General features: G+C 39.9%; 3 protein-coding genes and 1 pseudogene across 8 annotated transcripts; 1 reads left to right on the top strand and 3 right to left on the bottom strand.

The window, feature by feature from the left end:
* Window positions 1-31,492: 31,492 nt before the first annotated feature.
* Window positions 31,493-33,238, bottom strand: LOC109450690 (transcription factor IIIA; annotated as a pseudogene).
* A 488-nt stretch (window positions 33,239-33,726) lies between these two features.
* On the bottom strand, window positions 33,727-39,588 carry MEIG1 (meiosis/spermiogenesis associated 1). The gene is made up of 2 exons (XM_019738279.1): window positions 39,451-39,588; window positions 33,727-33,855 (listed from the first exon to the last, which is right to left on the bottom strand). The coding sequence occupies exons 1-2, from the start codon at window positions 39,586-39,588 to the stop codon at window positions 33,727-33,729; spliced, it is 267 nt and encodes an 88-aa protein (XP_019593838.1).
* Window positions 39,589-60,385: 20,797 nt separating this feature from the next.
* Window positions 60,386-90,902, top strand: DCLRE1C (DNA cross-link repair 1C). Of its 2 annotated transcripts, none has more exons than XM_074324786.1 (13): window positions 60,386-60,608; window positions 61,979-62,063; window positions 66,139-66,198; window positions 67,999-68,054; window positions 68,579-68,680; window positions 69,068-69,140; window positions 69,320-69,460; window positions 71,905-72,006; window positions 75,310-75,446; window positions 76,054-76,108; window positions 79,614-79,702; window positions 80,340-80,434; window positions 88,727-90,902. In XM_074324786.1, coding segments are annotated over exons 4-13 (1,713 nt in total). In that variant the 5' UTR covers window positions 60,386-60,608; window positions 61,979-62,063; window positions 66,139-66,198; window positions 67,999-68,052; the 3' UTR covers window positions 89,644-90,902. The 2 variants fall into 2 exon arrangements, with proteins under 2 accessions (XP_074180887.1, XP_074180888.1); XM_074324787.1 differs by having other exon boundaries at window positions 60,390-60,572; window positions 61,904-62,063.
* Window positions 90,903-93,034: 2,132 nt separating this feature from the next.
* SUV39H2 (SUV39H2 histone lysine methyltransferase) lies at window positions 93,035-122,870 on the bottom strand. Of its 5 annotated transcripts, none has more exons than XM_019738305.2 (6): window positions 122,599-122,870; window positions 119,923-120,068; window positions 100,004-100,675; window positions 97,996-98,142; window positions 96,412-96,474; window positions 93,035-95,626 (listed from the first exon to the last, which is right to left on the bottom strand). In XM_019738305.2, the coding sequence occupies exons 1-5, from the start codon at window positions 122,627-122,629 to the stop codon at window positions 96,451-96,453; spliced, it is 1,020 nt and encodes a 339-aa protein (XP_019593864.1). In that variant the 5' UTR covers window positions 122,630-122,870; the 3' UTR covers window positions 93,035-95,626; window positions 96,412-96,450. The 5 variants fall into 5 exon arrangements, with proteins under 5 accessions (XP_019593864.1, XP_019593862.1, XP_074180889.1 ...); XM_019738303.2 differs by having other exon boundaries at window positions 96,412-96,541; window positions 122,599-122,868; XM_074324788.1 differs by lacking the exon at window positions 97,996-98,142 and having other exon boundaries at window positions 96,412-96,541.
* Window positions 122,871-123,205: the final 335 nt, after the last annotated feature.

Genomic DNA, 123,205 nt, shown 5'->3' with positions numbered 1-123,205 from the left:
GTACTTGTCTCCACAATGTCTTGAAATCCATTTAAATTTCTTTTTCTCCTTTCAGATATATAATCACTATGTCTTTTATAGCGTATATCAGCAGTCCTCAAAACAGGCATAGTCTGCGTTCTCCCAGAAATTCCTCAGACCTTTCCAGGCGGGCTCTGAGGTAAAGCTATTTTCCCGATAATCCTACAATATTACTTGCCTTTTTTACTCTCATCCTCTCATGAGTGCATAGCTGAGTTTTCCAGTGGCTACATGACATGAGATATTGGGATAGTTTAGGTGCAGAAGCAGAAATGAAAATCTAGTTGTCTTCTAGGAAGCCAGATATTAAGCAGATTTGCAAAAGTATAAAACAATGCCACTCTTCTCACTACTTTTTGGGGGGTGTGGGGGAGGAGAAATATAATCTTTTACATAAATATATATTATTTATATCAACATTTAATGGGTTGGTTAATGTTATTTTAAGGTAAGTTAAATATCTTTAGAATTTCTTAGTTTTAATTTCTAATAGGGTAAATGGTGACATATCACACATAAACAAAAGCTCTTCAAGGTCCTCAATGCTTTTTAAAAGTATTAATGTAGTGCTGGGACCAAAAAGTTTGTGAACTGCTGTAGACATTAAACAGACATACTTTGTAGACAATTCTGCTAGAGATTTCTTTGTAACTATCTTAGGGGACAAAAGAGGATCTCAGCCCCATGTTCACTGCTGATGGGGTGTAATTTGCAGGCAATTTGGAAATATATATCGAGAGCTGTAACAACGTGCATGTCATTTAACCTAAATTCTGGAAATTCATCGTAAGAAACTTATGAGATGTACACTAAACTTTCTACAAAAATGTTTACTTTGGTTTTGGAAGTGGTTTTATAACAGAAAAAGGTAGAAGTAACTTGTACTCGTATGTCCACAGAAGGAGATTGATAAAACAAGCCGTGAAGCGATGTATTCTTAGAGCAGTAAAAGGCCTCAACAGCAATAGCAAGTGAAGAAAGGTCAGGAAAAGATACGAAACAGGACCTCACCGAGTAAAAATACTACGGAACTACAGTATTATCTAGGATGATGGATACTTTTTATTTTTTGCCTGACCATATCTGTAACTATTATAAACTGTAGTAGCCAAAATTTAGTGAGTTCTTACCATATAGTAAGTAATTTATTATCATTATTCATTTAATTCTCACAAGAAGGAACTATTCGTATTCCAGCTTTACAGAGGAGAAAACTAATTCAAGACACCTAAGGAATTTTGCCCAAGGTCTAGCTGAGTAAGAGGCAGTCAAAACTCCAGGGTTCACAATCTAACCTTAAAATTATACAACCTAGCTTAAGGGACATATACTATTTATGTATTTTTTTTAATTTTAAAAATAAGTGGAATATAAGTTACTGCTAGAGTCTTGATTTTACAAGTCTTGATTTTTTTCTTTTGCCTAAAAGGAAAAAAGGTATAATTACTACACAAAGCAGCCAATGTTAAAAGTTGTGACTGGTCATAATTTCTCAACATCCATAATATTCTATATTCCAAGGAGAAGATGCCAAAAGGAGCCCAGGATTTGCACACTCCTTGAAGAAAGATTTCAATCCATCATACCATCTGGCATTTACGTCTTTATGGTCCCTGTTGAGCAGTGTCTTTCAGTCTCTTTTTCTTGTCCAAGAACAGCTATAACTGTATTTAATCCATCACTCCTTCAAGCAGTGGTGAGTGTAACCCATGCAAAAAGCATGCATCTCACACGACGCGAAGAACAATATTTACCATGGACTTGTGATGGAAGAGACTGCCCCAAATGTCTTTTAAAACAGACTTTAAATACCTGTGGCCAAAAAATGCGAATGGTTTATCCTGGAGGACTGGTAGCAGAGCACAAACAATTTCCTCAAGTAGCTGGTCAGGGTCAGTTGCGAAAGGTTCATTCCAGCGACTTTCTCTTCCAGCAAGCCTTATGGAGTGCACTGGAGATTGAGAGACACGCGTTACTAGGTGCAGACTGAGGGAGACACGTGGGTGTTATAAAGGAGTTTATGTTAACATGACGTGAATCATTTCAAAGAAATGAATAACCATGGTCAACTCCAGGGATATAAAATAGTTAGAATTTGCTGATAAAAAAGCAGTAGCATAAAATACAGCAGACTAAATGTCTGAAAAATACTCTCCAACTGCAAAATACCTAGACATACTAGATGGAACAATAAAAGGGAATACCTAGAATAAAAAAGACGAAACTGAAAATTCAAGTGCTGAGCTTGTGCTAATGGAGTGGCTACGCTGACGCCCATTGCCTCATCTAGCAGGAAAATAAAGCACCAGGTTTCAAGGGTCACCTAGAGGGCCAGGAGACAACGGCATCCTCTGCAGAAAACCAGTAACCTCTCAGCTCGAAACTCTCAGTGAAAAGTAGACTAGGGAAAAAAAAAATCTTCCTAACAGCAAAGGGAGACAATAATTGTCTGTGTTTACCTTGGCCCTGAATGGGCGTAAAGTCTGTGTGTGTGTGTGTGTGTGTGTGTGTGTGTGTGTGTGTAACATATATTTTAACCAAAACCTTGCATTTATGTAATTTTAAAGTTTAAATTTATATCATCTTGGTAATCTGGGGAAAATGAAGCTGAAAAAAAAACAACAACAGTGGTACGGAGTTTGTTTTGTACATTCTACATATAAGTGAGATCATACAGTATTTGTCTTTCTCTGTCTGACTTATTTCACTTCGCATAATGCCCTCATGGTGCATCCATGTTGTCTCAAATGACAGGATTTCATTCTTTTCTATGGCTGAATAACATTCCATTATATATATATCACATTTTCTTAATTCGTTTATCTGTTGATGGACACTTAGGTTGTTTCCAAACCTTTGCTATTTGTAAGTAATGCTGTAATGAATATGGGGGTGCAAGTATCTCTTTAAGATAGCGATTTCATTTCCTTTGGCTACATATGTACACCCAGAAGTAGGCTTTGCTGGATCATGTATGATAGTTCTATTTTTAATTTTTTGAGGAAACTCCATACTGTTTTCCATAGTTGCTGTACCAATTTACATTCCCACCAACAGTGCACAAAGGTTCTTTTTTTTTCACATCTTTGCCAATACTTTTTATCTCTTATTTTTTTGATAGTAGCCATTCTAACTGGTGTGAGGTGATATCTCATTGTGGTTTGATTTGCATTTCTCTGATGTTTAGGGATGTTTACCATCTGTTCATATTCATGTTGGCCATCTTTATGTCTTCTTTGGAAAATGTCTGTTCAGGTCCTTTGTCTATTTTTTAATTGGATTATTTTTTCTATTTAGTTATATAACTTCCTTATATATTATGGATATCAACCCCTTATTAGATATGTGGTTTGCAAATATTTTCTCCATTCAATAGGTTGCCTTTTCATTTTGCTGATTGTTTCATTTGATGTGCAGAAGCTTTTTTTGTTTGATATAGTCCTCTTGTTTATTTTGCTTTTGTTGTTTATGCTTTTTAGGTGTCATATTAAAAAAAGAAATCATTAATACCAATGTCAAAGAGCTTTTTCTCTATGTTTCCTTCTAGGAGTTTGATGATTTCAGTTCTTACATTTAAGTTTTTAATCCATTTTGAGTTAATTTTTATGAGTGGGTTAGGTAGGTGCCCAGTTTCATTTTTACATATGAACGTTCAATTTTCCCAGCACCATTTATTAAAGAGACTGTCTTTTCTTCATTGAATATTCTTGTCTCCCTTGTCGGATATTAGTTGACTAGATATACATGGGTTTATTTCTGGGCTCTCGATTCTATTCCATTGGCTTATGTGTCTGTTTTTATGCCTGTATCACACTAATTTCTATTATTATAAATAAGTCCTAGGGATGTAATATACAGCATGGTGACTATTTGAAAGTTGCTAAGAGAGTAGACCTTAAAAGTTATCACAGGAAAAAAATTGTAACTGTGTGAGTGTGAGGTGATAGATGTTAACTTTTTGGGATAATCACTTTGAAATATTATATAAAATCATTATGTTATTCACCCTAAACTTATACAGTATTTAATATCAATTATATCTCAACAAAACTGGGAAAAATTAAATCAGAATAATTTCATGCACATATTTGCAAAAAAATAAAAAACTTTGGCAATAACAGTGTTCTCAAGGATATAGAGCAATAAGAATTCTCATATACTGCTTTGGCAGTGTAAATCATTGCAATGCCTTTGGAGAACAATTTGGTAATGTTTCATATAGTTGAAGACATTTATACCCTACCACCCAGAAATTCCACTTCTAGATGTAGACTTTCTTACGCATGTATGCAAGAAGACATATATCAGACTGCTCTTAGAAGCATTATTAATAAGTGCAAACCAATGAAAATGACCTTAATGACTATAAAGATAAGGGTACATGCAGAAATTGTGTTATAGTCATGCAATGGATACTATACTATACAATAGTGAAAAATCAATGAAGTAGAGATACACATATCTATGTGATGAATCGCAAAAAAATAAATTTAGGAGAAAACAGCAAGTTTTAAAGGAATGTTTACAATATGATACATTTTTATAAAGTTAGAAATATATGAAATAATGCTATAGCTAATTTGGATCAGTATTTGCGGAGGCCAAAAGGAGAGAATGCATACAATTGGAAAGGGAGTACATGGAAAATTAATTATTTAGTTGTAATGTTTTATTCTTTAAGCGGAGCAGTGGGAATAGTTAGGTATGAAGTATTATTCTTTATACATTTTTACATATGACCTACTTAAAAACGAGTTTAAAGGAGCAGCCTTTAATTGTCTGTATTGAATCACCAGCTGTTGATGAAAACTTTGTCTGAAAGTACTTCCAACAATTTCTAAAGATTTATCTCTGCATTAATAATAGGCTCTCTTCTTCCAATGAATGGATTGTTTTTCATTCTTTTTTTGTTTGTTTGAGACCTGGTATGTGAGTAGAAAGAAAGGGGCTTGGAAAGTATGATTGAACATAGAGGTGTAGTGTTGGAAAGACAGCACTTGTAGGAGAGAGAGCGGCACTATGGAAAGAAGAAATGTCTCTTGGCGGTCTGATGGCAAAACATAGGAGAGGCTGAAGATAAGAGACATGGTAATATCAAAGAGTCAGAAGAATACACAGAATCCCCAGCCATAGAAATAAGGGGACATTTATTTTTTTAAAACTGCACTTCACCATAGCAGTGGAAGAAGGCACATCTGAGCCAAGGAATAGAATAAGCAATGAAATACCTTGGTCTCACCTGCTGTTGCTGGTCAGGAAAATCCAACACACTTCATAAACAGAAATAAACATAACGTTCAGAAATACATGAAGTGATAAATCAAACCTTTTCAGGTAATGAAAATGTTTTTTAAAAACTCACACAGCAGAAGAAAACTCAATACAACACTCCAACATGATTAAATTTAATCAAACAAGAAATTAGAGCAATAAAAGAACACTGTAACTCACAAATTTAAAATTCTGAATAGAAATAGACAAAAAAATTGCAAAAAGAGCTGATAGAATACTGGAAAGAAATTGAATCAAAAGACAATTATTTCAAAAATGACTGTAACAAAGTTGTCTGTGAGACAATAGATGCAAAATATTTCAATGGATACAGAGAACAGGGATAATAGAGCCATGAAAAGAAAAACAAAGAAAGAGGGAAGGATCCCAAAAGAAAGTGATAATCATAAAGGCAGAAAAGTTTTCAACAAAGGAATAAATGGAGACTCTCAAGAAAGCTAACCAAAATGAAACACTCAAAAAGAACTATTTGAAATTATAATCCATGCAAATTTGCCTGGAATAAAATATGAAACTATGTATTGAAAGAACCTATCATATACTTGGGAAAATTGACCCATAATAGTCAAGTTAAAATATTAACTCTTAAGAGGAAAATTCATACACCACTATCAGTTCAAGTGCAGTCAAGTAGACAAGAAAAGTAAACATAATGAATAAGGTAGGTGTTAGGGGTACCCTGTTTCCCCGAAAATAAGACCTAGCTGGACAATCAGCTCTAATGCGTCTTTTGGAGCAAAAATTAATATAAGACATGGTCTTATATTACATTAGACCTGGTATTTTATTTTATATTATACTATATTATATTATATTATATTATATTATATTATATTATATTATGAGACCTGGTCTTATATTATAGTAAAATAAGACCGAGTCTTATATTAATTTTTGCTCCAAAAGACTCATTAGAGCTGATTGTGTGGCTAGGTCTTAGGTTAGGTCTTATTTTCGGGGAAACATGGTATATATTGAACTTTGCCCTCTGAAATGGGGAATGTAGTTTTCTTTTCTGTACTCATGAAACATTCATGAAAATTGATAATATCTTATGAGCACAAAGAAAATCACTAGAGTTTTACAGAGTAAAAATAAATGCCAATCTCTGAAAAAAAGCAATACAACTAAAAATCATAAATATAAGCAATACATTTTTTAAAGCCCCTATAGCTACTTTTTTGGTTATCTAATTCTTGGGTCAAAAGAGAAATAGAAAATGAAGTTATTGAAATTTTAAAAATGATTTTAAACATTTACTCTGTCAGATTCCATGAGATACAATTAAAGCAGTGATCACAAGAAAATTCATAGCCTTACATAGTTATGCCAAAAATGAAAAAAAGAAAATAAATGAATTCAATATCTCAACTCACAAATGTTGCACAAGAACAAATTAAATGGAAAAAGTAGAATGGAGGAAATAATAAATATAAAAAGTAAATTAATTTGTTAGAAAGCAGGAAAATAGTAGAACTAATATATAAAAATCACAGGTCTTTAAAACAAAAATCAATACAATAAGCAAACCACTATAAAACTTTAAGAGAAAAAGGAGAAAGTACAAACACACAAAATAAGAGGAAATAACTGAAACTTGAGGACATTTTTGAATATCAAAGGACATTATTTGGCAATACTCTATGCAGTACATTTGGAAATTTACATGAAATTTGTGTCTCTTTTAAAAATACAACTTACCAAAATTGATCCCCATAAAAATAGAAAATTTAAACAGATAATTTTCATAGAAGAAATAGAGGGAGTTACTGAAGGATCCATGCAAAAAAAGCACTAGGCCTAGATGGTTTTCTAGGAAAATTCTTCTAAACTTTCATAGGACGTAATATCAAATGCCACCTAAACTCTCCGGAACATAGAAAAAGAAGGAAAGCATTCAAATTCTTTTTTGAAATAGCTATAACAATCATACCTAAATATAAAGTATTGAAAGAAAAAAAACCCAAGGAATTATGGCCCGACCTTTGTTGTAAATGAAGATGGATGTAGGGGCTGGCATAAAAAATAATGCCAAGAAAAGGAAACCCCAGAAAATGCTGGTGTATAACTGTGCACACTCATGGATAAGTTCTTACTAAGGCCAATCTTTGCTCTGCAAAGAACAATAATGGTTCCCATTTACAAAGTGGGTTACATTTTCCAAAATATTTCCATGCAGGTCTGCTTAGTGCTGGGACCTGGAGAAAATCCTTCTTTCCTTACGTCTACAGAGTGGAAGTATAGAAAATAATGTTTCCATTTCCAAGTAAAGCAAGCAAGTGACCAGAAAAAAAATCCCACAAATATAAAAATGCATTAAATACAAGGAAAAATGTCCCTATTTCCTCAATCGTATTTCATCACCTCAAAGGAAACCGTTGCTTTGTGTATTCTGCCATGTTTTTGTGTGCCTTCCGTATCTTTTCTGTGTATATTCTTCTATACTTTATCTGTGTATACATACATACAAAAACATATATATATATATATATATATATATATATATATATATATATATCTTTTTAAGGTTTTACACAAATGGGGGCATACTATAACAGTGTTCTACAACTCGCATTTTCCCTCACATTATTATCTGACATAAACTGTTTTCCATATCTACACACATAGACTTTACTCATTCTTTTTCACAGTGGTATCATATCGAATTGTAGCTATGTTCCATAATTTAGCTAATTTTCTATTAATGGATGTTGATGTTTTTCCAGGGCTTTAAGGGGGGTGGTGGTTATTGTTTCTTTGTTTTGTCACTAAAAACAACGCTATAGTGAAGAGCCCTGTTCATCCGGGGTCACACACTTTAGGGAATATTGCTGTAGGTGAAATGCCTAGAACTGACTCTCAAATAAACCAAACAGGAAGGCTCTTGGCTCCTGAAAATGGAGAATATTAGAGCTAGAGAGAACTGAGGAAATTAGCTCGGTCAAACATCTCACTTCCCAATTGAGAAAACTGTAATTAGTAGGACTGAAAAATCCATACGTAATTTTACAAAACGTCCTAGCTTGCCAGAGCTAGTCAGTGTGACTCTGGACAAGTCACAGTGTTATAATGGCAAAGAATCCAGCTCCCATTTGTTTTATTATCTTAGTTAACCTACAAAGCAAAGAAAGACAGGTCACCTTGTTTTCTAACTGGAAAGAAAGAAATGGGATTAGAAAAGATACACAAGAAATTCAAATGATTTTTTTTCTTAAAAATATCCGTAACAACTCCAAATAATTTATGTGGACACTCTCTCCTCAGGATGCGGGAGCTTAACTCCGTATCCCTTGCTTCCAGTGACTTGCTTCCAGAAAGTAGAGGGTGGAAAGGAGGGAAAAAGTAACCTTCCAGTGGAAAAACCTGGCAAACACCACTTCAGCCAGATGACAGCACATAGCCCTGACATAACGTCACCTCCGTGGTCTTTCCCCTGAAAACCCATCTCAGTTTTACTGTGAGAAAAAGATCAGGAAAATCCAAATGAAGAGACAGTCTGCACAATATCTGAACTGTACTCAAAACGATCATGGTCATCAAAAACAAGGAAAGTGTGAGAAACTGTCCCAGGCCAGAGAAGGTGAAGGAGGTGGGACAGCTAAGTAATAGTCTATCCCAAATGAGGCAGAAAAAGGACATGAGGGAAAAACTAATGAAATCTGAATCAACTGTGGCGGCGTTTAGTTAACAGTAATGCACCAACATTGGTTCCTTAGTTGTGACAAATGTACCATAGTTATGTAAGACATCTGTAAGGGAAACAGAGTGAGGGGTATGCGAGAACTCTTTGTATTATCTTTGCAACTTTTCTGTAAATCTAAAACAGATTTTCTAATTGTGCTTAAAAAATTAGAGACCTTATTTAATCAAGAGCAAAAAAAAAAAAAAAGGAAACAAATACATTAAAATGGTAATATTGAAAGACACGTACCATATTTCCCCGAAATTAAGACCTAGCCAGATAATCAGCTCTAATGCATCTTAGCATATGACCTGGTCTTATTTTACTATAATATATAAGACCCTGTCTTATATAATGTAAGACCGGGTCACTAATATAATATAATATAATACCGGGTCTTATATTAATTTTTGCTCCAAAAGACACATTAGAGCTGATTGTCTGGCTAGATCTTCTTTTCAGGGAAACACGGTAGTTGGTTTGTTATATTATGCTATATAACCATCTTTCCACGTCTCCTTATTCAAAAGTAGCCCACAGCAGACCAACACTCTCATTAAACCAATAGAAAAACTGAATAAGACACACACACACACACACACACACACACACTCCCACACATACACAATCTGTTTGAAAGCCTCAGTGAGCCACTGAGGCAATTAGGACTTGCCTGGAGAGAAGGGAATTCTAGAGAAGTGAGCTGAGATGCTTTCAGCCTGTTTCCCACAATGGAGATGTGTCAATAATTTGGCACAGGTCAAGAGGTCTAGACTCCAGGCTAAGGGCTACTTCTAAGAGAAAGAAACCCGCAGAGTTTTCTGCATTCCCTCACGGCGAGGTAGACAAAACTTGGAATATAGTGCTGCAAAGGCAGCTAGAAATTAAGAGGCCCTGATTTCAGTGAGACAAAAAGTACAGTGCTTTCTCCCTCAAGGCATTTGGGTTCTTCTTAAGTTAGGCATATCAAGAGATTAGGAAAATATAAGCAGCAAATTACTGAAAAGAAGAATGGTATTTGAGTTTCACCATGCTGCAAGAAAAAATTTAAGTCTACAACCCACCACCAAGATCCTAGGAAGGAAAGGGTAATGGATTCAAACTGAAGCACAGAGGGAAAGGGGGGTTAAAATATTGATCAGGGTTCCAGTGCACTGTTGGACAAAATCAACTGGTATAACCTGTTTAATTAGAATGTAAGAAATGGAGGAAGGAGAGATGCAAAAAAGACATCTTTGAAGATGTAATGGCTGAAATTTTCCCAAATCAATATTGTAAACCCACAGATCCAAAAATACCTCACTGAATCCCAAGTATGATAACCACACCAACGCACATCATAACTGACAAGAAAAGAGAATTAACAGACAGTCTTAAAATCAGCTAGAGAAAAGAAGACAATTGCATATGTACTTAATAAATATTGCTGACGTCTCTCATAGAAAACAGCACAGGTCAGAGGACAATTGTTATGTCATCTTTACAATGATGAAGGAAAAAAATGTCAACCTATCATTGTATACCCAGATTATATAGCTTTCAAAAATGAAGGAAAAATACAGACAATTTCAATCTTTGGAGTTTATTGCCAACAGACATGTTTTATAAAAATGTTTTCTTCAGGCTGCAGGAAAATGATTCCAGATAGAAATGCAAACCATACCAAGGAAGAAAGTGTTAAAAATGATAGCAATGTGGATAAATATAAAATATATTTTTTCATTTAAAATTTTTGAACTATAACTATTCAAAGTAAAAATAATAAAAATTCATACCTTCCACTGAATCATGAATAGTTTCACCCCATTTGGCAAAGTAAGTGGAGCCACCTCCTCCCCAGGGAAAGCAAATCAGCTTAAAAATTGCATCACGCTTTGGGTATAAGCAGTTCACAACATTTTCATTCCTAGGAGAAAAAAATCAAATATGTTTAACATTACATATATCAACTAATTGTTCAAACTGAATTAGGTGTGTTTTAATGGAAATCTTTATTGATTATAAGGAGAATACAAGGTATGATCAAATGATACGGTGAATGTTTAAATAAAAAAAATGTATTACAGTACAAGACACATTGCCATTAATCCCCCTCAAAATGCTCCCCCTTGCTTCAAACACACTTATCACATCATTCTTGCCACTTTCTGAAGCAGTTCTTGAAGTCCTCTTTCATGAGTATCCTTACCTCACCCTCCATCATGATAACGCTCTGTGTCATACATCGCTTCTGATACAGCAATTTTTGTCAAATAAAAACATTACAATGTGTCCTCATCCTGCTTATTCACTGGATCTGGCACCGTGCAACTTCTGGCTCTTCCCCAAAGTCAAAATGACCATGAAAGGTAAACATTTTGAATCAATTCTGGACATCGAGGCAGCCATGACAGCACAAATAAAGACACTTATGAAACAGGACTTCCAGAACTGCTTCAGAAACTGGCAAGAACAATGTGATCAGTGAGTTCAAAGCGAGGGGGAGTATTTTGAGGGAGATTAATGGCTTGTGTCTTTTACTGTAATATTTTTAAAATTTAAACATTCACTGTAATTTTTTTTATCACACCCCATATGTTCAACTACAAAGTGATCGCCAATATTTCCAATAAGAAAAGCCAAAATAAAAGGGTGAGGGTAATAGTTTTGCTTTTTTTTTTGACAATCTGAATATATAAGCTTTTAGAAATGTAGGTGAAATAGTCAGTATCTTTGTATAACATTTAGTAAGTACATTTCATATGCATTTTTAAAATGATAAAAACGATTTAGAAATTGCCTTTCACACAATTTAGAAATTGCCTTTTATACAATTTGGAGAATAGTTTTATCTAAACAGTTTACCGGCAGCTTTGATCTCAGTGTCTTCATGACCACTAGAGCCACTTTTTAAGTGTTCAGGTCCTCCAGAGCACATAATTTTCATCTCCTTCTGAGTGTTGGAATAATACAACTTTTTGCATCTGTATATAATTTTGTCACTGAAACTATTACCCCAAGATCCAAGCATCCATTCACCTAGTAGTAGGATAATTTGTTTTAAAAATTCATCCTATATGTATATATCTGTGCCCTCCATGATTTAAACACTTCCTATAAAATTTTCAAATTGATCCTTAAAATGTTTACAAAGATATAGAATCTTTCCAAATGTGAGGCCATCAATTCCATAATGATGGAATCTGTTTTGCCTCTTTTTTAAGTACCAATTTTATGAGTTGCTCTCTATAAGCATTCAAAACCTACGCCGACTGAGATCTTTTCAGGTAACATGTTTTCTCTAAAGAAGACTTGGTTTTTCATAATAAAATAATTGAGGGAGCACATAATATGAGGTACTTTACACAAACGTAAGCGCAAATTTAAACTTCTTTGAGGGGGAATGACAATTTTCAAAGAAAAACTCCTTGCCTTATATTTGGGCAAATAAGTTAATAATTGCTGATTTTACAATATAAACAAAAAGGACTAATTTTAGTTTTTTCTTTTGAAGAACATTCATACTTGAAGCTGTACTACTAACCAACCCCATCTTTGACAAATTCATTTGATCAGCCCTAAGTGAGAATCCCATAGATTCTACCATTTTCCTGAAAAGTTGTAGAGTCATTTTTCAAGAAGTACAAAGCCTGGGCGGCCAGATGGCTCAGTTGGTTGGAGCGTGGGCTCTCAGCAACAGGGTTGCTGAATGGCAATTAGACTTGGAGCTGAGCTGCGCCCTCCACAATTAGATTGAAGGACAATGACTTGGAGCTGATGGGCCCTGGAGAAACACACTGTTCCCCAATATTCCCCAATAAAATTAAAAAAAAAAAAAGAAGTACAAAGCCTTCAATGGAAGCTACCACAGTTTGACAAAAACTACACAGCAAATGGGTGATATTTCTGACCCTCTTTTTTTTTTTTTTTTTGAAGAGTCTAGAATAATCAATTGATCTCAACATTTCTTTAAAACAATTCATGTTTTTTAAGTAAGAAGCCCTACTTCAATCTATTCAAAATATGTGCATTCTAAGTAACAACGATGTGTTAGGACAAGAGTGGGTACAGGTTTTGCAGTACCTGAAGCCCACGATGTAATTTGAGGAAGGAGGGGAGTTCTTTAAGAAAAACAATACAAAGTTATGAATACAAAATGAGGTGTAAAATCTTGGATCATTAGTTTCAAGGTAAAACCATCTTTCTTTGGGTTGGGACTGGGGTAGGAGCTGCCATTCACTTATTTAGCGTGATGTCAGTCTCAGTGGGCCCTCAGAACCCATACTGATGGGACACCTACACTGCACAGCGAAGCCGTGGCCAAGACCTCATGGGACAGTAGAGCCTGGGAGGTTAATGCCCATTGCTGCTGAGCCTGGACAGTTAGTAGGATGGCTCCCTCTCTCCCCATCCATCCAACCTCTTCTCTTAACCGAGAGAAAGAATCAGACCATTAAAACCTGCATTGCCCAGGGCAGCCAATCCTTGGGTAGAAGCCTTGTACCTGAACTTTCCTTCTCTTTGTCTCCTCTTCATTTTTGAGTTAAATAGTAGCATTCTAAAATTTTAGAGTTGAAAGTGATCAATGAAATCATTTAATCCACTATTACTACCTAGTGAAGAAGACTATGGAAACAGAGACCTGGGTTCAAATCCTGACCACACCCCTGTCGATGTGATGTTAGGCAAATGACTTTAGTGCTTTAAACTGTCAATGTCCTCATCTGTAAAATGAGAATAACAATAGTGTTTTACCTACATTTGGGTTAAATGTATCAAAAATGCTGAGCATGTTTTAGGTACACACTAAGCAAAAAGAAATGTTACCTATTATTACTTATTTGACAGTTGAAGAAACTGAGACTCAAGAAACATTTAGTCATTTGCCCAACGTCACCTAGCCAGTCAGTGACAAATCAGGAATTAGAACACAAATCCTGTTAATCCCAAAAGCTACTTCCCTGCTTAACCCTTTCCCCATATTCCCATCATCAATATACCAGTGGGCCACTAGGTGGCAGAAAGTGGAGAACGTATCTGGGAAGCTTTGGTTAGAGAGTCTGGGACAAAAACCTTTTCTCTGCTTTGGTGTGTAAATTGAATCTCGCCTTCACCTCTCCTTATCCACATGAGTGCTTCAGCCCAAGTCATGGATTTGCAAGTTCACCTTAAAAATCACTGCCAATTCAATACCATTTTACAAAGTGAGTGGTTAGTGACATTTACAATACCTTGCACTAGGGTCAATAGCCACCAAGTGAGGCTTCTGTGAGAAGCCCCTTTCAATCTAACAAGGTGACCTTCCAAAGGCAGAGTTTCAGAACACCCGGGCTGAGGGAAGAACCAGGCTACACACAGAATGACGTACCTAGCCATCCCAGCTTGGTTTTCTCTCTCCACGGTGTGAGAATATGGTGCAAAATTGCTGGTTTCAACGACCTATTGGCCAGTACGTCTTCGCCAGCAAAACTTCTAATCAGCCTTGTACACAAAGAAGAGCAACCAGATTTCTTTCTAAATCTGTTGACTGTATTTACTGCTCCAACCCTATTTTTTAAAAAAAGTGGGTTAGAAGCAATGTCACCAATGTAAATCAAACATTAGAGTTCTCCTGCCTCAGTTCATTCTCAATTACCAGTAAAGGCTTCCATTAACTGAACTTCCAGCAGGAAGAAAACGTGCAGAATTTCTAAACCTCGCAACTAAACAGTCCTGCAGGCAAATCAAGCAGAAAACACTTAACACCTACTAGAAAATTTGCATCGGAGGGGATGTTTGCTTTAAAAATATGAAAGTCTTGGTTTCCTAAATACAGAGGGTGCTAAAAAAATCTGAGGGTGCCAAAAAAATGTATGCACATTTTAAGAAAGGAAAAACTGTATTAAAATTGTAATACAATGAATGACACCAGCATTCATTTGATTAACACCATCTTTTGAGCAACTGTCATACTACACACTCCTACTGTAATTCAATTCAACTTCAAAAAATAATACATAGATAACATCTCTTAAGATGCATACATGTTTTTGGCACCCGTGATATTTATGAAGACATTTTCTTTCAAACTCTCAAGGAAGAGTTAGGAAGTCTAGGAAAGACTTCACTACTGTGCCAAATTTCCAATCTTGTAAACTGCAACTATTCCAAAAAGAGAAGAAAAAATAATTAGCAAAAGATCTGTCATTTGTCATGGTTTTTATCCTTTTATATCCTAGGATTTCCTCAAATCCCAACAAGTGGCTCTCAGAACTGTTCCTGGGAGCCCAAGTTGATCCCCGAACCTACCACAGTTCTTAAGGTGCAGTGCAGGACACTGGGAACAGCAGAAAGACTTGCTTAAATAGAGGGAGAAAGTTCAGAGAAGGCGGGGAATCCGCTAGCAATCATGGCCCAGAGCCGTCATAAAGCTGCAGAACAGCACTGGATGACTCAGGAGAATTTTACTTTTTGTGGAAACACTTCCTTCTTAGGTAATGATATAAAATACATAAAAAGAGGGCTGCTTTTATCAAGGAAAATAGGCAGTTGATGGTGTTATATACATTTTCAGTGTTTACCACTGAGAGCTGTTACTCAGTACCACAAAGCTTCAATAAAATTAGGCTAACTAATTTTGCTGAAAATTATTACTCATCCCTCTCCTGGGTATCTACCCGAAAAACCTGAAAACATTTATCTGTAAAGATATATGTGCTCTGACGTTCATTGCAGCATTATTCACGGTGGCCAAGACATGGGAACAACCAAAGTGTCCTTTGATAGATGAATGAATAAAGAAGATGTGCATATATACACAATGGAATACGACTCTGCCATAAGAAAAGATGAAATAGTGCCATTTGCAACAACATGGATGGATCTCGAGATTTTTATGCTGAGCGAAATAAGTCAGGCAGAAAAAGTTGAGAACCATATGATTTCACTGATAGGTGGGATATGAAACTGAAAACAACAAAGAAACAAGACAAACGAATAAAGAAAAACAACTCATAGACACAGACAATAGTTTAGTGGTTACCAGAAGATAAGGGGGGAGGAGAGGATAGTAGAAGAGGGGATCAAATATATGGTGATGGAAGGAGAACTGACTCTGGGTGGTGAACACACATGTGATATATAGATGATGTATTACAGAATTGTACACCTGAAACCTATGTAACTTTACTAACCATTGTCACCCCTATAAATTTAATTTTAAAAAGTATATATATATATACATATATAAAAAATTATTGCTGTTTCCAATTGCAATTGGTAAAGCCCTTCTTGCTGATGTCAGTTTATTTTAGACTTGGCACATCTTGTGATTAACTATACTTGGGAGGGCTAAACTTCTACACAATGTTCAAATTTATGTGAGAGATACTTCCTGAAGGCCCATAATCAAGGTCCTGCATCATTTCTCAACAGTGGAGTTATCTTCAGGTAAAAATGTATTGACCCTGCCCTCAAGAGAAAACCACTAGAAACAGCTATTTGATTGGAATCCCAGAAGAGACAAAAGAGGGAATCGGCAGAGGCAATATTCCAGAGGTAATGGCTTTGACTTTTTCCAGAACTGATGCATGACACCAGTCATAAACTGAAAGATGCCCAACCAATTCCAAGCAGAATAGATTCAGAAGAAAGCGATCTATGATGTGATGTGATCAAACGATACAGTGAATGTTTCAATAAAATTATTACGTAAAAGACACATTGCCATTAATCCTCCTCAAAATATTTACTCCCCCTCGCATTAAACACACTCATCTCATCATTCTTGCCACTTTCTGAAGCAGTTTTGGAAGTCTTTTCCCGTGAGTGTTTTTAGTTGCGCTGTCGTGGCTGCCTCGCTGTCCTGAATTGATTGAAAACGTTTACCTTTCATGGTCTTTTTGAGTTTGTGGAAGAGGCAGAAGTTCCACAGTACCAGATCCAGTGAATAAGGTGGATGAGGACACGCCATAATGTTTTTAACAGAAATTGCCGTAGCAGAAGCGATGTGTGACACGGAGCCTTTCCGTTGTGATCACAAAATATGGCGAAAGCTGCTGCCCAGTGCCATCCAACAGAGAGGCAGGGATCTTCAGTACAGGAAGCGGCATGTAGAACCTAAGTAACAGTGTGTGACACGTTTCATCCTATTCAGTGCAATTAGGTGTGAGCTACAGCTGAGAGAAGGTGTGTTTTAAAGTGTGCCATAGATCTTTCTTCATCGTGACAATGTTCCGTGTCACACATCACTTCTGGTATATGGCAATTTCTGTCAAATAAAAACATTACAGTGTGTCCTCATCCACCTTATTCACTGGATAAGATCTGTGCAACTTCTGGCTCTTCCTGAAAGTCAAAATGATTCAGGACATCGAGGCAGCCACGACTGTGCAACTAAAGACACTCACGAAAGAGGACTTCCAGAACTGCTTCAGAAAGTGGCAAGAACGATGGGATAAGTGTGTTTGATGCGAGGGGGAGTATTTTGAAGAGGATTAATGGCAATGTGTCTTTTACTGTAATACATTTTTTAAATTTAAACATTCACCATATTGTTTGATCACACCTCATACATATAGGTGCATTATAATAAAACTGCAAAACATAAAAAGAAAGAAAGACAAAAGAAAAATATGAAAAGACAGGTGGTGAGGAAGTGGGGATGGAATATTATCTCAGAAGGAACAGCAATTAGACAGACAAAAATATAAAAAGCTAGAAGACAATATAATGATATCTTCGAGTGCTAAAAGGAAAACTGCTAAATTAGAATTCTCAAAACAACTTTAAGGAATGGGAGAAAAAAAGACATTTTCAGATAAGTAAAAATTAAGTTCATCACTGGAAGACATTCTGTAAATGAAATTCTAAAGGAAATACTTTGGGCAGAAATGTAAATGATCCCAGATGGAAGATTTGAGATGCAAGAAGGAATGAAAAACAGACAGTGGTAAATATGGGAAAAAGTGTAAATGGGCATTGATTGCATAAAATAGTAATTGTAATGTGTCATGGGCCTTAAAGTACATATGGAATTAAAATACTGGGCAAAAATAATGGATAAGTGAGGAGTGAGTAAAGGAAGATGCTTTTATTATCTTGGAAGTTTTGTTAAATGTAGGCTTTAATAAATATGTATGTTTTCGAGATGAGGGTAAGGAGGATCAAATATATGGTGATGGAAGGAGAACTGACTCTGGGTGGTGAACACACAATGGGATTTATAGAAGATGTAATACAGAATTGTACACCTGAAATCTATGTAATTTTACTAACAATTGTCACCCCAATAAATTTAAAAAATAAATTAAAAAAAAAGCATTCAGCAGAAAAAAATATAAAAATAATTAATAAATATGTACGTTTTAACTTATAAGGCCAATCCTTAAAAGAACAAACAGTAAGTCATATAAACTGGAAGAGAGAAATTTTTAGTCAATCAAAAAGCAAAGGGAGAAAAGTAAAGAAAAACAAACATAGAACAGGTAAAAACAAATAGAAAACACAAGGCAAGATGGCAGATTTAAACCCCAAATATCAGTGATTGTATTTCATATGATCTATTAACAAACAAAATTCTCTAGTTACAAAGCAAAATTGTCAGAATGGATTAAAAAAGAATGCAACCATATGCTGGGTCTATGAGATGTACCCAAGAAGGTATTCCTCTTATGGTTTTAAAATAATTTCAAATGTAAAACCCTCACTTTTCAGGCTCTGCGGTGAGCACAGAGGAAGCAATCTGAAAGATAAGTAGTTATCCCACAGGCTATGGAAGAAGGATGTGGCTGACCTGCGAACAAAGCAGAAAGAACAACCTGTGTCACTGCCCAGAGGACGCTAACACGGTCCCAGAGGAAAGGATAAGCATTCATCTATGACCAGAAGGCAGAGCAAGAGCAAGCAGATGGGGAGAGGAAGAGTGAGGAAGTAAGCAGGGCAACAGGTCGGGAACAGCCTTGGGAGCCAGAGATTTGAACTTGATCTTCAGAGCGGTGGAATCAATCTTAAGATTGGGGAGTAGATGTAAAGAATGATCTGAACCGGTTGAAAGGTACAATGACCAGAATTGCCCTTCAGAATGATGGCTGGAGCTGCAAGGTTGAGCGAGACAAAAGCTAAGGTAGAGGCGGTCGTAATGATCTAAGGCAGGAAGGGCGGTGACCTGACCACATCACGATATGAGCAAACACGTCTCGAATACTTGATGCTTTTATTTTTGCTGGCAGGTAGGCACTTCACCATAATGATGAAGGTGTTATGATTATTATCTGCATTTTGAAGATGGAAAAACTTAGGCACAGAGAGGATTAAGGGACTGACTAAAAGACACGTGTTGGTAGGGAGCAGACACAAGCTGTCTGGCTCCAGGAGCTTGGGCAGCTGGATTCATGACGGTGAAATATTTTACTGAAAAAGGAAACACAGGAGGAGTGGGTTTGAGGGAAAGGTGACGTGTTTAGTTTGGGATGTGTTAAGTGTGAGGCCTTATAGGGGAGATTTCCAGAAAGTATTTGGGCAGAGGCACCTGGGTCTGAGGACAATATCTGGAGCCTCCAGGGGACATTGGCGCTAAGGTACGGAATGAAAAGGCCTGGAGAGAACAGAGAGCAGCGTTCTGAACTGGGGGTGGGTCAGAGACGCCACCAAAACTCGATGTGTACTGCAGACCTTTCTAGAAGAAGTACCCATTTATAGTGTACTATTTATGCTGGTGCCCAGTGCCATTTAGGGGAGTAGAGGTTTTGGACTCTGTCCCCCAAGTGGACCTGTGGATTCACTGAGAATGAGTGGGTTTTGGGTTAAGCGTGACAGGAAAATGGGTTAGGACAGAGCCTTGAGAATCACTAGTATTGAAACAGCAGGCAGAGAAAGAAGCTACCAGGGAGGCTTGGATGGAAAAGCCAGGCAAGTAGGAGGAAAAGTGGACAGGTGGGCCTCTTTGAGGCAGCGTGCACCCCACGCATTGCACAGCAAGTGCAAACATAGGCATGGTAGGAGGGTGTTGGGTGAGTGTCAAAAGTCACCTACTTACAAATGCAACTTTATAGGGCAATTTTTAAAACTCCCTATGCGCTCCTTAAGACGCGGGTGATTTTGGAAAGAGCCCAGAGTGGTAATGCTACAGACAGCTGGGATGGTCAGCAAATGCTCTCGGCGAGGACACTCCGTCGTTCCCTCCATGTGACTTGTAACCCAGCCTGTGCTCTCTTCTGATATCTCTCCAGCACCATTGAAGTTGTCCAAAATCCCTGTGTGCCTACAGGTGGCCCTGAGAGCTGGGCCTGATGTGCCCTGCCCTTTGTTGATTTGCTTTGGCAGTACAAGTGATAACACTCTGAACTCCTCTTCTTGACAAATGTTGTTGCCAAACATACAGAGTAAAGAACAGTGTTTACAGAGACGAGGCTACTTCATTTAGTATCCCCCAAATGTAGAGAATTCGGGCCACAGAGCTTTCAGACGTGTAGGGTTTCCCATCCCATCCCTTTGCCCCACTCAGACTCTCCACTGCATGTGGACGGCTCGGGACAAGTGGGCTGTGTATTGCTTAAGTGGCGGTCAGGGTATCATTTTGCCTGTGTATACACCTTGCCCAGTTAGATGGACAGCTAGTAACCTATTGCTCTTGTTCTTAGTAAGTCTTCGGGATTTGACATCCCAGGAAATCGCTGTAACCCTAATGAAACATAAAGACAAATGTGACTTAAATGTACAGTTAGCAGCTTCTGCAGCAGGGTCTCTGGAAAGGTTCATCTGCAGTTGTTTCTGAGCAGACTCTTCATTACAGGAAGACACCACAGGACAGGAAGGATCTGGGCCGACTTCTAGGATCTCAGCCACCAGGAGGCCTGGGGCAAACCACACACTCACAGGGTCGGTGTGACAGCCGATGAGAACGTGAAGAAAGAAAGGAGAGGGTGTTGGGCTGCAAGGCCTCTGGGGCTTGAGTTCTAACTCCCTTTGATTTCATGACTTTCCAAGTTGGAAATGCTATGCTCTATGCCTGTACTTGCCTTCCTCCCCACGGGGTCACATCCTCCTGGAGTCCCAATGCAGCACCCCAAAAAGAAAGTATGAGATGCTTTGGACTGGCGAGAAAAACTGGCGCAGAGGAGAAGGCGGTGTTTGCACCATTCCCAGGACGTGGAATTTCACTGCTCTAACAGGCCACACTTGCTCTGGTCTATGGGTTCCTTTTCTCTAATTTTGCTTCTCTGGGTTTCTATTAGGTTGGTGCAACAGTAATTTTGGTGTTAGCAGTTATTTTTAGCCTTTTAAACCTCAATTACTTTTGTACCAACCTAATAGAAGGCTTCTCCCTCCACTGAATTCTCTCCTAGCTCCTAGCTCCTACTTCTAGGAAGTTCAGTGAATGACCCCAGATTATTAACCATCAGTGCTTCCCTTTGGAAAACTGACCCTACAGTCTGGGACTCCCTGTGATTTCAGCCAAGTCCACAGCCAAGGGCCTCTCTCCCTCTCTCTCCCTCCCTCTCCCCTCTCCCTCCCTCTCCCTCGCTCTCCTTCATCTCCATCTCCTCCTCCTCCCTCCTCCTCCCTACCCCTTGTTACTATACATATGCTAATAATGATAAAGAAAGGAGTTGGTCCAGTTCATATGCCTGGATTTGAAGTCATAAAAGCATTTGAGCTCTACAGCTACCCATTATCTTGATTAAATATGCCCAGAAATCCAAACCTATGAAGTTTAAAAATCAGGGAACCACTGATTTCTAGCAATAGTCCTGCTACGTATATGATATCCACAGTCAGTACAATTGATAAATGAGTGGTGGTACTTCCTTGATTGGTGTCAGAATAAAGGAAGATGGTTTTCGCATGAGATCGAAATGTAGAACTGGGTTTAGTTGCCACTTCTCTGATTTGAAGAACATGTTGATTTGTACGTCTTCTGAGAACCACTTCAGAAATCACTTCCTATGCCAGAAATGGCAATAATGAGAAACCTAATGCATCCAGCACTTTGAACAGTAGATCACAGAATTCTCTGTGGAATGGTTTTCATTTTGTATGGTTTATTTGTGCCTGGTCAAGAAGCGTCATGCTGAGATGCTCGCAAACTGCCCATTCCCTTCAGGACAATAAGGCAAAGACAATAGAGGAAAGAAGCTGGGCAAATGCCAGCAGTGGGTCTCCAGATGGCTCTCATGGTGGGTTTTCAGTATTGGAAACAGTTTTCATCCTTGTTATATAGGTTATGTGCAATAATGGAAGGAACTTATGTAAAATGCTAAAAATCATTTGTGAAAGGCCTGATGTTGTCACACAACAGCCTAGCTGATTGTCCCCACCCCCATCCCGTGTCTTTCCTTGAGGAGAGAAAAGTCTGTGAGACTGCCTCTTTGGGACTTTGAGACTGTGAGACTGTGAAAAGTCTGTGAGACTGTGGGACTGTGAGACTATCAATGTTTTACACCTCATATCTCTCTGTCTGGTCTCCAAAAGATGGTTTGCAGCCAATGATGAGTAAGATTCCCCAAGGTGGGGGGACAACTCAAGCCAGGTGGAAACGAGGGGGGACCCCGGATGAGCTGCCTTAGAAAGATCTGGGAAGGGGCCTTGCCCCCCGTTCCCCCTGCCTGGGAAAAGCGGCTGCTGGCTTTGGCTTTCCTCTCTCACTTAATTGTGAGAAGAGTCTTTAGAGCGATAAGGTTAAGCTCTCTCTGCTCAGTTCTGTGAAACAATTTCGACATGTGATGTATGTCCCTTAAAGGAGTTGCATATCTCACATCAAGGACTTTCTGCTTCGGCTGTTTAAAGATCAACATAATTTATTTGGGCTATTTCTAAAACGTGATAAATGAGTCTCACAGACCGTGTCAAAAACAATTACATTCCCTTGTGTACTTACCAATAAAAACCACCAGTAGGCTCAAATCTGGGCTCCAGTCTTGAGTGGAGACCCCTGGCCTTCTGAGATTTAAACTGCATTAAGTCTCTGTTTGTTTCTTTCTTAAAACTTAACCCAAAGCTGCCCCTTCTCGCACCTTCACTGGCGTGTTGCGCTGGACACGACAGCCTGACAAAATAAATTTAACATTTTTAAAATACATTTTCCTTCATGCAAAAAGCCTACATAGCTATGGTTTAGAATGAATAGAAAGGGTATAGTGAGAGCTGTGAACCCAAAATGACTGAGTTCAGCCAGCTCTGTGACCTGGAGCTTGTTACTGAACCTCTCTGTGCCACAGTGGATTAACTGTGAGAATTTGTGAATCTCAAATGTTAGCTATAGTCCTTTTGATTAGAAAGAAATATACCAAAATTGTAATATATTTTCTGTTTGGCCATGGAACCGCGGGTGATTTTTAATTTTTCTACTCAGGAAAATTTCTTAAGTGCTCTTTAATGAGCATTTTTCACTTCCAAATGAAAAAAGAAAAGGAAATGTATCAAGTATTTCCATTTTGGAATCTCCTTGGATTCCATTTTGCAATGTATCCAATTTATTCTGGTAATAAATTATTCCTACCTTTATATTGTAGGGCCCTATCAAAATTGTAATAGAAGTGTATTTTGTTAATTATTAGTGATTAGTGGTATTATTACTAGTTTGTTATTATTCATTGAGTCGTCTATTCACCCATCTGTACTAGAACAAAAGTGCTAAGAGATGCGAAGACAGATAGACACTGTAGGTTTCTGCCTCCATGAACACACAGTCTTGGGGGTTGGGGTGGTAGGAGAAATAAGAAAACAGACGTCTACAACAGAGTGTGATAAAGAGTTGAAACAAAAGTGCTATGAGAACATATCAGGGAAATGAGTCTAACTCATTGGATGGAGTGGAGAAAGTGAGAGGCTTCCTCTGAAGAGAAGCCAAGTTAAGACGAGAAGCGTGGCAGATGGCCAGGAAAAGAGCGGTGCTTCGTGGAGAGAGCAGCAGCCGCCACAGAGAAAGGTGGCTGGTGGGAGAAAGCCAGATGCTGCAAAGAATCTGAGCAAAGGTCTGTCAAGGGGGGGAGGGGGGGTCAGAGGCTCGCAGAAGAGAAACCCAAAGAATAAACACTGACCAAGTCACGAAGAGTCACATGGGACACCCGATGGCATTTAAGCTTCGTCTGAAGAACGAAGGGGAGCTGCTGAGGAGTGTTATAAGCAGCTCGGGCTTCAGATTTGCGCTCAGCAACCCCAGTCTGCCTGGCTGCAGTGAGGAAAATGGATTGGAAGGGGCCGGAGTGGAGGCTGGGAAACCCGTGTGGAAGGCACTGTGATCGTGTAGAAAGGAAGAGATGCAGCGTGGCTTAGGGTGGCAACCGTGGAGATGGAGACTGGGGAGAGCTTAGAGAGAGGTCCTGTTCCAGGACAGTCGGCAGGACTTGGGGAGCAAGGAAGAGTATGGGATCCAAAGTAACCTGTGATGTGGGGTCTGGGCCGCTGACGTTCCTGAGAGGAACGAGGAAATACATTTGGGGTAACATTCAAATGATGTGTTAACAAGTCCTGGAAGAGCTTCTCGTACCAAAGCAAAAGAATGCAGCCGTGTTTGATTCTGATTTCCTTTTCGATGAAGATAATCACGAGGTGATTGCCAGTGCTGTCTACACGGTACGTGCAGAAATGCTCCAGAAGAGTTAGGCTGGAGATGAAGGAGGCAGTAAGGCTTCCAGAAATTCAAGGGCAATTGTCAGCTGTTAGCATCCACAGTTGAGTGCCTGTTGGAGCTGATTTTGACTCAGAAAGGTGTCTCTCTGTCAGTCCTGCACATGCCTCAGGGGTGTGACTGCTGTGCAACCTGATTGCACGTTCTCCTGTAAATAAATGGACCCTGTTGGATTTCTCTACAAAGTCTTTTGTCATTCTAAATCTACCTGTGGCATTTCTCAGTGGGGCAGCTGTATCAGTATCTTCCTTCCTTGATTCAACAAACTTACTGAGGACTTACTACCTATAAGCCCACCCACAAACATGAATAAGCCATTATTGCTGCCCTCCTAGGGGCCACCCACACCAATTTAAGATGTACTCGGTAAGACCTGGGAGATTCTGCACCTATGACTCCTGATCTGCTCAGATTTTGTCCTTCAAGATTCAGCCCATGTCCCCAACTTTCCAAACAGCATTCCCTAATTTCTCCAGTCTATAGAATTTGTTTTTTTTCTATCCATGTTTTGGCATCACATAATGTGCTGGGTCCGGTTACTCACTTCATCATGAGTTTCTTGTGTTGTCTTCTTAACTGGATTGTGGGTCCTGGGTGGAAGGGTTGTATTAGTCAGGGTTCTCCAGAGAAAAGAACAAACATGAGAAGGAATTTCCTACAAGGTATTGGCTCAGGCATTTATGGAGGCTGACAGGTTCCAAGATCTACAGTCGGCAAGCTGGAGGCCCAAGAGAGCTGAAGGTCTAGTTCTATTCTGAAGACAGGAAAAGACTGATGTGTCAGCTCACGCAGTCAGATGGGAGGAGTCCCCCTTACTCATGGGAGGGAATCCTTTTTGTTCTATTCAGGCCTCCACCTGATTGGATGAGGCCCACCACATTAGGGAGAGCAATCTGCTTCACTCAGTCTATTATTTCACATGTTAATCTCATCCAAAAAACACCCTCTCAGACACACCAGAATAATGTTGGACCAAATATCTGAGCACCTCATGGCCCAAGCAAGTGGACATATAAAATTAGCCATCATGAAGTTCTACCAGTGTTTCTCCTCTCTTAAGCAGCAGCACCTTTCATGCCATGGGCTTAGTAGTGTCAAGTCCCCCCTCTCTCTCCCCAGACAAGCGAGGCCCGGGCTCAGTCATGGTGTCAGAGAACCTGATAATGTTCAGGGTTTGGGACAATCTCAGCTCTTAGGCTACAGTGCATGGGGCCATGGGGCAATATGAGAAGCAATGCTTGCGGGAAAGAAAAGGTGCTCTGAATTAAAGAGCCAGACCCACAATCCAAAAAAGTCCTCCATGCAAAGATGAAGGGAGAGGGAGACAATCCAAAGCAAAACGTAGCGGGTGGAGCCAGAAGAAAGTCCCAGATCTAGGGAGTGTATGAGATGCTTCTACTCTTGGGGAGGGGCTCTTAGAGTCAGCAGCCTGAAGCTGACGTCTTCCTCCCCAGCTCTACATTCTTACCTGTGAGAAGGATCCCAAGGCCTGCCGAGAGGAGTCAATAATGGTGTCTGACACACTTGGGTAGGAGGGGGCTTCTTACAACCACTCTCCTTTCTGAGAACATTTTTAGAGGACCAGGACAGAAAGAAGTCACAGCCCCTTTTCTGCCATATAGTCAGGTGCTCTATCACAAGCTGATGGGGACAGACGTTGGGGTGCCAGCTAGAGAACTGGCTGGCACGAAGCAGTGAGGAGGACGTGTGCAGTGTGACACCAGTTCCCTTATTCAAGAAAAATTTGTTGAGAGGCGACCACGTCCCAATGTTCTATGTTCCGAGGATTCCAGCCGTGTACACAGCAAAGCTTTACTCTCATGGGATGGACATTCCAGTGGGGGGCAAAAAAATTAAAAAAAAAGATATACAAGGTAAAAGAGTCAGAAGATGGGGTTTGTATGGTAGTCAGAGAAGTGTCTCTGGAAAGCTGCCATTTAAACAGAATGAGGCGTTTGAGTATCAGGGGGTGAAGTGATAAGCCAGAAGCAGGGCAATGCTTGGCATGTGGGAAGGCCAGGACAGAGGCGAGTGTGTCTGGAGCAGAGTGGGCCGGGATGAAGCCAGGAAGGAGAAGGCAGCCAGGTCTGTAGTTCTGTCTCTGGAGAGCCCATTGCCTTCTATTTGAATGTTGTCTCCTCTTTGTAGCCATCTTTTCAGGGCATCGGTGACTTGCTGAGAGTGGAGGGTGAGAGGTGGAGAAGGTCAGTGAGGAAAAGGGCATGGAGGTTGCTATGTTTAAGGGTCCCAAGCATTTGCTCTAATTGGCCTGGTGTGGGGTGTATGAGAATCTGGGCTCAAAGGGTGGCACCATCTTCCTTCAAGGGCCCTGATTGAAATCACGGTGCAGTGGGATGTCCTCAAGTGGTAGCTTTTAATATTTTTTTACTTGACACACAGGTCAGAAAGAAATACATTTCACACTACAACATGCATCCTTTCCTACCTACTTTCTCCAAGAAAATGATGGCTGTGATGCAGTATATTGAGTGTATGAACCCCCAGTACAGGGTTTCTAAGGCCTGGCTGCTCAGGAACCTGCAGTTCTGTGAAAAATGCAGGTGCCTCCACTGCTTCCCCCAGGATTCTGACTGGGAATGTTTGGAGGAAGCCCTCACACCCGTGTGCTTTAAAGCTGCCTGGGGAGAGAGCCAAAGTGCTAAGGGGTGGTGGCCTATCTTACAAACAACCCTGATGTAATGTGTGAAGACTAATGTGCAGCCACAGGGCAGGTAGGTTTTTCTCATTCTCTGGCTCATCATTGCAACTGGTGTGCAAGTTGTGGGGTGGGAACACTCATCAGGCCGGTGTCCCAGCATCCACTGGGGTCACTGGCCGTAGGGATGAGGCAGTGGCCTCCTAGGGCTGTTGTAGTGAAGCGCCACACACTGGGTGGCTTAAACTACAGAAATGTATTCGCTCACAGCTCTGGAGGCTTGAGGTCTGAAGCCAGGGTGTGGGCAGGGCCACGAAAAATCCAACCATGTCTCTTTCTAGCTTGTGGTGATTTATTGGCAATCTCTGGCATTCCTTGGCTAGCAGCCTCCATCACTCCAGTCCCTGGCTCCTTTGGCATGTGGTCTTCTTCCCTGTGTCTCTTCTGTGTCTTCAAATCTCTTTCTCCTTATAAAGATGGCAGTCAGTCATTGAATTCAGGGCCCACCTAATCCAATATGACCTCATCTTAACTTGATTTCATTCTACAGAAACCCTATTTCCAAATAAAGTCACATTCCCAGGGCAGAGAGGTTGGGGCTTCAACATATCTTTCTGGGGGACACAATTCAACTTAGAACAGGTGATAGGTAACATGATATCCACTGGGTACCATTAGCACAGAGTTTGAGACCTGGTTGTTTTTCAAGGACCTATTAAAATACCAGATACTGTTTTTAAAGCAAAGTAAAACTGTGGGCTCCCAGATACAAATAGAAAACTGCACGTTTGAATTAATGTATGTTGAATAAATGGCTATGAAATAGAACCTATTTCATTGAATGTTAATTTGTATATTTATAAAAGTACTTATAAAACAGTGTGTGGGCTAGATTTTTGCCACTTCTCAAGAATTCCCTCCTATGCATAAAGATTTGCCAACATTTTGGAAGGAAATTTAAAAATTAATTCAAATATAACAAAAAATATTTTTAGACAGTGGGCTCTTGGTACATTTTTATATACTGCATGTAACATGGATGGGGCCTGTGAAAAGGAAGAATGCCAAGGGCTTGCAAAAGTTCTCAACTTGGCCGCGCGCTGTGTACTTAGGACACCTACAGATAGATGTTATCACATTTGGGCAGCTGACGAATGGAGTCATGAATAAGCAAAACTGTTTGGAACTGCCTTACGCCGTCCTTCTGACATCCAGGGTGGAATTCAATTATTTAAACTGGACTGTGTACTCTGGGAACAGTGGGAAAACACCCAGGGGTGCTAGAAAGGAGAACAGAAAAAAATTGCACTTCAGTCTTGATGAAAAGATCAGGTCTGTTAGCAACTAGCACAGCACGCCTAGGTGTTGAGTCTTCCGTTCAAGTTTCCCAGTGAAAACAACGTACATCATCTTCCCCTTTCCACTGAATATCCATTTTATCAAGAGACCCCCAGAGAACAGACAAGAGTACCCTGGAGACCATTAGTTTGAGCGAGACTGCAAAGGAAGAGAGTGCTCTGCCCACTGATTCCTAGCTGACTTGTCCTTTCCCTCTGCTCTACAAATCATCAGGCTTATCATGGTGCTCTAGTGACCAACTCTCCATGTCTGAGGTCCCCAGGATGATTCCCAGAGTTGATAGTTCACTAGGAGCCCTCATAAGACTCAGCACATAGTTGCCCTGTGGCTTTAACTTCTTACAGGGACAAGATATAAAACAAATCAGCGAAGTGAAGCAGCGTGGCATGTAGTCCTGAGAAACCAGGCTCAAGCTTCCGAGAGTCCCCTCCCAGGGGAGTCACACAGGACGCGCTTAATTCCTCAAGCACTGAATTGTGACAATGCATATGAAATGTCTACCAGGGCACCTTAGTGGACTGTTGACAGAGGTACCCTCTGCCTAGCACATTCCAAAATTCCAGACTCTCAGAATGAAAGCAGCAGAAATGTGTGGTTTGTACAAACAGTTTCGGTACAGTGAGCCACTCTTACCAAGAATGGTGGGAACTCTCCTGAAATCTAAGTTGCCAGGTGCCAACTGAGGGCCAACTTTGCAAGCAGACCTTCCTAAGGATCATAGTCTTAGAAAGCCCTCTCTTGTTGTCTTCTCTGCACACTCTTCCCGAATCTTTGTCCTGTGGCTTTTGACTACCCACTTCTGCTTCTGCCACTCAAAGAGAAACACAACTTGAAGCCACATGACATCATAATATATTCAAATTGTCCTAGGACAGGCTTCCCAGACAAGATGGTAGGTGTTCGAGTTCATAAAGCCTTGTGACCTGGGAGGTAGCTGATCTGGTTTAGGCATGGTTGGAAGCAGTAGAGGTCTCAGAGAGTAAATTTGTTGATACTTTTGGTGCTCTTCATAGAAGAAGTGCTCGCTACTTGGTTTAGAGAGATCAGCCAAAGAGCCTGGTGAGCCCGGCTGTAATTTGTCCTTAAAGCACTGGCCAAGGAAGGGCCTTAGCCACAAGCACTAATGACACACGACTGGGGCAATGAAATGATGATCGTGATGAATTGTATAGCCACATATGTGATGTAAGTTTCTCCAGAGCTCTGGAAATGTCTGTGTATGCCATCACTTGTCTGGGATCCAGGCTTAACAGTGGCAGTCAGGAGATGGGTGAATGTTGGGTCTAAATCCTATAGGGCAATGGTTTTCAACCTTGATGGCACACTAAAAATCACCTGGGGAATTTTTGCTTTGGCTTTTTTAAAACAAAAACCAACGTCTGTGTCCCATCCCCAGCCATTACGGTTTAATTGGAATGGGGTAGGGCTCAGGCATCAGTGTTATTTTAAAAGTTCCTTGTAATTTTCAATGTGCAACCAGGCTTGAAAGTCACTGATCTTGAACAATATACAGTTAGTGAGCAGTTGCCAGCTTTTTGGTAAGTGCCACCATGTGCAGTTTAATGGGAGCCATTTCATGGGTTTCAGATCTCTGGGCAAAAAAGGGTCTTCCACAGTGTTTTATACCTGGATGTCAGACCAAAGTTTGACAGCCTGGCCCTATTGCTGCTTCACTTGTAGTCTGAAATTGGCAACTGCGTGATGTAGTTAGAACACGTCTTCCTGAAGCTTTGTGCCAGTGTCTGTCATGGAAGAGGACCAGGCAGTTCTCTCAGCAGCGAGGCTGTCACCATCATGGACCGAGGCCTGTGGGCCAAGTCCTACCACAGAACCCTCTACTAAGAGTAGCTGGTAGTAGTTGCAGACACCTTTCTCAGCAGGCCAAACACCTTATGAAAGTGGCAGAAGGGAGCCAAGAAGAAAGTAGCTGATCCATTGATAAGAAAGATTGGCATGATGTGAAAGTACCAGCTGGGAAAACAGCCACATGGACTCAAGGAAACAAAATTGTGTCTTGTGGACCCAATAGCTGTGTGTCTCCAGAGTCTTGCTGCAGAAAGATAAAGTGGCCTTCAGAACATTTGAGTTAATTACTAAGAATGTTCCAGGCAAAAAACTTCCTGGCCAACTTCCTTGGGATGGATCTTATCTGTAACCAAATGTGTTCCATGGTCAAAAATGGTGGACCATTATTCAAGGTCATGTTGACTCCAAGACTATGGATGGTTGTTTGCTTCATCTGTTCTGTGTAGGTATATATTCCCTGTTGCTGCTGTAACAAATTACCACAAACTGAGTAGTGTAAAACAACACCAGTTTATTCTCTTATAGCTCTGGAGGTTGGAAGTCTGAAATAGGTCTTATTTGGTAAAACCAGAGTGTTGGCAGAAGGAATCTAGCTGATTCCTTCTGGAGACTCTAGGGGGAGAATTCATTTCCTTGCATTTCCAGCTTCTGAGCTTGATGTTCTTTGGCTTTTGACTCCTTCCTTGCAGCCCTTAGACCTCTTCTACCATCATCAATGCAAGTGATTACATTGGCCCCACCCAGAGAGTCCAAGACAGTTTCCCCATCTCAAGTTTTTTATTTTTTATTTTTTTTAGAGTCATATCTCATTTTGTTGTGCCTCACTTTATTGTGCTTTACAGATGTTGTGTTTTTTACAAATTGAAGGCAAGACTCTCCACCAGCAAAAACATGATGACTCGCTTTATTGCAGTGGTTGGGAACCAGCCAGCACTAGCTCTGAGGTCTGCCTGTAACTGAGCTGGCCGGTCTTAGTCCTTTAAACAAAAGCAGTTGGATGTTTGGCTGAGGGTAAGTCCTGAAACTGTTGAGAGCACTCTCCTGTTTTAGGCAAAGATAAGCTTAGTTCTTGTTCCCTTGGAGAAGTGATCTATCCACTGAGACGAGAGGCCAAACTCGGGTTTTCATGAGATCGTTTTACTTGGAGCTTCATTTACTTCTTGTCGCGGCGAAGCACAAAACATGCCTAGTGAGACTTCTCTGCGTTGCAAGCATCTTGCCACAGCCAGCGTGTTCACACACATGGGCGCCTTTCCACACGAAAAGATAGAATGTGGTTCTGGAGAGTAAATACGGTTGTGTCGGTTCTGCCACAGCCTTTCTTGGACATGGACACACATTCCTTCTAGGGCATGAGTTTTCATATGTTGCTTCAGATATTCTTTGCATTTAAGTGATTTCTGTCGTACTTCACATATTATTTCCTCTTTATGGGTTTCTCTCACGTATTTCAGAAGCTCTGTCCATGTTTTTCCACAAAGGAACACCCTTTTTGAACTATATAGCCCTCAGGGACCTCCCCATACCGTTTCAGGCTGTTGGGTGAAGCCGAGTGTTGTTGTCCACCCTCATGGGTGCACTGGACTAGTGGTTCATTGGACAGAGGTTCAGCGGCTGATGTTTCTTAAAGGTCACCTTCCAACCTTCAAAAATGCACATATATTGTTTTTGATGAGTTGCATGTTTGCTTCAAAGTGTTTGATTTTACGTTGAATTTTTGACCACAGCCACAAAGGGCTTTTCTCCAATGTGAATCGGAGCATGGTGACGCGGGTAGTAGTCCGTGACCAAGGCTGTGGCACTCCCTTCATGGTCACAGACCATCTCTGTCCCGTGGGTTTGCACAGGTGCGCGTCCAGCTTCCAGGCCTTGTAACTGGCGCTGCAGTTGGAGGAGTGGATGAACCTCCTAGAGAGCCTTGGGGTGGGGGGCGGGGGTGGGGCGTGGGGTGGGGGTGGGCGGGGGCAATGAGGACGACTCAGCCAGGGGAGAGGCCAGCGTTCCCAGGCCACAACCAGCCTTCGCTCCCCCGCAGACCCTACACGCAACTCCAGAGCAGCTCACTTTCCGGGACTACCCATCTGAGGTTCTTTTAATTACATCTGCAAAATTTCTTTTGCCACGTAAGATAAAGTACCATATCCACAGGTTCCTTTGGGGATGCAGCATTGGGAAAGGCATAAAAGAGGTTGTCAATCTGTTTATCTTTTCCATGATGTGTTTGTTCGAAAAGAAAAAGTGCTGAAGGAGGACCATTTTGAATGGGGAAAACTAATGGAGCGTCATGCTGCCGTGCTTCCGGAAAACCAGGAGCGGAGTTGAGTGAATTCATGGCTATGAGCCCCTCTCCAAAAATCTATTCAGAGGGTAGAACTTGTAAATACTAACAAATAAATCTTAGTGAAAAAAATAGTTTAAAAGGATATCTCTCACCTACGTAATCTCGAAGCACTCAGGATTCCCAAGTTTGGGAGTTCTTAGTCTTTCCCACTCATTAGCACTATGGCTGTTTCTGCAGTGACTCTGGGCAGCACAGGAACACGTGGTCTTGGTGGGGAACCCAGAAGCCAAACCTGGGACAAGGCTGCAAGGATAAGGAGGTGATTCCTTAAGGAAAGAAGCCCTGACAGGTGTGTGGGAAGTGGCAGGGCAAGGAGTCGATCAATAGATAATGTTACCAAGTCAGATCCAGCTGCAGGTGACTGCTGGGGAAATTGGGTGCCAGAGTCACACACACACCTGAGATGCATTCCTCGGGAAGTGCCAAGTTGCTGGGCATTTTATCCACCTCCTCACGGTCAGTTACAGGTTCAGGGCTGCTCCCAGAGTCCGTCATCCTTTGGCATTTCCAGTCTATGCAATAAGAGGCACAGGACTCCTGAGGCAAGAGAAAGCCCTCAGGCCACAAAATGCAGATCTGGTAGTTCAAAGTGATGGTCTTTGAAAGTGGTAAAGGCTGGGTATGTGTGTGGGTGGGAGAAGGGGACAGGGGGAGTAGAGCAGTAACTGGTACATAACTAGCCTGACCAGTGGGATGGTTTCCGATGGGGCTATATTTTCCTGTGCATCATGGTCATTTCCCCACAGTTAAAATAGTAAAAAGAACAGGACCAAGCCAGGTGTAACTTTAATGCTTCTGCAGTTATATTTTGGAACAGAACAGGGTGATGAATAGATACCAAATTTCAAGGCTTCTGGGTTTCAGACCATTTGAACTGAAGTGTGCATTTTGAATTGTTTCATAAAATGACAAACGTTTACCTGATGTGGAATGAAACAATGAGCTCTTAAAAGCTAATGACAAGTAACACAGACAACAGAGGCCTAGTAAGCATAGATTTTCACTTTGTGGACTTCCTTGTCGTCACATTCCCTCTGCTTGTTGTAATAATAGAAAGTATTGTCCCTTCTCTGAAGTTTCTTCACATATCCTGTCTCTGGCCAACGATCTACCTGCACATCAACAGCCAGAATACAAACATGGTCATGCTGGCTTTATGTTATATAACATTCTACTATCAAACAGTTAAAAGTATAACTCACACCCCAAAGGTAAAGTATCAAATTAAAAACACTTGAGCTCTGTGAATGTGACAGGCATCCAAAACACAAGTTGAATCCTTTTACAGCAAAATAACGAAGTCAGTGCTTCTCTCTAGATTTAAATTTGTACTCAGTGGCTAAGATAGAGAAAACGTTCAAAATACTTCATTCTCCTATGTGTACAAATAATTTCAAACATTATTACTTCCTAACTTCTAAAAGTAATACCCCAGGAGGAAATTAGGGCTAAGCCCAGACCCCATTCTGAAAGCACCTAGAGCTGACTGTTGATGGCGTGATAGTGGTGAAAGGAAGCAGCTAAACTCGAGATAGCTAAGGTCCATATGTATTTCCTCATGTCCATATTTCAAGTTCACTGTTTTTTAAAAAATTCTTTTTTATTGGGGAATATTGGGGAACAGTGTGTTTCTCCAGGACCCATCAGCGCCAAGTCAAGTCACTGTCCTTCAATCTGGTTGTGGAGGGCGCAGCTCAGCTCCACGTCCGGTGCCAGTTTTCAATCTAGTTGCAGGGGGCGCAGCCCACCATCCCATGTGGGAATTGAACCGGCAACTTTGTTGTTAAGAGCTCACACGCTAACTAACTGAGCCATCTGGCCACCCCACTGGCAGCTCAGCAGCAGCTCATTGTCTTCAATCTAGTTGTGGAGGGTGCAGCTCACTGGCCCATGTGGGAATCGAACCCGCAATCCTGTTGTTAAGAACTCGTTCTTTAACCAACTGAACCATCCAGCCGCCCCTCAAGTTCACTTTGAAACTCAACTTTTAATAGAAATTTGAGGTCATGAGTATAGTCCTCAGCAATCTTTTCTCACCTCCCCCCATGATTCTTTCTTGTATGTCATATCGATTTGCTTACTTTATCATTTGGCCTGAGTGAGTCTGGACAGTTTTCTCCCCCTCCTTTCCAGGGTCGTGTTATGCCTTCTTAATCAGGTCAGTGCATTTCTGTTGTTGGATAAGTTTCTTCTGGATTTTGTGAGATGTACTCTCTCATGGTCAAAAGTCTAATATTCAAGATTCATGGTCTAGAAAACCAAATATTGTTCTTCAGCATCATTTCTATAGGCAGCTCTTCACTCCTCACATTCCCCACTTGTAAAGCACAACTTTCTTTTTTTATTTAATTTTTATTAAATTTATTGGGGTGACATTGGTTAGTAAAATTATATAGGTTTAAAGTCTACAATTCTGTATTACATCATCTATATGCTGCATTGTGTGTTCACCACCCAGAGTCAGTTCTCCTTCCAGCACCATATATTTGACCCCCTTATTCCTCTTTGACCACCCGCCTCCGCCCTTAGCCTCTGGTAACCACTAAATTGTTGTCTGTATCTATGAGTTTTTATTTGTTTTTCTTTTTTGTTTATTGCTTTCAGTTTCATATCCCACATATGAATGAAGTCTTATGGTTCTCGACTTTTTCTGTCTGACTTATTTTGCTTAACATGATAATCTCAAGATCCATCCACTTCTTTTTTGTGACAACTTTTTTGGACAACTTTTGCCATGTTGTCACAAATAGCAGTGTTTCATTTTTCCTTATGGCCGAGTAATATTCCATTGCGTGCATGTACCACATCTTCTCTATCCAATCATCTACAGAAGGACACTTTGGTTGTTTCCATGTCTTGGCCACTGTGAATAATGCTGCAATGAACATAGGGATATATATATATATCTTTGCAGGTAAATGTTGTCAGATTTTTTGGGTAGATACCCAGGAGAGGGATGGCTGGGTCACATGGTAGCTCTATTCTTAATTTTTTGAGGACCTCCATACTATTTTCCACAGTGGCTGCACCAATTTACATTCCCACCAGCAGTGCATGAGGGTTTCTTTTTCTCCACAGCCTCTCTAACACTTGTTATTATTTGTCTTGTTGATAATGGCCATTCTAACAGGTGTGAGATGGTATCTCATGGTGGTTTTGATTTACATTTCCCTAATAGCTAGTGAAGTTGAACATTTTTCATATATCTCTTGGCCGTATGTCTTCTTGGGAGAAGTGTCTGTTCAGGTCCTCAGACCATTTTTTAATTGGATTGTTTGTTTTTTTGTTGTTGAGTTGTATGTGTTCTTTATACATGTTGGATATAAGACCCTTGCTGGAGGTGTTGTTTGCAAATATCTTCTCCCATTCAGTTGGTTCCATCTTTGTTTTGGTGATGGTTTCTTTGGCTGTGCAGAAGCTTTTAAATTTGATATAATCCTATTCACTTATTTTTGCTTTTACTTCCCTTGCCTTTAAGATCAAATTCATAAAATCCTCTCTGAACCCATGGTCCATAAATTTAGAATCTATGCTTTCTTCTATGAAATTTACTGTTTCAGCTCTTATGTTTAAGTCTTTGATCCATTTTGAGTTTAATTTTAAGCCACAACTTTCAATTGGAATATCCATGCAAAGGAATACATGTCCTTATTTCTAAACAGTGTGTTTTCATTTTCTCCTGGTGTCCCATTTATTTAGGAATTGGCAAAAACAGGTGGCAGCATATCTGATAAACCTTGGCAGGCTCTCTGACATGTACAATATAGAAAATAGTCATGCTTTCTATCACTTAGATCAGGCCCTTCTTTCGTAGTTTCCATTGCCCTCAGCAGAGAAAGGAAGGTGTTCACAAGACACCATTACAGCTCTCTTCCTCTTGGGGCCAGCAGCAGGTGCCCTTTCTTTTACTGGGTTCTTGAACACCATCTCATGCAGTAAAGAAACAGTATGTACAACGGCTGCTGCTTCAGAATAGCCACACCACTTCCTATGGGATAAAGAGGCTTCAAACAGCTATGTTGGTTCTGTGCTCATCAACCTCTACACGTTTTTCTTTTTATACCTCTTTGCTATTTCATAATTTTTTCTTCTTGGCATTTTACTTGATCACTCCCCTTCAATCTAGGAAACCTTCGCTCCTGAGAATATGGTGGACCAGAGTGATATGGTCCTCAAGTCCAAGTCTCCTTAGGCAGGGAGAGCAGCAAACACTAACACTGCCCACATCGGACAGGACAGGACAAAGAACTTCACTCACACCTTCCAGGCCACTGTCTGCTGGTGATGACATTCAAGGCAAGCCCTCAGTGACCACCCTGTCTACCCTTCGAGGCCCACTGCAAATGCTTCTGGGGGCATGAAGTCTTCTCAGAGGATGATTGCCAAAGGAAATGATACTTACCTTCCTCTGAATTCCTGTGCTTCTTTTTGCAAGACACATGTTTTAACCTGCATAAGGTTTTATTGTTCTTGTCATTTTCCTTTTTTTAAAGTTAATACATTTTCATTTAAGGAATTCCCCATATTGTGACTCCTTCCACTGCCTTCGTTCCTGAGTTTGAGTCTTAATCCTTTTTAAAAATCATCTTTGCTCAATCCACAGTTGTCATGTCAGGGACACCACAATTTGTTCTGGTTATTCTTAATCTTCTACTCCAAGATGCAAGAATAATAAAAGCTATTCTTCATTAAATACGTTCTGTTCATTCACTCAACATAGTCTTATTAAGCATGACCATGGCAGGCACCTCAGACCCATTTTCATTTTGTTCCTGTGACAGTTTTCTGACATAGGCACTGCCATGGCCATGTGGCAGTTGAGCTTGGTGATGTTAAGACCCTTGGTCAAGATTACCCAGCTAACGTCGGGGATAGCCCGGATGCAACCTCTAGACAGACTGTGAATCCTGTACTCTTCCCACTGGCCCACTAAATTTCCTGAAGTCAGACACGTGCTTATGTGTTTAATCTCCTGACGTGCTTGGCACAGACATTTGCACATGGTACGTACCCAATAAATATATATATTACTACTGAAGTGAAATGCAACACCTCTCCATAACTGCCAAGTTGTACCGTGACTAGGGTTGTTCTTCCCTTCATCACACACACACACACACACACACACACACACACACACACCTCTCAGGTGCTTTTTGGGACTTCCTCTTTAAGGATGTTCTTATTGTTCTCTTCAATCTGATTTTACCTCAATCACAACAGTATTGGACCTGGGGATGCAGGAGCAGCTGTGTCTATATGAGCACATTGTATGATCCTGGATCTTACACAGTTTTTAGGGGCATCCCAATCCTAAGGAAAGGTATGAGGCTTATTTTTGAAGAGCATTGAAATGCTCATGTTTGTGTTTTATCTGTTTAAAAGCCATGGATGATATGGTAACGAACGTTAACCTCTTGGTAATGCGGACAGAATACAACGTGAGCAGATATCAAGAGGACGGATACAGTCAGCCCTCTGCATCTATGGATTTTGCATCTGCAGAATCAACCAGCTGTAGATCAAAAACATTTTTTAAAAAAAATTCCCAAAAGGGAGTTCCAAAAAGCAAAACTTGAATTTGCCACGTGCCAAGCACTGTGCCAATGAAGCAATATGTCGGCATACCCTGCTGTAGCCAATATGCAAATATAGGTCATATGCTAATACTATACAATTTTATATAGGGAACTTGAGCACCCAAGAAGTTGGGTATCTGCAGGGGGCCTGGAACCAAACCCTTAGGATACTGAAAAATCACAGTCATCAAATCTTCATTTGATCAGTGTTTTTAACTTCATTCCTCACCAGCCCTACTAATATCTGTTAAATTAATGTCCATTAAATTAAAGAGTCCATAACATTTTAGCTCTGTAATGCCTCTATTCCTTTTCTTATCTACTTATTAAGGAAATAGGAAGTAGAGATCAAAGAGTAGAATGAAAAACAGAATATAGAGATTTGAAAAATCTACATATGAATTAGTCTGAAAAATGGTTAGTTAATGCTAAAAAGAAAATAAAAACCTCAGTTAATAAATACGTTGTTGTAACCCCAAATCTGAACATTAAAACACATTTGTGAGTACTGTCATACTCTACAATATTCTTTAAAACTCAGTCACCTAGTATCCAGTAGAATAAACAAATTAAAAAGAAAATCGCATTATAAACTGGTGCCATGTCTAGATTTCGATGTTGTTTATGTAAAGCAAAGTCATGTCTCTAATCTCTCAAGAAAGCCTGGAATGACAACCAAAGTCAGGAGTTGTTCTCTAATGTTTTTTTTTTGGGTCACCTATTATCTCCATAATAAACAGAATTTAACCCCTTTATAATTCATGGTCAAAATAGAAAAAAACTAGAAAGAAATAATAGCTACACAACAAACTGAATATCTGATAATAGAATTACCTGAGCGAGGAAAAAGATTCTGCTTTTATGGTCTACCATAAAAGATTCATTTATCAGAGCACAGTTATTCAATAAAAGCTAGAAAATTCTTAGTATTTCCATGCGGAGGGACCACCGCTTTCCCTGGCCTGCCTGAAAATCACTCTTCTGGGCCTTAGTCCCCTTATCAATAAAACGAGAGAGTCGGAGTAGAATTCCCTTTCAGTTATTCTCTGGTTCTTTGTTTTATTTTAATACTTTTCACCATCTAACACACTCATGTTGAGTTCAGGTTTGTAAAGGCATATATCTTACCATAGAAACTTGTTTCACTTGTTTATATTCAATTTCATCCCGATATCCTGCTTGTTGAAATCTGTATAGATTTTCTATCTCCTCCGACCATTTTTTGGCACAACTTATTGATTTTGGTTTCATGTCAGAACTAGCCATGGCTACAGAGGTCTTATTACAAATTAATTCTGAAAGATGTTAAAACAATTAATAGATGACATATAGTGTGACAATTTGGAAAGTCCCTTTAAGAATGAACAAAATTAGCATTTAAAAATAATTAGAAAGTTGAAAATCCTATTAAATATGTTAAATTTTAAACATTCAGTTCCAAGCCTGAGAAAGATTCATGCTCTATTTTGGAAATAAAATTAAACCCTGAAAGGTACATAGAGAACTGTTTATTTCTTCACCAAATAAAATTGTATGCAGAGTTTTTGAGTGGTGTCCTAAAGGCTGGATACTAATTCTGGTGTTCATGGCAATAGTTTACACATTTCTGAAACCACAATCATTTTTTTAATTTAGGGAGGGCGCAGCTCACAGTGGCCCATGCGGGGATGGAACCGGCAACCTTGGTGTTATTAGCACCACGCTCTAACCAACTGAGCTAATGGGCCACCCCACACAATCATTTTTAACTGCTCAACAGATTGGCAAAATATCCCACCACCATCCCATTTGATTATATTCAAAAGTGCATCTCATTTTTTTTTCCTAAAAAGAAAATGCAAGATTAATCTTCTCACTCTCTACTTTTTCTTCTTGCTGCGAAGCAATGGTTTCCTCTTTTTCCATTTCTTCCCTGTTTGTGGACATCCTGAAGTCCATTTATTCAGGTCCCTGTGGCCCTGATCTGTGGTATGAGGAGATAGACAAACACAAAGCCTGTGAAAGCTGTAGGACTGTCATGATACTGAGATCACTGATTTTAAAACAATGTGGGAGGTTATCATTAATCTTTGAAATTCAAATATTCTACTCTAGTTCATGTAACTGTCTATTCACCAAACTCCTTAGCCAGTTCTTCAAAGACATAACCTTGCACTTGTTTTCTCACCTTCTTCTTATTACCAATATGTATGAGTCATTTAACTGAAATACAGTGCCCAGAATTTTCACTACGATTCCTTGAACCCATTCTATTAAAATATGTTTCGATTGGCTGAAATACATTAAAATCAGACCTCACAAAGTAGATACTGTAAATAAATTCATATTAAAAAGTATTTTTCAATTATAATGACAAATACTCATGTTGAAAAGGTCAAGAAATACATTAAAGTGCAAAAAATAGAAAGGCAAAATACTCATGACATCAATTAGCAATATCCATCCTTCATAACATCAGGTGAATATCATCCCAGACATGATGAGTTAAAAGGACAGACTTTAAAAGTTTTATAAAAATGACTATTACAATAAATGCTTTTACAACTGTAAAAATTTAGCTTTACTTGGATTTAACAGTGGGGGAGGGGAATAGGAAACGGAAATAAAGTTGACAGAATTGCAAAGTTTCAGATAGTTTCTTTGATATAAAAGATGTAGCCCCAAATTCCCTCAATGGTTTAAAAAAAAAGTGCAGATTGTTAGGGGGCTAGGAATCATTTCTTTGAGCCCCATGTATGAATCACACACAAATACTGATTGACTCTTTTCTATAAAAAATCAGGATATTGGTCTTATGCTTCCTCCTATCTCCTCTAGATGCTTATTACATTGCTTATTTAACATTTGAAAGTTGTTTGGACTTAGCTTCAGATTTAAATGAATTGAAATGAAGTCATCTGAGTCATACAGGTCTTACTCTGATGAAGATAGCAACTACGTCAGTGGATATATCTTTAATATTGTTTGCTTTTTTTGCAATGTGCATACTGACACGTAATTGACCAGATCAAAGAAAGTTAAGGTATTGGTAATATTTGACATTTAAAAAATGTTTGATCTTAATTAATTTAGGTTCAGGCTCATATAGTATTTTAAGGCAATACATTATTCTGTTATTGTATAAATTTATGTAAAATTTGGAATACCTGACAAGACAATAGATAAACCATATTTCAGTGAAACCCTTGTCCTTCAATTCCATTCATTTTAATGGAAGTTCCACTGACTGCTTCATGCTGCACAGTATAAGAGATGAGACTAATAAGTGAGTCGGACACATGTAGTGCAGCCTGATAATCCATTAACATATATGATTATATAAATATACATTCCATAAAAATGACACTAAGAAACATGAAAGGAAAACCGGTACAAATTCACTATGTTAAATACATTTTCAAAACTAGTCATGTTTTTATATGAATTTAGTGGCTGTATTACTTATATTTCCTTTACAGATGAAACACATTTTCTAAAAGTAGTGGTACAATCTGAATTTTTGTTTTACCCAAGCCATTTTTGCTTTAAGCTTGGCTTTTTGATACATAGTAAAATACTTGACTCATATGCATTCAAAAAACATTTTCCTGAATGTCATCTATGTAACCTTTTGTCATATTCAAACAAAACAATCATGTCAACTATACCTACAAAACTGCTACATTTTTATGTAATGAGTGAAGGGGGGTCAAAAAGTAAAATGAAAAAAATATATATATGGTGCATTACTGAGCAACACCAGAAAATAAAATACCTAGTTATCACATTTTTTATTTAATAGTCCCACTTATCCCCGGGGGAAATGTTCCCAGACCCCCCTGAAACCCAGATAGTACCAAGCCCTATATAGACTATGTTTTTTCCTATACATACATACCTATGATAAAGTTTAATTTATACATTAGGCAAAAAATTAACAACAATAACTAATAGTAAAATAGAACAATTATGACAATGTATTGTAATCAAATTTTTGTGAATGTGGCCTCTCTCTTTGTCTCTCTCTTTCTCTCTCTCTGATAACCCATTCTGACAACTGAGATGGCTACTCTGACCAACGAGCAGGGAGCATATACAGTGTGGAGACTCTGGATAAAGTGATGATTCACATACTGGGCAGGATGGAGCAGGCTGGCACAAGATTTCATCATGCTACTCAGATCGGCACATAATTTAAAACTTATGATTTGTTTATTCTGGATGTGGGGAGCCATGGTTAAAGCTAATTGCAAGCCTTAATGGCTCTGCTAATGCATAACCGGTTTGTGCTCCTGAGGCATTGTCTTTGCCTGCACCTGGAGGGTGCTTACGAACTGCTAAGGTATGAAGTGGGAACAACCAGTTTCAAGACATAGTGATGCTAATCAGGGTAATTGATGGATTCTGTCATGGGACAATCGTTTTGGGGAGTTTCAGTGATTAAGTAAGTTTCTGTGAAAAAGTTAAAAAATCAACTGTTAATGATGTAATGCATTTTTGTGATTGTGAGCTTATACGTACTCAAAAGGTATAAATTCAGCAGAGAAAATAAACCTGGTGCTTCAGGACCACTGAAGACCGGCCGCATTAGCATATGTGTGAGTGCCTTTTTTCATTCCCACTCCCCTTGTCAGGAACTGTTCGACTCGTGGCGGCTGGCTCGCCACAAGTGGCGCCCGAACAGGGACCTGAATATAGGGGTAATAGTGAGGAACACCGCGTGGGAAGGGCCCGGCTCATTGGAGCTTATCAGTAGATGCGTGGTGAGTACGGCACTGTCCCCTCGGTCGAATGAGTGTGTGAGTGAGTGATAGCTCCACGACTTTGTGTTACGGAGCTTGATTGGGCCCCAATCTGCAGTTCCGGTTCTGTCATACGGCATAACGGCGACTGGGCTTTACAACCCACCGGTCCGGGGAATTATACCGGAGCGCCTCTAGCTAAGACAGATTTAGCCCCGCAAGGGACACGGCCAGACGGGCACCTGGGTGATTTCTGTGTGAAAGAAGGACCGAGTCAGGGAAAAGGGATGGGTCTCGCAACCAGCAAGGACCTGTATGTTAGAGGACTTAGGAAGTTGCTTGGTAGTCGTGTAAGCCGAGAGCAGTTAGATAAATTCATAGACTTTATAAAAGAAGTCTGTCCGTGGTTTCCTGAGGAAGAAACAGTCAGCTTGGAAATCTGGCAGAAAGTGGGAGAACAATTAAAGGATTTTTACACTGTCCACGGGCCTCAGCAGGTTCCGATTGAAACATTTGGACTGTGGACTTTGATCCGGGACTGTATGAACCTTAAAAATGAGGAATGTAAATTAGAGAAAGTAAAACAAGCCGGCGATGAGGAGGGAGGAGGCGCAAAGTTTTTAGAAGGAGTTCTTAAGGTTAACAAAGAGCCGGTTGCTCAAGAGTTTCCAGACGACATATGGGAAGATTTGAGCCCTAAAGATCAAAAAAAATTAGAGGATGAGGCTGCCAAGTATGATAGGGAGAAATATCCCCCTGTTGTGGCTATGGCCCAAGAAAAGGGACCGACATCTGATGCTCTTCTTACACTGTCAGAACAGATTAAAAAGATTCAGGGAGGTTTCAAAAAATGAGGGAAACGGTCCTCGAGGCTCACAAGTCTCTTGTAGAGATCCCTAAAATCCGGGGGGAAGGGATCCTCCATTTGATCCTTCAGCACCGCCCCCCGATGAGACTGGAATGAGGGACCCTCCATTACAGCCTCCTGTCTGGGATATGCCCACACAGCCTCCACCGGGTTATGTTAAACCGGGATCTGATTCCTTTGATGTAAAATCGCCGCTCCAAATGGCTTGTGAAGAAGCTCACAAGCAAGGGGAGTCCACAGAACATTTTAAAATATACCCTATCTTTGAAAGGCTCGGCAGACTGGGCCTTTATTAAAATCTCAATAAAAATAAAAGCCTAGATTACAACTAAATTCTCCTCCAAGTGTAGTTGCAGGGCTGGATCCACAGCCTGAGGCCCCTGTTGTAGCCCCTGTGACTATCAGACAATTATCAGGCGTAAAAGATCAAAGGTCCCCCCTACAAAAGATTTTACAAGATGCTAGTACAGGAGCAACTTTAAAAGGGACACATTGCTTCCTCTAATTCCACTGGAATTCTCCCATTTTTGTTATTAATAAAAAATCTGGTAAGTGGAGATTATTACAAGATTTACAAAAGGTTAATAAAACCATAAAATTAATGGGAGCCTTACAGACAGGCTTGCCCTGTCTTGCAGCTATACCAAAAAACACATATAAAATTGTTTTGGACTTGAAAGATTGTTTTTATACTATACCTTTAAATCCTGATGACTGCCCTAGATTTGCTTTCAGTGTTCCTTCTGTTAATTTACAAAAACCTTTTAAGAGATATCATTGGCTAGTGCTACCTCAGAAAATGGCTAGTAGCCCTACATGATGTCAAAAATTTGTATCAGCTAAAATAAAACCTACCCAAAGGGCATTTTCAGATATTTACATCATCCACTACATGGATGACATACTTCTTGCCCACTCTTGTGAACCAAAGTTGCTTGCTGCTTTTGCTCATTTACAAAAAAAGCTCCACAATTATGGGCTAGTTCTAGCCCCAGAAAAAATTCAACAAGTGCCTCCTTACTCTTATCTGGGATATTGTTCAATGCCTCAGGCCATTGTGCCTCAAAAAATACAAATCCGGCGAGATTGTTTAAAAACATTAAATAATTTCCAAAAGCTACTGGGAGACATTAACTGGATTAGACCTCAGTTGCGGTTGACAACCGGTAAATTACAACCTTTGTTTAAAATATTACGTGGGAAAACTGATCCTACTTCTCCCCGCGAGATAACACGGGGAAGAGGCTTTGCTTATATTTCTCCAGGTCCGGAAGAAAAACCTTTGTAAATTCCTGGTCGGTGTTAAACCATACCATAAACGACAGCCCACAAAAAAAAAGACATCTATAGATACCCATCCACGCCCCTAGGGTGTAAAAAAGCTCTCACATTCCACAGCTGCAGAAGGACTTTCCACTTCAGACCCTGTTAAATGGATAAAGACTTTGGGTAGAGGGTTTTTGCTGGGGATATTGCTATTCTGTTTATTGTTCTGTTTGTTTTACATAGTCCTCAGATGTGGACAAATAGCCCTCCGACAGGCTGTAAATGAAATAACTACATGTTCTGTGTTTCTCATGCTTCAAAAACAAAAAAGGGGGAGATGTAGTCACACAACAGCCTAGCCGACTGTCCCCCCCATGTCTTTCCTTAAGGAAAGAAAAGTCAGTGAGACTGTGGCTTTTTAGAACTTTGCTTATCTTTATGTTTTACACCTTATGTCTCTCTGTCTGGTCCCCAAAAGATGGTTTGCAGCCAAAGACGGGTAAGATATCTCAAGAGATACAACCTAAGCCAGGCAAAACCGAGTGGGGACCCCCAATGAGCTGCCTTAGAAAAATATGGGAAGAGGCCTTGCCTCCCTTCCCCTGCCTGGGAAAAGCCTCTGCTGTCTCTGGCTTTCCTCAAAGGAGATCGGTAGCCAATGACGGGTAATGATCAGTAAGCGTTTTTACAACCTAAGACAGGAGTCGATCGCTTTGATGATTGATATCCAATGACGGGTAAGTGAAAATGTCTGTACTGACCACCTAAGCCAGACACGATCTCAAAAATATAAAATAAAAAAGGGGGAGATGTGGGGAGCCATGGTTAAAGCTAATTGCAAGCCTTAATGGCTCTGCTAATGCATAACCGGTTTGTGCTCCTGAGGCATTGTCTTTGCCTGCACCTGGAGGGTGCTTACGAACTGCTAAGGTATGAAGTGGGAACAACCAGTTTCAAGACATAGTGATGCTAATCAGGGTAATTGATGGATTCTGTCATGGGACAATCGTTTTGGGGAGTTTCAGTGATTAAGTAAGTTTCTGTGAAAAAGTTAAAAAATCAACTGTTAATGATGTAATGCATTTTTGTGATTGTGAGCTTATACGTACTCAAAAGGTATAAATTCAGCAGAGAAAATAAACCTGGTGCTTCAGGACCACTGAAGACCGGCCGCATTAGCATATGTGTGAGTGCCTTTTTTCATTCCCACTCCCCTTGTCAGGAACTGTTCGACTCGTGGCGGCTGGCTCGCCACATCTGGAACTTTCTATTTAATATTTTCGGACCGTGGTTGACTGTAGGTAACTGAAACCACAGAAAGCGAAACTGCAATGGGGGAGGGGGAGGACGGGACAGGCTAACTGTAATTATTTTGTGTGTCTGTGTGCTATCAGTTTAGGTACTCTGAAAAGCAAATGTCAAAATAGAGTATGAGAAATTTATTGGGGGGTAAAGTTTATGAAACTTAAGGAATGAAGGGGCAGGAGTGCAGGAAAAGCTTTTACACCATGACACACGCCTGACACCTGTGAATGGAAAAGGAGAAGGAAGTAGAATTGGGTGGGAAGAGCTTCAGACGGCAGGGCAGTGCTAACTAAGAAAGTCTTGGTCAGGCCAATGCGGAAACCCAGCACAAAGAATACCTGTGGAGGATTCTTGCTTTAGGCAAAAGTGGTCAGGCCTAGTATGACTGCCATTTTCAGTCACTGACTGGACGCTACTGGGGAATGCTTGACCTCAGCTCAAATGCTGTATTAGGTCCCAGAGGCAGTTAACACTCTTGTAGGGAAAGCTGAGAAGTATGCCTTCGTGGCTACTTCAGTCTAACTCCCTAAAATGCTGAATTCTTCCAAGCCACAGGTCAAGTCATAGATTATTTGTATTTCCAGCTCTTATTGTAGGGCCTGAAACTCAGTAAGTACTCAACAAATGCTTGGTGAAATGACATTCTTAAATGCAATATGGTGCGTTAGGCATTATAGATGTAAAATGTGTATTAACATATTATTCGATCATATAAATCATATAAACATAAACGACACTGGTAGGTAACAAAATGCTACAGGGCCATAAATCTTACACAGACTGGGTGGGCCACAGGCAGTTCTAAAGGCCAGGCAAGTTCCACATTCTCAAAGACATCTGTGTAATAGACTTTTGCTACAGCTCCATGGAAATTAACTTACAAATGCATTTGGCCCAGCTAGCATAACTAGGGGTGTCATAATAAATAAGATGATCGGGCGGGCCCGGTGCCTCGCCCGGGTGGTTGGAGCCCGGTGCTCCTAACATTGAGGTCGCCAGGTCGAGTCCCACACAAGGGCCAGTGAGCTGCGCCCTCTACAGCTAAGACTGTGAACAACAGCTCTCCCTGCTGGCTGCTGCCGGCTGGCAACCATCGTGAGTGGCCATGGGTGGCCGAGTGCTGTGTGCTGCTGTGTGCTGCCAGCCCTAGGCTACTGTGTGCAACGGCTTGAACCGGAGTGGGTGGGGGAGGCGGAAGAAAGGGGGAAAAACAAGTTTGAAAAAAAATAAGATGATAGATAAGATGTTCAGTTCTAAAAGTACTGAGCATTCAGTGCACTGTGCCATTGCAATCACACTGTACATTGTGCAACTCGGAAATTTATGAGATCTGGCGCGATCCTTGCTCACTCAGACATAACATGTGTGCCTGTGTGCCCACTGGTAAATCTCATTTGAGCCTGCTATAAGCTCACACATCCATCATTAAACAATGTTGCAATTTCTCTGTTGTGTACTCTAACTGAGCTGACTTTCTTATGTTTATTCAGATAGTTGAATCTTGTTTGATTTGCCCAACTGGTCTCTGTACATGGCTCCTTTCAGCAATCTAAGTCTATTATTAACATTTTCAGTATGGTGGTTATGCAGCTGGGTGGCAACAGTGGGACTGATGCAACAACTCTGAGACTTACCATGGCTACATCTCTGAGGGGAAAGTTCTGGCATGATGGAGGGCGGGAGAGTGAACCTGCGATGCCTAGCTTTGCTGCTTTGCTGACCCTTTATGATGTAAGGTGACAAAAACCTTAACACAAGTGATGTAAAGTAAAAATTTTCAGTGAAGAATAGTAATGTGCCATTCACTTTCAAAGGTCTGGCCATCTGGGTTAAAACTAATAACACTTCCAGTGGCTGAGTAATTCCTAGACCCAGTGACGAGGGACTCATTAAAACTTGGGGAGTGATAGGAAGTGGAGGTAGAGAACAAAGGTTACAATCAACGTACAGCTTTGTACCACATTAAGCGTTGTATGATGGGCTGGGGTAGTCAGTAGCTGTTTGAAGAAGGAGGTGAGTTTGAACCTATTTCTTAAAGAAAAGGCATACCGAGGGAGGAGGGCATTGCAAGGAGGGCATTATGACAAAAAGGGCTGAAGAAATAGAAGAGCCCCTACTATGTTCTAGGGAAATTATTTGTTCATTTATGTATTTATATCTTGTTGCAAAAAGGCTTTGTGGCAAATTATTGGAATATTAGATTGGGAACAAATTGTATACGGCCTTGCATTTTAGGCCATAGCATTTCTTTATTATTCCATGAAGAATGAAGAGTGTCGATCAGAATTGTGTTTGATCAATTTCCATTTTTAGCAAAGTGAAGAATTATGATTGGATGTGAAGAGAGTGTGTGTGTGTGTGTGTGTGTGTGTATGCAGATGCTCAAGATTAATTTCTAAGGATCACCCTTAAGAGGGATGAACATCTTTTCAGTCTATACCACAAGTAAGGCAAAATTATTTATGTGCATCTAAAGCAAAACTGTTTCATTTTATGCTGTATCTTGTGCGAGTTATAAATAGCTGTATATAAAAGCAAAGGTTGGAGAGAGTGGGTATAAGTGGGCTGCAGACCAACAGCATGATGTCACACACCTGAGTCTACTTAAGGGCATTAGGTCCTAAGTAGGGCAAAGGGATCTCAGGGAACTATACTAAGGGACAACCAAGAGAACACACTTTCCTAAACTACTCTTATATTCCACTGTTCTTATCCAATTGGTACTCCCTAAATCTTTTGTTCCTCAGAAGCAAGCAATTGGCATGGATGTGTAATTTCATTATTGTTTTCCAGAAGCTCAAATTCAGACAGCATACATGAAGAGTTCAATTATAAAACCATTGACACGCCCAGGCAAGAGTAAATGAGGGGGGCCGGCCTGGTGGCTCAGGCGGTTAGAGCTCCCTGCTCCTAACTCCCAAGGCTGCCGGTTTGATTCCCACATGGGCCAGTGGGCTCTCAACCACAAGGTTGCCAGTTCAATTCCTCAAATCCCGCAAGGGATGGTGGGCAGCTCCTCCTGCAACTAAGATTGAGCATGGCACCTTGAGCTGAGCTGCCTCCTGGATGGCTCAGTTGGTTGGGGCGCATCCTCTCAGCCACAAGGTTGCCATTCGACTCCCTCAAGGGATGGTGGGCTGTGCCCCCTGCAACTAGCAACGGCAACTGTACCTGGAGCTGAGCTGCGCCCTCCACAACTAAGACTGAAAGGACAACAACTTGACTTGGAAAAAAGTCCTGGAAGTACACACTGTTCCCCAATAAAGTCCTGTTCCCCTTCCCCAATAAAATCTTAAAAAAAATAAATAAAAGAGTAAATGAGGGGGGAAAATTGGAAATAGAAAAAAGAAATACATGATATATCATGAAGGGTTGGTAGGAGCTGGCAACTGATTAGATGTGAGGGGAAATGCTACATTTACTAGAAGAGCAGAAAACATACTGCATTCAGTTGAACTACTGGAGAAATTTCCATTTTTCTCAGTAGAAATACACCTCTTCTAGTCACATCAGGAATTTCAAAACTTTGTTTTCCCCAAACAGCTAAAGGGAACGTGCATGCATTTCACCACAATACGAACTGTAGTGGCTGCTATATACTATATAGTAATGGTGCAAATTCCTTTTTTTTTTTTTTTGTCTCTCTTATAACTTACTTCCTACTTAATAAAAACACAGAATGTAACTAAAATTAGGAAAGGTCAATTTACAATTCCTTGATTATATATTTCAGTGATTCTTGGAAATTCAGTGGCAGTACTAATTCTGCTAGTAACATTCAGCACTTTAAAATTTAGTTGTTTCCTTACTGACAGTTGTGGCAAAAAAATCATTGAGATAAAATATGTTTAATCTCTATAATACTAACGTGTATCTGCAGAAACAGGAAATGGCAATGGCTGACTTTCCAGTTTGCAAGTCAAATTTTACTAAACAGTGTTAGGGTTTATATGGGTATTTAAAAAAAAAACAGCAGAACCAAATACTGGACAACCTAAGGCTCTTACATACTCTAATCTAACATAGAAGCCTTTGATCCAGTCACCGTCTCAAACTCTTTTTTGCAAAAACCCTTTTCACTCTGAAAAGTGCTTTTACTTTTAGTGATATTAAAACCCCAAGAGCATTATTAGTATGCCTAACTTCCATTTCTTTCCTCGTTTTGTTTCTCCTGTTCCTAGACACAGCAAGATGGGGTGGAGGAGCCTGTTAACTAGCATGTAACCTTGGTCAAGGCAGTGGATATTCCTGGGCCTCAGTTTCCTGACCTGTGAAAATGTCTCATTGGGCTGTCTCTAGAGTCCTCACACTTCCCTTCCCCAAGTTTTTGGGTATTCAGTTGAAAAATCAAAATGGGTTCCCAAAATAGGCCTTTGTGCTAATTTTCATCTGTGCAGCACAAAGCCAGTCCATTCTGGCCCGCACAACTAACATGTTTTCTCAGGTCCCTCAAACTTTTTTCTGCCGGAAATCACCAGTTGTGCCTGTAAGGTAAAGCCTGCCTAGAGAAGGCTGAGACGGAGAAGGTATTCTAAAAACGGAAGACCCAATGATTGGCCCACCACCCACCAGAGGAACTCAGAAAGGACCACGGCACCTAAAGCCGAAGGGAGCAAGGGAGGGCCGGGTGACTCCTGGAGAGTCAGACTCTGAAACTCAAGAGGGACCAAATAAAGACCTACCCTAAAAGTGAGGGAGGTAACATCAAAACACAAGCCAGCAGGACAAATCTTTGAACCGCAAAGCCACACAGGAGCAGAAGTGACAGAACCTGGGTTTCTGGGCCAGGGCGGCCAGGGCGGCCAGTGTCCGGCCCTTCAGCATCCTGTCCACCCACCCCCAGTCCAGGTCTCCGGGGTTACCCCAGCTCAGCCAACCTGGAGAGGCTGGGGCGCCCTGCCCGGGAGCTCGCAGGAGAGCGCGGAGATGCTCTTATTCTTCACTAGGGATCCCAGGGCTGGGCGGTGAGAGGCCAACTGTCTCCCTCGGAGACCTTTCCGTCTCCTAGCAACGTGTGGTTCCGCTGAAGCGCCCAGCTCAGGTTTGGCCCGGTGAGCCGGCCTGTACGCTCGTGAGCGAGGATTGGGCGGGGCTGCGGGCTCAGTAGGATTAAGAATCGCAGTTGATGCCGGGTGACAGGCATCTTTGCAAGGGCTTGTCCCTAAGAAGAGGTAGAGTGTGAAAAGTGTTATTTGCTGCGTCTTCAATCTCAGAATTTCCTAAAAAAGTGGATCAGGAAACAGAGACCATTGGCAATTCTGATCCCTGAGAGTAAACATCTCCCATCTGTCCCACCTCTCTTCTCATTTTGTTGGGATTAAATGAACCAATCTGCATAGGGTTGAGTATAATGCCTGACAATTAGTAAACCGATAATAAACGACATCTACAGCTTTATTTATTCTAACATTACCTTCATTATTATATTTAAAATGATCTGTTTACTTACAACTCCCAAATTTATTTCCTCAGATTTCCAGATTTCTCTCTCAAATCTAGACTTGTATATCCAACATCCACTTGGTTTTGCAAAACAACCCTTCTCCAAACGCTGCCCCTAAGCTGCTCCCCCTAAGCTGCCCCTTCCACAGTCTTCCCTTTCAGTGAGATGGCCCCCAGAGCCCACTCTTTGTCTTACGTCCATATCCATCCACCAGCAAAACCTGCCGCCACCCAAGTCCAGGCCACCCTAATTTTACCCCCTCTGGTTATTGCAATAGCCCCCAACAGGTCTGTCTTGTCCCCCATAGTCTATTCTCAACACAACAATCAGTGCGATCCGTTTAAAACTTAAATCAGATAAGGCGTCTCCGCTTATAATCTTGCAACGGCTCCGCATCTTACACAGTGAAAACCAGAGTCTTTACAATGCCAACAGAGCCTTATAAAATGTGCACATACACCCTCTTTCCTTGCTCTGCAGCCCTGGCTCACTCTGTTCCAGCCACACTGGTCTCCTGGCTGTTCTTGGCCTCGCTTCCACATGGGGGCCTTATTTGTAGCTGTTGCCTCTTCCTGGAATGGTCTTCCGCCAGTTAGCCCTTTGCCTAACTTCCTCGTCTTCAAGTCTGTTAATATCTCAGCTTGCTCATCCTCCTTCTTCTATCTCGCTCCTTCATCATGCTCCCTTCCCCCTTACTATGTCCTAGGGTTTCTTTTTTCTGTAGCACTTATCACCTTCTAATATACTATTTAAACTGCATATTTCCTAATTTTATCATTTATCTTCTGTGAGAATTTAATTCTATAAAGACAGAGCTCTTGTTAACTAAACTCCTAGAACAGTGCCTAGCACACAGTAGGTGCTAAAACAATCTATCACAAGTGAATATGTTTCACCACCACCACCACCACCACCATCCCCACCAGTGCCTCTGTGACACTGCGGGAGTAGGACAACATAGTCGCTAGGAGCATGGCATCTGTCGCATGACCTTGGATTTAATTCTGGGGTCAAAACTAGCAGCATGACCCTGTACAAGTTACTTAATCAGTGTTTCCTTAACTATGAAATGAAGACAAAATCTGTACCTGTCTGATGGAGTTGTGAGGATGAAATAGTAAGTACAAACCATGTAGGGCAGCATCTGGAACTATGTCAATGATAGATTATTTCCACTAGAATATGTACACATTACCACATGGGTTTTTCTCTGCTTTGCTCACTGCTGTATCTTTAGTGTCTAGAACAGTATCTGACACATGGTAGATGGTCAGGGACTATCTGTTGAGTGAATAAGTGAATCCACACCATCACATTTCCTGGAGTATTACAGCAGCTTCCCACTCAGACTCCCTGTCTCAGACTGCCTGGGTGTCTTTCTAAATTCAAATCCAGTGGTTCTCAAATTTTAGGATCTATCAGAATCTCCTGAAGGGTATGTGAATACACATTTAGCCCCCCGCCCCCAACTTTCTGATTTAGTAGATCTGGACCGGGATAGAGAATTTCCATTTGTAACAGGTTCCCATCACTGTTGGTGATGCTCTTCCAGGGTCCACACCTTGAGAGATACTGTTCTAATCTCACGTGTCACTCCCTTGTTTCAAACCACCCAGGCTTCCGACTGCTGCTCAGATTAAAGTTTAAACTCTTTGGCTTGGTGTACAGGCCCTCATGGACTGGTCCCTTCTTAGCTGGTTTAGCCTTAGACTTCCCCTGTTAAGCCCTTTTTGAGCACAACACTTTGGTTAAAAGGAACTATTTGCAGTGTCCAGACGGAATAAAAGTTCATTCCAGGGACTTCCGCTGTTCTTGGGCCTGGAAGTTGAATGCACATTCACCTTCTCTGCTTAGATTTTCTGATAGCCCCTTTCTCCTTGCAGGACTGAGATCTGTCCTTGGTTGCCTGCCACATTACACCCTGAGCACACAACACTGGAGCACTGTAAAACCTCTTTTTTTCCATGGGTTTCTCTTTCTGCCAGACTGTGGACTCTTGGTATGCCAAGATTCCTTTATTACTTCCAGGTTCAAGTACAGTGCCTGGCACTTAGTATATGCCTAGTAAATAATAATAGCTAATATTTATTGAACACTTACCATTTTCAAGGGCTTTGGGTATCCTTCCTTCCTTCCTTCCTTCCTTCCTTCCTTCCTTCCTTCCTTCCTTCCTTCCTTCCTTCTTTTGGAATAATAATGCTTTCTAAGTAGTTAGAGGGTTGGTGGTAGGATGTGAGAAGAGGTAAAAGTGATGGAGAGATATATGTAACTAACAAAAAATAGGCATACGTACGCTGTGATTTTTTTAAACCACCTTCTAATATGCGAGTTAGCCACCTATGTCTTCTTAATCAATCAATTCCTATAGAAAAGGGGTGTCCTTACAAATTTGTTTACTTTGTCCCCATTCTCCCATAGACTCTCCAAACCTTTTTTTTTTTTTTGCAAATCTATTGATCTATAACTGAAGTACTGTAAACAGCACATATTTAAAAGCAGATAATTTGGTAAGTTTGGCATGCCTGTGAAACCATCACCACAATCAAGTTAATGAACTTGTTTTCTTGTGCCCCTAACAACTGTGATTTGCTTTCTGTCACTTTTGATCATCTCACATTTTCTATAATGTTATATAAATGGAATAATACAATATGTATACTTTTTTTGTCTAGCTTCTTTTACTCAGCGTAATTATTTTGAGATTCATCCATGTTGTTGTGTTGTATCAGTTACTCATTCCTTTCCCACACAATTTTATTGAGATATAGTTCACACATAACATTGTAGTAGTTTAAGGTGTACAACATAATGACTTGATATATGTATACATGGCGAAATCAGCACCACAGTAAGTTTAGTTAACATCCATCACCACATATAGTGACAATTTTGTTTTCTTGTGATGAGAACACTTAAGATCTACTCTCTCAGCAACTTTCAAATATACAGTACAATATTGTCAACCATAGATCCAGGCTGTACATTAGAGCCCCAGAACTTATTCATCTTATAACTGGAAGTTAGTACCTTTTGACCACCTTCACCCATTTCTCCTACCCCCAACCCCCCACCTCTGGCAACCACCAATCTGTTCTCTGGGGAGACTGTATCATTACCTCTGTTTTACAGATTAGAAAACTGAGTCATGGAGAGTTCAATTTAACCAAGATCACACAAATAGTGGTTCCGATGAGACTATAACCAGGCCTTCCAAAGTCCAGTGACTAGAGTCTTAGTCCTTGAGCTATTCTATTTTGGAATGTTAACTGGAATGAATCCAGTCATTTCTCTGCTAGTTCTAAACCAAATATCCTCTTGGTTTCTTCTAAAACTGAAATCAGAAAGAAAAAAAAATCCCAAAACTGAAGAAACCTGTCTGCAGTCAAATCTTATAAATTAGTACATTTAAAAATCATTAACCTTATGGTTAACATAGCACCTAGTTTTTATTTAAAAAACTTGAAATACATGTTGGCTATATTATTTTACATTGTTTTTTGTTATGGGTTAAATTGTGTTCCCCTTGAGGCCACCGCCCCAATCCATGTGTTAAAGTCCTAATCCTCATACCTCAGAATATGACCTTACTTGGAAATAGGGTTGTTGTATATGTAATTAGTTAAGGTGAGGTCCTACTGGAATAGGGTGGGCGCCTAACCCTTATTCTAATGACTAGTGTCCCTTAGTGAGGGGACGCTTGGACACAGGCACTGTTACGGACTGAGTGGAGCTCCCCTATGATTCATACGTTGAAGCCCTCACCTCTAATGTGACGATGTTTGGATAGAGGGCCTTTAAAGAGGTAATTAAGGTTAAGTAATATCTTAATGGTATGGCTCTAATTCAATAGGACTGATAGGTCCTTGTAAGAGGAAGAGATATCAGGGATGTGAGCCCTGTGAAGACACAGCAGGAAGCTAGTTATCTGAAGCCAAGGGGAGAGAAACCAAATTTGCTGACATCTTGGTCTCTGACTTTCAGCCTCTAGAACTGTGAGAAAAAAAATTTCTGTGGTTTAAGCCACCTGGGTTACGGTGTCTCTTCCTCAGTCCTGCTGAGACAGAATAAATCTAGGACTTAGAAGTTCAAAGAGTTGTGCAATTTCTGAAAGAGAGAGATGCCCCCCACCCTGCACCCCCGGGAATGAGGAAACAGAGCCGTAGCTGATGTTGACCATAGTAACAGTTTTCTTTGCTACCATCCTCTTGGGACTCTGTATCCAGAACACTGTGCTTCTTCTGAAAATCTCTTTGATTTGTATCTTGCAGACGCCAAAGGCTAGTTTATGATTGTCTTCTTCTAGAAGGGCCAAATATATGGCTCCCATCTTCCAAGAGAGCACGTGGGCATGTCTGTGGGCTGTGCTTACGCATCTTCACCATTTTCTATCCCCTCTCTCCCCTTTATGCCAACTCTCTCACAATTCTCTTTAATCTTTTATACTACATCCACTTTGGAAAGAAGAGAGGACAAACCAATGGACAAATAAATAAAAATATGAGCATTATCTTGACCTGCCTTGCCAGGAGCTCCAAATTCTGTCAGAGGTAGACACACCGGAGTCTCCAGCTGCTAGGCTCATTGCAGAATTTGTCTTTAGGTGTAGACAGCCTAGCCACAGCAATAGCTCTCTTTTATTCTATGACAAGTCATCTTATACTGAATCAAATGTCTTGGCAGTAGTATACTAGCAGAGTGCTTTACTCAAATCAGTGATTACAGTGTCTGTACCTCTTCCACTCCACCACCACCACCACCACCACCACCATTATTTTCCTTCTCCTTCCTTCTCCTCCCACTCCTTAAAAAATTTTTTTTTCATGAGAATCTGTATTTCAATAGAACTCTGAGTACCATGGCTGCAGGAACATGCTGATATTCTCTGAGGGTGGCATTTGGTTCCTGATTCCCCTGGTCAGACTCATTGTGCCTGGATTTATTCCTGCATTACTTTGTGTCTCCGTGGAAGCATTCATTTTGTATGTTCTGCAAATGTGTTGTCTCCGAATAGACTGAAAACTACTTGATGGCACATTTTAGTTACCTATGTAACCACTGCAAGGCTTGTCACCTTGCTTCAGAATAAAGCGGGTCCTCAAAAGTGTTTGAGTTGTCTGTGATTAACATTGTGGCGTCTAAGGAGCCTTGCTAGGAAGGGACCCAATAAATGCCTGTCGTGCCGGGAGGCCTGCAGGGTCTCTGCTCCCGCTCCCCATACAAGAACGCAGGATATGGTGAGGCCAAAAAGGAACACACAAGGAGCCATAGGTAGGGGAGTCATACCACTATATTCTCTCTGGCGGCACTATACTCTCACTGGAGCCTGGATTCACACTGTCCGCAAACCGCCATCCACGTTTGCCAGCCCAGCCGCCATCTTCTTGCTAGCCCCCATTCTTCTCCCTTCTCTCTCCTCCTTCTCTCTTCTCTTCTAGCGTAGCCACAGCAGTTATATTGTGGCCAATGGCTCACTGGTTACAGCTGACAGCCAACTAGCCACAGCTGATGGCCATGCAATCACAGTTGGCCATTTACTACCTGAGCCAGCACCTGTCTATGTGAGGCCGAGAGCCTGGAAACTTCTCTCTGGGGCTCCGCCCCCACACTCCACCCCTACAGGCTCTCGCCTCACAATCTACGCGACAAGCGTCTTCCGCGAGGGGACCTGTGCGAGGAGCCTGGGGGTGAATGCAATATCCTGGACACAGCCAGGCTCTCTGGGCACAGCCAGGGTTTCTCAGGGCACCACCAGTGCTTCTGGGCACTGCCAGACTTCCTGGACTTCTTAGGGTACCACCTGTCTTCCCGGACACAGCCAGGGTTTCTCAGGGCACCACCAGTACTCCTGGGCACAGCCAGACTTCCTGGACTTCTTAGGGTACCACTAGTTTCCCCGGGCACAGCTAGGATTTCTCAGGGCGCTGCCACTTTCTCTGGGAACAGCCACACTTCCTGGACACAGCCAGGGCTTTCAGGGCACTGCCACTCTCTGTGGGCACAGCCACACTTCCTGGACACAGCCAGGGCTCTCAGGGCACTGCCACTCTCTGTGGGCCTCTCAGGGTACCCTGCTGGAACAACAGCGACTCACAATCAAGGTGCTTACATATTCTCAATGGCGGCCAGTCAAGAGACAAAAGCAAATATCCCCCAGTTCCACTAACAACAGTTCCCAAACAAACAGTCAAGCGGTCCATTAAATTAGGGATGGAAGGCAATTCCCCATAGTCCATAGTCATTCACCAGGGCTGTCCTGGGGGTGAGGGACGACCTTGACCTCACCCTCATCTCCCACGGAGGACTCAGCAAGCGTTACCTCCTGGGACTACAAGTCCTGCATCCGGGCTGCCCGAGCAGGAACCTCCCGGCCCACAGGGCTGCAACGACCTTCGCTTTCTCCGGCCTGTGCTGGTTGGGGAACCGTCCACATCTTTCCACCTCTCCACGGGGCTCCATCTCTCCAGCAGCTGCATGGCTTTTCCTGTGCTGGTGGGAGAACCGTCCACGTCCTCCCACCCCTCCACGGGGGTCCAGCTCTCCGGCAGCTGCTCCTCCTGGTCCTCCTGAGACTGAGTGTCCATACACACAAACTGCTCCACCGTCCTTTGGAGAGCTTTGGCCGGCACCATACCCTGCTCGCTGCGCCATTTGTCGTGCCGGGAGGCCTGCAGGGTCTCTGCTCCCGCTCCCCACACAAAAACACAGGACATGGTGAAGCCAAAAAGGAACACACAAGGAGCCATAGATAGGGGAGTCATACCACTATATTCTCTCTGGCGGCACTATACTCTCACTGGAGCCTGGATTCACACTGTCCGCAAACCGCCATCCACGTTTGCCAGCCCAGCCGCCATCTTCTTGCTAGCCCCCATTCTTCTCCCTTCTCTCTCCTCCTTCTCTCTTCTCTTCTAGCATAGCCACAGCAGTTATATTGTGGCCAATGGCTCACTGGTTACAGCTGACGGCCAACTAGCCACAGCTGATGGCCATGCAATCACAGTTGGCCATTTACTACCTGAGCCAGCACCTGTCTATGTGAGGCCGAGAGCCTGGAAACTTGTCTCTGGGGCTCCGCCCCCACAATGCCACTGTGGCTATTTGATGAATCTTGATACTTCAAACCTTTTCATAAAGTTGCTTTGGTGCTTAGAAAATTCCAGACCTGGGAGGGTCGGTTAGCTCAGTTTGGTAAGAGCACCGCGCTCTTAACAACAAGACTGCCAGTTCCATTCCCACATGGGCCACTGTGAGTTGCGCCCTCCACAACTAGATCGAAACAACTACTTGACTTGGAGCTGACGGGTCCTGGAAAAACACACGTAAAATAAATAAAAGTTAAAAAAAAAAATCCCAGACCTTTCTCCCATCCCCCTACCACTTGTTTTTCTTTTATACATCCTTCTAACTTGCAAAAATGATAGCTCAAAAGTGTGGGTTGGAGGGAGGCTAGCAGCTAATCTAATCTATCCTTAGGTTCTGATCTGCTCTAAGATCATTATGGGGGCAGAGTCCCAGAGAGCAGTTTCCAGGCTCTCGGCCTCATGTGGAAAGGTGCTGGCTCGGTTATTAGATGGCCATCAGCTGTAATCAGATGGCCATCAGCTGTTACCGGTTAGCCATTAGCCACTGATATAACTGCTGTGGCTACTCTAGCAAGCGCGGATTGCAGTTAGCAAGTGAAGTTGGTTGGCAGAGAAGCGCATAGTGTGGCGCCTGCTTCCTGTGTCTCCAACTCAGCCACCAACAAGAATATAGTGGTACGGCTCCCCTATCTATGGCTCCGTGGGCGTTCCTTCTTGGCCTCACCATACCCTGCGTTCTTTTGCGGGGACCCAGACCAGAGACCCCACATGACACCCTGCATGACAACAATGCATATGAGTTGTGATGATCAGGGATTGTGTATTTACTCACTTTGTGGTTATAAATGGAAGCGGGAACTAAGTTACTGACTACCATGAGTCAGATACAATTTTTTCTCATACCACCCCATAAGGTAGACACTGAAGAAGAGAGGGGAAATTGAGCTCGGCTTTTAGGCTTTCAGTGGACAAGCAGGAAGAGGAACACAGTCTGACTTCAAGCGAAGCTCTGCATCCCTCTTACTATTCTTAGGTGGAGCCCCCTGCGGCGGGCGTTCAGTTTCCCTTCGTGCTGCTGTTCTTGCATAGACACGGGAAACTCTTCACCAGAACCACAGCGTGCTGTGTCAAGGTTTCCGGCGGCAGGAGCCACACTCTTCCCAGATCCCACCCCAGATCCCACCCAGCCAGCTGCTCGCCCTTGATTCAGCAGCAGCCTCACGCCAGCGCAGCTCAGTTCCGGCATTTAACTAGCGGGTCACACGCGGGCAAACTGACCAGACACTACTCGGCACCGCCCCCTGCCGCAGGGCTCCTCTGATTGGACGGGGCTGCTCCCGGCTGGCCAATGGAGAGGCGGCAGCAGCTTCCCGGAAGTGGCGGCGAGGTCAGGAAATAACCTGAGCTTCCGAGACTAGTTTGGGGGCTGCTCTGTCGGCGTTGGCCAGCGCTATGAGTTCCTTCCAGGGACAGATGGCTGAGTATCCAAATATATCCATAGATCGCTTCGACAGGGAGAACCTGAAGGCCCGCGCCTACTTCCTGTCCCACTGCCATAAGGGTGAGTGAGCGCGGGCGCCGCTCGCTACCTCGGCGAGGAGGCTTCACCGGTTCTGGCGGGGAAGTTGCCCAGGGGTCTGGAGAGGAGGAAGGCTGGGGATCGGGATGCTGGAACGCGGGGGTGTGGGCTTCGGGAGGCCAGGGGAGAGAGTAGCAACTGCACCTTGTCCCAATCTGCCTCTTCAGCCTCTCTGAGGCTTTATCTGTACAACTGCCAGTTGCGCGCAAAACGGGCAGTGGCATCAGGCACCATTACGAGGTTCTTCTGGAAACTCTCCGAGCAGCTAATAGTCAGAGGATGGTGAGGATTATTTAGTTCTTCCCACATCCTCGCTACTGTGGTATTAGGTTGGTCTAAAAGTAATTGCGGTTTAAAAAAGGCAAAAACCGCGTTACTTTTGCACAAACCTAATATAAAGGAGACTGTTATCAAATGAAGTTATGCTGTGCCCTCCAAGCATTAGCAAGCAGACACACTCACACGCACTCTGGAATTAAACAGCCTGTCTGTAAACTTGACAGTACAAGCGCCCCCTCCTTTTAGATGTTTTGTCCACATCCAATAGGAAAGGTTCGTTTTAGTCTGGAGACAGGATGTGGCTCACCTTAGAGACGGCCAAGTCAAGTAGCCAGAATCCTCCCATTTCACAGATGGATATAGTTAGGGAATCAGCCTGAAGCTTCAACCCTAATGATACGGCTTTGAAGCTAGACGCTCCAGCCTCTCACTAGAAGACTAAGATTTCACAGCTGGATACCGGTTAGGGATTCCGACTGAAGTGTCATCCCAGTGATAATGGCCTTGAGGCTATCTAGCCTCAAGGTGGGTCAGGGTGGGTCTCTAACACATTTTAGCCACTCTCCAGAGCTGGAGTACCACTAACTTCACAACCATTGTCATTTTTAACATATTTTATGCTAATAAGTCACTAACTTTACCAATGAAAACAATTTTTATATTCATTATGCTAATTATTAGCATTGATCAGACATGAAGATAAACTGAAGCACTATGGTAGCTGCTTGTAGGCGTGTGGGCTTCCAGAGTAGCTTGAGTAGGGTGCTCCCATCCACTCTTGAATTAGAGCATAAGAAACATATGCACATACATATCACAAGGTGTAATTTTAAATTAAATTACAGATATCAAACACTGGCCTTCCCCGCGGGGTTAGTGTGAACCGACTGTTGTCTTGTGTGTGGAATCAATCACTTTCAGCTGGTGTAAATTGTTGAGGTTCTCTGCTGTGGGGAGATGCTTCTGCTTTCTTGTGCCAGCTCAGTTCTGAATTATTTGACATCAGTGATAAGTGACGTAATAAAATGTATTTCCTAGTCACCAAGATGGCTTATTTTGTATTGTACTGAAACAGCTGTTTTTTGTTGTTGTTTTTTTGTCTTTCCCTTTCAGCTTGAAGGTTTACTTGTACTGTTCGCCTGTTACTAAAGAGCTGTTGTTAACTAGCCCGAAGTACAGATTTTGGGAGAAACGAATTGTAAGTTTTATTTTTTGAATGATGCTCATTCTTTATTTTTGAGTGGGAAATATTTTTCATGGTAGATTGAACAAGACAATGGAAGGGTTCAAAGCCCAGTTCCTCATACACTATATTTATCCACGTTCATTACAATATTGACACATAGTCTTTGTAATTCAGCTGTTTGGAAGAGGTTGAGATTTTATTGTTGATTGGTTTTCCTTGCCTCTCAACAGTTTGATCTAGGTTCTTAGTTTTGTTTAATCTCATTGAGTCTCTTGCTAAGTTGCATTGTAATACTTTAAAGTGTAGAATGTTAATTAACATAATTGATAAATCCTTTTATGTAGAACACAGACTAGATTAGAAAAAGTAAATGTAACTTATGGCTTATAATAAGAAAGGGCTAACAACAAGAATAAAAATAGAATTAATAATTTTAAATCTGGCAGAACAAAATGGATCTAATCAATGGAAGAAAGATATAGTAAAAGGGAGAAAAACAAAAGTATGGTACATAGAAGATCAAAAGAGGGTAGGAAAATTCCTGTTATAACAGTACTTACTATAAATATGAGTGAATTGAATTCAATTCTTGATCAACAGACAAATTCTCAGTTTAGGTTAAAAGAATAAAGATCCACTATTCAGTCTATAAGAGACATAATTAAAACAATCCACTATTCAGTCTATAAGAGACATAATTAAAACAAAAGGATAAATGAAGGTTGAAATGGAAAAAAAGGGGGTGGGGGGAATATACTAAACAATTAGAAGCTAAGAATGCCAGAGTGGCAATTGTTATATCATACAAATTAGAATTGGCAAAAAAAACAAAACAAAAAAACACACAAAAAACAAACAACAACCAGAAGTTTCAAAGAGGATGTTATTTACTGTTAAAAGGAACAATGGATCAAGAAGATATGAACATGAATGCAATTGACAAAGTAATAACTTCAAACTGGATAAAGTAATAATTGATCACCCCGTGCTTGATCAGAGAAAGAGACCACAGTGAGTGAATAGAATTAGGGTTCACTCTGTGGACTAAGCCCCAAATAATTGTGGGAACTGACAGAGAAGTCAGAACAAGTGTCATAAAGAGTCTGTTGTTTGTTGACAGCTGTCAACTCCCACTTCCTTTCTCCCCTTCTGCCCCACACCTGGACAAGCTGACACAAAAGCCTACCCCTCCCTTGGAGCCCACGTGAAGTTCAAACCACACAAGCCCAGGCACACCTGCAACCCCAATAAAAACCAGAGCCACTGGCTCCTATTCTCTCTGAGGCCACACAAGCCACTTCCTCCCAGCTGGTCCTGCCCTCCTGTCCCCAGAAAGTCCCACTATGTGAGCATGGCAGTGTTTTTGTGCCCTCTTGGTGCATGTGTGGCATCTTCTGTCTCCATCTCCAGTCTATCAGTTGGGGTGAGGTTTAACCTCCCTCCACAGAGGTACACAACCACGAGGCAGTAACCTTGGCCTTGGTGTTAGGCCTGAAGTTGCTCTCCGTCAGCTTGGCCAGCAGTTGGGAAGGAAAGCTGAGAAAGAAGTGGAGAAGAGCAGAGACAGGCTGGAATCCCTGTCGCTCACTCCTCCCAACCTCAGCAGTGCTGCCTTCCGCTTTGCCACTGAGCTCCACACACCTGGCCCAGGACTCCGAGAGGCTGAAGGAGGGTGGCTGTCCCATAGAGGACGGAGTTGCTGAAGTCTCATGTCAGTGAGCTGAGCCAGCAGATAACAACACTACATGAGCTGTTATTTCTGGTGTCCGTCAGAGCATTAAAAAGTTGTTGGTTCACTTCCGCCTTCTAAATCTCAACCCTAAGCTGGAAGTATACTCGGAAGCGACTTCTAGGATAGTTCCAGCTCAGTGAAGCTGATGTAGCACAAGGCCACCTAACAGTTTAAGGGAGAAATGGGCAATTCAACAATTGTAGCTGGAGTGCTTGCCCCACCATTCTCAGAAACTGAAAGATGAAGGAGGCAGGAAATAAGTGAAAATACAGAAGATCTGAATGACATAATTAGTCAATGTGAGCTAATCGAAATACAGAGCTTTAAACCCAACAGGGAAAACAAGGTCTTTGGGTATACATGGAGCATTAACAAAAATTGGCCATGTACCATGTCCCAAGAGAAGTTTTAAGAAATTCCAGTGATCTGTGCTCTGACCATAATGCAATGATGTTGGCGGAAATAAAAGGAGAGCTAAAGTCATCCCATACATATGGGAACTAAATGCATACAATAAACAACTCTTAGGTTAAAGAGGAAATTGTAAAGAAAAACATTCAATACTTAGAACTTAGGGACAGTGGAAGCATGACATGTCAAAATGTGTGGAACAGCTAAATTAGTACTCAAAGGGAAATTCATAGTGTTAAATACATTTCTTAGAAAGGAAAGAGTAGAATTCAATGGAGTTATCTTCAACTCAGTAAGAAGGAAAAGGAGCAACAAAGCAAATATCAGGATATGTGAAAGAAGGATATAATAAAAATGAAAGGACAAATTTGTGATACAGAGACTAACAACTACTGCAGAAAATGAAAGATGAATAAAATTAAAAGCTCGTCTTCAGAGAAATAGAGAGAAATTTCTGCCAAGATTGATAATTAAAAAGATGCACATAAAAATACAGAATGACAAAAAGGAAAACAACAGCAATGCATTTTTTGACAATTATATGGACGTATATTTGATAATTTAGACAAAGTGGATAAATACCTGGAAAAGGAGAAAAATACCAAATTGAGGCAAGAAAAGTGGAAATCGTGAATAAATCAGTAATCAAGAAATTAGAACAATTTTCAAAGATCTCTCTTCAATAAAGGCCCAGATTATAAACAATTTTATTCCAATAAATTTGACAAGTTAGATAAAATAGAAAAATTCCTTGACAACTACAATTTAACAGATCCAAGAAGAGATAGAAAATCTGAATAGCCCTATATCTCTTAAATAAATTTAATTCACAATTAATAACTTCCTTCTTCCAAAAACAAAACCAAATCTCTTTATGCACAGATAACTTCTCTGGTAAATCCTAGCAAATATTTAATGAAGAACAAATACCAATCCTATACAAATCTTTCATAAAATAGAGGGTGACATGTCTCACCATTTTACGAGGCCAGTGTTACCCTGTTACCAAAGTCAGATGAAATTCTTTACAGGAAAAGAAAATGAATATAAATGCAAAAGCCTTAACAATATAAAAATAAAAAAAAATAAAAAAAATAAATGCCCAGGCCCAGATGGTTTTGTAGGTGCCTTTTGCCAAATGTTCAAAGAATAGTCCCTATACTAGCTGAATTATTGTAGGAGATAATAAAAAGATAAGCCGCTCAACCCCACTGGCAAATAGATTATAAAAGAACCTAGGGGAAAAGGGCATTTCATATGTGAACACCCTAATTAAGGTAACAGCTAGCTGAATCTCACAGAATTAAAAAATAGTCCACAATGAATACAATGTGTTTTATTCCAGAAATGCAAGGATGTTTTCACTCCTGAAGCTCAGTCACTGTAAGTTTTAAGACATCGGCAGACTAAAAAGATGAGAAATTATGTTCATTTGTCATCTGTTTAGTGAATGCCTCTCTGTATTAGTAGTTGCCATTTTAGTAAAATGTACAAGTACACCTTGGAGCACTCTGCAGCAGCTCGACTCTGTGAATTTGGCCAACATGTCATGGACGGATCCAGACTGTTCTGCAGCACAAAACCTAAACAAATAGGACACATGACTACGTGTTTTACAAAGACTCAAGTTCAAAGGGATGGGGAGGTGAAGGGAGGAAGATGGAGTTCGTAAAAATAAGAGTGCTGTATCAAAGGATATATAAGTGTATAAGGCATTTAATACGTATTGCCACATCAACCTCAAAACAGTTGTTATGTTAACTTTATCTTGTTTTCAAGCTGTGAAAACATTTATTATATGGAATTAGAAATTGTTACCCAGAGTCTGTGACTTCTACCCCTCGTCTCCTTCCTGTGTTTGAGATGGCATTATAAAGCCAACAAAACAAAACAAAGGAAATATACAGTATGATGTATACATGACCTCTTATTTTATTTTGATAGATATCAATTGAAATTGAAACTCCTACCCAGATATCTTTAGTCGATGAAGCATCAGGCGAGGTAACTCAATATTAAATATCATGTTTTTAAAAATTAATGTTTAGTGCTACAATGATTGTTTATCTTTCTCCTTGATTTTGAATGCTCATTTAACCATAGTGAGTGAATCTGTTAAAAAAACATTCGTAATGTATTTATTTTCCACCTCCAAAGGATTAGCTAGGACACTGTCAGAATGGCTCCCCTTTAGTTTTAAATGTTAATGATGAGAAGGCCAGTTGTTGATATTGCTACATGATGCCATTGTCACATTTATTTATGTGCAGGATATAAAACAGTGCTTAATATTTTTGAAGCAAATTTATGCATATTGTGATTTTTTTTTTCTGAGCCATTTTTTTATTGAAGAGAAAGACCCTGTCCAAGAGAATCCAATTTATTTTTTTGTCCTTAAATTTAGAAACAGGTACTTTTGTGTTATGAGTTTTAATAGTAAGAAGGAGTATGGACTTACCTTTTATTTGTTCATTTTAATTTCAAATTATACCTAGAGCTAGGAGGTATTTTCCTAGTTTATGGCAGCTCTAGTGACTGTTCTGCCGCCCGACTCTAACCAGCTCTGTTGACTTGGTGGACCGTGAAGAGTGCCCGTCGTTGTGTGACGTGATCAGACGGGGGCTGACTTTTCACATTTCTTCTTTGGAGGAGATCAGGCCTTTGAAATACTCCTCATCAAATCGTTGTCCCGAGGGAGGACTGCACGGCCAGTGTAGGGGGGGCTTCAGAAGAGGGAGAAAGGATGGCCTGAGCTCCGTGAGCTAACACGGACGTCCTGCGGACTCTCCTTGCCTCGCCGCCTTGTGACGCACGTCGGTGAAAGGCTTTCTCAACCTCAGGCCCCAGATAGCTGTTGACCAGAGTCTTGCTGTCATGTCTCTTCTCGTGCTGTGGCTTTTGTGTGTTGTGTCTACAGCTCCAACCGGTGGGAGACCCCGTTTCAAAGGGGCCTTGGAAAGAAGGACGTTAGACTGAGGGAGGAGCAGGTGTATTCAGAGCTCTGCCCCCATCCTGAGGCCTGGGAGACCGTGTTTCCCGTCAGGCTCAGCCCTAACAGTGTGCAGTGTGGTGATGTGGGAACAGGCAGGCTACATCAGGCTTTGGTTTTCATTTTAATAACAGCTTTAGTGAGGTCTAGTTCACATGCCATGCAATTCACCCCATTTAAGGTGTGCAGTTCAATGGCATTGGTATATTCAGAGTTGTGTACCCATCACCACAATCAATTTTAGAATATTTTTATCTAGAAGTCTCTATGGATTTGCCTATTCTGGACATTTCATACACAGGAAATCATACTATTGTGTTTATTGTCTTTTGTGAGTGACTTCTTTCACTTTGCATAATGCTTTCAAGGTTTTATCCATGTTGTAGTAAGTGTCTGTATTTCATTTCATTTTATGGCCAAATAACATTCCCTTGTACGGTCAGACCACATTTAGTTTGTTCATTCATCAGCTGATAGGCACTTGGGCTGTTTCTTCCCTCTGGCAAGTGTGAATAATGCTGCTGTGAAATTCCTGTATGGGTTTCTGTGTAGATGTAAGTTTTCATTTTTCTTGTGTAATTCCCAGAGAGTGAAATTACTGTTGTATGGTAACCCGACATTTAATCGTTTGTTTTGTGGGCAAGGAATCCACTTATTTCAAGGATTTGGAGAGAGAGGAAATGAGGAGAAAAGGCATCACATTCTTGAGAAGTACTTGAATATATTCTATTTAAGGAGGGCTTTATTTAGCTGGGTCCTAATGATAACGTCTATTGTTTTGTGTTTTTTTTTTTTCTTCTTTATTTTCTGTTTAGAAGGAAGAGATTGTTGTGACTCTCTTACCAGCTGGTCATTGCCCAGGATCAGTTATGTAAGAGGACTCATCTATTTTGTCATTTTATTATATGTATTATATTTGTAGAAATAGATTTTTAGGGTCTGGAAATTAATATGGGTAGGGAGATTTGGCTATTTTCATGGCACCTTCTTTAATCTTTATTTCCAAATTGAACTTGGGGAACTGAGGTGGAGGTCAAGTTTGCAACGTGGCTTTCTCATCATGGAAATATTCAATCGCTATTTCTCCATGGGCTTTGCATTTTCCTATCATATGGATTTTTCTCTCCATGAGCAGGAATGAACTCAATATACACTGAGAGTGATAACACATTTCAGGGGACATCGATTGCAAACTCAGTAGTGTCATTTTTTTCCACCCCAGGGAAGAGGTGGCAGCTGAGTGCCCCGTGTGATACAAAGCTATTAAAATTCCATTACCACTGTTTCGTAGTGGCTGTGTTTGGCAGGAGACATTTCGTATGGAATTAGTATGTATTTGCTTTATTAGGATGTTGTATGAAACTGAGAAGTCACTGATATATATTTCCTTTGCAGGTTTTTATTTCAGGGTGATAATGGAACTGTCTTGTATACAGGAGACTTCAGACTGGCTAAAGGAGAAACTTCCAGAATGGAGCTTCTGCACTCTGGGGGCAGGTACTGGGCTTTTTATAACTCTTGAATGTAAGACTGCATCGCTTTTAAAAGGTTTATTGCCCTGCTCCCTCCAAAGACAAGCCTTTACTTCTCTTAGAAATCAAACCTGATTGTAATATTTGTAACAGTAAGTTTTCCTTCTTGAAATGGGGTGATGGTAACATGCTGGGTGTTGATGGGGGGTAGTAGTATTGGGAATTTGTCAAAATTCACTGAACCACATTTGCAAAAGTCCATATATTATAAGCAAATCATTTTCCAACAAAGTTGTTTTGGCAAAAAAAAATCCCAAGTGAAATAGAACACCCTGTAAATAACTGAGAGTTTAAACATTCTACATATTTTATTTCACATTAGATGATTAACACCAATTGTTTTTCCCCACAGAGTGAAAGATATCCAAAGCGTGTACTTAGATACTACTTTCTGCGATCCCAGATTTTATCAAATTCCTAGTCGGGTAAGTCTCCTTGGAGAAACAGGGTGAGGATCTGGGCGTGGCCATGTTTCCAAAAGGAAGTTTGTGGGATAACAAATCAGATCATAATTGTCCCCACTGGCATTAATATCTGTGAATGCTGGGAATGGAAAGGGAGCTATTCTTAAAAGCGGTAAATGCCTTTTAAAAATCCTGCTCAGGGGGAGTGTCTGAGTGGAATCCTGGAGCTGGTTCGAAGCTGGATCACTCGGAGTCCCTACCATGTCGTGTGGCTGAACTGCAAAGCAGCTTATGGGTATGAGTATCTGTTCACCAATCTTAGTGAAGAATTTGGTATCCAGGTACGTTGGCGTCTCTTTCTTCTCTCGTGCGCCCTTCCATCCTGCCCGCTTTACCTTTCCTGCCTCTCCCAACCCCCCAAAGTTGAAAATAATAACAGATGGAAACAACCTATCAAAATGTGTGTGGCATAGGTTGCCAGCCCCTGTGAACATGTCCTCTTTGTTTAGTCACGTGCCCACGGGGGGATTTGACAGTGGCCCAGATGGCTGAGAAGTGTCCTTTGGTGGAACGTCTCATAGAGGAAGTACTTTTTCAAAACTGTGGGTCATGAAATAAATTTAGTGATTATGACCAGCATTGAAAATAAATTTGAACTAGAAAATATCTGAGTGTGTTGCTTTTGTGAAAATTGACAGACGGAATCAGACACATGCACATACGTATATGTGTATGTGTACCAGGTTGCAGTGGAAAACTATTTCTTATTGTGGGTCATGGTCACAAATGTCTGAAAACGTCCATTCCTTTCAGATGGTTCAGCGCGGGGCCCTCAGGACCCTGGGCAGCAGGGCCCAGTGTGTATGTGTGTGTGAGGGCTGCTCCCCTATCTGCCCCATCCCCACCCCACCCCCAATCCTGCTGCCCCCACACACAGCCTGTGGCTTCCGCCCTTGTCCCCTAAGACAAGATGGATTTTCAGGAACGATTCTGAACAAAACCAAGTGCTGGAACTCATTGGACGTTTAAGTTCTACTTTGTATCTTTTCATTTCAATCTCCTAGCTAACAAACTTGTGCCAAGAACTTAATTATATGCAGTGTAATTTAGTAAAACGAAAGATTAGTTTTTCTGCATTTGAAATTTTAAAATGCCTCCTTCCCTCCCTTTTATAAATCTTTATTTCCTAAGTCATTCTTTCCTTAATTTCTTCGTTCCTTAAGTCCTTCTGTCCAAATGTGTTGGTGTAAAGTTGCCAGTTCTCCATTTGGGGAAGGATTTGCTTTTGTTCTGAGATTTTTGGTGTTAAAAGGGCCTTTTACATTAAAATCACAGTGATATTAGGAATGTGTATACACACACACACACACACACACACCTATAGTACTAGCCAATAATTTTTTTTTTCATGTCTTCTCTTGGCGTAATATAAAGGTAGCAACTACCTTTACCAGTCCCAAATTTGCTTTGTAGCTTTTACTGGTGTGTGAACTCAAAAACACTGGAAGCTCCTGCTCTGGAAGCATTGCAGGAGAAATCATGGAGGGGCTGAGGTGGGGGAGAGCAGGGAGCCCTCTGTTAAGTCTCTTAGTCCCTTTGTAGGGGAGAAAAACAAGGAATTTAGGAATTTCAGATCAGGAATGTAAAAAGGGGGAACACTGAGTTTTTGACTAAGGGACCTCAGTGACGATTTATGGCCTTTTCAGGCTCCTTCGTTTCTGTGAGGATGGAATTTTCTGTATCGCTCTCTGTACATCTCAGAATTTACCCTTTTTTGTCTCCTTCTTAGACCAAAAAAGCAAATTCATTGTCCCTTCTTCTCAGTCTTTAGTAAACAGGTAGAAAGCCGAACAGGCCACAGGATAAGTGAGCCATTATGCTTGGGTTCTTTTCCTACCTATCTTGATATTAATTGCCACAGCAATTTGACCTCATTCTAATCTGTTTTGTTCAAAATGAGAATACCTTTTTCTTGGGTGCCATTTCATAATCCTAATATCACCTTAGAGGAGGTCCTTGAATAATGTTGTTTTGTTATAAGGTCAATGAGATGCTGTGGGAACTGAACTCTCGTTTATATCGATCAGCCTGTGGTAAAGTGGGTTTCATTACACGTCGTTTTGCTGCATTTCCAAGAACCTATCGAGGACATGAAGTGAGGGCGTACTGTCCTTGTTACTTAACTTTGAAGTACCCAGGAGAGAAGCTTTAAACAGACACATTGGTCTTAACCCTTTAAAATGTATTAGCCTTAAAATTCTAAAGGTGGCCAAGGTTTTTTTTTTGGTTTTCCTGCATCTGCCCTCCCTCTTTCCATGTAAGAAAGAGAAGTGTGGTCAGGGAGGATGGGGCTCTGCTTCCTAGTCGTGCCGCCCCCCCGCCCCCCATACTGCCCTTCTGTGGCATGCTGTGTGTCTTCTCGAGTCGTTCCTGGTTGCTTTTGTCCTCTGCGTCCTCGGCTACATGCCCAATATTTAGAAGAAAGCTTGATGTACAGTAGGTGCACAATATATATTAACTGAATGACTCAGTGAAATCCACCAACCGAATGTCCAGAATTTTTTATTACCACAGGCAGTAGGTGGTAACGCCGACGGGTGTGAATATGGCCTTTGTCCTTTGCCTGTTGACATTCTGGTGGAATACCAATGGCATTGAAAGAGACAAAGTACAGGTTTCAAGAAAGAAGAAAGAGTTCCCTGGCTGGATGATTTCCCCCTGCATAGTTACCCTATTTATAGGAATCCAAGTCAAATAATTTTCTTATATGTGTTATTTTCCTCAGGTTCACGTGGATAGACTAGACATGTTTCAAAACATGCCCGACATTCTCCATCATCTCACCACAGACCGCAACACTCAGATCCATGCGTGTCGCCATCCAAAGGTACATACTGTGTTCCCCAAAAAGAAGACCTAGCCAGACAATCAGCTCTACTGCGTCTTTTGGAGCAAACATTGATATAAGACCTGGTCTTATTTTACTATAATGTAAGACCGGGTCTTTTATAGAACCGGCTCTTATGTAATGTAAGACTGGGTCTTATATTAATGTTTGATCCAAAAGATGCATTAGAGCTGATTGTCCGGCTAGGTCTTCTTTTTGGGGAAACATGGTAGTAAATGCTTTTCTTACTGTTTGTAGGATCCATGAAAAACAGAAATTTAGGTCCAGAAGGAACCTTAGAAATTCCATTTTCTAGGTTCTTCAATTTACAGATGTAAAAACTGAGGCTGAGATCCTAAGTTATTGGCCCAAGATCATACAACTACACACTAGTGGATTTCGATTACCATAAACTTCATAATTAGTAAATATGAGGTGTGACAATTAAGTTCATGAACTCATCCTAGAAAAAGTGCTACCTGCCTCATTGCTGAATATCACTACGGTCACCTTCGAAGTACTCCCCTTGGGAAGCTAGGCACTGACACCAGCGCCTAGTCCACCCTTCAAAGCAATTCTGGAACTCTTTCTCAGGAATGGCCATCAGAGCTGTCGTTGTATTACCCTTAATGTTCTGAATGTCATCAAAATGTCTTCCTTTCAGTATTTCCTTTATCTTTGGGTAAAGAAAGAAGTCATTGGGGGCCAGATCAGGTGAATAGGGAGGGTGTTCCAATATAGTTATTTGTTTATTGGCTAAAAACTCCCTCACAGACAGTGTCGTGTGAGCTGGTGCATTGTCGTGATGTAAGAGCCACAAATTGTTGTTGAAATGTTCAGGTCATCTAACTTTTCCAGGCACCCTTTTCAGCACTTCCAAACAGTCAACTTGGTTAACTGTCCAGCTGGTACAAATTCGTAATGAATAATCCTGTTGACATCAGAAAAGTTTAGCAACATCGTTGCAACAGGTTTGCGAACTTAATTGTCAGACCTCTTAATTGTAGACACAGATACTTATGGTTTTTTAATGACACATACTCATACACATTTGATATGTTTATTTGTGATGAATTATGTAATGAAAATTTATTTGTAATGAAATTAGTAAAATGTTAGTTTATAATTTAAGAAAACATTCATAATCTATTGCTACTTATTTTTGTGACTCATGACCCATGCACATTTACAAACTTTATTTTTCTTCTCATTTGAGATAAATATCTAGATATAACTTTGAATTTTGAAATAGTTACATGTATTGCTGGTCCAATTACAAATGAATATTTCTAGTGGTTTTTTTTTAATTAAAGTTTATTGGGGTAACAATGGTTAGTAAATTTACATAGGTTTCAGGTGTATAATTCTATAATATATCATCTATATATCACATGTGTGTTCACCACCCAGAGTCAGATCTCCTTCCATCACCGCGTATTTGATCCCCCTTACCCTCATCTACTAACCCTCACCCTTACCGTCTGGTAACCACTACACTATTGTCTGTGTCCATGAGTTTTTGTTTCTTTATTTGTTTGTTGTTTTCCTTTGTTGTTTTCTGTTTTATATCCCACCTATCAGTGAAATCATATGGTTCTCAACTTTTTCTGTCTGACTTATTTTGCTTAGCATAATAATCTCAAGATCCATCCAACATCCATCTAGTGTCTTTTCAACTCACTTGTAATGTGTTTTCTAATGCCACCATTGAACTCCGTTTTGTTATTAAATGCCCTTCTGTTATTAAATGCCAGGTATTAAATTTTGAAAAAAAATTTTATATAGTCATTCAATGTCACTAATACTAATTAGTGATCTTCAAATGCAATAGTATGTGTGATCATAATTATCCTCTAACTTTGAAAGTATCTTAGCATTCAAATGCTTGAGTAATTTTTATCTTAGTAAACACTGCACTTATACATTTAAATAATCGCCGTGGTAGTAATATTGCCTCCATCAGCCAAAAACCCAGTGTAATTTTGCTCAGACCTAAAATAAAGAATAATAAAAAAAAAAAAAAAATCTTACCCACAGCATGGAATATACTAGTTCAGACCCACTGTAGGTAGAAGAGCCACAAGGTAAGAAATTACTTGCATTCATGAATTTACTTCATCATTTTGTTTGTGTGTGCATACACGTGCACACACGCCCAGTGAATTCATGGATGGATAAAAATAATGTAAATACAGAATGAAACTGTCCTTTTTCTGTTGAACCTTGTAGTCTTTGGCCTCCCATTCCCTGTCAATCTTTTAATTGGCCAATTTTTTTTTTTCCTCTGAGTTTTCTCACATCTCATAAAGCAGTTGAATTTGTAACTGCTACTCCTGTCATTTCTCACAGGGCTGTGTGCCTTGAACCACTACCTCTGGCGGCTGCAGGGGATTCTTAGGTCACGTAGCCTGAAAAATAGTGAACGCAGCACAGCGTGCCACGTCTGTGGCTTCTCATCTCAGAGGGAACAGACCCAAAGGAGCCGGAGGACATGTGATTTGGATGGAGTGCTCGTGTTTTTGAAGGATTCCATCTAAACACAGTGTCTTTGGGAAAATAGCTCCATTGTTTTTCAACCTTTAAAAAATACTGTTGTTATTATTTTTCTCTAACTTTATTTTGAAAAATTTTAAAAACAGTAAAGTTGTGAGACTGGATCCCCCCCATGTGCTAACACTGGGCCACATGTACGCTCTCGCCCCTCTGTCTCTCTCTTTGTAACCAGTAACCCTCAACCCACCCCTTTGAGAGTCAGTTGCAGACTTCATGACACGTCACCCTAAACCTTCAGCACGTGTCACTGGAGAAAGAGGACATTTTCCTATATAACCACATATAATATATAATATTTTCCTATATAACCACAATGCAATTCCCACTCAGGATGTTGAACACAGATACGGTACTACTGGTATTATATATTCCATATTCAGATTTCCCCAGTTATCTCATTACTGTCCTTTAAAGCTTGTAGTGGTGGGGGTGGGGGGTGGGGGTGGAGTAGGGCGTCCAGGATTTAATGAAGAGTCAGGTATCACATTCACTCAGCCTCTTCAGTCTCCTGTGAGGTCGGTCAGGTCTCCAGGTTGTTTCGTCACACTGATATTTTTGAAGGGTCCAGACTAGTTGTTTTGCAGAACATTCCTCAATTTTGAATTATCTGATTGTTTCCTCATGTCTACATTCCCCCCCCCCCCCCCCAATGTCTGAAAACTAACCTCCAATTGTTTTTGAGACCTTTCCTACAAATAGATTTATTGAAAATGTTGAACTGTTTTTCTATATTTTTAAAATCCTTTTTAGGCAGAGGAATATTTTCAGTGGAATAAATTACCCTGTGGAGTTACTTCCAAAAATAGAATTCCACTGCACACAATCAGCATTAAGCCATCCACGATGTGGTTTGGAGAAAGAACCAGAAAAACAAATATCATTGTGAGGTAAGAAAGCAATGTCGTAGGTCTTCAGAGACAAACCTTGCTTTGAGGTAAACTGTCTGATTTTAGTTTAAATTCAATCTAGCCTAAGCCCAAGAAGAGGACATAATATAATTGTGGAAAATAACTTCTGAAATTTAAACTCCATTTAAAGCACAGAGATGCTGCTTCCAAACTTATGTGATAGCGAAAACCATCAGCCAGTACGTCTTTGGGAAAATTGTCCCATTGTTTTTCAACCTTTTAAAAATAGTTTCGTTATTATTTAGTATCTACCCAGCTAGAGTTGGGCAGGTAAGATGGTTGGAGACTGAGGGTATCTTGCTTGGCAAGGGGTTAGGAATTGATGGTGGAGGGAACAGAGCTGTTGGTGGAGTACAGGAATACCATGATGATCACCATTTTTGAGCAACATTTCCTTTGTATTGGCTGTTCACAATGTCTACAGATATTTATATTTCTGGCAACAGTTCCCTCCTATCCCAGGAGGAAATTCTTGACTGTAGGGTGACTTCCTACTGGAATAGCCTAAATGAGAAGGCTCGAGATATAGAACTTTGCTTAATTTTGTTAAATGACCTTTTAATTTTGTGTTTTCATTTCCCTTTAGGACTGGAGAGAGTTCATACAGAGCTTGTTTTTCTTTTCATTCCTCCTACAGTGAGGTAAGAGGATCCCATATACGTACCACCCTGTTGCCGACTGTGAGTCTCCTTGACTTCCAGGGGCATCTCCTCTTCTACTGCTGAAGATTTGTTGTGGCTTTTCCTAAAGAAATGCGGGGAAACTATCTCAGGGGATGAACTACGTTTATTACGTACAAAGGGGGTTACTATTATTACCTGTTTTCCGCCTTAATATTGAAGAATATGTATGATTAAGGTTTTCGTCTCACTGTGCATCCTAAGTATATTTTAACTTTCCCACTTCAGTTGTACTGTTCACGTAGCATAAAAGAATCATACATTTTATTTGAAGGAGTGCTAGATAAAATGTTGCTATAGGCAGCCTTAATGGCCAGATTCTCGGCCTCTCCCAGAATTTGACTGTACTAAAAAGTCACTTAAAAATAGTCCTGAATATTCAGCAGTGTGGAGAAACAAAGGTGATTGAACTATGGACCTTGTCCTTAAGAAGGATATAATATATTAGACTCAGTTTTAAGAGGACTTAAAATGGTTTAGTGATGGTACTTTTTATATAGGAAATTGACCTGCCTGAATGGGAACTTAATTTATGTAATTTATTTGCAAAACCCTCAGGCTTTCAGTCATTTCATGGATTGGAGAAAAAGCCACATAAAAGCAGGCTTTTCGTGACACTTTAAGTCATATAATTTTAGTTTTGCCATTTCTGCACTTAAAAATCCATTTCCCTGATAACTATTATTTTTGTATTTGGGACACATGGATACAGCCCTGCAACAGTGGGCGTGTTAATGGTTTGAACAGGTGGAGTCTCCCAGAGCTCCAAATCGCGTCATTCTTATCGAGTCAGCCGTAGTATTCTTCATTCTTCATCACTTATCAAAATATCACAATGACATGTCTATTAAATAACAGACCGTAACGTTCAGGTACAAATAGGTTATGTGCGAGCCGCTAGGAAGTAGTTCATTTTGATGGTATAATTCAGTTAATGTTTTCTTCCCTCCTGGGTGATTTGTCCTTGGTGTGACATCTGGCTCAGCTTGGGGTCCCTTCCTGTTGATCCCCTGGGGGCGGAGTTTCCTCTCTGTCTCAGGGAGAGCATCTAATCGCATCTGCTCCTGTCTTATTTCTCTTCTTCAATGTGGTTAGCAGCCAAGGAGGGAAGCACAAGCCTTCGTGGGACTTTATGAAATGACCTCCTTTAATGGGTGTATTGGAAGCAGCAGACCTACTTCCTCCTCCCACGGTCCTTAGAGCCGCTAATCATACGCGCGGTCTTATTCCGAGCTCTGCTCAGTCATGTTCTTTTAGTGTCTGGTGAGAGGGAGTGGCTTTCCCCAAAACTGCTTTAATAGGCCTATCTAGAACATGAACTATGTTTACAACTGTAAATACCGTAGTGGATTTAAGTATCATTTCCTTTCAGTTTTTTTCTCAGTACAGTTGATCCTTATTATTCGTGGATTCCTTTACACATTGGCCTGCTCGCTAACATTTAACCCCCACGTCGATCCTTGCGGTGCTTTGTGGCCGGTCGTTTGCAGGCACAAGCTCCAGTCGCCCCGCGTGGACTTGCCTGACTCAGATGGAACAAGGCCGAGTTCTGCCTTCTTGGTTCCGCTCCCAGCCTGCAGCTGTCCTTTTTGCAGTCAGCTTAGCGCCACGTTTTTCCGATGTTTGAGCTTTTTGTTGACTTCACTGTGTAAAGCGGCCCGCAAGCGTAGTGCTGACGTGCTGTCTGGTGTTCCCCAGGGAAGGCCTGGATGTGCCTTCCGGAGAGGATGTTCGGTCAGGTCAGCTTCGTTCAGGCACGAGGCATAGTGCTGTTGGCCTGAGGACAGTTAGTGAGCCAACAGTGTATATTCAATAAGGTGACTTTAAACAGAAACGCACATAAGATAAGGCGAGGCACGGATGGGTTGACAGAAGCGCTGTGACCGAGGTCCACAGGAACCCTGCATTTTACCTGGGAGCTAGTTGTGTTCACGTGACTTGATAGAACTACCGTGAATAACGGGGACTGAGTTTTCCAGTTATAATGCATTGTTTTATGGCAGGCATCTGACAAAAGGGCACCACGTTGTACAGGTGAGAGTGTGTCCCTCTGGCGGGTGTCCCTTCTCTCTGTGTGGCCAGTTCTTCTCTGAGTAGAATAAGTGAATCGTTTCTGGTACAGGCTTGGTCTTTCTTTCTACTTAGTCCTTTCAAAAGCCTCAGATTTCTACCAGCCTCAACTTTGGATTGGTTATGCAAATCATACAGGTTGTGGGTAGGTAAATAATGGTTTCTATTTGCATGCCTGTACTGCGGGGGGGGGGGGGGGGGGCCTCTTAGGAAAAAGAAACAGCCATCACTCAGGCCCTACCCCAGAGACCCTTTTAACCCCGCGCTGCCATGGGGCCCAAGACTTGGTGTATTTAAACGTTCCATAGTAAGGACTGAGAATCACTGATTAATGGGATTCAAAGTGTCTGTGTTTCTTCATATGACGTTAGTTTCCTTGCCTAAGGTCGGTCCCCTACAAGTAAGTTAGAATTTAGCTGAGTATTTAAAAGTACAAAAGAAATTATTTGTGGCAAAGATCAGAAGAATGGATCTTCCTGTCTTTTCCCCTGTCTTAATTAAGGTAGCCATTTTATTTTAATATGGACTTATTGATAATTCTTGGGTTCTTACCTTTTTTGATTTGGTCCTTTATTTGAAAAAGTTGAGTACTGATAATTAACTTTGAGCCTCAGTCTCCCCATTTGCAGAAGGGAACAAAAACCTTTGTGTTGTCATTATCAGCTTAGTAGTGGGCTAAGCACTTTCTATGCATTGTCTCATTTATTCTTTTAGATGAAGAATCTAAGATTTAGAGACTTCAGGTCACTTGAGCAAGATCACAAGGTCACCAAAATCTACTAAGTGACAAAGCTGAAGTTCATCTGGGTTGTAAGATGTTTTGAGGAATAGTGAGAGTTCCTGTTTAGCATCCTGAGCTTTGCAGAAAATCAAGGGATCATTGAATTTTGCATGTAATTGTCCTTGTTTAGATTAGACTAAACCTTGAGAACAAATCAAGCAACCTCAAAGATGTGATTCCCTTGGTGTTGCTAACAGTTACCTGTTGGAGGAAAGAAGTGCAACACTAAGACTGTGTTTTCTTGTGTGTATTAAATACTCAGCTATTATAAATTCTAATGTACTTGAAGGATTTGTTACATATGGGCGACCGACCTTAGACAAAGAAACTGACAAATGAAGAAATGCAGACGCTTTGAATCCCATTAATCAGTGATTCTCAGTCCTTACTATGGGACGTTTAAATACACCGAGTCTCAGGCCCCATGGCAGCGCAGGGTTCAAAGGATCTCTGGAGTGGGGCCTGATCGCTGGGTGTTGTTTTTTTTTTCCGTAAGAGGTCCCCAGGTGCACCCCAGGTGCAGCTAGCACTGACAACCACAGCCACGAGCTTCCTGCTTCTCTAACACCCAGATTTTTCACTGTTAATGGATCTATTTTATTTTCCTTCTTCTAGATTAAAGATTTCTTGAGCTACATCTGCCCTGTGAATGCATATCCAAATGTCATTCCAGTGGGCACAACTGTGGATAAAGTTATAGAAATGTGAGTACTCACTACTGTGGAACTTGTGTTGTTGAACGGGATGGATTCAGAGAATAGTTTCGGGCCTGAGAACAGGGGCAAGGATGTGAAGTGGCTGGGGCTGTGATTACAGTTTCTGGTTGGGAGCATGTTATGTATAATCCTAAAGGCTTCTGGGAATCTGGCATACGGAGACAGGCCCTCGAAAAAGGTCAGGGTGCCCTCAAATCTCATTTCTCTGCCCTTTTGTATTTTATCTTCACTGGGTCTTAGCTTTCAGCTTCTCGAATGAGATCAAATTTGTGAGATTCTTGCAAGAGATAAGTAAACCTCCCTGAAGAGGAAAGGGGAAGCAGCTAGCTATACTGAGTGCCAGGAGGTGTCACTGTTTTACTAAGTTTATAGAATAGGGACCCGCTTTTCTGCAGTGCAGAAGCAGACAGGGGTGCTGTTGTCCCTCAGTCCTGCAGGTAGTTACCCACCAGGCTGTATTAGCACTTTATTAATATATTTGATTTTTAATTATTATACATTGTGTTTCAGTTTTTAAAAGTAGCTGTGTGATTTCCCCCGTGGTCAAGTTTTTATAATCTCTAAACGATGCTTACATTCCAGCAGCTTTCCCAGCAGGAAAAATAAAAATCCGTATTCGTTTCAGCTTAAAGCCTTTATGCCGAGCTTCCCAAAACATCGAGCCAAAGTATAAACCACTTGGGAAACTGAAGAGAGTTAGAACCACTGCCCTAGACTCAGGTAAGAATGAGCGTGTGGGCAGAGGCGAGGGTTTTCTGGGCAAGACAGCTTCTCAGTTCTGTGACAACTGCACTGGGGCGTGGGGCCTGGGCCCCTCTGTCACTCGTTACCTGGTCTCAGAAAGTGCTTCGCCTTCTGTCTTCAGCCTGTAAAATCAGGACTTCCATCTCCTTCATTAGTTTAAAACAAGTGCCTGTATTGAATGGTGTTCTCAGCTTTCTGGAAATATGCCCCATAGTTTGTATAGGCCATAAGGACTCGCCTGTTAGCCCTGAATATTTCCTTCAAGATACTAGAAAATGCTGATAATGGCAACTCTCCTTGCCCTCATTTCCAATCAGATTGCTTAGTGGTGCTTATACATAATGGATTTTCTCTACACTTTTCTCCCTTCGTTCATTTCCCAGTGAAGAGTAGAGGGGAAGCTCTGAGGTGGAAATCAGAACTTCGGATTGAGTGAAGTCTGCTGCCTTATGTGATTTCGTGGTTAGGATCTCACTTTTCAGTGCTCTGCTGTAGAGCCACTTGTACCATGGAGCTAATAATACATGAGCAAAACAGTAATAATAGTACTATTTACTGAACACTTACTGTATGGCAGGTCTTGTGCTAGATCCCTTCCACATACTATAGTAAACCTCGAAATAAGGGGTATCTCAGTTTTACCAGTGAGCGAACTGAAACTGTTGGGTGGAGAGTTCGATAAGTGTCAGTTAGTTCAAGTGTAGTTGATGATGGTCAAGTCTTCTGTATCCTTGCTGACTTACTTGTTCTGCCCACGAGCTCTAACCATGATTGAGAAAGCGGGTGAAATCTCCATTTATAATTGTGGATTTGTCTACTTCTCCTTGCAGTTATATCACTTTTGGCCTCATCTGTTTGAAGAACTGTTATTAGATATACACACGTTTTAAGATGATACCCTCCTGAGGAACTGACCCCTTTACCTTTAGGAAATATATGCATATAAAACCCTGATAGTACGCTTAGCTTTGAAATCTACTTGTTTAGATATTAACATAACCACTGGTTTCTTCTGATTAGTGTTACCATGGTGTATATTTTTTCCACCTATGTATTTTCAACTTAACTGCCTTTATATTTGAAGTGGGTTTCTTGTAGGCAGCATATTTTGGGATGTTGTTTTTTATAGCCAATTGGATAATTTCTGCCTTTTAATTGAGTGCTTAGACCAGGGGTGTCCAAACTGCGGCCTGCAATCCATTTTAAATTGGCCTGCAGCAAATTCCAAAAATATATTTAGTTTACTTAAATACACCAGGGGAGGCAATACGTACTTCACCTCTTGTGAGTGGCCCGGCTGTTTGTGTATTTTACCGCATATGGCCCTTGGTGAAAAAACGTTTTAAAAAGTTTGGACACCCCTGGCTTAGACCATTTAGGTTTAATGTGATTCTGTTGATATGGTTAGGTTTAAATGTGCCATCTTGCTATGTGTTATCTGTTCTTTGTTTCTTCTTCCTCTTCTGCCTTCTTTTGGATTGCGTATTGATAAATTCCATTTAATCTCTTGTTGGCTTATTAACTGTAGTTTTTTGTTATTTAGTGGTATATAGTATTCATCTTTAACTTACCAAAGTGAAAAGATAAATATTATTCTACTTCAAGAATGGTATCAGAGGTTTACAACAATATAGTTCCATTTCTCCCCCTCCCAGTCTTCGTGCTATTATTGCCACATTTGACTTCTCTTAGAAACTCCAATTACTTTTTTTTTGCTTTGAAACTGTCAAATTTTTAAAGCCTTAAATTTAAGTATATAGACCATAAATTTCACCCTTTTTAGGTGAAGAATTCCATGACTGTTATTAGAACAGAATTGTGCCACCATCACCACTAATTTCAGATGTTTCCGTTACTCCAGAAAGAAACTGTACATTTAAAGTCATTCCCTGAAACCACCTTCAGCCCTAGGCAACCACTAATCTATGGCCTGTCTCTGTAGATTTGCCTCTTCTGGACACTTCATATAAATGGAACCAAACATTTGGTCTTTCGTGCTTGGCTTTTTTCCCTTACATGTCTTCCAAGTCCCTCCATCTTGTGATGTGTATCAGTACTTTATTCCTTTTTACTGCCAAACAATATTCCATTGTATGGATGTACATTTTATTTAACCATTCACCAATTGATGGTCATTTGGATTGTTTCTACTTTTTATTTGTAAGTAATGCTGCAGTGAGTATTTGTGTATAATTTTTTGCCTGGACATTTATTTTGGGTGGATAACAGAATTTCTGGGTTATATGAGTTTAGTCTGCGTAAGCCGCTATAACAAAATACCAGACTGGGTGGCTTAAACAACAAATTGATTTCTCATAATTCTGGAGGCTGGGAATTCTAAGATGAAGGTGCTGGCAGAGTGGGTTTCATTCTGAAGCCTCTTCTGTTGGCGTGAAGGTGGCTGCCATGTTGCTGAGTGCTCTTAGGGCCTTGTCTGGGTGCAGAGGGGGTGGGGGACACCCTCTCTGATGTCTCTTCCTATTAAGGATACTTACTAATCCTGTTGGATCAGGGTCCCACCCTTAATTGTAATTACTTCATAGAGGCCTCATGTCCAAATATAGCCACACTGGGGGTTAGGCTTCAACATACGAATTGCTTTTTGTGGGGGAACACATTTAGCCCAAAACATACAGTAAATGTCTTAACATTTAAAGAAACTGACAAACTGTTTTCCAAACTGAACACTTTCATTCCCACCAGCAATATGGAAGGATTCCAATTTCTTCACCTCTAGTTCACTTTTTGTCGTCTTTTTGATTATAGCCCCTCTAGTGGGTGTAAAGTTGTATCTCATTAGTTTCAATTTACATTTCTCTATTGATGTTGAGCTTTTTTCATGTGCTTATTGGCCATTTACTAATCTTATTTAGTAAAATACCTGTTCAAATCTTTTGCCTGTTTTTAAATTGGATTATTGGTCTTACTGAGTTGTAAGATTTCTTTATCTAGTCTACATATAAGCCCTTTATCAGATATGATTTGTAAATATTTTCTCCCAGCCTGTAGCTTGTCTTTTTACTTTTTAAAAAATTTTGGTCTTTTTGTGTTTTTTTTTGGAACATGTCTTAATTACCTTTTTTTAAATTATTAAGGAATAACCTAGATACGGTAATGTGTATTAAGTAAGGAGCCTGACGAATTTTTACATATGTATTCATTCAAATTAATTCAAAACACATGAAGTAAAATGTGAACATACTTGTTTTTCAATCCCCCCATCCATATGTATTTCCCAGGTCTTACAGCTGGTGACTTGGTATATTATTTTCCAGAAATTATTCTTTGCATGCATTCACACTTTTCAATAATGAAATCATTGTTTATATAATTTCTTTTACTAAACTATGTATCCTGAAGAATCTTCAGTATAGGTACAAATAGTTCACTCTTTTTAAACAGTTGTATTTGTTCCACATAGGAGTGCAATAATTTAACTGTTCTTTTCATAGTAATTTCATTTGAGCATATTTATATGTATATCATAGGACTCTTGCTTGTATATATATTTTTAATTTCTGTAAGTTATATTTAAAAAAATATTTTTTCAGTTACAGTTGACATTCATTATATTAATATCAGGTGTAGAACATAGTGATTAGGAAAACATACCGTGTTTCCCTGAAAATAAAACCTAGCCGGACCATCAGCTCTAATGCGTAATTTGAAATTAGTTAATTTTAGCTCCAAAAGACACATAAATAATGTGGTGACCCCTCCAATTAGTCCTAGTACCCACCCTGTCACTATCCATAGTTGTTGCAACATTACTGACTATATTCTCTCTGCTGTAGTTTACAGTCCTGTAACTATTTTGTAACTGCCAATTTGTATTTCTTAATCCTCTCACCTTTTTCACCCCGTTCCCATTGCAACATGGATGGACCTAGAGGGTATTATGCTAAGTGAAATAAGTCAGGCTGAGAGACAAATATCCTATGTTTTTATTTATATGTAGAATCTAAAGAACAAAATAAATGAACAAACCAAACAGTAACAGATTCATAGATACAGAGAACTGATCTTTTTACTTTTTTGATGGTGTCTTTTGAAGTGCAAAATTTAAATTTTGATGAAGTCCAATTAATTTTTTTTATAACTTGTGTGCTTTTGGTGCCATATTTAAGAAACTATTGCTTAATCCAAGATCATGAAGATTTACTCCGTTTTGTCATTTCTGGGTGAGTTTTGACTCTCTTCCTTAGTATAAATTGTATTTTCCCACCTTCCTGCATGTCATAATCTTTTATTGGATGCCGTACCTCCTAAACTTCACCTTGTTAGGTTTTGTATAATGTTGGGTTTCTAAAAATATTCTTGAACTTTGTTCAGGCATGTGGTTAAGTGACTTGGAAAGTTTGATCTTTTTGTGTCTTGCTTTTTCTCTGTAAGGCAGGCGCAGTGCAGCACTCAGTCTAGAATTAACTTTCCCCACTACCGAGGCAAGGCCCTTCTTAGTACTCTTACAGTAAAACACCCATGAATTATGTGTTCCATTCTGTCGGGAGTGGGCAGTTTCCTTTCATTCTTTGGAGTGTTCTTTCCCTGGCTGCCCGGCCTCGGGATGTGCTGCATCACAGGATGCGCTGCTCAGCATGCTGAGTACTGAGGGCCGCTCTGCAGAGCTCCTTGGTCCCACCGTCTGCTCTCTGGCCTCTCCTCTGAATCCAGCCACGTTGGCTTTCTGAGACTCCCGTTTATGTCTGTCTCAATTCAGGGATGCTGGATAGCTCTACCTCGGTGTCCCCTTCCTGCCTGGAAACCAGAAAGCTGGGGCAATCTTAGGGCTCACTTCATTTGTTTCACATTTCTCAGGTGTTACTGTCTGATTTCTTGAGAGCCTTTGTTATATTTTTCCTTGCTTTCAGTTGTTTCAGGTGAGAGGTTAAATCTAGTCTGTTACTTTCTTGGCTGGAAGCATAAATCTTTAAAAAAAATTTTTTAACTTAATTTTTATATTTATGCATTTACCCAAATGATGCTTGTTTTTGATGGAGTATGTCTTTTTTTGATTGGGCCACTAGTGTAAGAATTTTTAAATTATTGTTCACTTCCATTTTGTTTGTTCTTGCTTTATCCTTTTCGGTAGCTGTGATTTTGTTCCTTCTAGATTCCTTAGGCTTTTTATTAGTTACCAATATAACAATTTTTATAGTTTTAAATATTTGTGCCAATATAAATCTTCCCACAATCCTGTGGTGTCACCTCTAGGTGAATTTTGTGAGCCATGGGTGTCATGTTTGTTCCTACATGTCACCGACTTTGTAATTCTCACGTTGTGCCACGTGCGCCTCACGGTCTCTGTGATCTCTACCAGGGCGCTGAGCAGTCTTTCAGGTTCATTTAGTTCTTAATGTGATACAAGTCAGGGTTCATATACACGTTATTAAATCTACCTGAGGGCAAGCTGAGAAGTCATTCTTCTCTTAGCCTCTTTTAAAAAACATTTTAATAGAGCTCTTTGTGCTGTTTTAGCTTTATATAACTTACTAGTTAACCACTATAATTATCCCCACAGACCTATTTTTAAAAATTACTGCTTCTGTTCTTATAAAAGTAGCATATACTGACTGTAGGTAATTTAGAAAAGTTATGTAGAACCCCACAACGCTAAATTATTTTGATTAGCATTTTAACGTATTTCCTTTTTTCCCCTATTCATTTACATAAGTAGCTACCAAACTCAGGGGTGATATTGAAAATGTTTAAAGAGCAACATTGTATAGGCACCAATGAGAATAGTAACTGCAGTGGAAGGGCAGTGTCCAAAAGCTCTTCAAGCCTCCAAGATTCTTACTGGGATTGTGGCGAGGAGGACAGCAGTCCTTAGGTTGGGGCCAGGGCAGGAAGGACACGGACTTAAGGCAAAGCTGTTTCCGAAGCAGCGTGCAAGTACGTGAGGAGTCGAGGCAGGCTGCAAAGCAGCTTGGATCACTGCATACACACACACACTTACACTTCCTGCTGGAAAATCTGTGTTACTCAAAAATGCAAATTTAATGGCTGCATACTTTGCATTATGACTAGATAATGGTATATTTAATCTTTGTCATTATACATTTAGGTTATTTCGAACTTTTTGATTTTATAAATAATACTGTGATGAACATGATACGTAATTCCATTTCATATTTCTCATTATTGGGTTAAATTTCAGAAATTAAGGTGCTTGATACATATTGCCCAATTGTCTTCCAGTATGATTATACTAGTTTATACAGACGTCAACAATGCATGGTGGTAGAAAGTATCTATGAATTATCACGTTTGTCCATTTTGTTTTAATTGGGTTTATGTTTGTAAACATCACTAAGGATTTCAGGACCTTCACATTTATTGTGGTATTTTCTCGGTGTTACATGCCTTTCTATTTTTATATACTGAAATTTAAAATTTTTATAGTTTTAACAAAGAATACAGTCTCAGAATAAACTAATATAGAAACTACTTGTTTTTCAGATACATACAGGTGAGTTAATGTGAAAATGTTTTGACAGATTAAAGTATTTTACAGTTGACATATACCATATACCTGGATCCAGAGGAACATGAAACTGTCCAACTTAGAGATGATACAAAAACATTTCATAAAAAGATAACTGGCACACTAGTGGGAGAGCTAAAACAAATGTATAATCCATGGCTTAAAATAAAGCCATACTTAGAGACTATGATGATTGCAAACAACGTAGCTAAACATCTCAGTCACCTTAAGTCCTTTAGAAAAGGACAGTTGCTTGCTTAATTATAAATCATAACAGAACAGGGGACTTTTAAGAATTGGGTTTGATTCCTAGCTCTGCTTGTCTAGTTTTCTGACCTATGCATTGTCACATACCTTCTCTGGGCCCGTCTCCTCATTGGTAAAATGGGAGCTAGATGGTCGCTACGGTCCATTTTTTTTAGTGGCTTTAAAAAATGTAGTGTTTAGCTACATCCTTTATCACTGGGAAAATAGTTATCTTTCTAAGATGTAGATAATTGTAAGTTAACACCAGATTCAGCACTGGAACAGTAAGTTGCCATATACAGGAGTCGCGTGAGCATTTAATTTCCGTCTTAGGTTACGTGCTAGTAGAGGGCAGGAAAATATGCCCCCTCCCCCAATTCTGTGCCTTATCATTTTAATTTATGTAAATCTCACATATTAAGTTATGAGAATGTCACTGTCCAAGGAAGGTTTCCTCAATTTAAGAATTTAAATGGACTGGGCTCACTATATGCCAATGCAGGCAGCATGCTTCAAAAATCAGTAAAATGAATTTTGTTGACTTTCAGTCTTGACACTAAATGTGATTTATTACTGTTTTGGTTAAAGTTCATCTCATCTGTACGTGTTCCCCCAGTCTCTCTCACAGCCTGTCTGTGTCCCAGTGCCGGCTGCTGTAACACACACCGTAGGTTAGGTTAAGTGACTCAAACAGACATTCACTGCTCACAGTTCCGGAGGCCGGGATGTCCGAGCTCAAGGCGCCGGCAGATAGGGCTCCTGGTGAGGGTCTGTATCCTGGCTTGTAACCGCTGCCACCTCAGCATGCTCACAGGCCTTTCCGTTGTGCATGGGCATTAAGAAAGTGAGAAATCTGTTTTCCTCTTTTTACATTAATCCCATCATGTGGGTCCCACCTCCAAATACCATTACATGGATGTTGGAGCTTCAAATTGTGAATTTTGGGAAGACACACACATTCAGCTCGTAACAAACACAAAGTCGGTTATCAATGTTTCTAGAAGGAAAACTTTAGAGTAAATTAGCTGTTGTCTTTATATTAAACCAGCCAACTTGTTGAGCATCTAGAATTTGCAAACCTCTCTTCTAGTCTGGGTGGTTCACAAAACTGGCTGTGAACAAAATCACCTGCAGAATGTAGTGCAAAAATCAAATTTCTGGGTCCCACTGTAAGGGATTCAGTAGGTCTGGAATGAGATATAGAAAGCTGTGTTTTTTATAAAGCTCACCAGATGTGCTAATGATCAATCAAGTTTGAGAACCACAGATAGGGTGTTGGGGCCTTATTCGGGGAACACAGATCTAGACTCTCAACTCACTAACATTGTAAGAAGGTGAAGGATGGTGGTTATCCTGTTCAGAATATCCCAAGAATAAGGGGCCTTTTCATTTCTCTTGGAAGAAGCTTGAAGTCCCTATTATTTGCAATTCCATGAATGAAAAATGTAGCTTAATGCTACAACTGGATTTTGAATTAAAAGCACAAACTGGTTCCCTTCGCACTGTTTCTCACAAGCCTGTTTTCTCTGTTCTCCCAGAGGAGGAGGAGGACGACCTCTTTGATGATCCTTTGCCAGTACCGTTAAGGCACAGGGTTCCACACCAGACAGCTCTGCACCCTGAGGTATTTCCAACGGCAGCCGTGTCACCAGACCAGCCTGAAAAACTGAGACAAAGCACAGGACGCTTCATAGCAGACAGCATGCAAACCTCTCTCTGCACCAACTTTATAGATTGTGAAGAATCCAACAGTGAAAGTGAGGAAGAATCACACATCCCGGCCTCATCTCCAGGAGATCCGAGTCCTCTCACACACCAGCAGAAGGTGGATGAGGAAGCACCACAGTGGGAGGTCTTTTTTAAGAGAAATGATGATGTCCCAGACGATGGTTTGGAAAACCTCCCTTCCTCTACAGAGGCAGGGGATGCTCAGTCACCACAGCTTTTCAGTGACTCGGATGGGGAGTCAACTCACATCTCCTCCCAGAATTCTTCTCAGTCCACACACATCTCAGAACAAGGAAGTCAAGGTTGGGACAGCCAATCTGATACGGTCTTGTTATCTTCTCAAGACAGAAACAGTCTGGAGACAAAAGTGGCTACCTCCTTGAACAAAAGTGACTACAGACCAAGAATCAAAGAGAATGTTTCTGCCTCTCAGATGGAACAAAAGGACACTCAGTCTGACTTGAAAGGCAGAGATCCAGGTGTAAATATAGTTCCAAGTGCTGGAGAACCAACTACTCTAAGCAGCAGGACACACGTACCTCAGGAAACAAGGCTGTCAAATCATAGCACCAATGCAGACTCACAGAGCTCCTCCGACTTTGAAATTCCCTCAACTCCAGAAGCTGAGCTACCTAAACGAGAGCATCTACAATACTTATACGAGAAACTGGCAACAGGTGAGAGTATAATAGTTGAAAAAAGAAAAAGCTCACTCTTAGATACTTAAGAATTAAAAACATTTCATTCTAGGGCCATCACTAAAAAACCTATACAAAAAGATAACAGCCAAAATCATAATAAATTAAAATGGAATACTTAAAAATGCTCATGTAATCTGAAAGAAGGCAGTAAATGGGAAACAGAGGAACAAAAAATTGAGGAAAAAAGAGAAAACAAGTAAGATATGGAAGAACTAAATCCAAACAGATCAATAATTACATTAAATGAACATGATCTAAACACACCAATGAAAAGACAGTCAGGAAAAATAAAACATAAGCCCACTACATGCTGTGTATAAGAAAGGCACTTCACATGATATGGGCCGGTTACAAGTCAGTAAAGGATGGAAGAAGACATACCCTGTAAACAGCTGGAGTGCAGGTCACCAAGACAGTCGTACATGTGCACATACCAAACAACAGCTTCAAAACACACAGGCCTACCTCAGACATTGCAGGTTTAGTTCCTGACCACTGCAATAAAGCGAGTTCGAATTTTTTTGGTTTCCCAATGCACATAAAAGTTACGCTTACACTGTCTATTATGTGTGCAATAGCAGTATGTCTAAAACAAATGTACATATCTTAATTTAAAAATACTTTATTGCTAAAAAATGCTAACCATCACCTGAGCCTTCAGCAAGTTGTAATTCTTTTGCTGGTGGAGGGTCTTGCCTTGATTTTGATGAAAACGCAGTAGTATCTGCGAAGCGCAACACAAGGTGTGCCTGCACAAAACAAAATCAACTGAAAGGAGAAAGACTAACTAAGGCACAATAGTATATAAAGCGGAACTTTAACTTTTTCCTCTCTCAGTAACAGAATTAGTTTACAGAAAACCAGCAAGGACATAGAAGAACTGAACAGCACCCATCAACCAACTAGATCTAACTGTCACTCCATCCAGTAACAGCAGAACACATGCTTTTCGGGTGCACATGGGACATTCACCAAGATAGACCATATCCTGGGTCTTAAAAATACTTCAGATTGAAAGAAGAAACTTGGAACTATTAAACTGATGGCCATAGGAAAAATCAAACCCCCTACTTATCTCAAAAGATGGTACATCACTTAAGCATGTTGGTGTGAAGATGGTGGTAAAATTAAAAGTAGAAAAATTAGGACCTAAAAGAAAATAATTAAATGGCAAAAGTATGTGTGTTCTGTGAGTCAGTCAACTTTCCTAAAGTTCATGCATAGGTTATGCTTTTGCATAGACATGTTTATGGACTTAATAAAGTTTTATTAACATTAATAAACACTTTGGTATGCTGACATTTTGTAGATTAAGGAAGCAAAAGCAGACTTCACTTAAAACAAGTTTAAGTGGAGTCTCAAACAATTTGCAGATCAATTAAACTAACAACGATACGCATTATCACCCTGCTGCAAAGTGATCAGACCAACAGTAAGTACTGGAGCCACAAAACTAAGCAGGATTACAAAACTTAGAGGAAAATAAATGGGGTGCTCAGAGGATGCAATGCCAAGAGGACCCAGGAAGTCAGCCCTCTCACTGCTCCAGAAGGGAATGTTCCCACTCCCAAATGTTGGGAGGACAGAGTCCCCCATCCATGTACATGGGGGAAAAACTGGATGGTGACACTCAGAATTCACATTTCACCTAAGAAACTGGCACAAGAGGGCTGAGGGGAAGAAACTGGCATGGTTACCAAGGGCTGAGAGTAAGGGCCGAGTGCAACTCATTTCTGATTGGTCTTTGAGGATATGTTGAGTCACAATTACTCAACAGTTTTATTAATATGTACACCAACCGAGAATGGTCTGAGCACAGTAAGGTACCTGGGGCAAAAGAATATAAGGAGTTTTAAGGGAACACTGACCCTGTTTTTCTAGCTCAGCATGTCTCAGCTTTGAATGAGATATACTCTGCTATGATCGGAGCAGGATTAGAGTTCTGTTTGTTTCATTTTGCCCATCTCCCCTGAATACTATTTCCTAAATTCCAAGTGAATAAACCCACTGGAGAGACCCAGTAGGGATTGCAAATCATTGGTTGAGTATCTGGTCATTACTACAACAGGCCTATTACAGAAACCCAGAGACTTCGTATTTTATTTATAGCTCTAAAAATTAGTTATACTTCATTATCACAAATCATATAATCAAATGTAACTATATACATTTGTACATACTGACATTTAAGACTTCATCTTAATAGTATAGCTTATGATCCAAGGTGGGTGTTCAAAACATGCCTGTAAACATTCTGAATATATTCTTAGCATTTCATAATCATACCATCAACTGAGCATTACTACATACTGCCGCAATTCCATTGTTTTATGTGAGTGTGGCATAATAAGTGCTGGCGGAATGAATTTAAGGACTAAGAGCAGAACAGACTTTTGATCAAAAAACTTACAGGGATCATCAACGATGCTGAAGGACAGGTGTGTACCCTTGAACAATGCGGGCTTAGGGGTACCCACTACCCACACAGTCAAAAATCCACACGGATTTTATGTAATGTAAATTAAGTCAGCATTCCACATAATGTGGATTCCCACCCAGTTCAAACCCATGTTGTTCAAGGGTAAACTGCATAAACCTGTACTTTAAAACCACTACAGGTTAATACTCTACTTGAAGTACAAAATAACTACGTACTGTCATTATGTAATACTTACATATTATTAGCTATATACTTACTGTGACAATGCTTAATTCTTTTACACACTGTAGTAACTCCTTTAATCCTCACAACACACACTTATTATCCCCGCTCACAGATGAGAAGGCTAAGGCACAGAGAGGTTAGTTCACATGGCTAGTAAGGGGCGAAGCCAGGACTCAAACAGGCAATTCAGGCCCCCAACACCATGCTCCTAACCGCTATGCAGTGAGGCCTCTCAAAAACAGCATGACAGTGGGCAGGATTAATTATAGTGGCTCCTTGACTTTTACTTGAAGAACTGGAAAGCACAAAAGGAAAAGTGAGAAGAAAAAATTTCAAAATGCCAACATGCATCACAGAAGAAACCCAATGGCTAGCCACATTTGCCTTAGAGAGGAATCCAAGACTTAGAAGTTTGTTTAATGGTAGAAATTATTTGTTTAAATCTGCATGGAGTTGGTTAAATACGTTAAAAATAGTCAGGTATGTTTCCTGCCTGCCTCGTCACTGGGTGATCTTGGGTGTGTGACCTAACAGTCTGAACCTCCTACCTCAGGTGGATTGTAAACACCACAGCACCAACTTCATACATTTATGAGAAGTACACGAGGACATACAAAGGCGTAGACTTGCGCAAAGATTAGCTCAAATTCTAAAATTCCTTTGTACTTCTAAGGAGTACTTAGCAAAATATGTTTGAATACCTGGTAACTAATAACGCTCAAAAAGTTTCAGAAGTATCCATCCACATTCTACTGAGTGAAAATTGTACTTTAATATCCAAGTGCATGAACCATGACAACAACGAGCATTTTAAAAAGGAAAGTAACATTTAAAGGAATGGTATATACACCTTTGGTTAATCTCAACAGCAGGTCGTCAGGAATACATCAGTATTTTTGTGCCCCTTCTGTAGCCTTACTAAAAAAAGACAGTAAAATATTTGTAAACAAAGCTAACCCACAATAAACAGAAAAATCAAATGCCAAACTAAATTTATTTGCTAAAGAATAACTGTTGAATTGTAAGAAAAATAATTACTGTCTGGATTTTGCATATATGGAGAAAAACCCTGAGATCACCAATTGTGATTACAATCCTCTTAGGTAGATACGAACAGTGGTGTTAACACAACTTGTACAGTGGATTCATTTACAGTTTAAACTTCATCTAATACTCATGAATATTTGCTTTATGATGAGACAACATAGTCTGACAATTTAGGAAACGAATTTAAAGAAGCTAAACATTGAATTAAAATAAAGCTCCTAACAACTTCAGTTAGTTTGTATTATTTTACTGCTTAAGTTCAGCTTTTTAATAACATAAGGATGACACAGATAATTAAAATCTCAAAGGCCTAGTCATTATATTTCTATTAATAAGGACAAAACAAATTGACTGAAAATAGAAGTTTTTCCCTTTGTCCTCCAGTTTTATACACAAAAAGTGGGCAAAATCAAGTAACTAGACAGTAAAACACTGACTTTTTAAAAAGAATGCAAAAATTACATCTTTAAACCTACCTGAGACGATTATAATTCAAAGTATGCTTGGCCACCGGGAACAACCTGTAAAATTAGTGATGCTTTCTCACCACTGATTTTTCCATGTGATTATTTTTTTATAAAGAAAACATAAGAAACGGCACTAAAAGAATGTATTTGTTATGACACATTCTGCCAATTTTGGTTTGCAGATATACTCTGAGCTTCTAACATGTAAACAATTTACCCTATTGTTATGAAAGAGCAGTCGTGATACCAATATAATAAATAATAAAGTGTAGATTCTCCCAAAAAAGAGATTAAAGATTAAGAAGGTATTTGATAGGCTGCATTCTTGAAGTCAGTTCAATTTTTACCCAAGTTTCTTTTAGGATATTAAAACCTAGGGCAACGAGCTTAGATACAACTTAATTAGGAATACTGAAAGCTAGATTTATTTGCTACATTTACCTTTACGTTGGACGTCTTGATTAAAAATCCCAGAATGAGAAAGATGAAAACATTGTTTTCCTGCATAATAAAACCTCAATCAGGAGAAACTAACAAACAAAACTAACAAGGACTATATTCCACTTCAGTCTTCATAATTCAAGTAATAAACGGTCTCATAATTCAGGCACACACTCTGACCAAGCCTAGTATAGCTTTATCACATTAAAAAAATTAATTTATAAAATAAGTATTAGTTGAAAATATACTTATTTTTTAAGAAGAGCTTGCAGGAAATAGAAAAAGAATTAAATGTGGTGAAAAGGAAATGTTAAAACTGCCTGAAATCCAGAAGATACAGTGTTAATGTGTGAAGAAATATTATCATCAGGTGTAGCTGCTCTCTGGGGCATCTGGTGTTACTGTTTAGACCACACGTATTCCACATGGATCTCCTAATTCATGGTTTTAAAAGGGGTCTAAAAGCACCCTATTTCCCTTGCCTGGTACTCCAAAACAACCCGCCTGGTTCCACTGCTGTGTCATTTCCAAGAGGCATAATGGTCAGCCATTCTAGAATTTCAGAGAGCTTTTTGGAGATTTTTCTTCCACAGGATTAAAAAACCTTTAAGAATAACTGCTTCAGACATATATCCTTCGTTATCGTCTAAATTGCTTCAAAATATGAAATCCAATTGTAATTAAAATTTTCTATACTTATTTTTAGACCTTAAATTTCTGTATCAAGATCCCAATGTTTTAATGAAAGAAGTAGAAATAGAAAATAAGAGTGTAATTCAGTATCACTATTTGTCTCCAATACAACAACGGTATTTACAGTAATAAATAGGTAAACAGGAATGACAACATAACAAAAATAGAACGTTGCATATTTGCCCAAATTCAGTTAAGTATTTCTCTAAATTCAAGGTGTATGGCAAGTTGAATGTTTCATCTCAGTGACTGTGATCTCATCAGTTTAGCACTTAAAACACCGAGGGAGGCATTTCTCTATTCACAGAGACTTCTTAAGTACACATATGCTGAGCTGTAACTAGTTTCCCTTGCTTGTTTGCTCCCTAACCACTAATGAGGTGTATTTCAAATTAGTCCATGTGACCCTATGTTCCTCCCTTCAGAAGCATCAGTAATGCATTTGGCCAAGAGTCTGAAACATGAAATGTAAATTTACATAGCATATAATCTTAATAGTATGAAAAGAGTCCCAAATACTTATTTTTAAAAATGTTAACATTAGAAAAAAGCAAAACTACAATTATGCTCTGCTCTATTTTCTGAAAATTCAGTTGAGGTAACCTCTGCAAGTCACAGCTCCACATCTGCACACAGTTCTGACTCTCTTTTTGGCTGGGCTGTAGTCAATAGAATCTGAAGATATATCTCCAGAACCTGAATACGTAGAAAAAGAAATACAGAAGAGAGTTAAGACAATTCTGAATGAGTTTCAAATTTTCTATCAGCTTTAAATAAATGTGAATATTTGGAGACAAATCATTATGAATTGTCTTGAAAGGATGGTGTGGGCTAATAAGAGGTAAAGTATATCTTATTAGCTCGTACTTATGAGAATGGATTTCTGAAATAATGAAACTTACTAGGAAAATCCAATATACAAGCATTCATTTCATACATTATTTAAGAGCCATAAAGCGAGGTCAAGTAGTAACAATATGTAAAGGGCATCATGCTTAGAAAAACAAAGGAAAGAAAACACTTATATTGTCACAATAAAGCAAACAGAATTAAATGTGTTTTTTTCAAAGCCAAATTCCAGTAGGAATGGAGTAAGTTCACATGTGATTTAAATCACATTTCCAATCTTTTGAATATCTATCTCCCAGTAAAGATTCAGAAATGTAGGCTTACAATTTTTTAAGTACAAGTAGTATGGAGAAAGATGTTATAATAAGCTTCCATAATGGAAGTTCTCAAAAAAGCAGTTGGCAATGTGATATAACAAAGAATATTGCTCAGCCCGAGGTCAGGCACACGGTTTCTAGTTCTAGCTGTGAGATGAGCTTTAAGACCTTAAGGGAGAAGATAAACTCTATCGCCTCATTCTTTTCATTTTTAATATTAATTTGCTTCAGATGATCTAAGGTCTTTCCTACTCTTGCATAGATTCTTCATACGGAAACAACTTAACACCGATGAACTGTACTTGAAAACCATACCTTTCATTTGATAATCAAAAGTGAGCTCTTCTCCAGCGTTTATGGTTCTTGTGGAAAATAATGCTATTCGGGGAAGACGAGTATCAAGGTTATCAATGAAAACATTGAACACCTGAAGATTTGGGTCACACTAAAAAAGAACATTAGAACCCATTTAAGTAAAAATGACGTGAACGACTTCTATATGCCACATAAAATCTTTAATTTCCTAGACTATTAGCTTTTTAAGATGTACTGGAAATTAAGTTGATTATTTAGAGGTCTCTGAGGCATATATACATTTAAAAATACTGTTTTCACTTACAGAAAATTTCAGACATACATAAAACTAGAGAAAATAATAAATGTACATGAATCCACTATGCAGCTTCAACAACTGTTTACATTTTTGCCAGTGTTATTTCAACTAATCCTGACTTTTTAATTTTTCTGGAAAATTTTACTGTAAATTCCAGATAACATCATTTCACCTGTAAACATTTCAGTATATTTAAACAATTAGCACTGCATTTAAAAAAATCAAGCTGGTACTGTGGAACTCAAATTTCATATTACATGGGGTTTCATTGCTGAAGCTTTTGTTTGGAATTGTTTGATATTTTGAGAACTCAATACTAAATTCTGGCATATACAAGAAGATCCAGGGAATCATACTAAAAATATCAAAGTAAGTGTTTAATTGTCTTTGAATAGAATACATCTATTTTGAGAGTATCTCAAATTTATTATTAAGTAAAAAAGTAAAGTAAAAGTTCAAGCTGATCAGAAAACTAACAAGGGAGTCAGGAGGTCTCTGACATTTCACTACTAGTCATAAATTAGTTTCTTGGTATAAAATCCATCAAAAGTTTAACACGGTCTACTACTTCATATAATCAGCTACATAACTTACTCTCTGAGACACATCTTGTAATCTATACAATAGCGATAATATCAGTCTCACAAGCCGGACAGCCTGGTATCCACCTGGGAGTTAGTTGGTACCCAGTAACTATTAATCTCCCTTATTTTGGGGAATAGTTTTTAGAGGATATGATTCTGGAGTTAAGGTTCCAGCTGTATTCTAAGTTCTTTTCAAACATGAATTAAGAACACTAACTTATAATTTAGAAAAATAGCCCTAAGTACTTCAATACTCTATAAATTCCTAAATTTTATAAAAATGTTAACGTTTCCATTTTAAGAAAATACAGCTAGCTTTAGTTGTATATCCCACAATTTAGCCGTTAACTTCTGTAAGAAACCTATCTACAGTTGTGTTTCTTAAACTCTCTGTTCTGCCTCTTAACTCCTGTGCCCATTAGTTTCCTCCCCTGTACGAGGATAATACCTATCTAATAAAGTGGTTGGAAAGGTTAAATGAAGTAACATATGTAAAGACTCTTGCCAAATGCACGGTATTTGGGTAGGCGCCTCAATGAATTTTCCAAATACAGCAATGATCCCACAACTCATCAGAAGAGGCCCTTGTACTAAAAAACTCTGGAAATATTAAAAGGGTACGTGGTTTAAAGTGATTTTTCCTCAACTACAGAAAAATCATTAAACACAGCACTGTTAATTAGTCCCGTCTCTATTTCTTACACTGTGATTCACAAAATGAGACACATTGCCGTATTGAGCTGCATCCACTGTGAATTCATCAGATTCATAGTCCAGATCAAAGAGATAGGTGATTCCTTTGTTATCATATAACTGCCCCCGTCTTTCGGCTTCCTCACTCGTGATTACCTAAAAAGAAAAAACTATAGTGTATTATAGAGCTATTGCTGAACTGAAGAAAAACTCATCCATAAACCTATTAACTAACATATTCATTCCTACGAGTGTTTAAAAAGAAATTAAAGTGTCATCAAAATCAACATTCACACAAATGACTAGAGAGCTAGACGGAAAGAGGTGGGGAGACAATGGGAGGAGAAATGATGGTGTAAAAGAATTATGACTAAATAGGAATTATGACAACTCAACAATTGACAAGTTGAAACCATGTAGTACTTTCATCCTAATTTGGTGAGATGTTCAAAGAGCTACACAACTACAACTCTCCATAAGACATAACAGAATGTAAAGGACTAAATTTACAAGTATATATGCTCCAAAGACATACTTTCCTTATAACTAATCTGTGTGCAGTTACAAATGCAAATTTGTTACAAATATAGGAAAGAAGTTATGTTAAATTTGCAGGTGACTGTATGGAAAGCCTTGTTTTACAGAATAGGTTGTTTCATGAAATGAGGTAGCTCAAACCCATCATCAACAGTGCTGCTCTTAACAACACAGCTTTACCACATGCTCAGCTTAAGAAATCCAAAATGTCTAAAGTGATTCATGGTGTCAACCAAATTTAGCTGCTGCATTCATTAAGCCAAAAAAAAAAAAAAAAAAAAGAATAACTGAATTATAGCCAAAAAAAAAGAATACCTGAATTATACAAGATCTAATATCCTGAATAGTGCTTTATAATAATCTGCCGTTGTATAAAAATATACGGATCAAAATAAGGATCCAATTTAATCTCAAGAATTAGGTGATCCAATTCCAAACTTTTAAAATGTCAGATGTGACAGTCCCAGACATGCAGTCACACTAGTATTTTTCTAGTCACAGCTTAACGCACCCGTCAGTTTGAGGAAGTGAGATGCTGTGGAGAAGTGCATTAATTTTGGAGCCTTGGTTTTGAATCCTGGCTCTATGTGACCTTGGGCAAGGTGTTTAATTTCTCTGTGCCTAGTTTCCTTATCTATAACAATGGAGATAATACAACTACCTCAGAGAGAGAATTAATGAATATATAAGGTGCTTAGAATAGTATTTGTTGGGGGGAAGGGGCCGGTTAGCTCAGTTGGTTAGAGCATGGTGCTGGTAGCACCAAGGTTGCTGGTTCGATCCCCACGTGGGCCACTGTGAGCTGCGCCCTTCTTCAAAAAATAATAATTAAAGAAAAAAGAATAGTATTTGGCACATGGTAAATACTATTTTTGTATATGTACATTATAAGTATAAAAATAAATTTATTCAGTATATGGTAATTTAGAGACTAGTCTTTGTAGCTGAGTTACAAATACAAAGAGTGTGGCTTTTCTTATGGCTACAATAAATGCTTTTATGTTATCTTGTAATGCTTGCTCATAAAGCACTGGTCTACTCTACAGTATCTTTCATGTTGATTAAAAAAATTGAGTTTTGCCAACTACACTTAAACAATATTTGGTCAAATGAAGTAAATTACAATTTAGAAGTTTCAAAGCCAGCATGTGTTTAGATCTGATTTTCTTCTTAGGGGTTCTGTGTAAAAATAGTTGTCATATTAAAATTTACAAATGCCAGTTTCACTGACTATAAATGGGTGTTTGTTGAAAGATGACTTTCTTTTGTGTGTGTGTGTGTATATATCATATTTGTTTGTTTATATTCAAGTTTATATTTCTAACTATGTTAGAGAACCCTTCTCTCAAACTTGAAATTTGTACATATTTCCAAATGCTATCAAAATACACCAAATACTTGTTACAGAGGTAAAAAGGTAACTCTTCAAAAGCGTAAACCTTCCATGCATATTATTTGCTATGTAGTAAGTTGAATGTACCTCTCCAACATATTCCATGACAAAACTCATTCTTTTAATCTTCACAAGGGTTTTTACACCCCAGCCACAGCCATTGCTAGTTCGAAAGATGCAAAGTGAGTACTGTGTGCCTTTCTGTACAATCCTATTGGGACAATCGGGTCCACACTGACATCTTGAGTTGCATTCATAAATGGGGGTACCTGGTGGTATTCTAATTTGTTGGTTTTTATTATAAGCAAAAAGAACTCCAGCTTCAGCAGGACAACATTTCTCAAAGAAGCAATCTGTACATGAACAACCGAAGGTCGCTTCGTTGACTAGGCTGATGCCAGGAGCCGGCTTGTATTCATTAATGTAGTAGAAGCCTGGAGGCGGGCCCTCCAGGTCAACAGTGTTTTCCACAACGATCATCCCTTTGTGAGTTTTCCGTCTGTTGAGCTCGTCCTGCCATCTCTGCAGCGCTAGCCTTTGTTTAGCCTTCTTCACAATGTACTCAGCAACGGCAGGATTCAGGGCTTTGTTATTGTTTTTTAGAGTTACTGCGTGGCCCTTCTTTACTTGAGATAAGTAAACATCCTTGTCATGAGAGAACTGCTGAAGTAGTAATGGGCACTTGAGATTCTGCAAAGGTTCCCAAGTATTTGTAGAATCTGGCCATCCTTTCCATTTTACAAGATAATATTCCATATCCTTAAAATATAAAAGAAAATGCAAATCAATTAAGCCCCAATTATTTAACAGAATTTAATATTGTATAAAGTATCCATTATCATTTTGCTTAATAAAGGTCAGAATATAGTCAGGTTTCTAGCAGATAAAGTACAAATCATAAAAATAAAACTATTTTTATTTATATTACATAAAATCTATATAGAAGTTGGACTCTAGGCAAAAGAGTCACACCTACATAAAGAAAAAGTACTGAAATTCACGAATATTTTACCAAATGGTGATTAAGTTAAACAAGAAGGTATTTATCTTGATCATGAAAATACATAGTCTGAAAACCAACTATGTATGACCTAAGTTAGTGGCTTACTTGGCCAGCAAAGATGCAGGCACCCTCTAAGGTCTGTAACTTAACATTTCACAGTGGATACAAGAGGGAAGTTCTATTTTTCAATGTCATGGGCACACATCCCCTAGATGTTGTAGAGATACTGTCCAGTACAGTCATTCATAGCCACATGTAGCTACACCTGAAATGTGGCTAGTCCAAATTCAGAATGTGCTTTAAGTGTAATACACACTGAATTTCAAACCTAGCACAAAAAAATGTAAAATACTTCTTAACTTTTAATAAATATTGATTACATGTTGAAATGCTATTTTGGATTTATTGGATTAAATGTATTATTGATAGCAATTTCACCTGTTTCTTTCTACTTTATGTGGTTACTAAAAATTTAAACTTATACATTATGTGGGCCATATTATATTTCTATTGGACAGCATGATTCCAGACAATTATTACTTTATTTAGACTCAACCATAATTGGATTAGGTAGCAGATATTCAAGCCACCAAGGATCAAATATTTTGACTTCTCTCCGTCTTTTTGGCCACGTGGTACCTAGAATCTTGCCTGCCTATCCCACTGATTTGACACGCTCTTCAGAACCTCAAAGTCAAGCATGCCACGTTAAGTTTCTCTTAAAAAACGTAGTCAAGAGAGTATAATAAAAAAACTCCGAAGTAAAATTATCTCAATTTCTGTTTTGTCCTCTGGAATAATTAACAGACATCCATGTGCCTTGGGTAAAATGCCTTCTGAAATATGAAAGTAATTAAACTGCATTCTATAGTTTTTAGTTACCATTTTAATTCATACATATTGATAAAAACTTAATTGGGATACATTTTCTTTTCCCTGAATTTTTAATAAAGTTTTCATTATAAAGTAATGATGCCCATGACAGCTGTTTTACGATTCATAATGTATCTATGCTAGCTGACCTGGAAGGGCTAGGACACGCGGTACTAGACCTGCTGCTGAGGCCCGACTGGGCCAGGGGGTCTGAGGCAGCTCAGCAAGAGCAGTCACCTCATTAGTGAGGGAGCTCATTTTCTCCCCACTGTCTTCATCTCGATGTTTTAGTATATTTCTACTCAATAAGCAGTAATGCTTATGAATTAAAAGAATTTCGCTTCTTTATAAAAATGGTCAAAATATTTTACATTTTTTAAAAAAGTGGTTAAGTTATGGTGTGAGGATATGCACAAAAACTGTACTTCCGTAGAAATATACCGTGTTTCCCTGAAAATAAGACCTACCCGGACAATCAACTCTAATGCATCTTTTGGAGCAAAAATTAATATTAAGACCCGGTATTACATTATATATTGTTATATTATTCCCTGTCTTATAGTAAAATAAGACCGGGTCTTATATTAATTTTTGCTCTAAAAGATGCATTAGAGCTGATTGTCCAGCTAGGTCTTATTTTTGGGGAAAATTGTATATTGTGATCCAGGAAAAAAAAAAGCATACACATATATTTGTTAGTCAAATTGGCTCACTAAGATGGAACATGGATTTCCCCCTCTTGTCAGGTAACTACTACAATTTGGGACTGTTGTTAGCAGCTATCTGCTCAACAACGAGATCCATTCGGCAGTATCTAACATGTCTATTCCTTTAATTACAAAAGTTGTTAATTAAAAAAAAATTAAATCGCTTCTTTTTTAATGCTCGTTTGTCCTACTGTAGCTCTGGGTTAAACCAAAAGTTGCCAGCAAATAATGAAAGAAACACTGGCTTCAAGTTAGATGATTAAATCATATTCCGCAAAACTAAAAACACTATAGCACTGAAGTTTGCTTCCAAAATAATGTATTGACTAATGATGAGTCACTTACAGTTTTAGTGACTAAGTTTTGTATTTAATCACATTGGTATCTACTTAATTTATGAATGGTAAACTGCTTATAAAACATGAGTGCCTTTGACAAAATAGAATATAGAAATATTAGTAATATTTTTTTACTTTGTAGACTTCTGCCTTTTATTTTATACCCATGTTACTTTTAAAATCCAAAAAAGATATTTACATTTTGAAATATAAAATAATTTTAAACAGAAAAAACACTTTGACTTAAGCTAATTCAATACCCTAAAATTCCAAATAAAAGCCAAAAAATTCATAAGCCTCATATGTTATGTATTGTATTCTGATATGCGATCAACTCTTGATTACCCATAGAAATGGAACAGTCATAAAAATGACCCATACATAAATTACTCCTGTATAACTTGAAATGCATCATATGATTTTTTTTCTTAAAGACATTTTCCCCCACTATGTTTGCCTTAGGTTAAATTCATTCAAATGTTCTAGTATCTATAAGTATAATAATGCAAGTTCGGTCACTAGGGGGTGTAATGAAATGTAAGGTAACACTAGCCTTTAGGATTAAAATCTCATTAAGAAGGCAATAATATGTAAAATAAGTAGCAATGCAAGGTAGTATAATTTTCAATGCCCAAACAAATAAGATAATAAATACCACTAGATATAAAGAGGGAAACAAATCTAGGTGAATCAAAAGGGCACAGAGGAAGTGGAACAAATTTCATGGTGAAAGGCTGATAGGATTTGTTGGGTAGGGAACAGGGCAGGCAGGATGGAAAACAGGAGCAAAAGCCTGGAGCTAAGATTTGCATGAAAGTATCCAGAAAACAGTAAAGAGATGGATTTTGCTAGCTTTCAAGTGCTGATATTGAAGTGAGAGATCAAAGTAATGGCAATGCAAGAGTAAATTTTACATGGCCTTGAACACCTGACTAAGGCATTTAAACTTCAGTATAGGCCAATGGTTTTTACAATTCTTAGAAAACATGGTGTTTCTGGACGGAGCTTCATTAAGTACAAATGCATTAAATTCCATCTTGTTTATCAGGAACAATTTTACTAACCTTCTAACTGCCAAGCCAGTGACTCTTCAGTCCTCATCTGACGACCATTCTCCTTAGGCTCTGATATCATGATTCTCTCTACACTCTTGTTCCTTTTCTGCCTTCTTTGCTGAGACCACTACCCCAGCCCATCACTTAACAATGCAGATACGAAGGGCCCCTTTTCACACTAAACAAGTATTTATCCCTTTTGAGAATCTGAAGAAAGCAATGAACCTGTCCCTAACAAAAGTCACGTCTATAATATTTTGGGTAATTTCAGGAGATTTAGATTCCAAGTTAAGAATGCCTGCTCTAAATGCTCTCCGGGCAACCTCATCACTCCAGTGGTTTTAATTACATGCTGATGACTCCCCAAATTTTATCTGCAACCCAATATATCCTGTAGCCTATCGAATGTCCAACAGGTTCCTAAATCAATCTAACCACATGGAACTTAGCAGCACTGTCCTTCCTATGCAGATTCTTTCTGTTCTGTAGAACCATCAAGAGGAATTTTACCCATCTACCTAGTCACACCAGTCACGATCAGGACCTCAGTCTTGATTCTTTCTTCTCCTCAAACTAATCCATCAACAAGTTTCTTTAGATACTTGTTCCTGTCTATCTCTACTACCTACAGTTACTTCAGGCCTTCAGTTCTTGCCTGCATTATTACATTCATTTCCTTACTGGTTTCCCTGCCTCTTGACTGACAACACTTTAATCTACCCATTTAAAGTGTAGAATTTTCTTATAAAAACAAACATCTACCATACCAGTCATTCTGGTATTCTCTTGCTTAAACATTTTAATGGCTTCCCTACTGCCTAAGGAATTAAATTCATACTTCCTATTTTAAACAAAGACCATTCCTGATTGGGTCCCCGATACCTCATGGCTTAATCTTCCATTATGACCCAATTTACACACCACCCTTTGGCCATGCTGAACCACTGTTCGTACTTGAACGTGAGGGGCTTTTTCAAACTTCTTGGTGGCTTCCTTCACAAAGTTCTCTTTAATTAGAATGGCCTCTCCCATTGGCCTAATGAACAGTTGCTTATTTCAGTCTCGTCTTTTATATGTAGAAAAACCTACTTATCTTTAACTCAGCTCAAATGTCATCTCTTCGATGAAGTCTTGCCTGCCTCTCTTGCTCAAGGACTGTTCACTGCCGTGTTACCATTTCTAATCTAAACTGAAAGCCATTTGTAGGAAGGAATGGAATTCCTTTGTAGCCCCAGAACCAAGCACAATTCCCTACTACATCTTAGGCTTTGACTAAATATTTCTGAATGTGTAACAAAAAATACGACTAGCTACACGTATGTTATATAAAAATGACAACAGTAATTATATGAATCCTTAAAAGAAATACAAGCTGTTAAACTTAACTTGGAGATAGTAATTCATGGTTTTTCTATATTTGTTCTATCATCTACTGTCCATAACCAATAAATGGTAGCAAAGCACAACGTTAAAAGTACATATATGAGAGGATTAAAAAGACAACAAAAATATCTACCTTTCCATGAGCTAATTTAAAAATAATGCTCATATTCAGTATTAGTGGGAGAACAGCCTGAGAACACCAGTGTTCCATGGAAGTGCAGTTTGGCAACTATATGGCCAACGAAAGTCACTGGCTTTGCATGCCAGTAATTGACAGAGAGCAGAAATTGTAAGACCTGGGTTAGAGGCCCCCGACTGGCACAAATGAGTAACATGATCCAGGAGAAGACCTTTCTTGGAGCTGATTCTTGATCTCTAAAATTTGAGTTTTATCTAACGATTCATATGTTATCTGGTTCTTAATAAACGACTCTAAGTGCAATCAATCCTTTAGTAGGAACATAAATCTATTGTTAGATGTGGAATAGTCTGTTGGCACGTGCCATGCAGTACAGTGGTGGTTCTAGAGACACAGATTTATTTTCCAGAAGGCAAAGCTTTGGGTACTACTTCTTTCTTAGTATTCGCTTCCTGAAGGAGACGCCCCATCAATGTGCATGGAAGTTCTGCTTCTTCACTGATGAGCTAAGCACCCATGGTTTTGTCAGAAAGTTTTCTGTATGAAGGGGTGACATGGCAAGAACATGGCACAGAAAAGTCACATAGGATTAACTACCTCAAGTTAATCCTTTAAGTTCAACTAGACCCAACATGAACTCTAAGGGTAACCATCCTGTTCCCGTTAGCATTCTTCCCATTTCCCAAGGTAGCTACGTCAGACCTCCTCACTTTGCTCCGGGTCCCTCCCACTACCTCCCCTTATTTTCAGTAGCGCCTCACCTTTGTTCCCGATGCAGAGAGACAACAGAAACCAGGCATGAATCCCCTGAATCTCCACCCTTCCATGGACATGTAACGAGAGAAGGTGGATGCAGATACAACAGAAGGGATGTACTTCCTCCATCAGTTATCACTCCTCTCCCGTCTCTTCAGTTTCTCCCTCTCTACTGCTTCTCACTAGCATTTACACATCCCTCATTTTTAAAAGTAAAATTACACAAAACCTCCTTTGAGATATAAATACTTCCATGTGTAAGGGATCTCTAAAAGATATGATAAATTACTATACGTTGAGAGACTGGAGACGAAGATCAGAGGTGTGGAAGATTTCTTTTCAGTATAAGGCCTTTTATAACTTTCAATTTGAAAAATCACATGCATATATTACCTACTCAGATTTTGTTAAATAAAAATTTTAAATTATAAACACCCTTACATCTTACATCGCCCTTTCTCTTCTTTCTTCAAAGCTAGAATTCTTGAAAGGGTTGTCCGTACTACTTGATTCTTACTTTCTCACCTCCAATTGATTCTTTAATTCCTTCTATTTTGGTTTCTTCTATCCACGCCACAGAAACTGCTCTAAGGGCATCAGTGAACCTTCCACTGCTCAATCCAATGGGTGCTTTACAGTTATTCCTTGACCCGCTGGTCACTCCTCTACTTTGCTGACACTCTCTCTTCCTTAGGCTTCCATGATTTACTCTTTTGGTTTTCTTACCTTACCAGTTTGTCTCAGTCTTTGACAGTTCTTCCTGTGAGTTCTCCTTCCTATTCCTCAGTCTTTGTTTTTCTCTTCTCATACTTTCCTTTGCTTAGATTACTACAATAGCCTACTACAATAGCCTCTTACCACTTTCAGTTCATTCATGTCACAGCGACTAGCGTAATACGAGTATTTTCAACACATCCATCTTATCATGTCACTTTCCTGCTCAAAACGACTAAATGTTTCCCGATGGCTTTTAAGATCAAGTCCAAAATTCTCTTCTTGGTCTATAAGGAGCTGCACTTTCTGGGTTCTACCCATTTTTCCAGCCTCATTTCAATCCCTCTTGCTGACTATGTTCTTCCACTCACACTTTCTATTCCCTGAAGAAGTCAGGCTCTCTTTTGCCTGAAGACCCTTCTCTACTTACCTTTTCATCTTTGAGTACTAAGTTTAAACACCAGTTCCTCACGGAGGGTTAAGTTAGATCCTTCTGGTATATTAGCACTTACATCAACTATAATGAAGTACTTTGTACAGTAACGTTTAAGGTGTTTCTACCCTCACTAAAAGAGGTGCTCCATGATATCATGGACCATACCTCTGCGTCATTCATTGCTGACATCCCTAGAGTCTGGCATACGTTGTGGCAGATGGCCAATACGTATCTGTTGAGTTAATGAATGGGTAACTGTATCCATCCCCAGGGCTTCAATGGCTCTTTTTGCCAATTACTTCAAGACCTATGTTTCCAGTTAGTTCTCTCTTGATTAGCGCCACATTTCCAACTATCTACTGGTCATCTCACACTTGCATGTTCCCAGCCTTCTTCTCCAAACCTAATCTGGTCCTCCTACATCGTAGGTCTTGGTGAAGTCATCTTACCTACACTACTGCAGGCCAGAAACCAGGTTTTCCCAGATGTGGATCCCTCACGACCAAATCCCCACCGACCCCATCATCACTAAACCACAGTTGGAAATCTTACAGCCTGATAATTAAAATAAATAAACAAACAAAAACAAACAAAAAAGAAGCCACCTATTTCTCTTCATCTCCACTGTTAACATGTTAGTTAGTCCAAGCACCATCATTTCTTGCCTAGATTATTTCAACAGCCTTTTAGAATGTTTAGGTTATGCACGTGTCATTCTCCACTCTGACAACCCACTTTCCTTCTTACAGAGAAAATTCTCTGAATTACATACCTGATTGTAGCACTTTTTTTCAGAACCTTCCAAATGACTCCCCACTGCTGTAGAATGGCTGAGAAAGTTCCTTTACTCATCTCTCATTCTTTCCCACTCCCATCCTACCACTTTATTCTCTATACTAAAGCCATAATGAATTATAATACTTGTCTTTTCAGGCCCTGTTGGATTATCACCTCTTCTGAGAAGCTTTCTGTGACCTGGCCTATGTGTACCTCCCAGATCTTGTAATAATATCTACAATAGCACTTACTGTACAATATTGTAATGGATGATTTACTTGCAAGTCTTTCTCACTAGGCTGTGAGTTCCTTAAGGTGGGGGACAGTTTCTTATTAATCTTTAATTTTTCCAGTGCCTAATGTACTACCTGATACAGCGAAGAAACTCCCTTATTTTTTGAGTGAGATTATAGAAAGAAGAAACAGTATTAGTCAGTCAATGGACCGCTGCTATAATTTAAACATGAAGGTCTAGTCTAACAATGATTGCAAGGACTGGAAAAATCACTAAGGCAAAAGCCAATTCAATTCATTAACCATTAAATACCCATCATGTACTAGGAACTACAGTTAGCCATAGTCCTGGACCTCAAATGGCTGACAATTTAGCAGAGTTAGGAAACAAGTTCTAGAATAATGACAAAAACAGTCCTGTGTAAGTCCTGAACATAAAGCAATTAATTTTGCTGAAGATGGTGAAGGGAAGAAGGCTCTATAATAGGTGTTAACCTTTCAACTGAATCTTGCAGGCTAAGTAGGGTTTGCTGAGGAGAGACTGGAAACAATAGTATTCCAAAGAGGGAACTGGATGAGAAAAGCAAAAGGGCACAAAAGTGCATGATGCGTTCAAGGAATTAGAATATAAGCTATGCCTGTTTTTAAGCTATGCTCCCAATGCTTAGAAGAGTACCCACCTCATAGTAGGTACTCAGTAAATCTTAGCTTAATGAAAGAATTTACAAGTATTTCAATGTGGATAAGAAGTAGGATACGTAACAAGAAATGAAGCTAGAAAGATGGTTGGTGGCCAGATGATAATGAATCTTAGTCCAAAGGGTCTCACTTTAGACTGGTAGACAACAGGGAGCCATTAAAAGGTCTAAAGCAAGGCTGTAATGCAACCAGAGCTGTGTTTCAGAAACAACTGTAATGGCTTGGAGGAAGAAGTATTGAGACTAATAGTGTCTCTTATGAACTAAATGAAGGGGAACATACAAGAAAAGGATAGGGTCATCACATTTTTCACCTGCTGTGTGTGTGTTTGTGTGTGTGTGTGTGTGTGTGAGAGAGAGAGAGAGAGAGAGAGAGAGAGAGAGAGAAAGAGAGATATGTTGAAGTTATACTGGTTTATGGATTAAACAATATGGACTTCTGGTCAAGATGGAGAAGTAGGTAAATATGCTCACCTCCTCCCACAACCACATCAAAATCACAACTAAATTACAGAACAAACATCACTGAGAACCACCTGAGACTAGCGGAACATAAGTCCTATAACTAAGGATATAAAGAAGTCACGGGGCGGCTGGATGGCTCAGTTGGTTAGAGCGTGAGCTCTGAACAACAGGGTTGCTGATTCGATTCCCACATAGGCCAGTGAGCTGCGCCCTCTGCAACTAGATTGAAGACAACGAGCTGCCGCTGAGCTTCCGGAGGAGCAGCCGGATGGCTCAGTTGGTTAGAGCCTGAGCTCTCAACAACAAGGTTGTCAGTTCAATTCCCACATGGGATGGTGGGCTGTGCCCCCTGCAACTAAAGATTGAGGACAGTGTGGACTTGGAGCTGAGCTGCACCCTGGAGAAACACACTGTTCCCCAGTATTCCCCAATAAAGTTAAAAAAAAAAAAATGAAGTCATGATGACACTTATGACAGTGGTAGGAGGGGTTGGGACAGGTCCCACACCTATGGTATGGCAATTAAGAATCAGGAGGAATATCTCAGCTGTGGAGGTTGCCCCTGAGAAGACAGGGGTCCCAGGCCCACATCTAGCTCCCCAATCCAGAGCACCAGTGCTGGGAAGGAGTCCCAACAACATCTGGCTTTGAAAACCAGTGGGGATTGTGTCTGAGATGGAGAGCTGCTGGACTCCAAGGTATCCTTTCTGAGACTCACTCACTCAGAAACTCACTCGATCTGGGCTCCAGTGCAGGGACAGCAGCTCAAAGAGTTTCAGGAAGAAACCGGGAGAAACTGAACTGACTGGCTTCAGGGCGAGGGCTAGAGGAACAGGGGTTGGGGCAGTTCTCTCCAGGAATGGAAGGGCTGGTAGGTGCCATTGCTCCTTTGTTGAGTCTTCCCCTGACCTAGCCAGCAGGAGCAAGAGGGCACCAAATCTGAGCTCTCCATTAACCCAGCTAACACTGTTCACCCCACTCTGGTAATTCCCTGGCACCCCGCCCCACCCATCTCACATGCCAGGCCCGAGCCACTTCTAGCGGCTTTTCCACACAAGCAGTTTGATTTGGCTCACACTGTGGACATTCCTAAAATCTCTCACAGGTCCACAAACCCCAAACAAGCATCAGCTGGCTTTGGCATGCCCTGTACCCCTTCAGAAGTGGCACCAAGCCCGGCACAAGTGGCCACCAGTCACAACTTGCATTGTAAATCCCACCAGGTGGCCCCAAGCCTGGCGTAACTTGTGGCCTGTATTAGCCTGGAATGTAGTTACAACTAAGTGGTTACAAACTTGGCACAAGAGGCAGCTAGCCTCAGCTTACATCGTGGTGTCACAAAAGGGTCCCAACATGGTACTCATGGCAGCTGGCTGCAGTTCCCAGTACACTCTTTCCCAAGTACCTGCAAGCACAGCACAAGTGGCAACCAACTGCAGATCACTTTGTAGCTCCCACTAGGCGGCCTCAAGACAGGCAGAAATGGCGGCTAATCTTGGCCTGCATCAGAGCCCCTCCCAAGAGCCTCCAGAACCAACACACACGGTGGCTGCCCTCAGAATATACCAGAGCACCACCCAACCACCTCCACAAACAACATACCCAAAGGGTGGACTTGGCTGTCACCAGTGCCCCACTAAAGCAAATCCTGCTCTGTAGGGTAGTCCCTGCAGAACAGCTTGTCTGCTGCAGTCATCGCATCCCTCACAGCCATTCAGCCTGAGAGTCAATCCCATCCCCCAAAGTGCCAACAGCAATCAAAGCCCAACTAGAACAGGAGGGAACACACAACCCATGTTAGGAATACTCCTGAAGTACCTGGCTCAGGTGAACAGGAGACTATGCCACTGGGCCTCATAAGGCCACTCTGCCAAGACTGGGAGACATAGCAGATCCACCTAATACACAGAAAAAAATACATGGAGTCAGCCACAATGAGGAGACAAAGAAATATGTCCCAAATGAAAGAGCGGGACAAAACTCCAGAAAAAGAACTAAACAAAATGGAGATAGGCAATCTACCAGATTAAAACACTGGTTATAAGGATGCCCCTAATAAAATTAGGGGAAAAATAGATGAACTCAGTGAGAACCTCAACAAAAAGATAGAAACCATAAAAAAGAACTAGTCAGAAAGAATACATTAGAGGGAATCAACAGCAGATCAGAGGAAGCAGAGAACCAAATCAGTGATCTGGACGACAAGGGAGCAGAAAATACCCAATAAGAACAGCAAAAATAAACAAAAAATAAAAATGAAGATAGTTTAAGGGACCTCTGGGACAATATCAAGCATAACATTCACATCATAGGGGTACCAGAAGGAGAAGAGAGAGAGAGCGACCAAGGAATTGAAAACCTATTTGAAGAAATAATGACTGAAAACTTCCCTAACCTGGTAAAGGAAAGAGACATACAAGTCAAGGAAGTGCAGAGAGTCCCAAAGATGAACCCAAAGAGGCCCACACCAAGACACATCATAATTAACATGCCAAAGGTTAAAGATAAAGAGAGAATCTTAAAAGCAGCAAGTTAGTTATACGTACAAGGGAGCTCCCATAATACTATTGTTGATTTTTTTAACAGAAACTTTACAGGCCAGAAAGTACTGGCACAAAATATTCAAAGTGATGAAAAACAAGGACTACAACCAAGATTACTCTACCCAGTAAGGTTACCATTTAGAATTGAAAGACAGATAAAGAGTTTCCCAGACAAGAAAAGGCTAAAGGAGTTCATCACAACTAAAGCAGTATTACATGAAATGTTGAAGGGACTTTCAGTAGAAATGACAAAAAATATGAATATAAAAATATAGGGAAGAAAAAAATGCTCACTGCCACAGGGAAACACTTAGTAAGAGCAGTGGCTCAACCAACTATAAAGGCAATACAAAGGTTAAAAATAGGAAGATCATGTGTAATTACAACAATTAATTAAGGTATATGCACATGTGCACGAAAGTAAAAAATAATGACCACAATGTAAATGTGGAGATTGAGAATAGAAATTGTGATTTTAAAATGTGTTCAAACTTAACTGTCAACTTAAAATAGACTCTAATAAACATAGCTTAGTATACACAGAGTGCCCCCAAAATGTATACACATTTTAAGATAGGAAAAAATTGTATTAAAATTGTAATATTCAATATATACTGATAACAAAAGATGAATACAAGTCATGTTTGACTTCTGCAATTACAAGAGGTGCTCAAAATGGTTACCATCAGTGTAATTTTAACATGGTTCTTTCCTTTCTTAAAATGTGTGTACATTTTTTTGGCACTCTCTGTATGAAGCACATGGTAACCACAAACCAAAAATATACAATATACAAGAAATAAAGAGAAAGGAATCCAAACAAAATACTATACAAAGTCATCAACATAGAAGACAAGAGAGCAAGAGAATGAAAAAGGAACAGAGAAGAGCTACAAAAACAATCAGAAAACAATAAACTGGCAGTAACTACATATCTCCCGATAATTACTTTAAATATAAATGGACTAAATGCTCCAATGAAAAGACACAGGATGACTGAGTGGATGAAAAACAAGACCTATACGTATGCTATGTACAAGACACCCACTTCACACATTGAAAAGACACACACAGACTATAAGTAAAGGGGTGGAAAAAGGTATTTCCTGCAAATGCAACAACAACAACAAAAATCCGGGGTAGCAATACTTATATTAGACAAAATAGACTTTAAAATAAGTGCTGTAACAAGAGACAAAGAAAGGCATTTCATAATGAAAAAGGGATCAATCCAACAAGAGGCTATAACTCTCGTAAACATCTATATACCCAATGTAGGAGCACCTAAATATAAAGCAAATATTGATGGACATAAAGGGAGAGAATGACAGTAATACAGTCACAGTAGGGGATGTAACACCCCATTGACATTAATGGATAGATCATCCAGACAGAAAATCAACAAGGATACAGTGGCTTTAAATGACACATTAGGCCAGATGGACTTAATTGTTATTTTTAGGGCATTTAACCCAAAAGCAGCAGAATATACACTCTTTTCAAGTACTCATTAAATATTTTCAAGTATAGGCCACGTGTAAGGACAAGTCTCAATAAATTTAAATAGACTGAAATCATATGAAGCAATTTCGAATGGTATGAAACTAGAAATCAATTACAAGATAAAAACTGAAGAAAAACACTAAACACGTAGAGGTTAAATAACATGCTACTAAATATGAATGAGTTAACAATGAGATCAACAAAGAAATCAAAAGATACCTTGAGACAAATGAAAACACAACAACCTAAAACCTATGGGACACAGCCAAAGCAGTTCTAAGAGGGAAATTTATAGCAATGCAGGCCTACCTTAAGAAACCATAAAAATCTCAAATAATCTAACCTTACACTTAAAGGAACCAGAAAAAGAACAAAGCCCAAAGTGAACAGAAAGAAATAATAAAGATCAGAGGAAATAATGAAACAGAGTCTAAAAAAACAATAGAAACGATCAATGAAAACAAGAGCTGGTTCTTTGAAAAGATAAACAAAATTGATGACCATTACGTCAGACTCATTAAGAAAAAAACTCATTAAGAAAAAAAAGGGCCCAAATAAAAAAATCAGAAATGCAAGAGAAGTGACAACCAACACCACAGAACTACAAAGGATTATCAGGAAATACTATGAATAATTATATGACAATAAATGACAACCTGAAAGAAATGAATAAACTCCTAGAAACATACAATCTTCCAAGGCTCAATCAGGAAGAAACAGAAAATCTGAACCAACTGGTAACTATCTATTAAACCATTAGTAATCAAAAAACTCCCAACAAACAAAAGTCCTGGAACTGATGGCTTCACAGGTGAATTTTACCAAACAGTCAAAGAAAAATACATAACCTTCTCAAACTATTCCCAAAACCTGAAGACGAGAGAAGGCTCCCAAACTTATTTTATGAGGCCAGGGTTTTACACTGATACCAAAACCAGACAAAGAAACTACAAGAAAGAAAAGTATAGGGCAATATCCCCAATGAACGTAGATGCAAAAAAAACCTCAATAAAATATTACCAAACCGAATTCAGCAATGCATTAAAAAGATCATACACCACAATCAAATGGATTCCTGGGATGCAAGGCTGGTTCAATATCCGCAAATCAGTTAACGTGATACACCACATAAACAAAATGAAGGATAAAAATCATGATTATGTCAATAGACGCAGAAAAAGCATTTGACACCATTCAACATCCATTTATGACAAAAACTCTCAGCAAAGTGAGGATAGAAGGAACATATCTCTACATAATAAAGGCCATATATGACAAACCTATAGGTAACATCATATTCAACAGTGAAGGGCTGTAAGCTTTTTCTTTAAGATCAGGAACAAGACAAGGATGTCCACTTTCACCACTTTTATTCAACATAGTACTGGGAGTCCTAGCCACAGCAATCCAACAAGAAACAGAAACAAAAGGCACTTGAATTGGAAAGAAAGAAATACAACTATCATTATTTGCAGATGACAAGATACTGTATATAGAGAACCCTAAAGAATACATAAAAAAAACTATTAGAACAAATGAATTCAGTAAAGTAGCAGTATACAAAATATTTAAAAATTGGTTGCATTTTTATACACCAAAATAATGAACTATCAGATAAAAAAAGAAAACAATCCCATTTACAATTGCATCAAAAAGAACAAAGTACCTAGGAATAAATTTAACCAAATAGAAAAAGCCCTGTACTTGGTAAAACTGTAAGACACTGAAGAAAGAAACTAAAGATACAAACAAATGGAAGTATATACTGTGCTCATGGATAGGAAGAATTAACATCACTAAAATGTCCATACTACCCAAAGCAATCCCCATCAGAAAAAATGGTGGCATTTTTCACAGAACTAGAACAAATAATCCTAAAATTTATATGGAACCACAGAAGACTTGAATAGCCAAAGTAATCTTGAGAAAGATGAACAAAATTGGAGGTATCAGACTACGTGATATCAAACTATACTACAAGACTGTAGTAATCAAAACATCATGGTACTAGCATAAAGGCAGATACATAGATCAATGGAACAGAATAGAGAATCCAGAAATAAACCCATGCCTATGTGGTCAATTAATCTATAACCAAGGAGGTGAAAATATACAATGGGGTAAAGCCAGTCTCTTCAACAAATATCATGTTTGGACAGCTGGACAGATACGTGCAAAATAATGAAATTGGATCACTTACACAATATACAAGAATAAACTCAAAATGGATTACCGATTTAAATGTAAGTCCTGAAACCAGAAAACTCCTAGAAGAAAACAGAGGAGATAAACTCTTTGACATTGCTCTTAGTAATATTTTTTTGGATATGTCTCCTCAGGCAAAGGAACTAAAAAAAAAAAACAAATGGGACTACATCAAACCAAAGAGTTTCTGCACAGCATAAAACCATCAACAAAACAAAAAGAGAACCAACTGAATGGGAGAAGGTATTCTCCAATGATACATCCAATAAAGGGTAAATGTTCAACAAAATATATAAGGAACTCATACAGCTTAACATCAAAACAACAACCTAATTTAAAAATGGGCAGAGGACAGTTATGCTAAGTGAAATAAGTCAGACAGAGAAAGACAAATCCCATATGATTTCACTTATATGTGGAATCTGAAGAACAAAATAAACAAAACAAACAAACTCATACATGCAGAAAAACTGATGGTTGCCAGATGGGACGGGGGTTGGGAGGGTGGGTGAAAAGGTGAAGGGATTAAGATGTGAAAATTACCAGTTATAAAAACAGTCACGGGTATGTCAAGTACAGCATAGGGAATATAGTCAATAATATGGTAATGACTGGATGCTGTCAGACGGGCACTAAACTTATTGGGGGGAATCACATCATAAGTTGTATAAATGTCCTCTCACTATGTTGTACACCTGAAACTAATATTGTATGCCAACTGTAGTTGAAAAATCAATTGATCAATCGATCACTCATTAGGCAGGAGAAGAAATGGAATGTTGAGGAAACAGGTCAGTGTGCACAATAAGGTCCCTTATTCCAAACAAGAAACCAGGACTGATGAGAAGGATGAAAGAGAATCTAAATGGCCAACACTATCCAAAACCAAACTACAACACTCAGAATTCTGTGTAAGAAACAATGTTGGTAGCTCCTCAAATGTAAGCACAGACCCCTAGGTAACTAACTCTATCTGTGAAAGTATAACCGAAATGAACAGGAAAAGACAAATACAGAAAAAGAATACAATCTGATGACCTATTAAATTTAGAGGGTAAGAAAGAAGGCAGAAGTATGCAATTATAAGGTCAGTTAACTGTATTAGGATTTTGTTAACCTAGACAGGGAACATGAGATCAGGATTCAGATTTGAGGAAGGAAAATAGGTGCAGTTTTAAATATACTGAATGTGGGTACCTGTAGCGTGTCCAGTTTGAAATGAAGGCCAGAAAGAGGTTGATGCCTCACAAAGATTTGGGAGTCATGAGCCAAATAGATGTAAGTAGAAACTGTTGGGAGAGAGGTCATCTACATCTTCAAGGTAAGAAGAAGGCCAAGGATAAAGCTTTGGAGATTATCTACATTTCAGAGGTAGGACAGACAGTAAAGAAGACTCAAAAAGAACAGTTAAGAAAAACAAGAGGAAAAAAGGAGTGGAAATAGAGGTAATAATAACGACAGTGAACACTTCTATAGTTCAAAAAGCACAGATGTGTCTTTTGTAAGCATTTTATCTATATCAACTTTTTTAATGCTAATAGTAACCCCATAAGATGGATATTATAACCATCCTCATTTCTTAGGTATAGAAACAAAGACATAGAGGCTAAGTAATTTACTGATTGTTACACAACGAAAATGGTACAGCCAGAATTTGAACCTAGACAGTCTCTCCATTGATAAAAGAATTTCAAAGAAAGGGTAGCCAACAGTGTTAGATGTTGCAAAGAAGTAGAGTTAGATTTGAAGTCCACAAAGTTGGCCATTAGGTCACTGATAGGGACATAAATCAGAATAAAGTGGGTTAAAAAGTTCATGGTAAGTGAAAATGCAACCCACAAAAGAAAATTTTTGCAAGATGTATATCTGATAAGGGATCACCTAGAATATATAAAGCTATTACAACTCAGTAATAAAAAGACAAACAACCCAACTTTAAAAAATGGGCAAAGAATCTGAATACAAGTTCTCCAAAAATATAAAAATGGCTAATAAGCACATGAAAAGATGTTCAGTATCATTAGCCATAAGAGAAATGCAAATCAGAATCACAATCAGATACCACTAAACACATACTAGACAGCTATAACCAAAAAGTCAGATAATAAAAAGTGTTGGTGAAGATGTACAGAAACTGAAACCCACATACACTGTAAGTGGGAATGTAAAATGGTGCTGTCGCTTTGGAAAAGTTTGGCAGTTCCTCGAATGGTTAAACACAGAGATATCACATGACCCAGCAATTCAACTCCTAGGTATATACAAGAGAAATGAAAACGTGTCTACACAAAAACTTGTACGTGAATGTTCATAACAGCATTATTTATAATAGCCCCCAAACACACATAACCCAAATGTCTGTCAAGTGATGAATGAAGTAAATGTGATATAGCCATACAATGGAATATTTGGCAATAAAGAGTAAAAAAGTATTGATACGTGCTACAACATGGATGAACTTTGAAAACACTATGGTAAGTGAAAGAAGCCAATCACAAAGCACTACATACATATTGTATGATTCCATTTCTATGAAATGTCCAAATAGGCAAATCTACAGAGATAGAAAGCAGATTAGTGATTGCCTAGAACTCGGGGTGGGGGGAATGCAGAGCTTTGGGAAGTGATGGCTAAGAAGTGTGGGGTTTCTTTTTGGGGTAATGAAAACGTGCGCCCATCAGCACAATCAACTTTAGAATAACTCAGAGAGTATACTAAAAGCTTTGAATTATACTTTAAATTGGTGAATTGTATGGCATGTGTATTATATTTCAATAAAGCTGTTTTTAAAAGTTAATGGGAAATGAAATGGAAGGAAAACAACAGGAAATGCATGAGTGGGGAGGCAAGGTCAAAGGAAGATTTTTGAAAAGTTAGGGAAGATATGAGTAGGTTTATCAACTGAGATAAATCAGTGGAAAAACAGAGCTTGATACAAAAACGACATCAAGTAAAGCCCTAAAAGGGACGGATAGGAACAAAAAAGAAAAATGGTGACACCTCTGAAAGTAGGAATGAGCAAAGATACACATATTGGTGCGAAGGTAAGTTGAGAGTTCATACTTGAGGGATCCTATTTTTCACTGAGATAGAAAAGGTCTGCAGCTGAGTAAGAGAAGTCCAGAAAAGTAGTAAAAATTGGGAGAACTGACAAGAATGGGAAAAGAAAGCAAAGAATAAAAAGTTTGTCCAGTAGAATTGAGCAGTGTGAGAACAGAAATAAGCTTTAACAGAGCCAATGGGCCCCACAGGATACCTTCAGCTAGACTGAGCAACCAGAGTTTATAAACTCAGATGACAGGTGATTGGGCTCTTTCAGGGTTGAAAGTTGCGAAGAGTGTAGGTAAAATGCTTGATCATAAAATCCCACTGAAGGAGGAAGGCAGTGGTACCAAAGGAAGACGGATGTTTCAAAGGAGGAACTACATTTAATGACTGAATTGATATGGAAGCTGAACAAGGAAAAGAATTAAACAAGATTCCTGATTATCTGATACAGCTGACAGACTAGTGACCAAAACAGAGTTCTTGGAGAGGAAGTAGGCTATAGAGAAATGATTACTCAAAAAAATATTGTGAAGTTTAGGATGAAAAATCTTCTTAGAAGAATGTCATTTTTTAAAAGAAATAGGAATAAAGTAAGGCCCAGTAAAGTGACTTTGCTGAAGTCACAAGACACTAAACAAAGGCTAGGAATGACTTTAAAACTCCAGGCCAGTCTTATTACACCACAGAACCTCACTAATATCTGAAGCTGGACATGATGGCAGGGAATACAAATAGTGATACTGCTTGTGGAGATTCAATAACACTAAAATTGGTATGATTTTCTAGGTTCATTTCAGGTGATAGTGGGGAAATATGATTCAGGAACAAAATGAATGACAGAAGCCAATCTGAGGTAAAACATTTGCTCTGGTAATGCACATGGAGATAATCAAGAGTTGGATGTAGAATGATATAAGCACCTTAAAATAGTCTAATGCAAGAACATTTATAGTTCAAAATCCTCTCAATGTTACTTGGCAATATTGATGATAGGACATAAATAATTATGGCTTAGAATTTTAAACATTAAGAAGAGCTTTGCTTATTTTTAAGGTTCTTTTTATCTTACAGAAATATGAAATACTGAAGTCTGATTAGGTCTCTTTTAAGGGGCTAGATATTTGCCTTACCTTTACTACCTTGTAGTCACACAAGTATTCCACCTCATAATTGTTTAGATTCCTTTTGGTGATTCCAATCGATTTACATGTGAGCTTTTCTTTTCTACATAATTCCTGAAGAGTATCAAGTGAAACTAGGCAAGGCACACACCAAGCTACAATAAGAAAATAGAATTCTTTACTAATGAAATAGCTACTAAATTAAAACAAAAAAGGAAAAGGAAAAATTTAAGACCTCTATATCCCCACCCTTCTGCTGGCAAGTTTATAGGACTAAAAATTCATGACAAGAAACCATTTCTGTGTCTTCAAGAAAAAGTTAAGCATTAAAGAACTATTTAGGTAAATTGGTCTTCTTGGGTTTTCTCATGGGTTTCTATCCTACTGCGTTTAACTGATGCCAATTCATTTCTAGTGAGCCACCTAAAAATGTTTCATGTCTGTAAGGTTTCTTAAGATTACATATAGTTGTAAAGGTCAAAGGAGAATGTTTTTGACTTCTCCATTATATTCTACATAGAATATAATTCGCTATTTTAATAAAATGTAGATCTCTAGGACATACTCATTGTTAGAAATTTATCTTAAGTGTATTTTAAAACAATTATAAATAATTTGTTAAAAAGGTAACTTTTCACCATTCTCTTAAATAAGAACTGAAATCTAACTGAAATCTAGTTCTACAGTTACATACTCATACATCATATGTCCTACTTTTCCCACTTTGCAGTCTTGCATGAAATTTTCACTCTACTTATTATTTTGCCCATGCTGCAATGTATCAAGGTAAATGAATAAACCCAAGAGTCATAATAATATAATGGAGAGTATATTGATTTTTGTAATACTCATTTCCTGTACTGTTTTTAAAGCCAAGAATTACAAAACAGAGTATTCAATTTACTTGACCCATATACCAAGCTTGAAGACACACTCATAATCAAACTTACAGAGGCAGCCAGTAACTGCTGCAGATTTTACCCTCAAATTTCTGCAAACAGTATGCTACCATACTGCATATAAAATATGCTAACACAAAGTGATGTTTAGAAATCTGTAACAAACTTGGTTTTATGGCGCGTGTTATGGTAAGCACTAGAGGATCAGAGGTCCTCTGCCCTAGCCTTTGGTAACTTCAGTGAAGTTACTTTGGTAAACTTTCAGTGAAGTTTTCAGAGCTCTGGGTTTCAGGTTCACTGAAAAAAACGTGAGGGTTGGAGTCAACTGGGGTTACCAAACAAAATCTATCAGGAAACTCAAGCTTTACTTGGCAGCTCTTCAAGGTAGTTGTGATAACCGTGTGTTTTGAGGCAATTTACAGAAAACACAGCTGCTCTTACTATATATCCATTCCTCACCCTCAACTCTGAGACTTCATCGTCACAAACCCTGGAAGCATGATTTCCACCCATCCCCACTTCCTACAAAGGACTCATAATTCTAGACCAAGATATCCCCCCCCAAAAAAAAAAAATTGGGGGGAGAGGTTGCTGGTTTTGTAGTGGTGGTTTGGGGGTAGGAGAGCGGTAGAACCGAAATGACCCCCTTAAATCCTTTCCATTAAAAATCTTAAGGATGTTTTGTGTCAAGTGACCCTCCGTATGCTGATCACACGCAAAGGCGGTCTGTCTGCTGTTGCTACTACGTTTAGCTAGTTGAAGTCATAAGAGGATTCAAGACACAACCCCGATGGAAATGCTATTGAGCGTAAAAAACAATGGAACGTAAGAAACTGAAAGCTCTTGGCAACAATTTCGATTATAATAATATAGAAAAATTCATTTTCAAGATTAAACATTTCATTACCACCACAAAAACCTCAGAATAGTTCACACTAACCTCTAGTGGAGGGAAAGTTTGTGGATGAAGAGTTCATAATCTTTGTGGCGAGTAGTAGTATTGGAAAACACCTTTAAATTCTAAAATGCAATGAAAGTTCAGGTCTTTCAAAGCGCGCGCGCGAGAAAAACACACACCCGTTCGGTACCTAATTCTTTGGCGTCCACATAAACAACACGCAAGTTACTGGCGGGTATAAAAATGACCGTAAGCTAAAGGCTACATCCTCAAATACCTACTTAGTTGGATATTCTCCGACAAGGAATTGAACCTCCCAGGGCGGCCGAATTGGATGTATATTCGCTTAGCTCCTTTCTCAGCGGTCATACTGCAGCCCCAATTTCTCTCTTTCCTGATACTGAGGTCACATTTACACTACAGGGTTCTTCCCGCCTCCCAATTACAAAGCCAGCCAGAACACTAAACGACCCGCTCAAACCACCACAAAGGAGTCAAGCCACACGCTCGCCCACGGGAACTCGAGTCGCCCCCGCCACCCCCCCGGGAGTAGAGGGAGCCGCGGCAGGAGCCCAAATGCCTCCACAGGCAGTGGGCGGGGAGCGGCCGCGGGCCCCACGGGACCTCGGCTGGGCAGATCCCGGCGCGCAGGCCAGGGCGCAGGGGTACAATGCGGGGAGCGAGCGGGCCGAGCCGCGAGAAGGTCAGGGAACAGAGAGGGGTGAAGCCCGTGGGGCGCATCTGGGGGCCCAGGTGTCTCCAGGGTGGGAGGCGGCGTCTCGCCTCGTCGCGCTCTGCCTGGCCCGCGCGTCCCGGCCCGCCTCCCGGGCCTGAGGAGTTTGCCTGGAGAACGGGGGGTAGTGAGGGGCGCCGCTCTCCAGCCCTCACCTCCTCGCGTGTTGGCTCCGGCCGCCGCCATCTTGAAGAGCTTTCATTCAAAAAGCCGCGGTCTGTCGGGATATTTCAACTGGCCGGACGCCCCGCCCCTGGCCGGTCCGCGCGGGAGTCGGGGGGCGAGGCTGAGGGGCTGGAAACCGCGAGGCCTGCTGACGTCACCGCAGGCAGACCCCGGACGCAGCAGCGAGCGCGCCTGCGCCCACGTCGCATCCCTGCGCGTGGGTTGGGCGCGAGGCCAGTGGTGAGACGGAATCACGGGCAGGGGCGTGGCGCCCGGCGGAGCGTGGGGGCGGGGCGCGGCGGGGGGCGTTCGACTAGGTTGCAGCCACGTGCCTCAGACTAGCTGGTTTAGCGCCTAATCCAGGGGTACGCCTGTCAATCCTTCCCACACGTTGTTTTACATCGGCGCTACGTGTACATTGTGCACAATTCAAAACGTAGAGCAGAGCTATATGGTGCTTTTGCCTCCCATGCCTGTTTCTCAGCTACCTGAGTCCAACTAACCACTGTTGTTTCCTTCCATGCTACTCCCCTAGATCACAGGCTCTCAAAATTGGCCGCACGTTGGGATCTCTTGGAGGGGTTTTGCTTTTTGGTC

Source organism: Rhinolophus sinicus, linkage group LG02 (assembly GCF_036562045.2).
Source record: "Rhinolophus sinicus isolate RSC01 linkage group LG02, ASM3656204v1, whole genome shotgun sequence".
Lineage (NCBI taxonomy): Eukaryota > Metazoa > Chordata > Mammalia > Chiroptera > Rhinolophidae > Rhinolophus > Rhinolophus sinicus.
This window is presented reverse-complemented; position numbering and strand designations above follow the sequence as displayed.

Excerpts from the sequence above, each read along its gene's own strand:
- SUV39H2 (XM_019738303.2), bottom strand. The coding sequence starts at position 122,629 with ATGGCGGCGGCCGGAGCCAACACGCGAGGAG. Across the intron at positions 120,069-122,598 it reads CGGAGCCAACACGCGAGGAG|CTTGGTGTGTGCCTTGCCTA; the intron begins GTGAGGGCTGGA and ends TTCTTATTGTAG. Across the intron at positions 98,143-100,003 it reads TCATGGAATATGTTGGAGAG|GTAATCACGAGTGAGGAAGC; the intron begins GTACATTCAACT and ends TTTTCTTTTTAG.
- DCLRE1C (XM_074324787.1), top strand. The coding sequence starts at position 60,460 with ATGAGTTCCTTCCAGGGACAGATGGCTGAGTATCCAAATATATCCATA. Across the intron at positions 72,007-75,309 it reads ATGCGTGTCGCCATCCAAAG|GCAGAGGAATATTTTCAGTG; the intron begins GTACATACTGTG and ends AATCCTTTTTAG. Across the intron at positions 79,703-80,339 it reads GTGGATAAAGTTATAGAAAT|CTTAAAGCCTTTATGCCGAG; the intron begins GTGAGTACTCAC and ends TATTCGTTTCAG.
- MEIG1 (XM_019738279.1), bottom strand. The coding sequence starts at position 39,588 with ATGGCTAGTTCTGACATGAAACCAAAATCAATAAGTTGTGCCAAAAAA. Across the intron at positions 33,856-39,450 it reads AAGTGAAACAAGTTTCTATG|GTAGATCGTTGGCCAGAGAC; the intron begins GTAAGATATATG and ends GTTGATGTGCAG.